The 121631-nt window shown below is 40.2% G+C and overlaps 9 protein-coding genes, 1 long non-coding RNA gene and 2 pseudogenes across 22 annotated transcripts; 11 read left to right on the forward strand and 1 right to left on the reverse strand.

Annotated features, from left to right (window-relative positions):
• Positions 1-512: 512 nt before the first annotated feature.
• On the forward strand, positions 513-1045 carry LOC125884499 (uncharacterized). The gene is made up of 3 exons (XR_007448714.1): positions 513-612; positions 753-787; positions 890-1045. It is a non-coding gene; the product is annotated as an uncharacterized LOC125884499 (long non-coding RNA).
• Positions 1046-6041: 4996 nt separating this feature from the next.
• Positions 6042-8380, forward strand: LOC125884493 (uncharacterized). Of its 2 annotated transcripts, XM_049569569.1 has the most exons (6): positions 6042-6104; positions 6224-6556; positions 6705-6746; positions 6896-7003; positions 7257-7291; positions 7407-8380. In XM_049569569.1, the coding sequence occupies exons 1-6, from the start codon at positions 6059-6061 to the stop codon at positions 7506-7508; spliced, it is 666 nt and encodes a 221-aa protein (XP_049425526.1). In that variant the 5' UTR covers positions 6042-6058; the 3' UTR covers positions 7509-8380. The 2 variants fall into 2 exon arrangements, with proteins under 2 accessions (XP_049425526.1, XP_049425527.1); XM_049569570.1 differs by lacking the exon at positions 7257-7291.
• A 3025-nt stretch (positions 8381-11405) lies between these two features.
• On the forward strand, positions 11406-12880 carry LOC125884354 (uncharacterized). The gene is made up of 5 exons (XM_049569251.1): positions 11406-11445; positions 11585-11929; positions 12034-12144; positions 12259-12293; positions 12438-12880. The coding sequence occupies exons 1-5, from the start codon at positions 11406-11408 to the stop codon at positions 12558-12560; spliced, it is 654 nt and encodes a 217-aa protein (XP_049425208.1). The 3' UTR covers positions 12561-12880.
• Positions 12881-14906: 2026 nt separating this feature from the next.
• Positions 14907-37339, forward strand: LOC125884485 (uncharacterized). 8 transcript variants are annotated; one of them, XM_049569543.1, is made up of 9 exons: positions 14907-14970; positions 15090-15422; positions 17417-17458; positions 17608-17715; positions 17978-18012; positions 36047-36275; positions 36347-36496; positions 36611-36645; positions 36790-37339. In XM_049569543.1, exons 1-6 carry the CDS (start codon positions 14925-14927, stop codon positions 36167-36169), a joined length of 687 nt encoding a protein of 228 aa, XP_049425500.1. In that variant the 5' UTR covers positions 14907-14924; the 3' UTR covers positions 36170-36275; positions 36347-36496; positions 36611-36645; positions 36790-37339. The 8 variants fall into 8 exon arrangements, with proteins under 8 accessions (XP_049425500.1, XP_049425499.1, XP_049425503.1 ...); XM_049569542.1 differs by having other exon boundaries at positions 36047-36496; XM_049569546.1 differs by lacking the exons at positions 17978-18012; positions 36047-36275; positions 36347-36496; positions 36611-36645; positions 36790-37339 and adding exons at positions 22965-22999; positions 23127-23812.
• Positions 27359-29162, forward strand: LOC125884496 (uncharacterized). Its single transcript, XM_049569574.1, has 5 exons — positions 27359-27832; positions 27968-28312; positions 28596-28703; positions 28832-28866; positions 29013-29162. Exons 1-5 carry the CDS (start codon positions 27793-27795, stop codon positions 29133-29135), a joined length of 651 nt encoding a protein of 216 aa, XP_049425531.1. The 5' UTR covers positions 27359-27792; the 3' UTR covers positions 29136-29162.
• Positions 37340-40456: 3117 nt separating the features above from the next.
• On the forward strand, positions 40457-41860 carry LOC125884494 (uncharacterized). Its single transcript, XM_049569572.1, has 5 exons — positions 40457-40502; positions 40628-40972; positions 41161-41268; positions 41413-41447; positions 41598-41860. Exons 1-5 carry the CDS (start codon positions 40457-40459, stop codon positions 41718-41720), a joined length of 657 nt encoding a protein of 218 aa, XP_049425529.1. The 3' UTR covers positions 41721-41860.
• A 6423-nt stretch (positions 41861-48283) lies between these two features.
• LOC125884355 (uncharacterized) lies at positions 48284-49734 on the forward strand (annotated as a pseudogene).
• A 6335-nt stretch (positions 49735-56069) lies between these two features.
• On the forward strand, positions 56070-57393 carry LOC125884495 (uncharacterized). Its single transcript, XM_049569573.1, has 5 exons — positions 56070-56189; positions 56315-56659; positions 56840-56947; positions 57081-57115; positions 57262-57393. The coding sequence occupies exons 1-5, from the start codon at positions 56114-56116 to the stop codon at positions 57391-57393; spliced, it is 696 nt and encodes a 231-aa protein (XP_049425530.1). The 5' UTR covers positions 56070-56113.
• A 9972-nt stretch (positions 57394-67365) lies between these two features.
• Positions 67366-72119, forward strand: LOC125884356 (uncharacterized; annotated as a pseudogene).
• Positions 72120-73925: 1806 nt separating this feature from the next.
• On the forward strand, positions 73926-83376 carry LOC125884424 (E3 ubiquitin-protein ligase TRIM39-like). Of its 5 annotated transcripts, none has more exons than XM_049569365.1 (12): positions 73928-74003; positions 75547-75629; positions 76801-76872; positions 76952-77005; positions 77539-77595; positions 77702-77785; positions 79457-79564; positions 79848-79982; positions 80159-80287; positions 81504-81588; positions 81939-81965; positions 82077-83376. In XM_049569365.1, exons 1-12 carry the CDS (start codon positions 73976-73978, stop codon positions 82589-82591), a joined length of 1377 nt encoding a protein of 458 aa, XP_049425322.1. In that variant the 5' UTR covers positions 73928-73975; the 3' UTR covers positions 82592-83376. The 5 variants fall into 5 exon arrangements, with proteins under 5 accessions (XP_049425328.1, XP_049425322.1, XP_049425323.1 ...); XM_049569366.1 differs by having other exon boundaries at positions 73957-74028; XM_049569367.1 differs by having other exon boundaries at positions 73994-74032.
• Positions 83377-84423: 1047 nt separating this feature from the next.
• On the forward strand, positions 84424-89440 carry mpdu1b (mannose-P-dolichol utilization defect 1b). Its single transcript, XM_049569174.1, has 7 exons — positions 84424-84581; positions 85255-85320; positions 85728-85860; positions 86031-86116; positions 87255-87373; positions 88531-88641; positions 88782-89440. The coding sequence occupies exons 1-7, from the start codon at positions 84455-84457 to the stop codon at positions 88914-88916; spliced, it is 777 nt and encodes a 258-aa protein (XP_049425131.1). The 5' UTR covers positions 84424-84454; the 3' UTR covers positions 88917-89440.
• Positions 89441-111296: 21856 nt separating this feature from the next.
• On the reverse strand, positions 111297-117388 carry LOC125884214 (transcription factor Sox-19b-like). Its single transcript, XM_049569065.1, has 2 exons — positions 116375-117388; positions 111297-113446 (listed from the first exon to the last, which is right to left on the reverse strand). The coding sequence occupies exons 1-2, from the start codon at positions 117031-117033 to the stop codon at positions 113185-113187; spliced, it is 921 nt and encodes a 306-aa protein (XP_049425022.1). The 5' UTR covers positions 117034-117388; the 3' UTR covers positions 111297-113184.
• Positions 117389-121631: the final 4243 nt, after the last annotated feature.

Raw genomic sequence — 121631 nt, forward strand, 5'->3', positions numbered from 1 at the left:
CAATCTGGTGAAGATGTCACACTGCAGTGCTCCAACATGTCCAAAGGTGAATCTGTGACATTGTGGTTCAGACTGGTGAATAAAACCAAGACCAGCTGTATCTCTGTTATGTTCAGTGCTGATGAGGGCGTTAGATACTGCGAGGGATTTCAAAATAGAAAATTTAAAATGAGATACATTTAAATGTTAAAGGTAAGTTTTGTCTTTCTTTTTTTTTCTTGGCACCAATGCTTTGGTCATTTATGTTCATAGTTTTAATATACTGTAATTTCACAAGTGTCTTCTACAAAGGCGACAAATTAACTGTTTTAACATACGCAAATCTGTCAAAGTTAAATCACAACTAAATGTATTTTTCTTTAAAAGGCAGTAATGATGTGGACTACATTACAAGTACAATTTTCCTAAAATTTTCCATCCAAGTGCAGATTATCTGATGTGTGAAAGCAGTTTAATCGTCCTAAGCAATAATAGAGTTTAACTTAATGATGTTTCTTGAACAAGAGTCTGATGGAATAGCAAAGCTGACGTGTGTGATCCTGGGCGCTCTGACTGTTGTCCTTGTGATGGTCATCATTGGTCTGGTTGTGAAAAACAGGAAACTTCAGACAGGTAATTCATAAGATCTACTGGATATGTGTGTCAGCACCATGAAAAACTACAAAATTGCTTATAGCCTAAATGTAGTAACAGCAAAAGTAAGCATAATAATTATAAATTTACTAATTAGACATATTGTCTCTGTCATTCAGCTGCCAGGGACGGACAGAATCAACAACAGCATGAGGTGAGTCTAGTTACATCTTTATATGTTTTAAAACTTTACATTTGGTTTGTTTTCTCACTAACTCAGCTATCTGACATGTATCTGTTTGTTTTCTCTTTATAGACTCTGGGCTCTGATGGCCAGAAAGACGCAGCACTGGCTTTGCACTTGCCAACAGTGAGGAACAGGAGCCCTGCATCACAGAGAGAAGTGGAGACTCATGTTATTTATGCTGCCCGCAGATAGACTCAGAGAGGAACTGATGCTTTTGTCACATTAACCTGCTGCTGTGTTCTTTTGAGGCTGGATGGGAGGAGTTATTATTTTCTTAATGGAAAAAAAGTCAAAGAAAATAGTAAATATGTATTTTTTTCCATAGCTCTCAGTCTGTTTTGCAAATATTATCTGATTTGGTAACTGTGTTACATGCCTGAATTAAAAATGAAATATATTTTTAAAAAGATTTCTGGTTGTATTTATGAATGTGGGAATTTCTGATGCTCATTGTTGCACTTTGCACTGTGGTGACACACAGCACTGTCTGCATCAGGGAGATATCTGTACCTTTACACTTCTTACAGACTCGGACACCATTTTATCTTCACATGGTTGATAAGCATCTATCTAGCTTGTGAAAGGATGCTTGAAGCAGAGTGACAGTTTCACATCCTCATATGAAACCATTCACTCTACAGGCTTCACTTGTGTAAGACCTGGCAGATACTCTTATCACTGTACTAACTACTCGCGACAGAAAGACAGTATGTACATGTCCTATTATTATCTGTGACACAGCCCATTTCCATCACAGGTGCTTTACAACAACTGTTTCCACTTACAGTTGTTGCAGCCAGCTATAGGGGCGGGGTGATAAGCTAGCACATTTTAAAGAGATGGTTCAGATCTTTTGATCTGATGAGGGACTTACCAACAGTTAGTGTGTTACCTACAGTAATGTGGGCACGCCTGGTGTTGGGCATTAGCATCACTACAAGTAGCAAGGTTACTAACTTAACTGCATTTCTCAGTAGTGTGGTGGTGATGTCACTACTTTCTGAGTCAAATAGCTTTTCAGTAGGAAAGCTGATTTAAGGTTTCAAGTTCTTTTTCCTGGGAGGTGCAGCAGCCTTTTTTTCTGCAGAGGTCTGGATAAAAGTAAGGATACTGAAACTGAGGATAAGTGATGTTGCTGAGCGCCACACCGAGGCAGGTAGACATGGGATACACTTGTATGCGACATCACATACTGAACCTTCAGTTTACTTAGGACCCTATAATACCAGAGTGACGGCACTTAACATGACTCCTGTGGTATGCTGAAGTTAAGCCTCACGCGCCCTCTAGTGGGGCATGAGGGCATTACATTTCCGGCCAGAAAACCCATTCACTTACAGTATGTCTGACGCGCACTTGCTTGGTTGATGGAAATGGCCTTGTTTTTACTTTTAGGTGTCTTGGTCATATTAAGTCATGCTTATAATTTGTTTATTTCAAAATGTAGAGAGTAACATTATGGTAGACAACTGTTTTTTTTTTCTTTTTACCTGTAAATGGTAGATTACAGTAGATTATGGTAGATTATGGTAGATTATGCTTTTAGGTTTGCTTACTTTGGAAACACACAAGAATTCCTGGTCGACAGCAATGCAGCATTACTGAAGTTCAGTTAGTTCTTGGTCGGATATGCAACGCGCTATCCCGCCACTAGAGGGCACGTGACCAACTTTCCACTTGACCAATGTGTGTCGCTACTCTGGTATTGTAGGGTCCTAGGCAAGACATGCCCCACTCTGCCTCTGATTGGCTCCATTGGCTCCATATTTGTGTGTCTTGCCCATAGACTGTATATATATTAAGTGGATTTGAAGCGGACACAACAAGGGCTGAGAAAAGAGACAGAGAGACAGAGAACAGTGTTAAGTAGGAAGAGAGGGGACAGAGAGTGACATACTGATGTCACGTGTTATTTGCAGGACGTGTTCATGTTTTAATGTCCCAGAGAAAAGAAAATATAATATTTTATAATATAATATTTTGAATTACTGACAGAGCCAGATAGCTGGCTGAAAGAGGCCAAGACAGAGAAATGCATTAAGTAGGAAGAGGAGAGAGAAAGGGAGAGAGCAATAGGCCAACTGACGATGTCATGTTATTGGAGGACACGTTCAAATGTCACAATGTCTTCAAAAAAAACTTTTCTAGCCTTTCAATTTGTTTCACTGACAGTTTTTCTTATCACTGAGAAAATGCTGATTTGACATGAAGTCAAAAAATAAGAGTGGCTTTGCAACTACCAAGCTACTCTTGCCATTTTCTCGTAGCTCAGCTTGCTATATTTCTCTGGGGATTGCTTCAATATAGTGGAATCATTTTGACATAGGATAACTGGCAGCTTAGCTCACTACATTTTCCAAGTCGCTTGTCCAACACTGGACACACCCCCAATTGAGAAGCAGACAGGAGTACTGACACAGAAGCTGTGCAATGTACTGTTTTGGAGGGGTCGACAGCAAAACATATTTTAGTCACCAAAAAAATCCATAGCAATTTATGGCGGTCTGTTGTCATCTGTTAGGTCAAAGCTCTGTGAGAATAAAGTTTGGAATCAAGCCACGGAAACTGTATGACTTTGAACAGGTTTGACATTTTTGCAAAACAATGTAATACATGCCTGAAGTAAAAACACAATCTATCTTAAAAAGACTGCCAGTTTTATAAAGATAAACATTTCTGACACCTACATGCCCAGTGTTGCACTTTGCACAGTCTGCACATATCTGTATCTTTACACTTCTGACAGACTTGAAAACTACTTAACTGAATTAATTGAAAGAAATTAGTTTCATGACTTGTTATATTATCTGGGGGGCTGGAGGGGGATGGTGTGGCAATATGGAGATGATAGTGTACATTTCCAGACAGTCTCTAGTGCAAGGCAGAATAGTGTTGTACTCACAAAACTCAGAAAGAGACAGGAATATCTGTTGGGCTAGAGAGAGAAGTTCAAACTCTACCAAACACTGCATGAAATATGTGTGAATGGTTTCAGAGATTTACAGAATTTGCAGACTCAAAACCACCAAATCTAATGTCAGAAAGCTGTTTCACAACACAACACTCACAAGAAACCACATGCACTGTATCAGGTTTGTTGAGATATTTTTAATCTCTATAACCAAAACAGGAGGCTCAGTGTTCGACTACTGTATGGTCGATCAATAAAGTATGTAAACACCTAACACCTTATCAAGTGTTCCTGCTAACGGCACTGTATGTTAAATATAGATAACCTACAGTGCAATTCCGAGTACATCATCATCTGTATTTGTATCTGTATCTGCTCAACCAACTAAATTGACCTTTTGCTAAGTTCCGCCACCAGATGCAAACTCGCCAATCATAACGTAGCATCAGGCTGGCTAAGACAAGGGTCCTACAACAACACAGCTGTGCTCCATTGACTCTAATGCAGTCATTTCAGATTTCCTTCATTTTCAGGCTGGTTTTGTGGATTTGGAGCTAAATGTTGAGTCTGGGGCATGTCGTGTATTATTGATACCCGTTACCTGGAGAGGTTGGAAAAAGATATTTCTTCCCTGTTCCAAAACCAAAATCACACCCTGAAAAGTGTAGGGTTAGCTAGCTAGCTACTGAAGATATAGCCTACTGAATGTATACACATGCTGCTTTTGCTTTTTAATGATTATAACAGTGAAAAAAAGACCGACCCTGCTGTACAGGAACAAGTGAAGGGAAGCTGATATTCAATCAGCTGTGCGTCATCGCAGTATGTGCAGATGAATGTTGAGGTACGGGTGCTGGCAGCAGCACGGGGGCGAAGCCAAACACTGTTCATCTGCACACACTGCGATGCCACACAGCTGGTTCAATATCAGCAAAGTTTCCCTTTATATTCATTGTCTTCTGTGGCGATCAGCAGTGATGTGGTGGTTCACTTTTACACTGTGATCTGTAGCCTATAGTTCAGCTTTAGCTTCTAACTATCTTTGTCTTTTTAACCTGTTGTTGCTGCTGAGTCAGTTTGACATCCTGGATATATCCTTCAAACACAGACTGTAGACCCCTCTGTCTGCTTCTCTCTGGAATCTCGGTTTCATTTTTTCCAAAGGCTCATTGCTTATTCTGACAGCTTGTCAGACTATAACAAACAAGCAGGACTTACCGAAAGGTCAATCATCTTTAACCATGTCTGGCCTGAGAATGGGTGAGGTTTCGATTTAAAGTGGGTGGGGCTTAAATCAGGAATGGGTGGGAGCTAACCAGAAGTTGTTATTTTAAGTATGAAACTGTTATCAGATGATCAGAACTTGGTATATTTATTATTTTTTAGAAAACTATTTACAAAACAATCTGAGAATCGAGCTTCAGATCATTTTGGATCACGTGAGTAAGACAAAACGTGTCCCACAACATACAGTAAGGCTTGTTGTATTTTGCTGAGCTTCAAGAGGAGAGAGGAGTCAATGACGACGTTAAACAGTGATCAAAACAGGTTTTTCAACATTTGTGAATAACCGCAACCCCAAGAGGTCCTTGAGCGTACAGTCATAAAATGTGGCCAGGCTTACACCTGGTGGAGATAATTACGTAGTTCAGTTGTCACGGATACCAATGACCTCTTCAGATGAAACACACATGACCAGAATCTGTGTGGTAAACCACTCAAGTCTGTGAATAGATAACACATAGAAAAAAGGAAGTTTCTCACTTACAGAGCATGAGAATGTGAAGCTTCAGATACAGACACAAACATGCATCTTTCAGTCATTACATGAGTTTAAACTTTGCTGGTCTTTATGTTCTTCCTACCTGGGCCTGTTAGTTTCCCAGTGGGTTTGCTGTGCAGTTATAAAGCACTCTCAACATGTAAACTGTTATCTGTAGTTCAAACAGCCTCCAACAAGTCTTTTAAGGACTACATTTCCCAACATCTCTCAGCTGTCTGCTAAAGTCAGTTTATGGTGGAGGTTATGTGAATCTTATTTTGTATAAGAGGTTAAGATGGGACTGTCTTAGATAAAGGCCTTGATGTATCTGATGTATAGTTTTTAATTTGCTTTGAACATAACTTTGGTAGCTTAAAATGAATCAATAATAACTGTCTCAAATCTCCTGAGGCCATCATTCAGCATCGTGACTCCTCTTACTGACGGCATATATGTGCTCAATTTAACAACTGGATAAGAGAGAAAAAGAAAGACCCGCCTCTTCAGTTGACAGCACCCTTCCTGGAGCACAGTTAGATGTTGCAGAGCTGCCATCGTACGCACTATGATGAAGTGTACCTTGATAACAGCTTTAATCATCTGCAGCCTCAGTAAGTACTGCCAACATATTTCTCTCAACTCCATCACAACTAAAACATATTTGCATATTATTATATTTATTAAGAGGTGTTTTTATCTTCCTGTATCTCTCTTATCGTGTCTGTTTCAGGCTGGATCTCTGTCTCAGCTGCTGAATCTCAGACTGTGGAGGTCCAGTCTGGTAAAGAAGTCTCTCTCACATGCTCTACGAAGTCCAAATCTCCAACAGTGTGGTTCAGAGTGGTCAACAGAACCAAGGCCAGCTGGATCTCCACTATGTTCACCTCTACCAGCGATCCTTCATACTGTGATGGATGTAAAAATGGAGCATTTGAAATGAGTTCCAACACCTCCACTGCCTCTCTCAAAATGGAGAAAGTGAATGTATCTGACTCTGGACTGTATTTCTGTGTTGTTTTCACAGAGAACACAGTTTTCAGCACCACACATTTAAATGTTGCAGGTAAGATTATTATCATTATTATTATTATTACATTTATTAAGCCCATGTCTTTGTACATTTAATAATTGCCCATTGTCATGTATAATTTTTGAAATGAGAGAGTTTTTAAGTAAAATGAAGAGTAAATGTATCTTCATGTTGTTAACAGGCAGTGATGAACCTCATGATGATGTTGACAGAAAGCCTAAAAGTAAGTTTTCTTTTGTTGTGTAGATTCACTGCTAGTGATTTTAAGACAATAACAATATGGCTTATTTCAGTTGTCAGTTTAATGTTGTCACAGTTCTCAAGCCAGTAAGTGTAAAATAGAGTCTCACTGTATCATCTTTCTTTCTTCAGAGTCTGATGATGTAACAAAGCTGATGAGTGTGATCCTGGGCGGTCTGACTGCTGTTCTCCTAACAGTCATCATTGGTCTGGTTGTTACAATCAGGAAACTTCAGAAAGGTACTTTCTAATGGATACTGTTTATACCTTGTGTTATTTATTCATTTTCTGTATTCTACATTTCAACGTTGTGTGAATTGGAGTTTTGATCCTCTGTCCAAACCTGATTAGGACTGATTCTTTGGGCCTGATCAAAGCTCTAGTGTCGATATATTAAAATACAAAATCCCATGTTGCCAAAACAGAATGACAGTTAAGTTTAAGGAAAATAATTGTCAGTTATCTGATTGCACATATTGTCTGTGTCATTCAGCTGCCAGTGAAGAACAGAATCTACCACAGCGTGAGGTGAGTGAAGTGTTTTTGTTATTGTTTTATCATTTTAAATTATGTCTTGTCATGTGACCATTTGACTAAATTTCAGCTCGGAAAGACAAGTGAGAGTAAATATTGTGTTTTACAGAATCCGGGCTCTGATGATCTGAACTACGCAGCAGTGAATTTCTGTCAAAAAGGAAGAAGAAGAGAAGTGGAGCAGAATGTTGTGTATTCTTCTACTAGATAGGAAGATCAGGAAGCAACCTGAGGTGTTGTTCAGAGTAAAACTGATGCTTTGACATATTAATCTGCAGATGTGCTTTTGTGTTGGTGGTGGACTTACCATTACTGTGTCAAAAGAAAAAGAAATGTGAAGGCCTATTCCTAGTAATGTGTTCTATTCCTGTTCCTCTTTTGAAAGATGTAATCAGAGTACATCAATACAGAAAGTAGATATTTTGAATATTGACTTAATACTGTGAGTGTCTATACTGGTATGAGGAATAAAAATACAAAGATGCAGCAGCCATCCAGCTTTATGTTTCTTTTCATGTACTGTACATGTAACAAGTCTACTGTCTACTGTGGTAAGAAAACAGTGCTGTGGGTACCAGCCTAAAGAGAAGTCTCAGCCACAGGAGGACTGGCCTACAGCTGAGTTCTATTTATTTCAGTGTGTTACTTTTGTAATGTAGCATCAGCTGCAAAGCAAACTTTGTACATACATAGTTGGCTGCAGGCAAACCATTCAACTTTGTGAATTAGTGTGTTCAACTTGTTAACTTTGTTACTTAGGAGGGCTTTTGAACCAGTTTTGAGTTTGTGAATATAAGTCTGTATCGTAGTGTACTTTATAGTGCTATTAGTTGGTTTTCTGGTACTCTTTTGTTGGGTCGCTATAGAGATCTTCTAAGCAGTTTAAGTAGGAGTGAGGAGCCCTGTTTGTTTGGCATTGTTATGTGTTTTTTTTTCTCTTGTTTCATATTTTATGAGTCTAGGTGAGAAACTTGTCTTTTGTTTAATGGGTTTTTTGCGGAGGTAAGTTTGGGCCAATAACTTGGGCCAGTAACTTAGGGCCATGAGTTTTGTTTGTTGTTTTGGGCACTGCTTATCTCTGAAGTCTAATAAACTGCTCACTTCATTTTTTGAAATGCTGTGTAGCTGGCCTTTCTTCAGAGTGGGGAGTCACCCTACATGTTATGTGTAGGGTGACTCCCCACCTCTACACATAACTTAACAACACATAAAACATGGCTTAATAGTGACAACATGAAGTACAAAATTCGTCTCATTATAACTCACATGGTCTAAACACAAGACAAATGTGTTTAGCTAGTCACATTTTCTCCATGAGTGGTGTTTTTCTCTACTCACATGAAGCCAGCAACAATGGCAACATTTTAGCATGACCATATTTTGATTTCCAAAAAAGAGGACACTCGGCCGGCCACGACATAGTCTACTTAAATGATACTCACAGTTTACTCAAAGATGCCTTATAATTTTAATATATTTAAAATTTATATGTATGGATAGAAAATTCAGTTATATTACAAAATAATATCTCTCAAGGACAGAAATTCAGATAGGCCCGAATAGGGGACACATAGCCTACACACACTAGATTGTGGCGATCTGAGCCTGACGGTACCCGACGGGTCGGGCCAGGTTTGGTCAAAAATGTAGCTATAAATTGTATTCGGGCTTGGGTTGGATTCGGTCAGCTTTCAGTGAAAATGTAGTGTAAAAATAAATAAAATCCAATTGTCTGTCCTGTTTATTGCTTGGGCACTGTTATTTACGTGACAACACCTGAACATAACACACACACACACACACACATTGGCTGTTTGTTTCTACCTCTCCCCTCGCTGGAAGTCTCGGACCTTCAGCCGTCTGCCTCCGCCTTGATTAAACACTGAAAATAAAATAAAAGAGGGAGACAGGTTTTTCCTATTTTATCTTATTTTGTTTTATTTCTCCCTCTTCTCTTGCTAGAAGTGTCGGACCTCCCGCTCCCGTCTCAAACACGGAGGTCTCCCTCTTCACAGCTGAGCACCCGCGGCGCACGCCCGGCCTGTTAAATAGCCTGTAACCACTGTGTGACACAAACTCAGTGCTTTGGTCATTAAATAATGTCGGGCTCGGTTCGGGTTCGGACAGAAATATGCCCATGCCGTACTCTAACACGCACACACAAACACACGGAAAACCGGACATTATCATCAGTTTATAAAAACCCCCTGGACGCCCCAGACGGGACGTGAAAAGTGGACATGTCCGGGCAAAAGAGGACGTTTGGTCAGCCTACAACATTTAGTCCACCAAAGGTGACGTTACAAAGTCAGCTTCATTATGACAAGGTTTACCTACTAGACACATTTTCCCCCAACATATGCAATGCTAACATTATTAGCATAGGTCGTTGACATTTTACATTGCATAAATTAGCCGAGGAGCTAGCGGACTTTTCCACTACTCACAAGAATGCGGGAACAACAGCAACATTTAACTGAGGTAACATTACAAAATTTGGCTCAATTATGACTCACAATGTTCACAGACAAAACAAGGCCATGTTTAACCCGCACATACAACATGCTAATGTTATTAGCATTAGCCTATGACATTTCCAATTGCATAAATTAGCCTAGCAGCTAGCAGACTTTTCCTTTTACTCATGTGAAGCCAGGATAAATCACACATATGACTTCAAATGCTATTTTGTAGGAGCTTTATTGTCTTTGCAACTTACTGTTTATCTGTGAAATAAAAATAAATACAAGCTTCATTTACAGTGAGGGAAATTGTTTTCAGTTTACAATAATTAACAGGAGGTCTGCGTCACCACAGCTCAGTCTGCAGCCATTCATTTAAAAAAAAGCAACACCAACAAAATCCAACACCTGACGACCCAAAGATAAACATTCCACTTTTTCTCTACCCACAAACAGTCGTACCTTTCCTAACACTCTCCTAACATAATTATCAATCAGCTGCACCTTGTGGCATCACCTTAGCTGCACATGATTGGTGGAACAAATGACAGTCAATAAAACAACCAATCAGATGCACAGAACATAGAACAGTCCTGCCTTGTCATTCAGTGGCCCTCTAACAATCAGTGTTAAAGGGACAGGTCACCCCAAAACCCTGTCTTCATTTAGGTGGGGCTCCAATTTAATTCTACATTCTAGCCAAGGTCTGTCTCTCACTTACTGTGTTTGCCTTAGAGCTCAAATCTGACAATAAAAGAATATGATTGGTGTTTGATGGAGCAGGAGTCAGAGAGAGCTGTCTGTCTGCAGCGCCACTGTGGAGGAGTGAGGTACACATCACTTGTTGACAGGAAGACACAGCACAGTGTGGTGGGAGTGCAACTGAGGTAAAATTCATGAGGCCTTTTGACTCCAGGCTCTGTGAGAATAAAGTCAGAAATATGCTGTCCATCTGCCTGTTGTTACCCATCATGCCTCTGAGGTGACACGCAGCACTGTCTTTAACTTTAAGTGTATCAATAATGAGGTGTGAACCAGAGGAAGGTCTGCCTTCAGTTCTCTGCATCATAACCACACACAACAAACGTATTTATGTTCCCACAGAGTAAAAGTCACATATGTCTATCTTCATACAGTGCAGGTATTTTTGTATTATTAGATCCTGTTAGTGGTTAATTACTCTCAAACGCTGTCACTGCTCCTCTCATCACACTCAACAGACTCAACACTCACACAAACAAGATCATTGGAGCTGTGCATGAAATACAAAATGAGTGAGAGAATGAATGAATAAATGAACTACAGGGTCAAACTTCTATAGAGTTATGTGTCAGCATCAGTCCAGTGATCTATTCAGTGCTATATGTCGGATATGTGAGTACTCTGACACATCTTTTTTAGACTTATAAACTTTTGCTAAAACATTACCTTGATAATGTAAAGTGTTATCAGATAAGATAATAACTTTGTCCTGTTCTCCTTGCAGCTGTTACCTTGCAACCATGGTCGTGACAGTATTCACATTGTGAGACTGAGCAGCCGGAAAACCAACAGAACAGCCCACCTCTTTACGTAGAGACCAGTCTTACTGGAGCATAGTTCAGTTACAGACATAGCAGCGGTGCAGTCATACTGTACACACAAAGATGATCTTCACCTTGATAACAGCTTTGCTCTGGACCTGCAGTAAGTACACTTTTTTTTCTTAATACAAGAACTGCAGTAATCTACTGAAGCTAAAATCTAAACTTTCATGGACAACGTAATTTACATACATTGCGTTAAATTTTAAGTTTATGAATTCACGTCATGTTGTTTGTTTCAGGTTTGATCTCCGTCTCTGTTTCGGAGTTCCACACTGTGGAGGTCCAGCCTGGTGAACAAGTCACACTCATGTGCTCCAACTTTACCAGTTTTATCTCTCACATATTCTGGTTCAGACTGACCAGCAGAGCCAACATCAGCTGTATCTCCTCTATGTTGACCTCTGATACCAAAGCTTCGCTCCGTGATGGATTTCAAAGTGGCAAATTTAATATGACCTCCAACACGTCTACCCTCTTTCTTACCATCCAACCAGTGGATGTGTCTGACTCTGGACTCTATTTCTGTGGACTTAATGCAGATGGAAACTCAGTAGTTGTCAGTGCAACATATTTAAATGTACAAGGTAAGAATATTTTCTTTACATCAGCAAGAGTCACATATGTGCCCTCAACTCGCAAGAGGTAAAATATGATACAAATAGTTTTATGTAATGACCTGTTGATGCAGAGGTGTCTGCTGAAATAACGAGCCTGACGAGTGTGATCCTGGGTGCTCTGCTTATTTTCCTCATTGCAGTCATCATTGGTCTGGTTGTCAAAATCAGGAAACTTCATCCAGGTACTTATATGCTTTTATTTAAGTGCAACTGCAAAACTTCCTGTTTGCCAGAAAGTATTAACAGCTGTGTGTTTGAGCCATTAAGTGACCAGATGTTGTGTTTCTGTCATTCAGCTCATACAGAGGGACAGAATCTACACCACAGTGAGGTCCTCACATTTTAACCTTATTAACATTGATCAAAGTGTATTTTATGTGATGACTGGTCCAAGTCCTTTCTCATTTTATGATTTGATGTTTAATTACAAACTCAGCCATGTAAGATGAGTGACTGTAAATATGTTTATTTACAGAACCTGGGCTCTGATGATCTGAACTATGCAGCGCTGAGTTTCCATCAAAGAGCAAAAAGCAGCAGAAGGCCTCCATCAGAGAACCAGCTGGAGCCACATGTTGTGTATGCTGCCACCAGATAGACTCTGGAAACATCTGGAACTGCAGCTCAGGAAACTGATACTGAAATAGGACCGCCACTGTGATAAAAAAAAAAAAAGATTTTGCAATCTGTGCTACGATTTTATTTCTTCTTTCCAGCCAAAGTCTTTTTCTTACTCATTGTGTTTGTCGTAGATGTTAATCTGAGAACAATGTTCTCATTTCCTTACAGTTCGACGGAGGTCTGCAGCAGTGAGTGAGGTACACATCACTTGTTTGACAGGAAGAGACCGCACAGTGTGGTCTGAGGTGAAAATCATAAGGGCTGTTAACTCAAAGCTTTGTGAGAATTGAATCTGAAATCCAGCAGTGAAGACTTGTGTGCTGTCTTCTGTCAAGCAGGCAAAGTAAGAAAAGACTAAAATGTCAATATCAAATCATGCATGTGTCTATATGTATGTTAAATGTCTGAATAAAAAAAATGGGATGTATTTAAAAATTCTTCTTGTTCATGCAGCAAAAAACTCTGATTTTTTTCATCCAACAACAAAAAGCATCAGGAGTTCTGCATCAGAGAGAGAAGTGGAGCCAAATGTTAGTTACACTGCCACCCGACAGATTTAGGAAGCAGCTGGAGCTGCAGCTCAAAGTGGAGCTGATGCTTTGTCATGTTAACCTGCTGCTGTGCTTTGTGTGGGTGGCTGTGGGTTACAGTCACTTCACCTCTAACCTGTGTCTTCTTTTCTCTCACTGAGTTTTTGTGGTTTGCCTCAGAGCTCAAATCTGAGAACAAACAAATGTGATTTTGTTTTGTTTTGGTTCGTGCTGTTGAGTTGCCTGTAACTTATGTTGCTGCCTGTTTTGGCCATGACACTCTTAAAACAGAAATGATTGATCTCAAAAGGTTTTTCTGGTTAAAGAAAGGTTAGTAAATAAAATAATGACCTGTGGAGTCTGTATCTGTGGAGAACCTGCCATCTGCCTGTATTTTCTTATTTCCTTGTTACTTTGCTATTTTTGGGACCTTTGTGGGTTTCAGTCTGTGGGTAGTGATGGCTCCTGCCAATAGCAGCAGAGGTCAGGACTCCATAAAACATAGCGACCAGGTTCCTTTGCTGTCTTCGTCTCTCTCCTCTGCTCTGTTGATGGGAACTGCAGGTCTGTGTATTGAGTATGAGGTTGAGCTGTACACACACACACACAGAGCAGAGGAGCCAAGCTGACAGGATGAAGCGAAAATCAGGCAATGCAGCACCTTCTTGCAGGGGTGTGCGGAGCTTTGGGTGTGTTTATATTTGAGTCAAGATGGAAGTAAAGATAACAATGAACAGGGACTAATTCATCTGGTATTGTGCCTAACTTTCGTGGATCTTAACATAACAGGTTAATGCTCAAGTTCAAAGTGAGACCATACTTTTCTATAGATGTCAGTTTTTGAACCACAACAAAGGCCAAATTGTGTCCTGCAACAGATGGTAAGGCTTGTTGTCTTCAGTCGTTTCTGGAAAACTTGCAGCTCCTTCCTGCTGGTTCAGAGGAGTGAGGAGTGAGCAGTCAGTGACAGTATAAAACAGTCAGTAAAACAGATTTTTCATCAACTGTAAATTACTACAACCATGAGAGGTCCTTGAACATACAGTCATGAATATGCACACAAAATATTAGGCTGATTGGCCCAGTAGTTGGAGACATTAGCTTACGCCTAGTGCAGATAATTAATTCATTCGGTTGTCATGGATACCAATGACTTCTTCAGATGAAACACACATGACCAGAATCTCTGTGGCAAACCACTAAAGTCTGTGGATAGATAACACATAGAAAAAAGGAAGTTTCTCACTTACAGAGCGTGAGAATGTGAAGCTTCAGATACAGACACAAACATGCATCTTTCAGTCATTACATGAGTTTAAACTTTGCTGGTCTTTATGTTCTTCCTACCTGGGCCTGTTAGTTTCCCAGTGGGTTTGCTGTGCAGTTATAAAGCACTCTCAACATGTAAACTGTTATCTGTAGTTCAAACAGCCTCCAACAAGTCTTTTAAGGACTACATTTCCCAACATCTCTCAGCTGTCTGCTAAAGTCAGTTTATGGTGGAGGTTATGTGAATCTTATTTTGTATAAGAGGTTAAGATGGGACTGTCTTAGATAAAGGCCTTGATGTATCTGATGTATAGTTTTTAATTTGCTTTGAACATAACTTTGGTAGCTTAAAATGAATCAATAATAACTGTCTCAAATCTCCTGAGGCCATCATTCAGCATCGTGACTCCTCTTACTGACGGCATATATGTGCTCAATTTAACAACTGGATAAGAGAGAAAAAGAAAAAGACCCGCCTCTTAAGTTGACAGCACCCTTCCTGGAGCACAGTTAGACGTTGCAGAGCTGCCATCGTACGCACTATGATGAAGTGTAGCTTGATAACAGCTTTGATCATCTGCAGCCTCGGTAAGTACTGCCAACATATTTCTCTCAACTCCATCACAACTAAAACATATTTGCATATTATTATATTTATTAAGAGGTGTTTTTATCTTCCTGTATCTCTCTTATCGTGTCTGTTTCAGGCTGGATCTCTGTCTCAGCTGCTGATTCTCAGACTGTGGAGGTCCAGTCTGGTAAAGAAGTCTCTCTCACATGCTCTGAGAAGTCCGACTCTCCAACAGTGTGGTTCAGAGTGGTCAACAGAACCAAGGCCAGCTGGATCTCCACTATGATGGGCCCTAACAATGTTCCTTCATACTGTGATGGATGTAAAAATGGAGCATTTGAAATGAGTTCCAACAAGTCCGCTGCCTCTCTCAAAATGAAGAAAGTGAATGTATCTGACTCTGGACTGTATTTCTGTGTTGCTTTCACACAGAAAACAGTTTTCAGCACCACACATTTAAATGTTGAAGGTAAGATTATTATCATTATTATTATTATTATTTGTATTATTATTATTATTATTAAACCAGTCTTTGTACATTTAATCACTGCCCATGTTTTTTCATAATTTTTGAAATGAGAGAGTTTTTAAGTAAAATTATAGCTGCTGTGCAGCGATTGGTCGGGTCCAAGCATTTTTTGGCAATTCTGAGCAACGAGCAGTAGAATTGGAAGACATTTAGGAATTTAGCAACACAATCTGCCTTTTGCATCAGCAGAGGCTTGAACTCACAACCTCTGAGACTAAGAATCAATTTCTATCTCACTGAGCTAATTAGTCAGTCACAATTCATGTGTAGCTTCACAAACTGACTAAGCCAGACGTGCAGGTTTAGCAGCCGTCCATGCATGGAAAAGCAGATTTCAAACCCCTGTAAAAATTCAGTTATTGAAACAAAAATCTGAAAATACACATATTGCATCTAGACAGCATGGAGATGTTGGTAATTTGTTTGTAACAATGACTGATTTGCTCCATAAGTGAAAAGCTGATGTTTAAAATTGCCATTTTGACAGTGACTCCAATTGTTCACATTAGAGCAAAATTCAATGCTGTAAAAAAATTCAGTTTTTGAGATAAATTCAAAAGTTTTTGAGATGAAATTTGCCACACACCATCTACCATGACTCTAGAATTTTGTCATTTTTTCCATGAACACTGAAAATTTATTTAGCAAGAATTTGCATGTATATATTTACAGTACCATTTAGAGTCAAACATTTTGATGCACTGTAGGCTCAATTTCTGATAAATCAAAAATCTGAGAAACATAGTTTGTGTAGGACAGTCTGAAGATGCTCTGTAGCAAGTTTGGTGTCAATTGAGCAAAAATGTGGGAGGAGATAGGTTTAATAAGTTTTACAGTTTTTGAAAAAAACAGAGTGATGAACTTCGTAATTTGCAATAGGTTTAAATGTACAAAAGTTTCTCCAGTATTATTATTCCAGGTATCTCCACCAGTAAACACCAACAACCAACAAGGCAGTCCATCGCCTTTGTTAGGGCTGGGGAGAAGCCACAGCAGTGCCGGAGTCAAGCAGGGGGGCTGCTGGCAACAGCTCGAGACTGGCAGCTGAAAGTTGACCTAGGGAGACAGCTCAAATTCCCGGAGAACATCGCAGTGACCACCCTCAGGCCAGACATGGTCCTGGTGTCAGAAACAACTAGGCAAGTGGTCCTGCTGGAGTTGACTGTTCCCTGGGAAGACTGGATGGAGGAGGCCTTTGAGAGGAAGAGGGCCAAGTATGAGGAGCTGGCAGGCGAATGCCGAAGCAGAGGATGGAGGACCCGATGCAACCCCATCGAGGTTGGGTGCAGAGGATTCGTAGGCCAGTCTCTCATCAGAGCACTCAGGATTTTGGGAGTGAAGGGACAGCACAACAGAAGAGCCATCAAAAACATCACTGACGCGGCAGAAAAGGCGTCCAGATGGCTGTGGATCAAGCGGGGAGATCCATGGACAACCAAAGCTACTTAGACACAAGCCGGGACTGATCACCCTGGCTGGGTCGCCTGGGCGAGGGTCTGTTGTGAGACCCGAAACACCCAGTGAACCCAGGATACAACACTGATGATGTGTCTAAGCTGCACCGAAAGTATATTTAGAACTCCAGTATTGGGGCTACAGTTTGATGAAAGTTGTGAAGTTGTAGCACATATGGTTGATGTGTTATGAATTTTCAAAGTTTTGAACTTTAGACGCTTGCTGTAGCACCACCATCAGGACTATTGGCTTGAGTTTACAGCTGGGGATATCTGGCATGAGACTGGACCTTTGTGCAACGTTTGGTGAGTTTTCACCCATGGGAAGTATGATTTCCTCGGAAGAAGAAGAAGAAGAAGAAGAAGAAGAAGAAGAAGAAGAAGAAGAAGAAGAAGAATACCTAGGATTACAATAGTGTCCTGGCAGCTTAGCTGCCCAGACCCTAATTAAGAGTAAATGTATCTTCATGTTGTTAACAGGCAGTGATGAACCTCATGATGATGTTGACAGAAAGCCTAAAAGTAAGTTTTCTTTTGTTGTGTAGATTCACTGCTAGTGATTTTAAGACAATAACAATATGGCTTATTTCAGTTGTCAGTTTAATGTTGTCACAGTTCTCAAGCCAGTAAGTGTAAAATAGAGTCTCACTATATCATCTTTCTTTCTTCAGAGTCTGATGATGTAACAAAGCTGATGAGTGTGATCCTGGGCGGTCTGACTGCTGTTCTCCTAACAGTCATCATTGGTCTGGTTGTTACAATCAGGAAACTTCAGAAAGGTACTTTCTAATGGATACTGTTTATACCTTGTTTTATTTTTATTTATTCATTTTCCTTATTCTACACTCTAATGGTGTGTGAATTATAGCTTTGATCCTCTGCCCAAACCTGATTGGACTTGATTCTTTGGGCCTGATCAAAGCTCTAGTGTCGATATATTAAAAGAATTCCAAATTCCATGTTGCCAAAACAGAATGACAGCAAAGTTTTAGGACAATGATTGTCAGTTACCTGATTGCACATATTGTCTCTGTCATTCAGCTGCCAGTGAAGAACAGAATCCACCACAGCGTGAGGTGAGTCAGTGTTTTTATTTACTTAATTTTTAATTATGTGTTGTCGTCCAAGGAGAGCATTTGACATTTCTCTACATTTAGCTTGGACAGACAAGTGACTGTAGATATTGTGTTTTACAGACTCTGGGCTCTGATGGCCTGAAAGACGCAGCACTGAGTTTGTATTTACCAACAGTGAGGAACAGGAGGCCTGCATCACAGAGAGAAGTGGAGACTCATGTTATTTATGCTGCCTGCAGATAGACTCAGAGAGGAACTGATGCTTTTATCACATTAATCTGCTGCTGTGTTCTTTTGTGGCTGGATGGAAGGAGTTACTATTCTTTAATATTAAAAAAAAAGTCAAATGAAATCAATAAACATGATCTTTGTCAGAGTGCTTTACTCTCTTTGCTATCTGATTTGGCGACTGTCAATACTGGCTGACTGTGATCACATTCAGCACTTTTGTAAAACATCAATGTTGAAACTGGATCTTTTAACTGTGATGTCAATGTGTCACATGCCTGAATTAAAAATACGATATATTTAAAAAGATTTCTGGTTGTATTTATGAATGTGGGAATTTCTGATGCTCATTGTTGCACTTTGCACTGTGGTGACACACAGCACTGTCTGCATCAGGGAGATAACTGTACCTTTACACCTCTGACAGACTCAGGCACTACTTTATCTTCACATAGTAGATAAGCATCTATCTAGCTTGTGAAAAGATGCCTGAAGCAGAGTGACAGTTTCACATCCTCATATGAAACCATTCACTCTACAGTGAATTTATGACACCTACATGCCCAGTGCTGCACTTTAAACAGTCTGCATCAGGGAAATATCTGTACCTTTTCACTTTTGACAGACTTTAGCACTATTTTATCTTCACATATGTAAAAGTATGTTGAGGCCCCGATCACACAGAAAGCACTTTGCAGGCTGGAAAACGCGAGGCACACCACACTGGCTTTTTTTATTATTCTAAATTGAATGCCACTCGTGAAAAAATGCTTGCTAGGCCTATTTATTGTTGGCAGGCAACCACCCCATCACTTCCTTACCCTAACCCTCCTGTGTAGGCAATCTACCTTTTTTATGTTTTTCCTATTTCCTAAAATGTTCAGGCAGAGGGTACTTGCTGTAGCTCTGGTTGAGGGTGAGAGACTGTCAGCAAATATTATGTTGGGCACAGGGAAATGAAAGATCTGTGTGGGTACATGAGACCCTAAAAAAGAGGGTTCATCATGGGGGAGTAGCACTACCAGTAGGTATGGAGATAATGACGCACATTTCCAGACAGTCTCTCCTAGAAGGCAGAACAGTATTGAACTTGGTTGTTCACACACGAAGTGACTAAAATAGTTGTTGGGCTACAGAGAGAAGTTCAAACCCTGCCAGTGTCTCACCTCAGTACAGCTGGCCAATCGCTGCATGAAGTGGATGTGAATGGTTACAGAAATTTTTGGACTCATATCCCGCACTCCCGCATCAGGAAGATGTTTCACAAGACAACACTCACAAGACACCCCATGTACTGTAGCCATTTTGTTCAGATATTTTATATATCTAAAACCTAAACAGCAAGACAAGGCTCAGTGAGCTGCTGTTGTGAGTATGTATGGGTATGGGCAGGAATGGAAACACAGATTTTCACATCACACACCTAAGTATGTAGTGGGAAAAATTTTAATTTAATTTAATTTTATATACTTTAATAATCCCCCTGAGGGGAAATTCAATTTTTCACTCTGTTGTAAATTACACACAGGTCTGAAAGACACACACATGCACAAACAGGACCTATACATGCACTAAGTGGAGAGATGTCAGAGTGGACTGCCATGACAGGCGCTCTGAGCGGTTGGGGGATTCGGTGCCTTGATCAGGGGCACATTGGCAGTGCCCAGGAGGTGAACTGGCACCTCTCCAGCTACCAGTCCACACTCCATATTTTTAGTCCAGACGGGGACTTGAATAGGCGACCCTCCAGTTCCCAACCCAGGTCCCTATGGACTGAGCTACTGCCGCCCCTAATAACCCAAACCATTTAACTACACAGTCTTCCTACTTACTTATGGTGGAAGCACAAATATCAAGAGAAAATCACCAAATCAACAAAATCTGCAAGTCTACAAAATCAGGCAAGCAAAACACCCCACTTCTGAAACGCTCCCAATGACAAATGACGCTGTACAGACTGCAGAAAGCTGCTGCCAGTGGAATATCTCTACCAGCTCCCTCACAGTCAAGATGGAAGCAAAGGTAACAAAAACAGGGACTAATTCATTTCATTTTGAGCCTAACCTTAGTGGATCAAAGCATACCAAGTATGGAGTTAATCTTCAGACGCTCCGGTTTAAAGTGAGACCATACTTCTATAGATGTCAGTCTTTGAACCACAACAAGGCCAAAACATGTCCTGCAACAGATGGTAAGGCTTGTTGTCTTTAATCATTTCTGGAAAACTTGCAGTTCCTTCCTGCTGGTTCAGAGGAGTGAGGAGTGACCAGTCAGTGACAGTATAAGTCAATAAAACAGATTTTTCATCAATTGTAAATTACCACAACCATGAGAGGTCCTTGAATATACAGTCATGAATATGCACACAAAATATTAGGCTGATTGGCCCAGTAGTTGGAGATATTAGCTTACACCTAGTGGAGATAATTACGTAGTTCAGTTGTCATGGATACCAACGGCTTCTTCAGAACAAAAACACATGACCAGAATCTGTGTGGCAAACCACTAAAGTCTGTGAATAGATAACACATAGAAAAAAGGAAGTTTCTCACTTACAGAGCGTGAGAATGTGAAGCTTCAGATACAGACACAAACATGCATCTTTCAGTCATTACATGAGTTTAAACTTTGCTGGTCTTTATGTTCTTCCTACCTGGGCCTGTTAGATTCCCAGTGGGCTTGCTGTGCAGTTATAAAGCACTCTCAACATGTAAACTGTTATCTGTAGTTCTGTACGCTGCTATTCTAACAACCTCCGGCAAGTCTTTTAAGGACTACCTTTCCCAACATCTCTCAGCTGTCTGCTAAAGTCAGTTTATGGTGGAGGTTATGTGAATCTTATTTTGTATAAGAGGTTAAGATGGGACTGTCTTAGATAAAGGCCTTGATGTATCTGATGTATAGTTTTTAATTTGCTTTGAACATAACTTTGGTAGCTTAAAATGAATCAATAATAACTGTCTCAAATCTCCTGAGGCCATCATTCAGCATCATGACTCGTGTTACTGACGGCATGTATGTGCTCAATTTAACAACTGGATAAGAGAGAAAAAAAAAGACCCACCTCTTAAGTTGACAGCACCCTTCCTGGAGCACAGTTAGACGTTGCAGAGCTGCCATCGTACGCACTATGATGAAGTGTAGCTTGATACCAGCTTTAATCATCTGCAGCCTCGGTAAGTACTGCCAACATATTTCTCTCAACTCCATCACAACTAAAACATATTTGCATATTATTATATTTATTAAGAGGTGTTTTTATCTTCCTGTATCTCTCTTATCGTGTCTGTTTCAGGCTGGATCTCTGTCTCAGCTGCTGATTCTCAGACTGTGGAGGTCCAGTCTGGTAAAGAAGTCTCTCTCACATGCTCTACGAAATCCGACTCTCCAACAGTGTGGTTCAGAGTGGTCAACAGAACCAAGGCCAGCTGGATCTCCACTATGATGGGCTCTGACAATGTTCCTTCATACTGTGATGGATGTCAAAGTGGAAAATTTGAAATGAGTTCCGACACTCTCAAAATGAAGACAGTGGCTGTATCTGACTCTGGACTGTATTATTGTGTTGTTTACAGCGGTGGACGGACATTTTTCACCACCATACATTTAAATGTTGAAGGTAAGAGTATTATATAATCCATGTCTTTCAAAATTTTCTAATTTAATAATTGATCTTAAAGAACATATAACTAATTGATTTTCATAACGAGAGTGATACAATTTTTTCCAACTAAAATCAAGAGTAAATATTTTTGAAAGACAGTGATGATGATGATGATGATGATGATGACAGAAAGTCTAAAAGTAAAATTTCTTTCATTGTGTAGATTCACTGCTGGTGATTTTAAGATATAAAAAAACAGTATGTTAACTCATTCAATTTAATGGTTTCACGGTTCTCAAGTGTAAAATAGAGTCTCACTATATCATCTTTCTATCTTCAGAGTCTGATGATGTAACAAAGCTGATGAGTGTGATCCTGGGCGGTCTGACTGCTGTTCTCCTAACAGTCATCATTGGTCTGGTTGTTACAATCAGGAAACTTCAGAAAGGTACTTTCTAATAGTTCCTGTTTCTATCTTGTTTCATTTTTTATTCTACATTTCTAATGTTGTGTGAATTAGAGTTTTGATTCTCTGCCCAAACCTGATTGGACCAGACCCAGCTGGGTTTAGAACAGGATGTCATTTCTTAACATTCCTCGACTGGGTTCTCTATCAAGAATTTCCTGCTGTTAGAGCTTTCTATTAATGTATGCATTAACAAACAGTTAATAAGTTTGACTCTCACTGTGCTTGGCGCTCTGCTGCTCTGAGAGTGTGGTGCTCTGAACTGAATGGTGTATTCCAACAGCACCCTGAGCTAGTGAACAGGTCACTTTGTGCCAGGGTGTGTTCTGGTGCTCAGGGAGGATATTTACAAACACACCCCATGTCACAAATGTCTGGTACAGCACTGAAAGGTTGATTTTGTCTTGTAATCAATTTTTTGAAAAAAACAAACAAAAAAAAAATTAAATTTACAGTGAAAATTCTGGTTTTTAATCTGGCTCGGGCCTAAAATTGCTGCTGTAGTTCAGGTTCAAGTCAGGCTTGGACAGAAACTATGCAAGTTCATGTAGGGTCAGGCAGACAGAATTTCATGTTGCCAAATCAGAATAACAGCATAGTTTCAGGACAATGATTGTCAGTTACCTGATTGCACATATTGTCTCTGTCATTCAGCTGCCAGTGAAGAACAGAATCCACCACAGTGTGAGGTAAATCAAGTGGGGGGTTTTTTTCATAACGTTATAATTTTAAATTATGTCTAGTCACGAGACCATTTGACTTTTCTGTAAATTTCAGCTTGGAAAGGCAAGTGAGAGTAAATATTGTGTTTTACAGAATCCGGGCTCTGATGATCTGAACTACGCAGCAGTGAATTTCTGTCAAAAAGGAAGAAGAAGAGAAGTGGAGCAGAATGTTGTGTATTCTTCTACTAGATAGGAAGATCAGGAAGCAACCTGGAATGTTGGTCAGAGTAAATCTGATATTATATTAACTAATTTGCATATATGCTTTTGTTTTTAGATGGTGGACTTGTGATATTTTTTCTAAACCTAACCATGTGCTTTTGTTGCCTAAACCTAAGGAAGTAAACTGAAAGGCAAAGTTTCTTCCAACGTTCTAAGTTTATTTTGAAAAGCATTTATATGCATTTAATGAGCAGAAAGTGTGCATTTCCTGTGAAAACAGAAGTTCATTCTGAAAAGACACAATGCATGTAACAAGTGTAAATTGACACGCTGTCCCTGAGTGTTCAAAACAGACGCTGGAGCTGTACAGCATCTTAGTTTAATGTGTCTGTATTTGAGGAGTTGGTAATGAGAATGTGTTTGATGATGTGGAAAGACTGAACGGTAGCACCTGCACAGTCATTGCCTCATCAAGCACAGGGCAAGGTGGTAGTTTAGGGCATTAATGGCAATAAACCAAATATTTCCATAAATTCACTCATGCATTATGTTAAATACTTTAATATATGTTACTAAATGCTGTGATTCAGAACCAATTAAAAGCTTACAACATCATTTTTTAGCTTAAGTTGGTAATTGTCAAACAGAAAGAACAGGAAGATTATTCTTTTCTTTTTTTTTTCTTACACTGACAATGCACACACACACACACACACACACACACACACACACAGTTGTATCTTTTCCAGCACACTCTTAATTAATGGTATAATTTGAGCGTCACCTTGTGGCATCACCTCAGCCACACATGATTAGTTGCACAAATGAGAATCAATAAAACAACCAATCAGGTGCACAGAACACAGAACAGTCCTGCCTCCTCACCCAGGGACCTTTTTACAATCACTGTTGAAGGGACAGATCACCCAAAAATCCAAATACTTTTCCTCTTCCCTCTAGTGCTATTTGGTAAGCTGGTTTGTTTTGGTGTGAGTTGCAGAGTTATGGAGATAACGGCTGTAGAGATGTCTGCCTTCTCTTGAATACAATGGAACTAGATAACACTCAGCTTGTGGTGCTCAAAGTGTCAAAAACTACATTTGAAAACTCAACAGTAATATCTCTTTCCAGAAATCATGACCTGGTTACTCAAGATAATCCACAGATTATTGTTGTTGTGAGCAGTTTCATGAAGGAACTATTTTCTTTCTACCACACTACACCCATCAACCATATCACTGCACAGAAGGAGGCATGCATGTATTCATGGACAAGAGGCTCAGGCTTGTGACAGCACCCATCTTTCACTCACTGTGTATAACTTTAAACCTTGATATAATTCAAATGGGTGAGTTATATAAAAATGCACCCTTGTACAGTTGTCAGGCTGTAAACATGATTATTTCTGCTGTAAAGTTGATTATTTTAACATGGGGGTCTATGGGGACTTACTCTGTTTTAGAGGTGGCCTCAAGTTTCCATTTAATGAACTGCAGTTTTTGGCAGTTCTACATTTGCTTCATTTTTCAGCCTCAGTGGTTGCTGCTCAGTCATTATAAGATGCTCTCAGCTCTCTGCATCTTAACCACACACAACAAACGCTTTCATGTAGCTTCCTAAAATGGTCATAGGCATGGACGTTTCCAGTCACCTCTCTGTCAGCTCCTCTAAATTTATGCTCTTATTTATATTTTGCAAGTGTTGGTGGTGCTTTTTGTGGTTGGTGTTAGACAGTGGTGGCATGTGGCTGTGAGTCACTGAAGATCAACTTACCTGACTGTAGAATATCCTCCTGCTGACTTTCATAAGCAAGCCAGGTCAAGGGTTTCAATTGTAAACATCGAGGAGAAGATGGGCCCCAGTGGAACTAGCATCCTGCTAACAAATGTGCAGGTGCTGGAAAATAAAGTTTCAGTTTAAGTTTATTTACTTTATTAATCCCCCTGAGGGGAAATTCAATGTTTTCACTCTTGCTTGTCAATTACACACAGGTCCGAAAGACACACACATACACAAACAGGACCTATACATGCACAAAGTGGAGAGATGTCAGAGTGAGGGGGCAGACCTCTGTGCTGCATCAGTTTCTAACAGGACATCAGGAACTGTAATATCCTCTGATTCACCAAAACAATGGTGAATAAGGACTGATGTGTCAGTGGGAATGTGAGTTGCTGTCCTGTTCCTGCTGTGATACACTGCTATATACCATTCAGAGGCAGCTGCAGAGTAGTGCCATTTTCGGACAAGCAACCATACAGCTGTCTTGTTGAAATCACGATCTATGGACACTTACATCAGTCCACAACAAGAAATCCAGGATTACCAGAAACATGGACAAATGCAGCAGCTGTGCAGCAATGAGTTGGAGTCTACAAAAGTATCCTCACAGTTGACCTATGGCTAAGCCACGCCCCCCTCCACTCACTCAGACAAACTATCAACATTCAGCGAGCGGTGCTATGGCAGGTGTCACAGTACACGGCATTTCGCAGGAGGCAGTTGATGATTTTTGGGGACATAACAATCAGATGTCATTGAGAAGTAACCAAAAGGGCCTAAACTACGCATTGGAGGGATATATTCATCATTTTATTGTTGAGGAGGTTGATGAAAAGCTTAAATTACAAGCCAAAATTTACAGGTCACAGTGTACGCTTGTGAACCACATCGTTGCCGTGGCCATCAAATACAACAAGTGAAAGTTCCACTGAAGTTAAGGTTTTTGGCTCAGAATATGAGAAAAGGATATTGGCCTTTTACCATCTTTACCAACAGTGTCTCTCCGTTAGTTTGGTGCTACAGTATTTACACTGAATCATTCAGCATAACGTTTGCCAACCTTTGTTATCTCTGCGATAACAGATAAATTAATGAAGCTAAGCTCCAGAAGTTAACGTTAGCTTAACTAGAGCCCTTTGGACAACAGCTAACAATGATGTACGATCACCAAAGTACAAAACTGGCGTTAGTCTAACGTTAGGCTAACTTTAGCTAACGTTAGCTAGAGTTGTTAAAGATAACTTTATATTTCTTTCCAGCAAAGTGAGAATATGTTGCCTCAAACATGATGTTGACTTACCTTAGAACAGATGTAGACGTCATTGTTAATCTTATTCACGTTGAGTTGATGTTGTGGTCTAACATTACCACACAACTTCATCCAAAGGAGACACTTTTCTCGGTTGAGATATGGCTTAGGAAGGGGTAAAAAATACACCTCGTCACCCAGCCTCTCTCAAGATACCTTGTGTTGGAGTTGCATGTACCCCATGCACACCGTTTGACCATTTTTAAACTTCAAATCTCAGAAAAAGCTCATAAAACCGAACAAAACTGACTTTCTGTAATGCATTTCAATGAACGCCCAGGCAGAGAATGTCCGAGTGTATGTGAATGGCTATACGCACTGTGATTGGCTCATCGCGTTTGAGGGCGGGACTTTGCCATAGGTCAATTGAGCCTACAGCTAAGTGAGCGTTGCAAAGCCGTAGGCCATACAGGTGATTTGTTGTGAATTTTTAAAGTTTTGAACTTTAAACAGTCACTGTAGCGCCACCATCAGGAGTGTTGGCCCCCAGTTCCTGTTGAGGAAGTTCAGCATGATGCTGGCTCTACAGTATGTGCCAAGTTTGGTTTATTTTCATGAATGGGAAGTTAGAGATCATTGAAAAGAGGAGAATATTGGCAAATACAAGAGGGACCGGCAACAGAGTTTGTAAAGAGCTCATAAAGCTGCCGCCAACAACGTAAGAAGACATAAAGAAGGACTAAATTACAGTGCACAAATTAAATCACATTTCACTGGAGTTGTACCTTGTATAGTTCCATGTGAGAGATAAATGATTGATTGACTAGTGTTCCCAGAATACAAAAATATTTTGTATAGTGAAGGTATTTTTGTAGAAATGTGTGTAGTGATCATCCTGTCGGTGGTAAATCAGTCTCAAACAGTGTCACTGCTCCTCCCATCACACTTAACAGACTCAATACGCACACAAACTCACATCACTTCTTTCTTGTGAAAAGATGCCTGTTGCAAGGTGACACTTTCACAATCTCATGTCAAAGCATTGATTCTTCCAAAGGCTGCATGTTTAAGATATGAAAGCCACAAGTGCATTTGAACCTACTAAGCCAAACATTAATCATTAAAATGACAAAGTTGACACAATCTTTTAATCAGCTTATTTTAAGTGTACATTATAGTCAAGCAGAGATCATGACATTGTAGATTGTTTTAAGCTACTGTCGCAGATTTGCTGTAACATTAGCATCATCAGTACACAACCTCATTTAGATCGTTTAAAATACACAATCAAATAATTCATTCATTTACTACAGGGTCAAACTTATATGTAGTGATGTGTAAACAGCAGTCCAGTGAAAACATCTGTAGGATATGTGAGTACACTGGTACATCTTTTGTAGACTGCTATCATCTTGCAACCATTGTCGTGACAGCATTTATATTGCGAGTCTGAGCAGCTGGAACACCAACAGAACAGCCCACCTCTTTACGTAGAGACCAGTCTTACTGGAGCACAGTGCAGTTACAGACATTGCAGCCGTGCAGCCATACTGTACACACAAAGATGATCTTCACCTTGATAACAGCTTTGATCTTTACCTGCAGTAAGTACACTTTTTTCCTTAATACAACTGTTCTAATCTACCAGAGCTGAAATGTGTAAACTTTGAATGCACATAATTTATGTGCATCGTATTGAATTCCAAGTTTATGTATTTATGTCATGTTGTTTGTTTCAGGTTTGATCTCTGTCTCTGTTTTGGAGTTCAACACTGTGGAGGTCCAGCCTGGTGAACAGGTCACACTCATGTGCTCCAACTTTACCAATTTATACTCTCACATATTCTGGTTCAGACTGACCAGCAGAGCCAGCATCGGCTACATCTCCTCTATGACGACCCCTGATACCAAAGCTTTGCTCCGTGATGGATTTCAAAATGGCAAATTTAATATGACCTCCAACACCACTACTATCTTTCTCACCATCCAACCAGTGGATGTGTCTGACTCTGGACTGTATTTCTGTGGAATTTCCCCAGATGGGAAATCAGTAATTGACAGTGCAACATATCTAAATGTTCAAGGTAAGAATGTTGAAAAGTCTTCTCTGTTGTTTGGAACGTAACAGATAGGTGGCTCATGGCAAAATAGGACTGTCTGTAGGCTGGACTGTAAAAAAAAACATCAGTATCAGATCATAATATCTTTAATCCCCCTTCCTCTCATTAAAATGTCTTTTACTGTCACATCTGTGGATGTGCCGTTTCAGTCCTTCACAAATAACAAAGTCAGGTTTGTCTATTTAAATATCAGTCATTTAGAATAAAGCCCTGTAAAGAGAGTCTAATGTAATAGTACCTCCTGCAGAATGTCCTCATGAAACAACGAGCCTGAGTGTGATCCTGGGTGCTCTGAATGTTTCCCTCATCATCATTGTCACTGCTATGACTGTCAGAATCTGCAAACTTCAGACAGGTACTCAGTGAAAGCAGTTTTTATGGACAAATCCAAACTTCTTGTTTGGCAAATGACATGAACAGGATTGTTTTTCAAAGAATGATTGTCAATTATTTAAACAGATGTACGTTGTTCTTTAATTTTAGCTGATGGTGAAGAACAGAATCCACAACAGAGTGAGGTGAATTTATTTTTAAATCATATTGTCACTGTGGTTACATTTAAGTCCAATTTTATTATGATATGTTTCGTTGTTTCAAGTGTGCTGGAATTACTTTGTGTATTATGATGTGCTGAGTGTGTGAATGTAAATACTTTTATTTACAGAGCTTGGACTCTGATGACCTGAAAGCCGCAGCGCTGAGTTTGTACCCAGCATCAATAAGAAGCAGAAGGCCTGCATCACACAGAGAAGTGGAGACCCGTGTGATGTATGCGGCCAGCAGATAGTTAACATCTGTCTGCAGCTGTGGAGGAGCGAGGGAGGTGTACATCAGTCGTTAAACAGGAAGACACAGCGCCGTGTGGTGTGAGCTCTGTGAGAATAAAGTGTGAAATGAAACGCTGGGCGCTGGCTGACTTTCTACTGTCTGTCTGTTTGTCTGTCTGTCTGCCTACTGTTACCCATTATACCACTGTGGTGACAGGCAGCACTGTCTGTGACTGTATCTGTATCATTATCGAGGTTTCAATTAGAGGAAGCTCATAACCACGCACAGCAAAGACCTTCATGCTCCCACAGAATAAAAATACTTAATACAGTGACGGTATTTTGTATCCGTAGAGATGTGAGTAGTGAGCATCCTGTTAGTGGTAAATCAAACTCAAACCGTTTCACTGCTCCTCCCATCACACTTAACAGACTCAATACTGACATAAACTCACACTAGCACTTTCTTGTGACAAGATGCAAGGTGCAAGGTGATACATGTCTCATATCAAAGCAGTGACTCCACTAAAGGCTGCACATGTTTAAGAAATGACAGATCCCAGTAAAGCCACAGCAGGTGAAGGTCCCATCTATCTCCACTGTGGTGTGCATATGAACCTACTAAGCCTTGCAAACATTGATCCAAAAACTGTCATTGGTCAGGTAAGATTTTCACTGCTATTACTGATGTAATCATTTAATCAGCTTCTATTGGGTGGACGTTATAGTCAAGCAGAGATCACGACAATGTGGACTTCTTTCAGTTACTGTAGCAGGCCGCTCAGCAGCATTAGCACCTCTGTGCAATTTCACTGTAACTAACTGCTGTGAATTTACGGTGGATTTACAACAGTATCTTACAGTTCTATGTAACAATCGTAAAATACAGTTGCATATTAATCTCACAGTCATCCTACAGCCATATGCTATAATCCAATGTACGTACTGTTAAAATAAAAGACAAATGATGCACTAAAAACTAACAATAACATGCTGGTGTCTCTGCTGCCAGCACTTTACTGTGATTTTACAGTAAAAGTACTGAGATGACATATTATTTTGAGGTACAGATTACGAAAAGGTTCTTTTTTTTTTCATTTTTAGTGATAGCTAAAATTTTAAATTCAAATTTACTGGCTTTGATATATATTTTTAGAGATCCGTCTGAGCATGAGATCAAATCACACGGACGAATAAATGACTTTGTGTTGAACTGAAAAAAGGAAAAATAATCACAGTTCCTTCTGGTTTAGTCACAGTTTATGGTCGGGGTATGTAAAACAGTCGTTCACAGTACTCTGAGTCATGCTACGATACTGCAGCTCTTACAGATGAAACTTGGCTAAACTTGGCTTAAATGGACTAAAACAACAATAATAGTTTAAACAATATAACCACAGCTCCCGATTTTGCCTGTGCCAGGTGGACACGGTTTATAATCATAAATCAGAGACTGTGAAGTGTCCCGATGTGGAAACATTGTAATCAGCAGATACTTTAACTATATTTTTATTAAATGTCAAGACACTTTGTTGTGTATTGTCATTAACTATGACTCAGCATAATGCAGGCAGGAGCGTTAAACCTCTATGGTGTCATATCTTGACAGCAGTCTAGTAAATATATAAGCTTTCAGTTAAATCATCTGTTGTATATGTGTTTAATAACACACTCCTGTTTATATCAGTATCCTGATATACTGTGGGAACAGAGCATCAAAGATTACACTTCCTTATGTTGATTAGACTTATGCATATTGATGTGTCTTTTGCAGACTTCTAAACTTTTGTTAAAACATTATCTTGGTTATCTAAAGTGTTGTCAAAGAGGATAATATCTTTTTAGCAGGACAGGACAAAGTTATTAACTTGCAACCATGGTCGTGACAGTATTCACATTGTGAGACTGAGCAGCCGGAAAACCAACAGAACAGCCCACCTCTTTACGTAGAGACCAGTCTTACTGGAGCATAGTTCATTGCAGCGGTGTTCACACAAAGATGAGCTTCACCTTGGTAACAGCTTTGCTCTGGACCTGCAGTAAGTACACTTTTTCCGTAATACAACAACTGCAGTAATGTACCAGAGCTGAAATTTACAGACTTGTAATTAACAACATAATTTATATGCATTGTGTTAAATTACAAGTTTTAGAAGTCATGTTCATGTTGTTTGTTTCAGGTTTGATCTCTGTCTCTGTTTCGGAGTTCCACACTGTGGAGGTCCAGCCTGGTGAACAAGTCACACTCATGTGCTCCAACTTTACCAGTTTTATCTCTCACATATTCTGGTTCAGACTGACCAGCAGAGCCAACATCAGCTGTATCTCCTCTATGTTGACCCCTGATACCAAAGCTTTGCTCCATGAAGGATTTCAAAGTGGCAAATTTAATATGACCTCCAACACGACTACCCTCTTTCTCACCATCAAACCAGTGGATGTGTCTGACTCTGGACTGTATTTCTGTGGACTTAATGCAGATGGAAACCCAGTAATTAACAGTGCAACATATTTAAATGTTCAAGGTAAGACTGTTGTTGCAGAGGTGTCTGCTGAAATAACGAGCCTGACGAGTGTGATCCTGGGTGCTCTGCTTATTTTCCTCATTGCAGTCATCATTGGTCTGGTTGTCAAAATCAGGAAACTTCATCCAGGTACTTATATGCTTTTATTTAAGTGCAACTGCAAAACTTCCTGTTTGCCAGAAAGTATTAACAGCTGTGTGTTTGAGCCATTAAGTGACCAGATGTTGTGTTTCTGTCATTCAGCTCATACAGAGGGACAGAATCTACACCACAGTGAGGTCCTCACATTTTGACCTTATTAACATTGATCAAAGTGTATTTTATGTGATGACTGGTCCAAGTTCTTTATCATTTTATGATTTGATGTTTAATTACAAACTCAGCCATGTAAGATGAGTGACTGTAAATATGTTTATTTACAGAACCTGGGCTCTGATGATCTGAACTATGCAGCGCTGAGTTTCCATCAAAGAGCAAAAAGCAGCAGAAGGCCTCCATCAGAGAACCAGCTGGAGACACATGTTGTGTATGCTGCCACCAGATAGACTCTGGAAACATCTGGAACTGCAGCTCACAGTGGAACTGATGCATTGTCATATCAAACTGATACTACATATGCCCTGTGGTGACAAACAGCACTGTCTCTATCGGTGAGGTACTTTGTATGTATGTGCATCATGACTGAAGTCTTACCCACAGGAAGTTTGGCATTCAGCTCTCTGAAGCTCAACCACACACAACAAAGACCTTTATGTCTCCAGAGCTCAACTGTAATTGGTCATTTTTGTTAAAAGTCAAGACATTTTTGTGTTGTAATTGTAGATATGTACTCACTGAGCATCATGTCAGCCATAAGTCAGTCTCAAAATTGTCACCACCTCCCTCATCACACCTCAAACTCACACCATCTATCAAACTTGTGAAGAGGTGTATGATGCAGTGTGACACTTGCACAGCCAGACATAAAGCTTTTACTCTGCTCAGGACCACCTGACTGGATGATAATAAACCTTAGAGTCTGTCAGTAAATAAAATAATGTGAAAAAGTTGGGGTCTTGTTTTGTGTTTCATTTATTTCCAGTTGTCCTTATGCTTCTCTTCAGGCCTTAACACAATAACAAAGCTGGGTAGTGTGTTACTGAGTATAGTCTAGAGAGTATACTGCCACCAGAGAGACTCAGGACACAACTGGAACTGCAAGTCTGAGTGGAAATTATGCTTCATCTGTATTATCATCAGCAAACAGTACTTAAAGTACTAAAAGTACAGTGTCAACCTATAATAGAACCACAGGACTGTGACTTCAGCTACAAGCTATTTTTTACAGTGTGATTCTTTCACACTGTCAGCAACGCCCACAAAACACAAAAAATAATCATCGATTTCATGTTTTGCCTATGTATCACCATTGCTGTTGCTGTGTGTCAGTGAGGAGTCTCTATCTGTATCATGAGCGAGGCCTTCAGCTCTCTGCATCAGAATCACACACACCAAAGGCACTCCTGTTTCACAAGAGAAAAAAGGCACCATCATGACTTTCAATGCGAAAACATGGTTTTGTATCCATTGAACTTCCTGTTGACTTTTAATGTGTGAGAAAATGTAAAGTAATAACAATAATAATAATAATAATGATAAATTTTATTTGAAGGCACCTTTCTTGGCACTCAAAGACACTGTACAGATACACAAAATTACATTAAAAAGACATTAGTGTCACACAAAGTGTTTCACATCCTCATATGAAACCTCAACAGGCTGTGTTTAGAACATGACAGGTCACACCAAAGCCGCAGCAAGTACAGTTCCCATCCATCTGCCGCAGTAATGCAAGAAGGGGATGTTAAAAAAGGGTTTGTATCAGGGTGAAGGTTAGGCGTAACCCTAACCCCTAACTCTCACCCTAACTCCAAGTTTGGTGGCCCAGACACCACTAGGAGATGACATAATGTGTCAGTGAAAAGCATGGTTTAGTGGCCTTGCAGTTTCAATATATTTACAATATGTTCAGGAACATGAACAGCAAGGAAAAATGTTCATTTTGATGTCCATGATTTTTACAAGCAATCATGTCCTTTGGCCCTGTTGTTTAGGGCTTTTTGGGGTAACTTTTTCATACAGGAAATGGAAATCTGGGCAGGTCAAATTGTAGGTTTTTAACTAGAATTATCACCATAAACCATGGCTCCATAAACCAGTCAAGTTGCACTTACAGTTTAAATCCATGTCTGTGAAAACGGGAACTGCCCATTGGTCCGACAGCCCATTGGTTCGACATCCCATTGTTCCGACCATATTAAACTCATTGTTCCGAAGTCCATTCTGAAATCATCATGATGCCATGTGGTTAAGGCCTGGTTAGGTTTAGGCACAAAAACCACTTGGTTAGGGTTAGGAAAAGATCATGGTGTGGGTTAAAATGAAAAAGAAAGTGACAAACACATAAGCCGTGAGCCTGCTCCGCCTCAAGCCGGTCGCGGCGCACCATACGCCCGCTGTGAGCCGTTCAGCACCGCGGACAGTCGGACTAAAGGGATGTCGAACCAATGGGCTGTCGAACCAATGACATGGACCCGTGAAAACATGGATGCCTCACACACATCAATTCAGTATCTGACCGTATGTCTCCCCTTCTGTTCCTGAGATATTATGCTGAAAAATGGCCAGAAAAGTGTTTTTGCTGAAGATTATGTTGTCACAGTGAAGCTGACCTTTGACCTTTGGAATAAAATGTCATCACTTCATTATTTTGTCCTTTTAGACATTTGTGGAAAATTGGTCAATATAAGTGTATGAATTCTTGAGTTGTTCTTCATTATTTTATCCTATTGGACATATGTGCCAAATTGAAGAAATTCCCTCAAGGTGTTCTTGAGATATCACGTTCACAAGAATGGGACAAACATACAGATGGACAATGGGACAGATGCATGGACAGATGATCAACCCAACTCACAAGGTTCACTGACAAAACAACAGTCTTACACTAAACGCGTTTTCCAAACAACTATAACATGCTAACGTTACAAGCCTATGGCATTTTACATTGTATAAATTACACTAGCAACTAGCAGAGGTTTCCTCCACTCATATGAAGCCAGGATAAGTCACACACAAGACTTAAAATGCTATTCTGTGGAGGCTTTATTGTCTTCACAATTTACTGTTTTCTATCTGTGAAATAAAAGTAAATAAATGCTTCGTTTCCACTGAGGGAAATGGTTTCAGCTTACAAAGATAGACAGGAGATCTGTGTCACTGCAACGTGTAGTTACATTTCTAGGGAGGTGCACGTCAGACTACAGTGCAGGCTACAGTGTAGGCTACGGTGTAGGTTATGGCATTGGTTACAGTGTAGGCTACGGCGTAGGCTACAGAGATATAGAATTTACAAATAACATGGGTTTAACTTTGTGTCATATGATAAACTTCTTTAACCACACCTTCAGTGTGTGAGGGGGACGGGCTCAGTGTTGTTGAGATGCGTTGCATTGACATGATCAAACACACAATGAGGAACTTCACCATGGTCACACTTTTACTTCTATGCAGCTTATGTAAGTACTGTCATTGAATTACTTCACAGCACTGACTGTATTGCTTACTGTTAATACGATTATATAAAGACACTGATCACATTCCTGTCAGCCAAATGATTAATAATTCTGTCTGTCTGTTTCAGGCTGGATCTGCGTCTCACTTTCTGAGTCTCAGACTGTGGAGGTTCAGTCGGGTGAAGAAGTCACACTGCTGTGCTCCAACTTTTCAAGTTCTCCCACTCAGATAATTTGGTTCAGAGTGGTCAGGAGATCCCAGCCCCACTGTGTCTCCTTCATGTACAAGCCTCGTGAGCCTGCTTCACTCTGTGATGGATTTCAAAATGGAAACTTTGAAATGAGCTCCAACATCTCCACAGTTTTTCTCAAAATCAAACAAGTGAATTCGTCTGACTCTGGGCTGTATTTCTGTGGCTACTACATAGGCAAAAAACCACTTATTGTGGATGCAACATATTTAGAGGTTCAAGGTAAAATTGTTGTAAAGTTTGGTCTGTCTTTTCATTGATGTGGCTTTTCCATAGAATACTATCAATCTAACATTTGATTTTGGTGAAATTCATGATCTAGACTTAAATGTTAGACTGTAGATTCATCAGATAGATTCAGTTTTGAATATTTCCTGCTTCACAAAATTATTTTCGTTTTGGTCCATTTGAATATAGCAAAGTTAAAGTCTTTTTGACATATTGTCTCTGTCATTCAGCTGCCAGTGAAGAACAGAATCTGCGACAGCATGAGGTGAATCAACTTTTATTGTTTAATACGATGTGTTTAAATTTTTTAAAGTTGGTTTGTTTTCCCACTAACTCAGCTATCTGACGTGTAACTGTGTGTTATCCTTTCCAGACTCTGGGCTCTGATGGCCTGAAAGACGCAGCACTGAGTTTGTATTTACCAACAGTGAGGAACAGGAGGCCTGCATCACAGAGAGAAGTGGAGACTCATGTTATTTATGCTGCCCGCAGATAGACTCAGAGAGGAACTGATGCTTTTACCACATTAACCTGCTGCTGTGTTCTTTTGTGGCTGGATGGGAGAGGAAACGTGATCGTGAGAAAACGTGATCTTTGTCAAGGTGCTTTTAATTTCATGTCTCTCCATAGCTCTCTGTCTTACAAATCTTATCTGACGCTGGTGACTGTTCAGATGTTACAATAGACAGATGGTCCTGCAGAGGTACACCAGAGGTGTTTGCTGAAATAACGAGCCTGACGAGTGTGATCCTGGGTGCTCTGCTTATTTTCCTCATTGCAGTCATCATTGGTCTGGTTGTCAAAATCAGGAAACTTCATCCAGGTACTTATATGCTTTTATTTAAGTGCAACTGCAAAACTTCCTGTTTGCCAGAAAGTATTAACAGCTGTGTGTTTGAGCCATTAAGTGACCAGATGTTGTGTTTCTGTCATTCAGCTCATACAGAGGGACAGAATCTACACCACAGTGAGGTCCTCACATTTTAACCTTATTAACATTGATCAAAGTGTATTTTATGTGATGACTGGTCCGAGTCCTTTCTCATTTTATGATCTGATGTTTAATTACAAACTCAGCCATGTAAGATGAGTGACTGTAAATATGTTTATTTACAGAACCTGGGCTCTGATGATCTGAACTATGCAGCGCTGAGTTTCCATCAAAGAGCAGCAGAAGGCCTCCATCAGAGAACCAGCTGGAGACACATGTTGTGTATGCTGCCACCAGATAGACTCTGGAAACATCTGGAACTGCAGCTCACAGTGGAACTGATGCATTGTCATATCAAACTGATACTACATATGCCCTGTGGTGACAAACAGCACTGTCTCTATTGGTGAGGTACTTTGTATGTATGTGCATCATGACTGAAGTCTTACCCACAGGAAGTTTGGCCTTCAGCTCTCTGAAGCACAACCACACACAACAAAGACCTTTATGTCTCCAGAGCTCAACTGTAATTGGTCATTTTTGTTAAGTCAAGACATTTTTGTGTTGTAATTGTAGATATGTACTCACTGAGCATCATGTCAGCCATAAGTCAGTCTCAAAATTGTCACCACCTCCCTCATCACACCTCAAACTCACACCATCTATCAAACTTGTGAAGAGGTGTATGATGCAGTGTGACACTTGCACAGCCAGACATAAAGCTTTTACTCTGCTCAGGACCACCTGACTGGATGATAATAAACCTTAGAGTCTGTCAGTAAATAAAATAATGTGAAAAAGTTGGGGTCTTGTTTTGTGTTTCATTTATTTCCAGTTGTCCTTATGTTTCTCTTCAGGCCTTGACACAATAACAAAGCTGGGTAGTGTGTTACTGAGTATAGTCTAGAGAGTATACTGCCACCAGAGAGACTCAGGACACAACTGGAACTGCAAGTCTGAGTGGAAATTATGCTTCATCTGTATTATCATCAGCAAACAGTACTTAAAGTACTAAAAGAACAGTGTCAACCTATAATAGAACCACAGGACTGTGACTTCAGCTACAAGCTATTTTTTACAGTGTGATTCTTTCACACTGTCAGCAACGCCCACAAAACACAAAAAATAATCATCGATTTCATGTTTTGCCTATGTATCACCATTGCTGTTGCTGTGTGTCAGTGAGGAGTCTCTATCTGTATCATGAGCGAGGCCTTCAGCTCTCTGAAGCTCAGCGACACACACCAAAGGCCCTCCTGTTTCACAAGAGGAAAAAAGCACCATCATGACTTTCAAAATGAAAAGATGGTTTTGTATCCATTGAACTTCCTGTTGACTTTTAATGTATGAGAAGATGTCAAGTGTTTCACATCCTCATATGAAACCTCAGCAGGCTGTGTTTAGAACATGACAGGTCACAGCAAAGCCGCAGCAAGTGCAGTTCCCTGATCGCACAGAAATACGTGAAATGACCACGACCTTGCTCCGTGGTGGCAGCACGTAATGGGTTGAAATTACGTGCCGGTACCATGGAAACAATGCCAATGTAAAGTTAATTCAAGTCTAACCATGGTGTGTGTGACCATGGCAACAGCAACTATGGTGTGTGTGACCATGGCAATGGTAACCGTGGTGTGTGTGTGTGTGGCTGGCTGGCTGGTTCAGGTGTATGAATGTATGAATAAAAGCCAAGACTTATTCTATGTAGTTAAAAGCAAAATGATTTTAATAGTTAAACACTTAAATTCTTATTTTAACACATTCATAAATATTAGGTTCAGTTTTTCTCTAGGTTTGTTCTGCTATGTGCTACAAACTACATTGATTATTACACACTGGGCCTTTTAGTTAAGTTTATTTTATTTCAATTTCAATTTGAAGAAATCCCCTCAAGGCGTTCTTGAGATATCATATCATATCACATACAGATGGACAATGGGACAGATGGATGGGTGGATGATCAACCCAACTCACAAGGTTCACTGACAAAACAACAGTCTTATGCTAAACACGTTTTCCAAACAAATACAACATGCTAACGTTACAAACCTATGGCATTTTACATTGTATAAATTACACTAGCAACTAGCAGAGGTTTCCTCCACTCATATGAAGCCAGGATAAGTCACACACAAGACTTAAAATGTTATTCTGTGGAGGCTTTATTGTCTTCACAATTTATTGTTTTCTATCTGTGAAATAAAAGTAAATAAATGCTTCGTTTCCACTGAGGGAAATGGTTTCAGCTTACAAAGATAGACAGGAGATCTGTGTCACTGCAACGTGTAGTTACATTTCTAGGGAGGTGCACGTCAGACTACAGTGCAGGCTACAGTGTAGGCTACGGTGTAGGTTATGGCATTGGTCACAGTGTAGGTAGGGCGTAGGTATGGTATAGGCAGAGATGGGCAAAAATACATCAAAATGTATCTTGATACAAAATACAAAATACCCCTCAAATAAATGTACCAAAATAAAATACATGTATTTTGTATTTTCAAATACAGAAAATACTTTTTTTCTTTTTCTTTTTAGTAGCGACCCGCAGCTCTATAGGTCATCTGTCAGTCGGTTGGTTGGTCTGTTGGTCAGTGGGTCCAACTTTTCGTGAATAACTAAAAAATTCCTTGACCAAAAGTGCTCAAAATTTGCATACTGCAACTAAAGACCATGAGTAACTATATCAGAGAGAATGCCCATGATTTGTCCATAGGTGGCGCTATACTAACCGATTCAAATGTTTTTATGAATAACTCAAAAAGTCCCTGACCAAAAACATCAAGCCAGTTGACATCTGTCACACTCAGATAAAAACAGACAATCTGTTGAACTTGGAAGACGTGAGCAGCAAGGTAGTCTACTGGTAGCGTGGGTCCATCCACGTGAGCAGCATGCCTGGCAAGTCTAGTCTAGCTGTGCTGTGAACTGTCCACCAACGGTCTAGCTAAACAGCAGCAAGATACTGTAGCTACTGTAGCTAGTTCACTTGTTTGCTGTTTAACTTTGAGCCTTTGGAGCCCTGTGTTCAACTTTTTAAAGAGAAAAAAATGCTAGGGACATGTAGGCTACCCTAAAATATTATTTATTGATTCAGATTTAGATTCAGACAACTTTATTGATCCCACGTGAGGCAATTTATTTGTAGCATACTCATCCCAACATACGATTTCTTATGTTATGCACAGTCCAGTAAAACAGACCACTAGGTCACTGAAGGGCACATTGAATGGCCCAAGTTTAATAAAACATATAGACAAAAAAATTTTAAAAAGTAAAAAACATTGTTACATCCAATATTATAAGAATGTGTAGCCTATTATTTTTGTTTTTTGATGCGTGGAGAAAATATTTTGAGTATTTTAAATACAAAATTACTCCACTCAAAAGTATTTTGTTACAAATTACGTTTGCTTTTTATCAGCCTTATCAAATACAAATGACAAAATACTCAAATGTAATTGAAATATGTATTTTAAATACAAGTAATAGAAATACTGCCCATGCCTGGGCATATGTACGGCGTAGGTATGGCGTCCATTTGACGCAGAAGTATAAATCTCGCTTTAACCAGCACTTTCAAAGCATTTGAATAGCTCTAGTCTCTTTCTCTGCCTAAAATAGCCCTGAGTTAGTTAAAGAATATGACTGACTGGTGTTCACACCATGATAGGCATCTGTGCAAGCCCACAAACTCTCCACACCACTCACCCCCACACTGAGATATAAAATTTACAAATAACATGGGTTTAACTTTGTGTCATATGATAAACTTCTTAAATCACACCTTCAGTGTGTGAGGGGGATGGGCTCAGTGTTGTTGAGCCGCATTGCATTGACATGATCAAACACACAATGAGGAACTTCACCATGGTCACACTTCCATTTCTGTGCAGCTTATGTAAGTACTGTCATTGAATTACTTCACAGCACTGACTGTATTGCTTACTGTTAATACGATTATATAAAGACACTGATCACATTCCTGTCAGCCAAATGATTAATAATTCTGTCTGTCTGTTTCAGGCTGGATCTGCGTCTCACTTTCTGAGTCTCAGACTGTGGAGGTTCAGTCGGGTGAAGAAGTCACACTGCTGTGCTCCAACTTTTCAAGTTCTCCCACTCAGATAATTTGGTTCAGAGTGGTCAGGAGATCCCAGCCCCACTGTGTCTCCTTCATGTACAAGCCTCGTGAACCTGCTTCACTCTGCCATGGATTTCAAAATGGAAACTTTGAAATGAGCTCCAACATCTCCACAGTTTTTCTCAAAATCAAACAAGTGAATTCATCTGACTCTGGGCTGTATTTCTGTGGCTACTACATAAGCAAAAACCCGCTTATTGTGGATGCAACATATTTAGAGGTTCAAGGTAAGATTGTTGTAAAGTTTGGTCTGTGGAGAAATTCATGATCTAGACTTAAATATTAGACTGTAGATTCATCAGATAGATTCAGTTTTGAATATTTCCTGCTTCACAAAAAAAAAACCTGTCAATCATTTGTGTCCATTTAAATATAGCAAAGTTTAAGTCTAATTTAACAATCTTTCTTGTTGAAGAGTTTGATGGAACAACAAAGTTGACGAGTGTGATCCTGGGAGGTCTGATTATTTTCCTCATTATGGTCATCATTTGCCTGGCTGTTAAAATCAGAAAGCTTCACAAAGGTAGTTTTACGTAGATTTAATATTTTTTCATATCATTCTTTCTTGTAACTTCATATTTAACAAAATGTATCAACAGCAATATTTATAACCAATGTTAATAAACTGACCACATTTTATTTCTGACATTTTATTTCTGTCATTCAGCTCATGTTGAAGAACAGAATCCACAACAGACGGAGGTGAAGTTTAATAATTTTCATTTTAAGATTTTTGTATTTTAGTGCTACAATCACTATGAGTCATTTGTCAGTTAAGGATAGGGTCTTTTTCTCATGTCTCAATGAATGCAGCTGTGTAAGAGGAGTAACTGAAAATTTTTGTATTCACAGACACAGAGCTCAGACGACCTGAACTATGCAGCTGTAACCTTTCGTCCAAAATCAAGAAGAAACCGCCAGCCTGCACCAGACAGAGAGGTGAAGTCAAATGCTATTTATTCAGCCACCAGATAGGAAGCACCTGAAACTGCAGCTCAAAGTGGAACTGATGTTTTATTATTAATACACTGGTTATCAAAGTTATATTATATTCTTATGTACAATATTCTTGTTCATGCTGAGTTTTAATACTTGTGCACTCACTTCCTTATTTGTACCTGTGTGTCATGCTTTTGACTGACTTACATTTCAGTCCCACAGGGGAGTAAAATGCATCATATGTGAACGAGTTACAATGTGGTGTACCACATGGAAACTGGCTGGGGCCATTGCTATTCTCGATCTTCCTGTTGTTCTATATCAACAAAGAGCACCTTCATATGCAGATGATACCACACTGTATTTACCATTTGTATCACCTGGGGAAATTGTCAAGTGCTTTGAAAAAGTTAATTACACTTGGTTGCAATGTGGCCTTGGAATAACAAGTTTGCTCTTAATCTATAAACACAAAATGTTTGGATCTAATTTCAGACTTAAACATAAGCCACAGCTAAAGTTGTCTGCGCAGGGAGTGCCTGTGGAACAAGTAAAGGAAACCAAACTCCTTCGAGGAATATTAAAGCCCAGATATTTTAAAACAACGGCAAAGAACTAGAGGCAACAAAGGCAGACCGTTGCATTGCCTCACCTCTGGTGTCTCAGCCAAAAAGTGGTATTTAAACATATCATAAAGACTGCAGCCAACAGCTGACTAGCACATACACTCTGCAGCTGAGTAAGAGGAAATAACTCACCATAGCAGCAGGCAGCGGTAGTCTGTATTCGTCATTCAAAAAGAGATAAAACAAAAGACCGACAAGACAGATTAAAGACGCTAGTTAGCTAGTTAGTACATTAGCAACACAACCCAATGTTGAAATAGCAAGGCATTCTTACCAAGCAACAGTGAACAATTACACAAACAATTATTAACTGTTTGTGCTAAATAGCTTAATGGCTAAAAAAAATAATCTTAGCTAAAAACAAATTTGTTTGGATCTCACTCCTTCTTGACTTAAGCTGTTTGTTTGCTTTCCTCACTTCTGTTTTGCTACTCATGCACTGAACTGAACTGCCAATCAGAGTAATATCTCTCAGTGACGGGCTCTTCTGGCTGCTATGCTTATTTAACATACTGAATTGACCAAAAATCAGGCAACAAGGGATGGATAGTGCCAATGGTGCTGGACACACCACAAAACTAGGGCAACAGATGCTCACTGACAGCCTAATGCTGACCAACAGCAGTCCATCAGCTTGGTGTTTCAGAGCCCCGACACACAGGAGTATTCAAAACTAATGCAAGGCAATGTGTTGTTATGTTCAGAGGAATGCAATTCTTGAATGGTTTGCCATTGACCTTTGTCACTTTAAGGTCATTTTGTGTCTTCATGTGATTTTTTTCTGCCTCTTTGGTCATTTTTGTGTCTCTCTGTAGTCATTTTGTCTCTTTGTAGTCATGTTTGTGTCTCTTTGTGATTTTTTTCTGCCTCTTTGTGGAAATTTGTGTTTTTGAGTCATTTTGTGTATTTCTGGTCTTTTTTTGTCCCTCTGTGGTCATTCTGTGTCTTTGTGGTCATTTTGTGTTTTTGTTTGTTTTGTCGCTTGTTGTGGGCCTTTGTCTCCTTGTTGTCTTTTTGTGTCTCTTTGTGGTCATCTTGAGTCTCTTTCTGGTCAGTATGTGTTAATTCAAGTGTCATTTGGGCCCCTGGGTCTGTTCCCTTGTAGACCTGGTCAGTAATCCATCCATGGTTGTGCGACTGTCAATTTTTGAGCTGTATCAAATGTTTTAATGAATGTTTGAAAATTGTGTGGGTACTTGTTGTCATTGATCAAATTATTGTCATTTGTAGTTTTATTGTACTTTGTTTTTATATTTTGCCTGTTTTCCTTTGCCTTTGATTGGATTTTTAATTAAATATTTGTTTTATTTTATGATGTAATGTTTACTTGTGTGGACACCATGAAGAATTGTTGCTACCTTGGTAGAAGGAAATGGGGATCCAAGTAAAAAGAGTGTTTCGGTTCTCTTATGATTAAGAGTTTGATGAGTTAGATGGAGGTCTGCAACAGTGCAGTTTCAAGTGTAACTTTTATTTCAACCATATAAAGACAGCTGAATGAAATACTATAACTCATATAAAAATAGTAACACCTCAATTGCTTGGCAGGAGGAGACAGCACAATGTGCTTTGAACACAACTGAGTTGAAAATTATGAGGCTTGTTAGATTAAAGTTCAGTCATGAAATGTATGTGATCATGAGTGTCAAAAGCACTGATCATTATTATCATGTTGGAAGAGGCTGGGTGATGTTGTATCACCATCATCTACGTCAAAAGTATACTGATAATTCCATCCGACAACAAAAAGCATCAGGAGTTCTGCATCAGAGAGAGAAGTGGAGCCAAATGTTAGTTACACTGCCACCTGACAGATCTAGGAAGCAGCTGGAACTGCAGCTCAACGTGGAGCTGATGCTTTGTCATGTTAACCTGCTGCTGTGCTTTGTGTGGGTGGCTGTGGGTTACAGTCACTTCACCTCTAACCTGTGTCTTCTTTTCTCTGTCTCGCTCTGACTTGCCTTTGAGCTCAAATTTGAGAACCAAAGTATATAATTGGTGTTTGATAGAGGACGAGCCTGTCCGCAGTCTCTTATAGCGAGGGTTGGATGAGGTCTGCAGCAGTGGAGGAGTGAGTGAGTGCATCACTTGTTTGACAGGAAGAGGTTAGGCCTGCGATGAAAGTCATCAGGCCTGATAACTCTGAAACAACATCTGAAGTGAAGCACAAACTGTCACAGACAATTTGAGCACAGCTTCAATATGATTTTCTTCCACAGATTATCTGTCTCATTTAGTGCTTTGTTAATATGGGGACAGTTGTAAATATGACAAAGGTTATTTTTTTTCAATAAAAGTTACCAACTAGCTTAAATGGCAAACTTTAGATGGTAAACTTCAGACAGGTAGTCGCTGGAAGCTGTTTCTCAATATGCTGGACAAATTCAGACTTCCTCTTCGGCAGATTACATTACCAATGTTTTTAGGGATGGAGATATTTTTTTTGTTTTTTTCATTGTCTTTTACCTCAGTAGTTCTTAAACTTTGTACACCACATGTTACCTCAGAAAATATTTGGTTCCCTAAGACACACCACATTATGACCACAGTTAAAATACAGTAGCGTAGGCCTTCCCTGTTCAGCCACAGAAGATACTGTCTATAAAATATTCTCCTCCTCATCCAAACTTCTCTTCCTAATAGTTCCATTTTGAGCCACAATTGCATTGAAAACATTCATTTTATCCTTTTTTGATAGCATCATATATACAGTGTATTCAAATCAATTGAATTACAATTTTTTTAAATAGTTTAGCAATTCCCCAGTGTACCACTAGAGAGAGCTCCCATACCAATAGTGGTACACCACAGTCTGAGAACCAGTGCTGTAGCTGCTAATGAAGAACAGAATACACATTAGAGTGAGGTAAATCAGATTTTTAAATGGTATTAAGACTGAGGTTTAATTAAGGGACAATTTTATCATTTTATGTTTTCTGGTTTAAAATGTGCTGGAATCACTCCAAGTAAGTGATCAGTGAATTATTTTATTTCTTCTCACCAACTCAGCTGGGTTTGATGTGAGACTGTAAATACTTTCATTCACCAAATCTGGACTCTGATGACCTGAAAGAAGAAACAGAGAGAGAGAGAGAGAGAGAGAGAGAGAGAGAGAGGAGTGGAACATTGTGTTATTCATGCTGTCAATGAACTGACTTAAAGGGACAGTTCACCCCAAAATTAAAAACAGATATTTTCTTCTTATCTGTGGTGTTTAGTTTATTATCAGGCTGTGTTTAGAACATGACAGGTCACAGCAAAGCTGCAGCAAGTGCAGTTCCCATCCATCTGTCTCTACTTCAGAAAAACAATGTTTGTATTGTACATTTTTGCAGACCTCAGATACTTTACATTTGTAGGCTTACATTGTCTTGTAGCGGATATGTTGAAACTTAATGTTTCTCAGCAACAATGTGGTGAAGGTGTGGTTATGTTTAGCTACAAAAAACATTTGGTTTGGAAGAGATCATGTTTTGCCTTAAAACAGCCATGTGTTGTGGCACTAATGCCGCAGTAATGCAAGAAGGGGATGTTAAAAAAAGGTTTGTATCAGGGTGAAGGTTAGGCGTAACCCTAACCCCTAACTCTCACCCTAACTAACACCCTAAGTTTGGTGGCCCAGACACCACTAGAAGATGACATAATGTGTCAGTGAAAAGCATGGTTTAGTGGCCTTGCAGTTTTAATATATTTACAATATGTTCAGGAACATGAACAGCAAGGAAAAATGTTCATTTTGATGTCCATGATTTCTACAAGCAATCATGTCCTTTGGCCCTTTTGTTTAGGGCTTTTTGGGGTAACTTTTTCATACAGAACAGAATGAGGAAAATGGAAATCTGGGCAGGTAAAATTGCGGATTTATGACTAGAATTATCATCACAGGATTGTATGGCTCCATAAATCAGTCAAGTGGCACTTGCAGTTTAAATCCATGTCTGTGAAAACATGGATGCCTCACACACATCAATTCAGTATCTGACCGTATGTCTCCCCTTCTGTTCCTGAGATATTATGCTGAAAAATGGCCAGAAAAGTGTTTTTGCTGAAGATTATGATGTCACAATGAAGTTGACCTTTGACCTTTTGAATAAAGTGTCATCACTTTATTATTTTATCCTATTAGACATTTGTGGCAAATTTGGTCAAAGTAAGTGTATGAATTCTTGAGTCATGGCAAAAAAAAACATGTTTTGTGAGGTTACATTGGCCTAGTCAGTGATCTAGGCAGTTCAGCATTGGGTCCAAGTCAGTGGCGGCTGCTGGTCTTTCTAGGAGGGGAAGCTCATTTTCAGCCTACATCATAAAATGTGTCTGTTTATTTATACGTAAATTCTACCCTCTGGGGCTGCTGTGCAAGGCTAGTGTGACCGCCTGTGAGTGCTTTGGGATGGTGGAGGGGCTCACAGCAGCACCTGCTGCTTGCTGGGGACAGTAACACGAATACAGTCTCCAGTAACACCAGAAAAAGATGCTAGATTTGTCACTAGTCGTTTTTAACAAAGAAGAAGTCACTAAGAGGATTGGAGAAGTCTCCAGATCAACGTGGAACAACGGAATGAAACTTGAAAAATGCTCCAGTGGTGGTTTATATTTCAAGATCGCTGATGCGCTCATTTCGCTGTCAATCAAAAAGGGATTCAGCCTCAGATGGATCATCCAATCATCATGCAGAAACCCAGTGTCCAGGCCAGCTGAGGCCAGCCCACTGCCCCATAGACCCCCAGAGACGCTGAGCATCCGATGGGTGGGACAAAACCGAGCATTTATCCAGTGACTGTCTAGTTTCGCTGGAGTGGAACAACCCACTCTATGCTTCACCACTGAAGTCTTTGGACACTGAGCTTCAACACTGTTTGATGCACTGTGACGCTACAGGAATGAATGAGAAGAAAGTCGCGTCAGTGACCTGTGATAAGTAGCTGATTCTGAAAAAAAGTTGAACGCGTTCTAGCGCGTATTTAGTCAATGAAATGTAAACACAACAGTGCATATTTGACCACTTATTTTTGACATTTTAGGAGAAGCTGAGCTTCCTTTGCAGTCTTAGAGCAATCGCCACTGGTCCAAGTGGACGTTTGTGCCAAATTGAAGAAATTCCCTCAAGGTGTTCTTGAGATATCACGTTCACAAGAATGGGACAAACATACAGACAGACAATGGGACAGATGGATGGGTGGATGATCAACCCAGCTCACAAGGTTCACTGACAAAACAACAGTCTTATACTAAACGCATTTTCCAAACAACTATAACATGCTAACGTTACAAACCTATGGCATTTTACATTGTATAAATTACACTAGCAACTAGCAGAGGTTTCCTCTACTCATATGAAGCCAGGATAAGTCACACACAAGACTTAAAATGCTATTCTGTGGAGGCTTGATTGTCTTCACAATTGATTGCTTTCTATCTGTGAAATAAAAGTAAATAAATGCTTCGTTTCCACTGAGGGAAATGGTTTCAGCTTACAAAGATAGACAGGAGATCTGTGTCACTGCAACATGTAGTTACATTTCTAGGGAGGTGCACGTCAGACTACAGTGCAGGCTACAGTGTAGGCTACGGTGTAGGTTATGGCATTGGTCACAGTGTAGGTAGGGCGTAGGCTACGGTATAGGTTACAGCATAGGTAGGGCGTAGGTACGGCGTCCATTTGACGCAGAAGTATGAATCTCCCTTTAACCAGCACTTTCAAAGCATTTGAATAGCTCTAGTCTCTTTCTCTGCCTAAAATAGCCCTGAGTTAGTTAAAGAATATGACTGACTGGTGTTCACACCATGATAGGCATCTGTGCAAGCCCACAAACTCTCCACACCACTCACCCCCACACTGAGATATAAAATTTACAAATAACATGGGTTTAACTTTGTGTCATATGATAAACTTCTTTAACCACACCTTCAGTGTGTGAGGGGGACGGGCTCAGTGTTGTTGAGATGCGTTGCATTGACATGATCAAACACACAATGAGGAACTTCACCATGGTCACACTTCTATTTCTGTGCAGCTTATGTAAGTACTGTCATTGAATTACTTCACAGCACTGACTGTATTGCTTACTGTTAATACGATTATATAAAGACACTGATCACATTCCTGTCAGCCAAATGATTAATAATTCTGACTGTCTGTTTCAGGCTGGATCTGCGTCTCACTTTCTGAGTCTCAGACTGTGGAGGTTCAGTCGGGTGAAGAAGTCACACTGCTGTGCTCCAACTTTTCAAGTTCTCCCACTCAGATAATTTGGTTCAGAGTGGTCAGGAGATCCCAGCCCCACTGTGTCTCCTTCATGTACAAGCCTCGTGAGCCTGCTTCACTCTGCCATGGATTTCAAAATGGAAACTTTGAAATGAACTCCAACATCTCCACAGTTTTTCTCAAAATCAAACAAGTGAATTCGTCTGACTCTGGGCTGTATTTCTGTGGCTACTACATAGGCAAAAAACCACTGATTGTGGATGCAACATATGTAGAAGTTCAAGGTAAGTCTTTTCATTGAGGTGGCTTTTTGATAGAATACTATCAATCTAACATTTAAAATTGGTGAAATTCATGATCATGATTTTGAATATTTCCTGCTTCACAAAAAATTCTGTCAATCATGTTTGTCCATTTAAATATAGCAAAGTTTAAGTCTAATTTAACAATCTTTCTTGTTGAAGAGTTTGATGGAACAACAAAGTTGACGAGTGTGATCCTGGGAGGTCTGATTATTTTCCTCATTATGGTCATCATTTGTCTGGCTGTTAAAATCAAAAAGCTTCACTAAGGTAATTTTACGTAGATTTACTATATTTTCACATCATTATTTCTTGTTACTTCATATTTAACAAAATGTATCAACAGCAATATTTATAACCAGTGTTAAAAAAACTGACCAGACATATCATTTCTGTCATTCAGCTCATGCTGAAGAACAGAATACACAATGGACAGAGGTGAAGTTTATTAAGTTTCATTTAACATTTTTGTATTTTAGTGCTAAATCCCAAAAGACATTTGTCAGTTAAGGATATTGTCTTTTTTTCATTTCTCATACACTCAGCTGTGTGAGAGGAGTAACTGAAAATATTTGTATTCACAGACTCAGAGCTCAGACGACCTGAACTATGCAGCTGTAACCTTTCGTCCAAAATCAAAAAGAAACCACCAGCCTGCACCAGACAGAGAAGTGAAGCCAAATGCTATTTATTCAGCCACCAGATAGGAAGCACCTGAAACTGCAGCTCAAAGTGGAACTGATGTTTTATTATTAATACACTGGTTATCAAAGTTATATTATATTCTTATGTACAATATTCTTGTTCATGCTGAGTTTTAATACTTGTGCACTCACTTCCTTATTTGTACCTGTGTGTCATGCTTTTGATTGACTTACATTTCAGTCCCACAGGGGAGTAAAATGCATCATATGTGAACGAGATACAATGTGGTGTACCACATGGAAACTGGCTGGGGCCATTGCTATTCTCGATCTTCCTGTTGTTCTATATCAACAAAGAGCACCTTCATATGCAGATGATACCACACTGTATTTACCATTAGTATCACCTGGGGAAATTGTCAAGTGCTTTGAAAAATGTAATTACACTTGGTTGCAATGTGGCCTTGGAATAACAAGTTTGCTCTTAATCTATAAACACAAAATGTTTGGATCTAATTTCAGACTTAAACATAAGCCACAGCTAAAGTTGTCTGCGCAGGGAGTGCCTGTGGAACAAGTAAAGGAAACCAAACTCCTTCGAGGAATATTAAAGCCCAGACACTTTAAAACAACAGCAAAGAACTAGTGGCGACAAAGGCAGACCGTTGCATTGCCTCACCTCTGGTGTCTCAGCCAAAAAGTGGTATTTAAACATATCATAAAGACTGCAGCCAACAGCTGACGAGCACAAACACTCTGCAGCTGAGTAAGAGGAAATAACTCACCATAGCAGCAGGCAGCGGTAGTCTGTATTTGTCATTCAAAAAGAGAAAAAACAAAAGACCGACAAGACAGATTAAAGACGCTAGTTAGCTAGTTACCTAGTTAGTACATTAGCAGCACAACCCAGTGTTGAAATAACAAAGCATTCTTACCAAGCAACAGTGAACAATTACACAAACAATTATTAACTGTTTCTGCTAAATAGCTTAATGGCTAAATTTTTTGTGTATTTCTGGTCTTTTTTGTCCCTCTGTAGTCATTCTGTGTCTTTGTGGTCATTTTTTGTACTTGTTGTCATTGATCAAATTATTGTCATTAGTAGTTTTATTGTACTTTGTTTTTATAGTTTGCCTGTTTTTCTTTGCCTTTGATTGGATTTTTAATTAAATATTTGTTTTATTTTTATGATGTAATGTTTACTTGTGTGGACACCATGAAGAACTGTTGCTACCTTGGTAGAAGGAAATGGGGATCCAAACAGATTTTTAAAAGGTAATGATATTTGACGTATGAAGATCAAGTAAAAAGAGTGTTTCGGTTCTCTTATGATTAAGAGTTTGATGAGTTAGATGGAGGTCTGCAACAGTGCAGTTTCAAGTGTAGCTTTTATTTCAACCATATAAAGACAGCTGAATGAAATACTATAACTCATATAAAAACAGTAACACCTCAATTGCTTGGTAGGAGGAGACAGCACAATGTGCTCTGAACACAACTGAGTTGAAAATTATGAGGCTTGTTAGATTAAAGTTCAGTCATGAAATGTATGTGATCATGAGTGTCAAAAGCACTGATCATTATTATCATGTTGGAAGAGGCTGGGTGATGTTGTATCACCATCATCTACGTCAAAAGTATACTGATAATTCCATCCGACAACAAAAAGCATCAGGAGTTCTGCATCAGAGAGAGAAGTGGAGCCAAATGTTAGTTACACTGCCACCTGACAGATCTAGGAAGCAGCTGGAACTGCAGCTCAACGTGGAGCTGATGCTTTGTCATGTTAACCTGCTGCTGTGCTTTGTGTGGGTGGCTGTGGGTTACAGTCACTTCACCTCTAACCTGTGTCTTCTTTTCTCTGTCTCGCTCTGACTTGCCTTTGAGCTCAAATTTGAGAACCAAAGTATATAATTGGTGTTTGATAGAGGACGAGCCTGTCCGCAGTCTCTTATAGCAAGGGTTAGATGAGGTCTTCAGCAGTGGAGGAGTGAGTGAGTGCATCACTTGTTTGACAGGAAGAGGTTAGGCCTGCGGTGAAAGTCATCAGGCCTGATAACTCTGAAACAAGGTCTGAAGTGAAGCACAAACTGTCAGAGACTATTTGAGCACAGCTTCAATATGATTTTCTTCCACAGATTATCTGTCTCATTTAGTGCTTTGTTAATATGGGGACAGTTGTAAATATGACAAAGGTTATTTTCTTCAGTAAAAGTTACCAACTAGCTTAAATGGCAAACCTTTGATGGTAAACTTCAGACAGGTAGTTGTTGAAAGCTGTTTCTCAATATGCTGGACAAATTCAGACTTCCTCTTCGGCAGATTACATTACCAATGTTTTTAGGGATGGAGATATATTTTTTTCTTTGTCTTTTACCTCAGTAGTTCTTAAACTTTGTACACCACATGTTACCTCAGAAAATATTTGGTTCCCTAAGACCCACCACATTATGACCACAGTTAAAATACAGTAGCGTAGGCCTTCCCTGTTCAGCCACAGAAGATACTGTCTATAAAATATTCTCCTCCTCATCCAAACTTCTCTTCCTAATAGTTCCATTTTGAGCCACAATTGCATTGAAAACATTCATTTTATCCTTTTTTTGATAGCATCATATATACAGTATATTTAAATCAATTGAATTAAATTTTTTTAAATAGTTTAGCAATTCCCCAGTGTACCACTAGAGAGAGCTCCCATACCAATAGTGGTACACCACAGTCTGAGAACCAGTGCTGTAGCTGCTAATGAAGAACAGAATACACATTAGAGTGAGGTAAATCAGATTTTTAAATGGTATTAAGACTGAGGTTTAATTGTGTTTAGAACATGACAGGTCACAGCAAAGCTGCAGCAAGTGCAGTTCCCATCCATCTGTCTCTACTTCAGAAAAACAATGTTTGCATTGTACATTTTTGCAGACCTCAGATACTTTACATTTGTAGGCTTACATTGTCTTGTAGCGGATATGTTGAAACTTAATGTTTCTCAGCAACAATGTGGTGAAGGTGTGGTTATGTTTAGCTACAAAAAAACATTTGGTTTGGAAGAGATCATGTTTTGCCTTAAAACAGCCATGTGTTGTGGCACTAATGCTGCAGTAATGCAGGGAGGGGACGTTAAAAAAGGGTTTGTATCAGGGTGAAGGTTAGGCGTAACCCTAGCCCCTAACTCTCACCCTAACTCCAAGTTTGGTGGCCCAGACACCACTAGGAGATGACATAATGTGTCAGTGAAAAGCATGGTTTAGTGGCCTTGCAGTTTTTAATATATTTACAATATGTTCAGGAACATGAACAGCAAGGAAAAATGTTCATTTTGATGTCCATGATTTCTACAAGCAATCATGTCCTTTGGCCCTTTTGTTTAGGGCTTTTTGGGGTAACTTTTTCATACAGAACAGAATGAGGAAAATGGAAATCTGGGCAGGTAAAATTGCAGATTTATGACTAGAATTATCATCACAGGACTGTATGGCTCCATAAATCAGTCAAGTGGCACTTGCAGTTTAAATCCATGTCTGTGAAAACATGGATGCCTCACACACATCAATTCAGTATCTGACCGTATGTCTCCCCTTCTGTTCCTGAGATATTATGCTGAAAAATGGCCAGAAAAGTGTTTTTGCTGAAGATTATGATGTCACAATGAAGTTGACCTTTGACCTTTTGAATAAAGTGTCATCACTTTATTATTTTATCCTATTAGACATTTGTGGCAAATTTGGTCAAAGTAAGTGTATGAATTCTTGAGTCATGGCAAAAAAAAACATGTTTTGTGAGGTCACATTGGCCTAGTCAGTGATCTAGGCAGTTCAGCATTGGGTCCAAGTCAATGGCGGCTGCTGGTCTTTCTAGGAGGGGAAGCTCATTTTCGGCCTACATCATAAAATGTGTCTGTTTATTTATACGTAAATTCTACCCTCTGGGGCTGCTGTGCAAGGCTAGTGTGACCGCCTGTGAGTGCTTTGGGATGGTGGAGGGACTCACAGCAGCACCTGCTGCTTGCTGGGGACAGTAACTGCAGAGCGACAGAAGTCAGAGTCTCCAAACACGAGTACAGTCTCCAGTAACACCAGAAAAAGATGCTAGATTTGTCACTAGTCGTTTTTAACAAAGAAGAAGTCACTAAGAGGATTGGAGAAGTCTCCAGATCAACGTGGAACAACGGAATGAAACTTGAAAAATGCTCCAGTGGTGGTTTATATTTCAAGATCGCTGATCGCTCATTTCGCTGTCAATCAAAAGGGATTCAGCCTCAGATGGATCATCCAATCATCATGCAGAAACCCAGTGTCCAGGCCAGCTGAGGCCAGCCCACTGCCCCATAGACCCCAGAGACGCTGAGCATCCGATGGGTGGGACAAAACCGAGCATTTATCCAGTGACTGTCTAGTTTCGCTGGAGTGGAACAACCCACTCTATGCTTCACCACTGAAGTCTTTGGACACTGAGCTTCAACACTGTTTGATGCACTGTGACGCTACAGGAATGAATGAGAAGAAAGTCGCGTCAGTGACCTGTGATAAGTAGCTGATTCTGAAAAAAAGTTGAACGCGTTCTAGCGCATATTTAGTCAATGAAATGTAAACACAACAGTGCATATTTGACCACTTATTTTTTGACATTTTAGGGGAAGCTGAGCTTCCTTTGCAGTCTCAGAGCAATCGCCACTGGTCCAAGTGGACGTTTGTGCCAAATTGAAGAAATTCCCTCAAGGTGTTCTTGAGATATCACGTTCACAAGAATGGGACAAACATACAGACAATGGGACAGATGGATGGGTGGATGATCAACCCAGCTCACAAGGTTCACTGACAAAACAACAGTCTTATACTAAACGCATTTTCCAAACAACTATAACATGCTAACGTTACAAACCTATGGCATTTTACATTTTATAAATTACACTAGCAACTAGCAGAGGTTTCCTCCACTCATATGAAGCCAGGATAAGTCACACACAAGACTTAAAATGTTATTCTGTGGAGGCTTTATTGTCTTCACAATTTATTGTTTTCTATCTGTGAAATAAAAGTAAATAAATGCTTCGTTTCCACTGAGGGAAATGGTTTCAGCTTACAAAGATAGACAGGAGATCTGTGTCACTGCAACGTGTAGTTACATTTCTAGGGAGGTGCACGTCAGACTACAGTGCAGGCTACAGTGTAGGCTACGGTGTAGGTTATGGCATTGGTCACAGTGTAGGTAGGGCGTAGGTATGGTATAGGCAGAGATGGGCAAAAATACATCAAAATGTATCTTGATACAAAATACAAAATACCCCTCAAATAAATGTACCAAAATAAAATACATGTGTTTTGTATTTTCAAATACAGAAAATACTTTTTTTCTTTTTCTTTTTAGTAGCGACCCGCAGCTCTATAGGTCACTCTGTCAGTCGGTTGGTTGGTCTGTTGGTCAGTGGGTCCAACTTTTCGTGAATAACTAAAAAATTCCTTGACCAAAAGTGCTCAAAATTTGCATACTGCAACTAGAGACCATGAGTAACTATATCAGAGAGAATGCCCATGATTTGTCCATAGGTGGCGCTATACTAACCGATTCAAATGTTTTTATGAATAACTCAAAAAGTCCCTGACCAAAAACATCAAGCCAGTTGACATCTGTCACACTCAGATAAAAACAGACAATCTGTTGAACTTGGAAGATGTGAGCAGCAAGGTAGTCTACTGGTAGCGTGGGTCCATCCACGTGAGCAGCATGCCTGGCAAGTCTAGTCTAGCTGTGTTGTGAACTGTCCACCAACGGTCTAGCTAAACAGCAGCAAGATACTGTAGCTACTGTAGCTAGTTCACTTGTTTGCTGTTTAACTTTGAGCCTTTGGAGCCCTGTGTTCAACTTTTAAAGAGAAAAAAATGCTAGGGACATGTAGGCTACCCTAAAATATTATTTATTGATTCAGATTTAGATTCAGACAACTTTATTGATCCCACGTGAGGCAATTTATTTGTAGCATACTCATCCCAACATACGATTTCTTATGTTATGCACAGTCCAGTAAAACAGACCACTAGGTCACTGAAGGGCACATTGAATGGCCCAAGTTTAATAAAACATATAGACAAAAAAATTTTAAAAAGTAAAAAACATTGTTACATCCAATATTATAAGAATGTGTAGCCTATTATTTTTGTTTTTGATCGTGGAGAAAATATTTTGAGTATTTTAAATACAAAATTACTCCACTCAAAAGTATTTTGTTACAAATTACGTTTGCTTTTTATCAGCCTTATCAAATACAAATGACAAAATACTCAAATGTAATTGAAATATGTATTTTAAATACAAGTAATAGAAATACTGCCCATGCCTGGGCATATGTACGGCGTAGGTACGGCGTCCATTTGACGCAGAAGTATGAATCTCCCTTTAACCAGCACTTTCAAAGCATTTGAATAGCTCTAGTCTCTTTCTCTGCCTAAAATAGCCCTGAGTTAGTTAAAGAATATGACTGACTGGTGTTCACACCATGATAGGCATCTGTGCAAGCCCACAAACTCTCCACACCACTCACCCCCACACTGAGATATAAAATTTACAAATAACATGGGTTTAACTTTGTGTCATATGATAAACTTCTTAAACCACACCTTCAGTGTGTGAGGGGGACGGGCTCAGTGTTGTTGAGATGCGTTGCATTGACATGATCAAACACACAATGAGGAACTTCACCATGGTCACACTTTTACTTCTGTGCAGCTTATGTAAGTACTGTCATTGAATTACTTCACAGCACTGACTGTATTGCTTACTGTTAATACGATTATATAAAGACACTGATCACATTCCTGTCAGCCAAATGATTAATAATTCTGTCTGTCTGTTTCAGGCTGGATCTGCGTCTCACTTTCTGAGTCTCAGACTGTGGAGGTTCAGTCGGGTGAAGAAGTCACACTGCTGTGCTCCAACTTTTCAAGTTCTCCCACTCAGATAATTTGGTTCAGAGTGGTCAGGAGATCCCAGCCCCACTGTGTCTCCTTCATGTACAAGCCTCGTGAGCCTGCTTCACTCTGCCATGGATTTCAAAATGGAAACTTTGAAATGAGCTCCAACATCTCCACAGTTTTTCTCAAAATCAAACAAGTGAATTCATCTGACTCTGGGCTGTATTTCTGTGGCTACTACATAGGCAAAAAACCACTTATTGTGGATGCAACATATGTAGAAGTTCAAGGTAAGTCTTTTCATTGAGGTGGCTTTTTGATAGAATACTATCAATCTAACATTTAAAATTGGTGAAATTCATGATCATGATTTTGAATATTTCCTGCTTCACAAAAAATTCTGTCAATCATGTTTGTCCATTTAAATATAGCAAAGTTTAAGTCTAATTTAACAATCTTTCTTGTTGAAGAGTTTGATGGAACAACAAAGTTGACGAGTGTGATCCTGAGAGGTCTGATTATTTTCCTCATTATGGTCATCATTTGTCTGGCTGTTAAAATCAGAAAGCTTCACAAAGGTAGTTTTACGTAGATTTACTATATTTTCACATCATTATTTCTTGTTACTTCATATTTAACAAAATGTATCAACAGCAATATTTATAACCAGTGTTAAAAAAACTGACCAGACATATCATTTCTGTCATTCAGCTCATGCTGAAGAACAGAATACACAATGGACAGAGGTGAAGTTTATTAAGTTTCATTTAACATTTTTGTATTTTAGTGCTAAATCCTAAAAGACATTTGTCAGTTAAGGATATTGTCTTTTTTTCATTTCTCATACACTCAGCTGTGTGAGAGGAGTAACTGAAAATATTTGTATTCACAGACTCAGAGCTCAGACGACCTGAACTATGCAGCTGTAACCTTTCGTCCAAAATCAAAAGAAACGCCAGCCTGCACCAGACAGAGAAGTGAAGCCAAATGCTATTTATTCAGCCACCAGATAGGAAGCACCTGAAACTGCAGCTCAAAGTGGAACTGATGTTTTATTATTAATACACTGGTTATCAAAGTTATATTATATTCTTATGTACAATATTCTTGTTCATGCTGAGTTTTAATACTTGTGCACTCACTCTCTTATTTGTACCTGTGTGTCATGCTTTTGATTGACTTACATTTCAGTCCCACAGGGGAGTAAAATGCATCATATGTGAATGAGATACAATGTGGTGTACCACATGGAAACTGGCTGGGGCCATTGCTATTCTCAATCTTCCTGTTGTTCTATATCAACAAAGAGCACCTTCATATGCAGATGATACCACACTGTATTTACCATTAGTATCACCTGGGGAAATTGTCAAGTGCTTTGAAAAATGTAATTACACTTGGTTGCAATGTGGCCTTGGAATAACAAGTTTGCTCTTAATCTATAAACACAAAATGTTTGGATCTAATTTCAGACTTAAACATAAGCCACAGCTAAAGTTGTCTGCGCAGGGAGTGCCTGTGGAACAAGTAAAGGAAACCAAACTCCTTAGGGGAATATTAAAGCCCAGACACTTTAAAACAACAGCAAAGAACTAGTGGCAACAAAGGCAGACCGTTGCATTGCCTCACCTCTGGTGTCTCAGCCAAAAAGTGGTATTTAAACATACCATAAAGACTGCAGCCAACAGCTGACGAGCACAAACACTCTGCAGCTGAGTAAGAGGAAATAACTCACCATAGCAGCAGGCAGCGGTAGTCTGTATTCGTCATTCAAAAAGAGAAAAAACAAAAGACCGACAAGACAGATTAAAGACGCTAGTTAGCTAGTTAGTACATTAGCAACATGAACCCAATGTTGAAATAACAAAGCATTCTTACCAAGCAACAGTGAACAATTACACAAACAATTATTAACTGTTTCTGCTAAATAGCTTAATGGCTAAAAAAAAATAAATAATCTTAGCTAAAAACAAATTTGTTTGGATCTCACTCCTTCTTGACTTAAGCTGTTTGTTTGCTTTCCTCACTTCTGTTTTGCTACTCATGCACTGAACTGAACTGCCAATCAGAGTAATATCTCTCAGTGACGGGCTCTTCTGGCTGCTATGCTTATTTAACATGCTGAATTGACCAAAAATCAGGCAACAAGGGATGGATAGTGCCAATGGTGCTGGACACACCACAAAACTAGGGCAACAGATGCTCACTGACAGCCTAATGCTGACCAACAGCAGTCCATCAGCTTGGTGTTTCAGAGCCCCGACACACAGGAGTATTCAAAACTAATGCAAGGCAATGTGTTGTTATGTTCAGAGGAATGCAATTCTTGAATGGTTTGCCATTGACCATTGTCGCTTTAAAGTCATTTTGTGTCTTCTTGTGATTTTTTTCTGCCTCTTTGGTCATTTTTGTGTCTCTCTGTAGTCATTTTGTCTCTTTGTAGTCATGTTTGTGTCACTTTAAGGTCATTTTGTGTCTTCTTGTGATTTTTTTTCTGCCTCTTTGTGGAAATTTGTCTTTCTGAGTCATTTTGTGTATTTCTGGTCTTTTTTTGTCCCTCTGTGGTCATTCTGTGTCTTTGTGGTCATTTTGTGTTTTTGTTTGTTTTGTCACTTGTTGTGGGTCTTTGTCTCCTTGTTGTCTTTTTGTGTCTCTTTCTGGTCAGTATGTGTTAATTCAAGTGTCATTTGGGCCCCTGGGTCTGTTCCCTTGTAGACCTGGTCAGTAATCCATCCATGATTGCGCTACTGTCAATTTTTGAGCTGTATCAAATGTTTAAATGAATGTTTGAAAATTGTGTGGGTACTTGTTGTCATTGTTCAAATTATTGTCATTAGTAGTTTTATTGTACTTTGTTTTTATAGTTTGCCTGTTTTTCTTTGCCTTTGATTGGATTTTTAATTAAATATTTGTTTTATTTTTATGATGTAATGTTTACTTGTGTGGACACCATGAAGAACTGTTGCTACCTTGGTAGAAGGAAATGGGGATCCAAACAGATTTTTAAAAGGTAATGATATTTGACGATGAAGATCAAGTAAAAAGAGTGTTTCGGTTCTCTTATGATTAAGAGTTTGATGAGTTAGATGGAGGTCTGCAACAGTGCAGTTTCAAGTGTAGCTTTTATTTCAACCATATAAAGACAGCTGAATGAAATACTATAACTCATATAAAAACAGTAACACCTCAGTTGCTTGGTAGGAGGAGACAGCACAATGTGCTCTGAACACAACTGAGTTGAAAATTATGAGGCTTGTTAGATTAAAGTTCAGTCATGAAATGTATGTGATCATGAGTGTCAAAAGCACTGATCATTATTATCATGTTGGAAGAGGCTGGGTGATGTTGTATCACCATCATCTATCAAAAGTATACTGATAATTCCATCCGACAACAAAAAGCATCAGGAGTTCTGCATCAGAGAGAGAAGTGGAGCCAAATGTTAGTTACACTGCCACCTGACAGATCTAGGAAGCAGCTGGAACTGCAGCTCAACGTGGAGCTGATGCTTTGTCATGTTAACCTGCTGCTGTGCTTTGTGTGGGTGGCTGTGGTTACAGTCACTTCACCTCTAACCTGTGTCTTCTTTTCTGTCTCGCTCTGACTTGCCTTTGAGCTCAAATTTGAGAACCAAAGTATATAATTGGTGTTTGATAGAGGACGAGCCTGTCCGCAGTCTCTTATAGCGAGGGTTGGATGAGGTCTGCAGCAGTGGAGGAGTGAGTGAGTGCATCACTTGTTTGACAGGAAGAGGTTAGGCCTGCGATGAAAGTCATCAGGCCTGATAACTCTGAAACAACATCTGAAGTGAAGCACAAACTGTCAGAGACTATTTGAGCACAGCTTTAATATGATTTTCTTCCACAGATTATCTGTCTCATTTAGTGCTTTGTTAATATGGGGACAGTTGTAAATATGACAAAGGATATTTTTTTCAGTAAAAGTTACCAACTAGCTTAAATGGCAAACCTTTGATGGTAAACTTCAGACAGGTAGTCACTGGAAGCTGTTTCTCAATATGCTGGACAAATTCAGACTTCCTCTTCGGCAGATTACATTACCAATGTTTTTAGGGATGGAGATGTATTTTTTTCATTGTCTTTTACCTCAGTAGTTCTTAAACTTTGTACACCACATGTTACCTCAGAAAATATTTGGTTCCCTAAGACCCACCACATTATGACCACAGTTAAAATACAGTAGCGTAGGCCTTCCTGTTCAGCCACAGAAGATACTGTCTATAAAATATTCTCCTCCTCATCCAAACTTCTCTTCCTAATAGTTCCATTTTGAGCCACAATTGCATTGAAAACATTCATTTTATCCTTTTTTTGATAGCATCATATATACAGTATATTTAAATCAATTGAATTAAATTTTTTTAAATAGTTTAGCAATTCCCCAGTGTACCACTAGAGAGAGCTCCCATACCAATAGTGGTACACCACAGTCTGAGAACCAGTGCTGTAGCTGCTAATGAAGAACAGAATACACATTAGAGTGAGGTAAATCAGATTTTTAAATGGTATTAAGACTGAGGTGTAATTAAGGGACAATTTTATCATTTTATGTTTTCTGGTTTAAAATGTGCTGGAATCACTCCAAGTAAGTGATCAGTGAATTATTTTATTTCTTCTCACCAACTCAGCTGGGTTTGATGTGAGACTGTAAATACTTTCATTCACCAAATCTGGACTCTGATGACCTGAAAGAAGAAACAGAGAGAGAGAGAGAGAGAGGAGTGGAACATTGTGTTATTCATGCTGTCAATGAACTGACTTAAAGGGACAGTTCACCCCAAAATTAAAAACAGATATTTTCTTCTTATCTGTGGTGTTTAGTTTATTATCAGGCTGTGTTTAGAACATGACAGGTCACAGCAAAGCTGCAGCAAGTGCAGTTCCCATCCATCTGTCTCTACTTCAGAAAAACAATGTTTGTATTGTACATTTTTGCAGACCTCAGATACTTTACATTTGTAGGCTTACATTGTCTTGTAGCGGATATGTGGAAACTTAATGTTTCTCAGCAACAATGTGGTGAAGGTGTGGTTATGTTTAGCTACAAAAAACATTTGGTTTGGAAGAGATCATGTTTTGGCTTAAAACAGCCATGTGTTGTGGCACTAATGCTGCAGTAATGCAAGAAGGGGATGTTAAAAAAAGGTTTGTATCAGGGTGAAGGTTAGGCGTAACTCTAACCCCTAACTCTCACCCTAACTCCAAGTTTGGTGGCCCAGACACCACTAGGAGATGACATAATGTGTCAGTGAAAAGCATGGTTTAGTGGCCTTGCAGTTTTTAATATATTTACAATATGTTCAGGAACATGAACAGCAAGGAAAAATGTTCATTTTGATGTCCATGATTTCTACAAGCAATCATGTCCTTTGGCCCTTTTGTTTAGGGCTTTTTGGGGTAACTTTTTCATACAGAACAGAATGAGGAAAATGGAAATCTGGGCAGGTGGTCAAATTGCAGATTTATGACTAGAATTATCATCACAGGACTGTATGGCTCCATAAATCAGTCAAGTGGCACTTGCAGTTTAAATCCATGTCTGTGAAAACATGGATGCCTCACACACATCAATTCAGTATCTGACCGTATGTCTCCCCTTCTGTTCCTGAGATATTATGCTGAAAAATGGCCAGAAAAGTGTTTTTGCTGAAGATTATGATGTCACAGTGAAGTTGACCTTTGACCTTTTGAATAAAATGTCATCACTTCATTATTTTGTCCTATTAGACATTTGTGGCAAATTTGGTCAAAATAAGTGGATGAATTCTTGAGTCCAAGCAAGAACTGGCCCAAGGGAGAACCTGGCCTGGCCTGCAAGTGGTCTGCTCTGGCCTGCCTATCTTGCCTGTCTTTTTTTTTTTTTAAGGCGCACCTGCGCAGCACAGGTGGCCGTGCCGTCCACTGTCAGAAATGATAGGTGCTTGTCAGCATTTGTCACAACGATTGGTCAGAAAGTTGTTTATTTTGTAGATTCAAGACGTGATTAGTTTGTTTTGCTTTCCGCCCGAGCCCACCCCCAAAGCAGCACGCCTGTAAACTGAAAGCAGCTTGGCTGTGGAGAGTCAGGTGGAGCAGAGAGCAGAGGGTGTGTACATGTGCCTGTGTGTGCAGACTGTGCAGTAGGAGCTCTGCAGCTCAGCAGCGCCATTACAATGGACCGCAAAAAGAGGAAAGGTGGAGCTGAACGGGAGAGAGATAAAAAAAAGAAGGGCCATTGAGGAGGAGGCGGCCAAATGTCATAAACTTACAGATATGTTCAGAGCCCCCCAGCCCCTAGCAGCAGCGAGATGTCGTCAAATGACAATGCTGCAACAAGCAAGTTAACATAGAAAAGTAAGAAAACTGGTTATTCTCAACATGAGGTCCGGGGAGGATGGGGAACGACCCGAGGCCAGATAAATGATTGATGATGAGCTATAAGAGCCAAATTAACCCGTAAGGGTCCATTTGGTTCCATTTTGTACAGAGTCAGTCCTATAATTGAATGCTGCATGATGTCAAACTGGGTATGAGGGCCCCTTGAAATGAAAACTTTTTTTTTATTATGACCACTGTGCCAGCAGAGAGGAGAGACTTATTTTCTATGCTCTTTAAGTATGATTGAAGACAAATTAATTGCTTCCATTACAGTAAACACTGGTCAAATGAACGTTTATATGCTCGTTTTGGTTTAATATGTGTGGTGATGTCTTAAGTTTTTGCATCAGTAACCATGGTGTTTGTGACCATGGCAACAGTAACTGCGGCGTATGTCACCATAGCAAGAGTAACTATGGTGTGTGTGTGTGTGTGTGTGTGTGTGTGTGTGTGTGTGTGTGAGACCATGGCAACATTAACCATGGTGTGTGTGTGTGTGTGTGTGTGTGTGTGTGTGTGTGTGTGTGTGTGTGTGTGTGACCATGGCAACATTAACCATGGCGTGTGTGTGTGTGTGTGTGTGTGTGTGTGTGTGTGTGTGTGTGTGTTTGACCATGGCAACAGTAACTACGGTGTGTGACCATGGCAACAGTAACTGTGGTGTGTGTGACCATGGCAACAATAACCATGGTGTGTGTGTGAGACCATGGCAACAGTAACTATGGTGTGTGACCATGGCAACAATAACTACGGTGTGTGACCATGGCAATAGTAACTATGGTGTGTGTGACCATGGAAACAGTAACCATGGTGTGTGACCATGGCAACAGTAACTACGGTCCTGTGATAGTCTGGCGACCTGTCCAGGGTGTACCCTGCCTCTTGCCCAATGTCAGCTGGGATAGGCTCCAGCCCCCCCGCGACCCTCAAGAGGATGAAGCGGTTAGAAGATGAATGGAAGATTGTATTTGTCTGATCTGAAGGTTTATTCTCTGAACAGAAAACATGTTGTGTGACTGATGGTGAAGTTTAGTTGTCAGAGACTGAATACATTCATCATAAACCATACAGAGTCTATCTGTACTATATTAATATTGGGCGGTTTAATTATTGAAGTATTTAGCAACACAGAGACTTGTGGTCAGTGGGATGTGAGGATTCTTAAAATAACATCAGATGTGAAGCCCTGACTGTATCTGACTAAGCTTTAATGAAAGCTGTTGTCTTATGTTTTTTTTCCTCTGAAAATATGAACCTTATAGTCAAGCACTGTTTATTGAGCCTGTGTAGTTGAGGGGACAGGTCAAACTGATATGATGCTGATTCATGTCAAATGGAGGTTAAACCATGAACATAAACTACAGATCACCTGTAAAGCATTTTAATAAATTAATCTATCATAATTAAAACAACTGGAGACTGAAAACAAACTGATATATGGGTCTGATCACTTTTTTAATGAATTGACATCATTCCAGACAGGATGTAAGTGTGTCTGTGACTTCCTGTACGGACTGAAGGCTGCTGGAAACTGTCGGGAAACTGTTCGGCCCAATTCCAATCCGATCCCTTACAGACTCACTGACTTAGAGGCGTGTTCATGTGAAGTGCGTGAGTGTGTGAGGGCTGTCCCACTGTCAAATCGTCAAGTCAGTGTGTCAGTGAGTGAGCCCTTTATGCCCCCTTACCGTAGGTCAGCATCGATGTGGACTTACGATAAGGAAATTACCCACAGTTGATAGTGTTGTGACATCAAATACAGGGGTTGCCCTCGGAACACCAGAAGCGTTATAAAAAAAAAAACAACGAAAACACGGTCGGCAGATATGCAAACGGTAATGTTCAGGAAGGAGAGCGAAAAAAACAGATAAACAATGAAACATTACATTAACAAGGATTTAAGGTGGTACGTAAACACACATAAAGTCAGAGGAATACCAGTGGTTATATTCCACACACAAAGAATATATATCTATATCTATATATATATATATATATATATATACAGTACAGGCCAAAAGTTTGGACACACCTTCTCATTCAATGCGTTTTCTTTATTTTCATGACTGTTTACATTGTAGATTCTCACTGAAGGCATCAAAACTATGAATGAACACATGTGGAGTTATGTACTTAACAAAAAAAGGTGAAATAACTGAAAACATGTTTTATATTCTAGTTTCTTCAAAATAGCCACCCTTTGCTCTGATTACTGCTTTGCACACTCTTGGCATTCTCTCCATGAGCTTCAAGAGGTAGTCACCTGAAATGGTTTCCACTTCACAGGTGTGCCTTATCAGGGTTAATTAGTGGAATTTCTTGCTTTATCAATGGGGTTGGGACCATCAGTTGTGTTGTGCAGAAGTCAGGTTAATACACAGCCGACAGCCCTATTGGACAACTGTTAAAATTCATATTATGGCAAGAACCAATCAGCTAACTAAAGAAACGAGTGGCCATCATTACTTTAAGAAATGAAGGTCAGTCAGTCCGAAAATTGCAAAACTTTAAATGTGTCCCCAAGTGGAGTCGCAAAAACCATCAAGCGCTACAACGAAACTGGCACACATGAGGACCAAGAGTCACCTCTGCTTCTGAGGATAAGTTCATCCGAGTCACCAGCCTCAGAAATCGCAAGTTAACAGCAGCTCAGATCAGAGACCAGATGAATGCCACACAGAGTTCTAGCAGCAGACCCATCTCTAGAACAACTGTTAAGAGGAGACTGCGCCAATCAGGCCTTCATGGTCAAATAGCTGCTAGGAAACCACTGCTAAGGAGAGGCAACAAGCAGAAGAGATTTGTTTGGGCCAAGAAACACAAGGAATGGACATTAGACCAGTGGAAATCTGTGCTTTGGTCTGATGAGTCCAAATTTGAGATCTTTGGTTCCAACCGCCGTGTCTTTGTGAGACGCAGAAAAGGTGAACGGATGGATTCCACATGCCTGGTTCCCACTGTGAAGCATGGAGGAGGAGGAGGTGTGATGGTGTGGGGGTGTTTTGCTGGTGACACTGTTGGGGATTTATTCAAAATTGAAGGCACACTGAACCAGCATGGCTACCACAGCATCCTGCAGCGACATGCCATCCCATCCGGTTTGCGTTTAGTTGGACGATCATTTATTTTTCAACAGGACAATGACCCCAAACACACCTCCAGGCTGTGTAAGGGATATTTGACCAAGAAGGAGAGTGATGGAGTGCTGCGGCAGATGACCTGGCCTCCACAGTCACCGGACCTGAACCCAATCCAGATGGTTTGGGGTGAGCTGGACCGCAGAGTGAAGGCAAAGGGGCCAACAAGTGCTAAACACCTCTGGGAACTCCTTCAAGACTGTTGGAAAACCATTTCAGGTGACTACCTCTTGAAGCTCATGGAGAGAATGCCAAGAGTGTGCAAAGCAGTAATCAGAGCAAAGGGTGGCTATTTTGAAGAAACTAGAATATAAAACATGTTTTCAGTTATTTCACCTTTTTTTGTTAAGTACATAACTCCACATGTGTTCATTCATAGTTTTGATGCCTTCAGTGAGTCCAAACTTTTGGCCTGTACTGTATATCTATATCTATCTATCTATCTAGATATTCTTTGTGTGTGGAATATATGCTGACAGTAACTGATAAATGATCACACCCAGAGGCGCCAGTGTCAACAACATTTTGTAGAGAGGGGGATAAGTGCTGTCCCATTCCTATTTGTAGCATCCGGAGCCCTTTCAGACTCTCACACTCAATCACTTACAGCTGACGTCAGTTAAGTCAGTGAGGGTTCAGGGCTTGAGTCTTTAGGGGCCGGATTGGAATTGGACCTCCGACTTCATCGCGGCTTTTTGTCACCGCCCCCCGCTGCGGCCGCCTGCTCTCGTCTACTTTTCAGGCGAGGCGCAGTTCATCTCGAATGAGCCTATTGTCTATGGTCTATGGATCAAGGCGAGCGCTTCTTCCTACATGCTCAAAAACTTAGGTGCTGATTGGCTGAAGAGGAGTCCTGTGTATCTGCGCTTGATTGCTCTTCCTTCATCCTTAAACTACCTGGATGTCTGTCACAGTAAATTGAAATTGAATTTTGAGAACTGAATGTGAAGATATATAGAAATAAATCCAATTTCAAATTATACTATTCAAATTCAGTTTTTCAATGCAATTCAAGTTTAGAAATTAAAATTCAAATATAAATGATTCAAATCCAGTTTCTGGTGGCACATATTTCATCCCATACATTTCTGGGGAGGTGCACGTCAAGCTACAGCATAGGCTACAGTGTAGGTTATGGCGTAGGTTACAGCATAGGTACGGCGTTGATTTGACACAGAAGTATAAATCTCGCTTTAACCAGCACTTTCAAAGCATTTGAATAGCTCTAGTCTCTTTCTCTGCCTAAAACAGCCCTGAGTTAGTTAAAGAATATGACTGACTGGTGTTCACACCATGATAGGCATCTGTGCAAGCCCACAAACTCTCCACACCACTCACCCCCACACTGAGATATAAAATTTACAAATAACATGGGTTTAACTTTGTGTCATATGATAAACTTCTTAAACCACACCTTCAGTGTGTGAGGGGGACGGGCTCAGTGTTGTTGAGATGCGTTGCATTGACATGATCAAACACACAATGAGGAACTTCACCATGGTCACACTTTTACTTCTATGCAGCTTATGTAAGTACTGTCATTGAATTACTTCACAGCACTGACTGTATTGCTTACTGTTAATACGATTATATAAAGACACTGATCACATTCCAGTCAGCCAAATGATTAATAATTCTGTCTGTCTGTTTCAGGCTGGATCTGCCTCACTTTCTGAGTCTCAGACTGTGGAGGTTCAGTCGGGTGAAGAAGTCACACTGCTGTGCTCCAACTTTTCAAGTTCTCCCACTCAGATAATTTGGTTCAGAGTGGTCAGGAGATCCCAGCCCCACTGTGTCTCCTTCATGTACAAGCCTCGTGAGCCTGCTTCACTCTGCCATGGATTTCAAAATGGAAACTTTGAAATGAGCGCCAACATCTCCACAGTTTTTCTCAAAATCAAACAAGTGAATTCATCTGACTCTGGCCTGTATTTCTGTGGCTACTACATAAGAAAAAAAACAGTTATTGTGGATGCAACATATGTAGAAGTTCAAGGTAAGATTGTTGTAAAGTTTGGTCCATCTTTTGACGAAATTCATGATCTAGACTTAAATATTAGACTGTAGATTCATCAGATAGTTCTAATTTTGAATATTTCCTGCTTCACAAAATTTAACAATCTTTCTTGTTGAAGAGTTTGATGGAACAACAAAGCTGACGAGTATGATCCTGGGAGGTCTGATTGTTTTCCTCATTATGGTCATCATTTGTCTGGCTGTTAAAATCAGAAAGCTTCACAAAGGTAGTTTTACATAGATTTACTATATTTTCACATCATTCTTTCTTATAACTTAATATTTAACAAAATGTATCAGCAATGTAACAGCAGTATTTATAACCACTGTTAATAAACTGACCAGACATATCGTTTCTGTCATTCAGCTCATGTTGAAGAACAGAATCCACAACAGACGGAGGTGAAGTTTATTAACTTTCATTTTAAGATTTTTGTATTTTAGTGCTACAATCACTATGAGTCATTTGTCAGTTAAGGATAGGGTCTTTTTCTCGTGTCTCATAAATGCAGCTGTGTAAGAGGAGTAACTGAAAATTTTTGTATTCACAGACTCAGAGCTCAGATGATCTGAACTATGCAGCTGTAACCTTTCGTCCAAAATCAAAAAGAAACCACCAGCCTGCACCAGACAGAGAAGTGAAGCCAAATGCTATTTATTCAGCCACCAGATAGGAAGCACCTGAAACTGCAGCTCAAAGTGGAACTGATGTTTTATTATTAATACACTGGTTATCAAAGTTATATTATATTCTTATGTACAATATTCTTGTTCATGCTGAGTTTTAATACTTGTGCACTTCCTTATTTGTACCTGTGTGTCATGCTTTTGATTGACTTACATTTCAGTCCCACAGGGGAGTAAAATGCATCATATGTGAACGAGTTACAATGTGGTGTACCACATGGAAACTGGCTGGGGCCATTGCTATTCTCGATCTTCCTGTTGTTCTATATCAACAAAGAGCACTTTTATATGCAGATGATACCACACTGTATTTACCATTTGTATCACCTGGGGAAATTGTCAAGTGCTTTGAAAAAGTTAATTACACTTGGTTGCAATGTGGCCTTGGAATAACAAGTTTGCTCTTAATCTATAAAAACAAAATGTTTGGATCTAATTTCAGACTTAAACATAAGCCACAGCTAAAGTTGTCTGCGCAGGGAGTGCCTGTGGAACAAGTAAAGGAAACCAAACTCCTTCGAGGAATATTAAAGCCCAGACACTTTAAAACAACAGCAAAGAACTAGTGGCGGCAAAGGCAGACCGTTGCATTGCCTCACCTCTGGTGTCTCAGCCAAAAAGTGGTATTTAAACATGCCATAAAGACTGCAGCCAACAGCTGACTAGCACATACACTCTGCAGCTGAGTAAGAGGAAATAACTCACCATAGCAGCAGGCAGCGGTAGTCTGTATTTGTCATTCAAAAAGAGAAAAAACAAAAGACCGACAAGACAGATTAAAGACGCTAGTTAGCTAGTTAGTACATTAGCAACACAACCCAATGTTGAAATAGCAAAGCATTCTTACCAAGCAACAGTGAACAATTACACAAACAATTATTAACTGTTTCTGCTAAATAGCTTAATGGCTAAAAAAAATAAATAATCTTAGCTAAAAACAAATTTGTTTGGATCTCACTCCTTCTTGACTTAAGCTGTTTGTTTGCTTTCCTCACTTCTGTTTTGCTACTCATGCACTGAACTGAACTGCCAATCAGAGTAATATCTCTCAGTGACGGGCTCTTCTGGCTGCTATGCTTATTTAACATGCTGAATTGACCAAAAATCAGGCAACAAGGGATGGATAGTGCCAATGGTGCTGGACACACCACAAAACTAGGGCAACAGATGCTCACTGACAGCCTAATGCTGACCAACAGCAGTCCATCAGCTTGGTGTTTCAGAGCCCCGACACACAGGAGTATTCAAAACTAATGCAAGGCAATGTGTTGTTATGTTCAGAGGAATGCAATTCTTGAATGGTTTGCCATTGACCATTGTCACTTTAAGGTCATTTTGTGTCTTCTTGTGATTTTTTTTCTGCCTCTGTGGAAATTTGTCTTTTTGAGTCATTTTGTGTATTTCTGGTCTTTTTTTGTCCCTCTGTGGTCATTCTGTGTCTTTGTGGTCATTTTGTGTTTTTGTTTGTTTTGTCACTTGTTGTGGGCCTTTGTCTCCTTGTTGTCTTTTTGTGTCTCTTTCTGGTCAGTATGTGTTAATTCAAGTGTCATTTGGGCCCCTGGGTCTGTTCCCTTGTAGACCTGGTCAGTAATCCATCCATGGTTGCGCTACTGTCAATTTTTGAGCTGTATCAAATGTTTAAATGAATGTTTGAAAATTGTGTGGGTACTTGTTGTCATTGTTCAAATTATTGTCATTAGTAGTTTTATTGTACTTTGTTTTTATAGTTTGCCTGTTTTTCTTTGCCTTTGATTGGATTTTTAATTAAATATTTGTTTTATTTTTATGATGTAATGTTTACTTGTGTGGACACCATGAAGAACTGTTGCTACCTTGGTAGAAGGAAATGGGGATCCAAACAGATTTTTAAAAGGTAATGATATTTGACGTATGAAGATCAAGTAAAAAGAGTGTTTCGGTTCTCTTATGATTAAGAGTTTGATGAGTTAGATGGAGGTCTGCAACAGTGCAGTTTCAAGTGTAGCTTTTATTTCAACCATATAAAGACAGCTGAATGAAATACTATAACTCATATAAAAACAGTAACACCTCAGTTGCTTGGTAGGAGGAGACAGCACAATGTGCTCTGAACACAACTGAGTTGAAAATTATGAGGCTTGTTAGATTAAAGTTCAGTCATGAAATGTATGTGATCATGAGTGTCAAAAGCACTGATCATTATTATCATGTTGGAAGAGGCTGGGTGATGTTGTATCACCATCATCTACGCTAAAAGTATACTGATAATTCCATCCGACAACAAAAGCATCAGGAGTTCTGCATCAGAGAGAGAAGTGGAGCCAAATGTTAGTTACACTGCCACCTGACAGATCTAGGAAGCAGCTGGAACTGCAGCTCAACGTGGAGCTGATGCTTTGTCATGTTAACCTGCTGCTGTGCTTTGTGTGGGTGGCTGTGGGTTACAGTCACTTCACCTCTAACCTGTGTCTTCTTTTCTCTGTCTCGCTCTGACTTGCCTTTGAGCTCAAATTTGAGAACCAAAGTATATAATTGGTGTTTGATAGAGGACGAGCCTGTCCGCAGTCTCTTATAGCGAGGGTTGGATGAGGTCTGCAGCAGTGGAGGAGTGAGTGAGTGCATCACTTGTTTGACAGGAAGAGGTTAGGCCTGCGATGAAAGTCATCAGGCCTGATAACTCTGAAACAACATCTGAAGTGAAGCACAAACTGTCAGAGACTATTTGAGCACAGCTTTAATATGATTTTCTTCCACAGATTATCTGTCTCATTTAGTGCTTTGTTAATATGGGGACAGTTGTAAATATGACAAAGGATATTTTTTTCAGTAAAAGTTACCAACTAGCTTAAATGGCAAACCTTTGATGGTAAACTTCAGACAGGTAGTTGTTGAAAGCTGTTTCTCAATATGCTGGACAAATTCAGACTTCCTCTTCGGCAGATTACATTAACAATGTTTTTAGGGATGGAGATGTATTTTTTTCATTGTCTTTTACCTCAGTAGTTCTTAAACTTTGTACACCACATGTTACCTCAGAAAATATTTGGTTCCCTAAGACCCACCACATTATGACCACAGTTAAAATACAGTAGCGTAGGCCTTCCCTGTTCAGCCACAGAAGATACTGTCTATAAAATATTCTCCTCCTCATCCAAACTTCTCTTCCTAATAGTTCCATTTTGAGCCACAATTGCATTGAAAACATTCATTTTTATCCTTTTTTTGATAGCATCATATATACAGTATATTTAAATCAATTGAATTAAATTTTTTTAAATAGTTTAGCAATTCCCCAGTGTACCACTAGAGAGAGCTCCCATACCAATAGTGGTACACCACAGTCTGAGAACCAGTGCTGTAGCTGCTAATGAAGAACAGAATACACATTAGAGTGAGGTAAATCAGATTTTTAAATGGTATTAAGACTGAGGTTTAATTAAGGGACAATTTTATCATTTTATGTTTTCTGGTTTAAAATGTGCTGGAATCACTCCAAGTAAGTGATCATTGAATTATTTTATTTCTTCTCACCAGCTCAGCTGGGTTTGATGTGAGACTGTAAATACTTTCATTCACCAAATCTGGACTCTGATGACCCGACAGAAGAAACAGAGAGAGAGAGAGAGAGAGAGAGAGGAGTGGAACATTGTGTTATTTATGCTGCCAACAGAGTGACTTAAAGGGACAGTTCACCCCAACATTAAAAATAGATATTTTTCCTCTTACCTGTAGTGTTATTTATCAGTTTAGTTTGTTTTGGTGTGAGTTGCTGAGTGTTGAAGATATCGACCTTACGTATGTCTGCCTTCTATCCAGTATAATGGAACTAGATGGCACTTGGCTTGTGGTGCTCAAAGTGCCAAAAAAACACATTTGAAAAACTCAACAGCAATGTCTCTTTCCAGAAATCATGACCCAGTTACTCGAGATTTAAATGTTAATGGCGTCCTCCTTGCCTGACCTGTAACATAAGTTAGCTCAGTGGTGCTAGGTGAGCTAGCAGTAGATGCATGCTTCCTTCAGCGCAGTGATACGGTTGGTGGGTGTAGTTCGTTAGAAAGAAAATAGTTCCAACATGAAACTGCTCACAACAAGGTCTGTGGATTATCTTGAGTAACACCTGGCTCTGAACATCCCTATAACCTAGTATTTTTAATCCTTTTCCATGCATCTTTAAATTCATTTGTTTTCCAAGTAAAGACTAATGTATAATCCAAACATGTCCACTGGTACAAAATTGCTTCCTAAATTTAAAAAAAAAAATTACCAAAGGAGATCTAGTTGTACTTGATAAAATACATCATGAATCATTAATGATGACCTGACAAATGAGAGACTGGTTGAACTCCTTTTCAGAGTCACAATTTTGACAAAACAGTATTTAGGTAATAATTAGATGTAGAGCTTAGATGGATCTTTCTTAATTTTTGTAAAACTGTAGATGTTTACTTTTTTATAGCACTTTCTGGTCTCATCTTCTTGTCTATGCTTTGCTGAGACAGAAAATTAATCCTTGACCTCATAAACCCAATTCGACAGAACAGTCTCACCACCAGGTCTGTGTATTAGCTGACATGTGGTGAGATTGTTTTGTCAGCTGTTGTTGAAATACATATTTAGCGGATATTGGTGGGCCGCAAGTGTTTCAACCCCAAACCATAATCATAGCAAAAGAAAGTAATTTTTTGCCTGACCTTATTATGAGCTTCATAAAGATTCAGAAGTTTATTGCAGGGCTATGCAGGGTTGTACTGCATCAGATTGTATCCAATAAACTTTGTGTAACTCTTGCAGTACTTGCAGTTTATTATGTGATAACATATCACCTTTGTACAGAGCTGAATCTGAGCTCATGAGTCCAAATTCCCCAAAACTTTTTGACTCTAGTCATCATCTGATTTTTTTTCTTTTCTTTTGTTCCACTATTTTATCATATTCTTTAAATTTGATGGTCGTAATGCCCTGTCAAAGCCTCTCTGTCTCTCCTGGAAACATAATTCTGGTAAAGAAATTCCCAGTATGATTTAATATATAGCCATTGCCCCAGTCAAAGGCAGTCAAATGTATAGATATGTACTCTGCTATTATTTACTCATCATTTATATTCAAAAATCAGCTTTCAGAACACAGAGGGCATGTCTGTGTACATTCCCAGAAACAACTCAAGATATGACCTCTTTATCTTTATCTGCAGCCCTGTCCCCATAAAAATTCTGTAAAGAATTAACTGCTGTAAGTCTGTAATAGTTCCTTGTTTCAACAAGTTCTTATTGTTGGAGGCAGCAAGCCAGTTTAGTTGTAACTTCAGATAGACATTCAGTCGTCACAGTGGGTTGGGTTGTGACCGTAAATTCAGTAATAAAAATATATCCTGGAGGCCAAAGTCTCAAGTTCAGCCGTTCAGCCATGAATGAGGGGATCATGTTATCGCTTTACAGGTAAACAAGGAACACAGCTCTGACAGTAAGTGAGTTATTTTGATCATTAGATCACATTTCACTGTTTTTGATTGGATTTGATTTTTATTTTTCATTTTTGGGTTGAAAGTATTTATCTATGCTCCTTTGGTAAGTGTTTGAAAGCAGATAAATTCGTATTCAAGTCCAAAACTACTTCTTGTAAAATGTCTTTTGTTTTGTGCTAACGTGAATTTGTTAGTCAGAGAATTAATGTGTAACTGAGAGATTATTTTAATGCGTTTTAACTGCGTCTGACTGGTCTAATGGTATTAATGAAGTCCATCTGAGCTGAAGAAGACCTTCCTATTGTCTGTTTCTTCCAATTGTCTGTTTCTATGAGCTGTTTATCAGACATGTATGTAACTGTGTTAAATTGTTTCTATCTGCATTAGTGTGGTATGATAATTTGATTTTGACTTTATCATGTAAATTGTTTTAGGTTTCCACTTTTTGTCCTATCTTTTCTCACCATTGCCCTTTTGTACCTTTTATTGCTTTTACCTGTATTGAGGCAGATCCTGGAAAGCACCTTGAGTCAACTGCTGTTTTTTAAATGTGCCATATAAATGCAACTGACTTGACTTGTTTTAAAGACGGAGAGAAAATGTTGCTAACAGTTTAGCCTTCTACTAATCAGACCTAAAGGCTCATGCGGATTCAAGTTTATGTTTATGTAGCTAATTCTAGTCAGAGTCTCAAATCACAGTGTGTCCTCCGCCTCACTCCCCGCCGCTACAGACAGATCTCGCTAGGAGAAGAGCGGACAGCATCTCTGGAGACTGACCCACAATCAGCGGCCACAGCAACCCGAATGCAGCCAGCACAAATCCCAGTACCAGGGGACCAGACAGTCTTGACTCCCCACCAGAACAGCAAACTTTCTGTTGCTGCTGTTACACAGTTTAGATTTGTTGCTGCTGCCTGGCATTGGGGGGTTTGTGCTGGCCAAAATTGAGTTGCTACAGCCACTGATTAAAGATTCGTCTCCCAAATTGCCTCCCACCCTCCTCCTAGGGAGCAGTCCACAGCGATGGGGACCACAGGGCAGAAAACGTGGGGTGGCGAGCTGGCTAATTCTTATCTGATTTGTATTTTGATGAACGGAGAGAGAAAGAGCAGGGCAAGAAGAGGCTGAACAAACGATCTGTGTGCAGCTCTACAACAAAATAAAAATAAATAAATCAATGTACAGGAAACACTGTGTAACTGTATGAAGTGCATGCATATGCCCGTGGTTGTCTGGGGTGAGGGGAGCAGGTAGCTGCAGGAGGAGGGTGTATTTTCAATTTTGCCATTTTTCCTTTCTTTCTGCCAACCTGTGATAGTACGGAGCTTCACGTTGTCTGTTTTGAAAATGTAAAAGTTAAAAAGAAATTGATGGACGCATGGCCCCCCAAGTTCCCACTTCCTGCAATGGCATAGATAACTCTTTCCTTTATTGCCATCATTAGGGTCATTGTTTGTTATATGCTGGCATCTGTTTAATGTTATTACATGTCTTTGCCTGCTGTGTATCTCTCAGCTGACTCTGGATGGAGGATGGCGACGAAACCACCAACCCCTGCAGAGACCAAGGCTAAATCCACAATCCAGACAAAGCAGCAGGTATTCTTGTCTGATGGGCACCTTAATACATGTCTCCATAATTAATGCAAGCAATACAACATTGCCACAAGCCAAAGTGGCAAGAATGACCTTAGAGTTAAATCAACACCTCTGACAAGAGTTTAAAGAAAAATATATCACACTTTAAAGTACAGCCCCCACTTACTGTGTACATTACAAGGTACCAACGGAATTGTTACTTCTATACCAGCAGCTCTGACTACATGGTAATAAGTAAATATTATTAGGAGATGAGACTTTACATTCAAGTGAGGGCTACAAATACATTCATACACTGTATAAAATAGTGGACATAGCCACTGTGACATCACCCACTGGTCTGTGGACTCTCATTTTTTAAGCTTTGAGTTTGGCATTTTGGCCGTCAGTATTTTGGATTTTTGGAGCCAGAAGTGACCATATTTGGACAAGAGGATTAAGCTAACCAGCAGCTAGCTTGGTTACCACGGTGCATTTACAACTATGGTTAGCTGTGATAATGCTAATGAAAAAAATTTTCTAGCTAAAAACAAAATGTACTTACTGAAAAAATTAAACGTCCGACCCCTTAGTGGGTCTTTCAGTATAACCAAATGCTGAACAAGACTTTTTTAGGACATCAAAATGTTATCTTTAAATTTCATGAAGTAAAACCACACTGAAATATTGTAAGCTGTGGCTATGCTGATACTCTGTGAATATGGGGTTGCCCTATAGTGATGTTACCTAACCAACGCTGTCCCTGTGGTAGCAAATTGTTAACGGGCAGCACCCACCTGTCACTTAAAGTGGCCACACCTTTAGTTATGCATAATTTTAAGCCTTAATAACATTAAAACAGGTGAGGTGTATAAAAATTCATCCCCTGTTCAGTTGTCATGAAGGAGGAAATTAGCTATAGAAACCAGCCACAAGTGGCCATATGAGGAACTGCAGTTTTTAGCACTTGGCCCATGGCTTCATTTTTAAGTCCTGAAGGTTGCCATTTCAATAAATTATGCTATAAGAGCATTTCTCACTACCCAGTAAGCTTAATCTGTGGTCTTTCATGTTAGGTATGTGAATAAATATTATATTTCATTGCACATTTGGTGCTTTTATGGTGTTTACTCTGTACATCTGTGGATGGCTTTGTATTAACCAAAGGTTGTATTCTCGTCTGCATACATAGACTAAAGCCCTGGAGAAAAGCTCTTCATCCAGCTCGGCACCATGGAATAAACCCACCCTCAGTGAATTGAAGGTAAATTTACAGCACACTCTGCATATCTGTGGATTGATCTGCAATAATCGAATGTTGTATTTTTTTTCTGCATACATAGAGTAATGCCAGCTCATCAATACCATTGGATAAACCCTCCTTCAGTGAAATCCAGGTGAACTAACATCTTATAACATGTTGATGACATGAGGATTGATCAAAAGAATTAAAAGTTTGAACTTGTTTTCAACTTTTTATTTCTAAGTAATTAGTTCCATAACCAAATTAAAATTGGGGAATAAATTGGTTGAAAGACTGAACTTTGTTTAAAAAAATAGTGGAAACTCTCTGAGGTTCTCCTCACCTTAAGGTTAAAGGTGCAAAATGGTTTAGTCCGCCCCTGCACTAACGCAGCCAGAGCCAAGTGAGTGACTGCTTATGCTGCAGGAGCGCCAACGTACATTGTCGTGTCTTTCAACTAAGAAAGGGACATGTGGGTTCCAAAAAAAGACAGAAATGAAAGAAAGAAAGGCAAGGGAGAGAATGCAAACTGAATTAAAATGTGAGAGAAACATGGATCAAGAGAGGAAGGGCAGAGGGCCCACAGAGATCGCTGATGCATAGGGTCCAGAATGCTTCGCCCCTGTTGATGAATGCATAAACTTTCCAGTTGTCCCTGAGAATGTGTCTTTTGATTCTGCTCCTAAGGGTTTGGAGGAATCGTCACACACTTTTCCACTTAAGACCGGTCCCTCTACAACAAAGGTAAGCAAGTAGTTACAATGTGTAAATGTGGGGAAGATTGTGAAAGTGTAAAGGAAGGAAGAAAGACACTGAATGGACCCACAGGAATACCTTTACTTCTTTTCAGCCTGGTCTAAAGCCAATGCAGACTCTGACAGAGTGCCTACAGCTTCTTCAGCAACTGGCAGAGGAGGTCAACAACATCAGCCAGGTATGCGCTAGATCCCACTACACTCCTGTTTGTAGCTAATTAAAGCAATCAGTCCTTTAAGACTTTTTCTTGTGCTTTACTATGAGGCCACAATATATTAATGGTGGCTTTAAATAGGTGAAGTGGTCAAGCCACTGAGCACCACCCAGCCAGGCAGTGATGTAGTGGAGGGTAGACGCATTTATATCGAGTATGCCCACCTTTTTTCCGGTCATATACAGTATACCCACCTATCAGCCAAAATGCCATTGGACTATCTTGGAGAATATACCCACTTCCTTCTCTGTAACCTACCTATCTACATAGTAGTACACCCACCTCATCAACTACCACGACACCACAGCAACTAGGTGTACTGCAACCTAACCTCATGCTCCAAGCTAGGAGGTGAAATAACCAAAAATATCAACCTGACCCAGAACTTTCTGAGGCTAGACGTGCAGTTCACGTAACACCAAAGTGCGCGGTCCCCCTCACCAGACTGACGAGGCAGTTTTAAGTTGCTAACACTTAAAAGAACAAGTTGCTGTCCCTTCTTATTTTTAAGTTGCAACAACTTTACAAAATTAAGGCCATGTCCACATGGAGACGAGATTAGCTGTATCCCCAAAGGTCTTTTATTGTATAGACCTTTCGTAAATACGCAACCAGCGTTTTAGGAGCCCAAATACACCAACTTTTGAAACCAGGTCCCAGAGAGAAAAAATCTGAAGACGCCACCTTTGCATTTCTGTATTTACAACACAGTAAGCCTCTTTTCTGAAGCGATGATGCCATAGCCCCACCTCTCGCTTAACCCGCATGCGCTAGGCGTAAAGGCGCCACAACAACAATGGCTGACTACGCAGTCCCAGTCAACATTCTCCTGCAGTTTTGTAGTTTTGTAATCATGTGTGACCCTAAGTAGCAGCTCTACCTCATTGTCAGTCCATACAAAGTGGGCTGCTCTGGCTTTTGGTATTTTCCGCCATCTTCTTCTTCGTGTTTGTTTACATCGAGTTTTATGCGCAGGCTCCATTTCTTATTCTCTGTTTTTGGTGTACTTTGTGGCAGCATTGCAACGCCACTTACAGGCCTTGCATACTACAGTGTTTTTAATGGCTTCATGTGTATGAACACATATCTTGAGACGATTCCGTGTTTATGGAAAACTTTTATAAAACGAAATCGGTTCCGTCTTCGTGTGGATATGGCCTAAGTAAATACAACTAAACTGTAAGTTATCAACAATTAGAAAGTAAGTAAGAAAGAAATTAAGTAAGTATAACATAAGAGTAACAGTTACATTTACTTAGCAATTGGTCTCCTACATTTTGTTTTCTTTTCAACTTGTCACATTTTACAGTGTAATTTGTTAACATCAGCAGTGTTTATTAAAGCAGACCCTATTATTGGAGGTTATGGCTGGCAGTATTTTACTTATTATTGCTATCACCAATTTAGTGACTAAAAAAGTCAAAAGTCATAAATGTTTATGTGAACATACACTTCTTTACTGTACAGAGGGAAAATAGCATGCACCCATATTGAAGACAGATAATACTGGCTTATTTCTGATTTCAAGCTCCTGTCTCGCAAAGCGGGAATACCTTCAATTCTAAAATTTAGATTAGATTATGTAAAACATTATTCACATCCATTTCCTTTTTCACCTACTGTAATTTGGTGAAGTGTGGCAGTAAGAAGACTGAACCAGAGGAGGGCACCAAAGAGCCAGGCAGCCTGGAGACCAGCAGGACACTGATCCTCCGATGGGCCAAGGAGCTGGAACAAAACATGGTTATTCATTAACTCCCTTTTCTGTTTCCTTCATCTTTAATTCTTCCTCTTACCTGTATCTATTTTTTTTACATTAAGCATTTCTCAACAAGTATTGTGTGTATCCTCAAGCATGTTCATGTGTTTCCTACCTCATAGAGCATTCGCAAAGGGCTTTTAAACTCTATTTAAACTTGCATTGTGTATAATAAATGAACTCTTGATCTTCATCTCCACTGTTAATGTCACACAAGATGCACATTCAGTAAACTGCCTCCAAATGACTGCCCCTCTCTATTCTCAGGTGAAGAAGGAAACCAAGTCGGCAGATAAGAAGACAAGAAGAAGAGATGATCCAGGAAAGAAAGAGGAAACAGAGGTGGAAAAACACAATGACAGGCTTCAGCAGTGGGCAAAGGAGTTGAAGAATATCACAGAGGTGTGTGTGTGTGTGTGTGTGTGTGTGTGTGTGTGTGTGTGTGTGTGTGTGTGTAAGACAAGCAGAAATCAAACTCCTTTCAGACCGAAGCTCACTCCTGAAAACACTCTGTCCCCGTGTGTGTGTGTGTGTGTGTGTGTGTGTGTGTGTGTGTGTGTGTGTGTGTGTGTTGCCAGGCTAACGGCGTGTCTGATGAGGAACTGAAGAAGCTGCTGTATCCCAGAGGAGCAAAGGAGTCGAGGATGGCTGCCATCCTTCCACTGCTGGAGTTTGTGGCTTGGTCTCTATTATCAGAGGATACTGAGGTGTGTGTGTGTGTGTGTGTGTGTGTATGTACAGGTTTATGCTTTAGGCATCCATGGAGCAATGAGCAAGATTTCTAGGGGTATTTTTACTTTGCGTGCGACTCCTGGACAGATTCTAGGATGTTTAACAAACTCAGGACACAGTGTCCGCAGTTGAAACCTTCCTATGTTACTCCTCGTACTCCTTTAACCTGAAAAAAGAAACTGTCCTACCCATTAAGTCAAGCTACTGCTAAAAGTGAGGAATATTTTGGATAATTATGTGCATGTAATACAGAACTTTTTGGAAAACATGAACAGAGTGAAGTGAGTATTTTTAGCTGAGACCAGCAGCTCTACAGCTCGTTCTGTTGGTCGGTCAGTCCACATAAATTCAGCCACCCTTTGGCAGCCACAATTTTTGCAAGGGGGTGGCAGGTTTGTCCATAGTTTGCAGACATTCATACACACTTGTGCGTTATTATGTAGAGGAACTACACTGAAACTTTACATTTCTCCACATTTACCAAGCCTGTGTTTAACTGGTGGTTAGGTTCAGGCACATAAAACACTTTGTTTTTGGTCATGTCTTGGCTTAAAATACCCAGTTCTTGTGGCACTGTTCCAGCTGGGAACACAGCAATGTCTTGATAAGCACTTTCCATGGTGTTATCCCTGATGGAAACACAGCGACAGGTCACCAAAAAAACACCCACGTTTGGTAGCTAAAAAGTCATTGGAAACGTAGGGATGACTCACAAAAACACAACCTTGTTTGTTGGTCTTGAACAATGGTGTACAGTGGTCTGCAGCTTGGCAGGTGTCTTGTGTAGGTGTTGCGCCATCCATCACCTCCTCCACCTCCTGATGACAAAGTCAGCTCATATGCTACTTTAGAAACATTGATATTATATGTATGAAACATACAAATGTAATATATTCATGGTCGGCAGAAAATAGACTAAACTGTGTAGAAAGACACACACACACAGACATACTTATATATACACACACAGCATTATGCCATGTCCCCTTTCATAACCTATAAACAGGATTTCATAAGGAGGCATCATTATACCAGTGACAAGTGTTTGTGAAATTTTGTGTCGATGCATGCGTGTACCGAGTCACAGCTAATCCAGGCTTGTTTCATTAACAAAGCATTAATTGTTTCTCCAATAACACAAGCACACGGTGTTGTTCAAGTGAATCCGTACTGATGAATATGACTCTGCAGGAGGCTGTATCGATGCGGTGGCTGCCGACCAAACAAAAGGCCTGGAAGACAGGAACTGGAAGCCCCAAATACATACCCAACTCAGGTGACTCAGCTGCTTCCTTTGCTATCACAAATCCTTGAAATACATTAAATTACTGTGTGATGAAGAAACCTTCAAATATGTTGTTCAATGGGAATGGGAATTTGGATTAATACAGCTGGACGTGCTCTGCAGAGGTGCCTTTTGGCCAAGCAGACAGTAAAAGTACACAGTTTAGTAGGATGGGATGGAATAACCACTTCCATGTGTGCTTTTAGATGTCTGAATACAAACATGTACTGTAGAATCACAGCGTTATGGCTGATAATGTGCAAAATGACAATAATAGACTGGTGGTGGAACACAAGAAAATAAATGCTGAATACTTATGATAACATTTTATTGTTTTTCAGTGTGGCAGTGGATTCAGAGTGCTTCAGGTAATCTGATTTACCTCACTTATTTCCTGCCATTGTGAATGAAGAATTTGGATAAACAATGCTGCTTCCAGCACTTTTACAACAAACAATATTCCTGTACTTGAATCCTAGTGTCTGTCCGGTTGGACGCCAGCACCAGCCATCCCTGGCTGTCTGTGTCCTTAGACCGCCTGCAGGTGCGGGAGGCATCGGCGCGCCCCCCTCCTCTCTCAGACAACAGCCAGCGTTTTACTGAGTGGCCCTGCGTGCTGGGTGACACCATCATCACTGCAGGGAGACACTACTGGGAGGTGGAGGTGTGCCCTGATGGTAGCTGGAGAGTAGGTGTGATATCAGAGTCTGCTCCCAGGAATAAAAAGCCCACCATGTCACCCAGAAAAGGATACTGGGTCCTGTGGAAGGGCCCCAGTATGTGGGCCTGCACAGACGAGCCCACTAGGCTGCAGAGGGCGGCTGTGCCCCGACTGATCGGGGTGTATGTGGATGTTGGGGAGGGTCAGGTGTCTTTTTATGATGTTGATCGGAGGGTTCACATTTATACTTTCTCTGATACTTTCAAGCACAGTCTGATCCCTATGTTTGGCTGCCTGGATGGACGCACGGTCCTTAAAATCAAACCAGCATAGAGGCCAGACCAAAAGAGTAGATCAGACATGTTGGTTGTAGAGTAAGAATATGGATCACTTCAGTGCTTTAAACTAATGAGTAACTGAGATCTAATGGATTCATTTACATTTCTAAGACATGTAAATATGAAAAAAAAATACAGTAAAAATATTAAAAGATACTTTAAAAATGTACAAACATAACCTCTTAAAATGAAACAGCTAGGGAGGAATGTGCAAAATATATATTAGGACACTTAACTACTCAACTTTTGCGAAATGACAGGAGACCTGGGGCAGTTAGTGAACAAACATTATTAATATTTATCAATATATATAATGAATGAATTGTCTGTTTTCAACCTTTTGTCATTTGCTGTCCTCGCTCATCTTTGACCAGAGGTAAATCCAGTCGCAGTAGCCCCGCATAGGTCAGGTATACGCAGATTTGAGGACATTCAGGGCATCCTCCACTGGCACTTTTTTCATGAACAAGTTGTATTTTCATGTTTTTTTATGCATCCTGCCATCCAATATACATTCAAAGTAGGAAATTAATTCCTAGTGTGAATCATTTCATTGTCATTGTGAATAAGAAAATGGTTGGCGGGCCACCCAGCACCCTATCAGCTGCATTTCACTCTTCTGGGGTATGTACAAAGATTCACAGTATTTAGAATAAAATAATTAAGGGTATATGCAATGTACAGAGATTTAAGCCTAATGATATGCATCTTGTGTATTTCTTTCTGATTTGCACTTGCCAATGTCTGCAGTTTGTTACATTAAAGCAATGATGTCAAAAATTTTGTGTTTGTGTTTTATCCATCTTGTTTTACAGAAAGACACTGGCACAGTTCCACACATTCTCAATGTTATTCTGTAACATAACATCCAAGGTATTATCTTCGGTCTCAGAGCGCTGAGGCCTCAGTTGTGGGGCAGAGAACACCCTGGACAGGAGGTCACCAGTCTACTACAGAGCTGACACATAAAGACAGAGTCACGATCACACTCATATCTACACACAATTTTCCCAGTATGACCTGTGGGAGGAAACCAGAGCTCCCAGTGTAGATCTTGCAAGTTACTTCTGTCAACAAGGACCCAGGAGCCTCTTTCTGTGACAGGACAGCGGTAACCATGGAATTGTGAGGACTGTCCCTAGTAACTGTATAGTACTTTATGACTTCATGCTCTCCACTATGGGGCTTTGCTTACAATCTCCTTTCAACAAACACGGCAGGCTACCTTAAAGTATCAGATAGTATATAATTTCCTAAAAGAGGAAGGTGTCAGGGTAACATCAAAACATCAATACATTTACATACACCAGACCTAAGACCCAAGACACATATATATTCATACCATATTCATTTATGTCACGCATAATACAGATACCTCTCATCCCAACCCCCACTCCACCACAAACACCACATCCACAAACACACAAAAACACACATTATATTAGTTCTGTGTCCTGTATGTCCTTCCCAGCCATGCCATCCATATCCTTTTAAAGATGCATTTATTTATTTATTTATTTATTTATTAGTCTTTTACGGCCTCATAAGTGTCCGTCCATCCCTCATTACATTGCTTTTTATTGTTGCGCTTAGACAATGTCTTCTCTATGGACAAATAATATCTCAAATCATTGTGTTTAATGTTACGTCTCTCGACTTAGCCTACACAGAGACAAATTCCTTGCATGTGCAGACCTATTTGGCATTATTTTATTGTTGTTGTTGTTGTTGTTGTTAGCCAAGAGCTCAACTGTAGCAGTGCCCAACCAGCGGAACCTTTGTATTGCCGTTGGAGCTGTCGGGGCTCTTTAAGTGTTACACATTTAAGTCAACGTCACTTGTATTGTATAGCTCCACAATGGCGGAGGAAAGGGTTTTGGATAAAGGGTCATCCTTTATGGATCCCTTTAAAGGACTTCTGTTGTCATATATTATGCCAGAAACATGTTACGACGAGTTCTTTCTTAACTTCAACTTCCTGGACGGTGAGTGGCTCATTTTAGTTCAACAGCGCGAGCTCAGTGACAGAAGAGACTGTAGGAGGATGTAACGTCATACTGACAGTAAACCTGATCAAACTTAAGATACGTCTACAAAATATCCTCGGTTTTTCCAGCTATGTTTATATCGAAGCGTTTGTACCTGAGCTGTTTATGTCCGCTGGAAGTCCAGGATGTGTTACTTATGTCTCAGCTCCTGTCAGCTCAGTTTGTTACAGTCAGTGTGTACTGGTGGTTGACATGTCATTCATTACCATAAACACACACACTGTAGTTTAACTCATATAACCGTCCTGCAGCCTCAGCACCAAGTGTGGATTAATCCGACCCTGAAAGTAGTCCCCAACAAAACCACAATTTTCTCCAGTTTGTGTAATGTTTGTTAAAAGCTAAAGTGTTCAGATATTTACGAAAATTACTGAGTTTTTATTTTAAACATTTACTGTAGCTATATATGAGTTATGTTTAGCTTCTCTCTGCACTCTTCCTCCTTCTCTTCTGGTCCTCTCTTACCTTAGATTGTTTGCTTGATTACTGGTTTGGTGTATGTGTCTGTGCTTTAATGTGTCAGCCAGCTAATTTTTTTGTTTGTTTGTTTGTTTTGGGTTTTTTGTTGTTTTTTTTTTGTTATAATTTTTTTTGTATAATTTTTTTCCAGTACCATGTCTGAAGATTGTACTGAGCAAATGCCTGGGGCTCGGCATCATTCTGGGATCAGTGATGGGTAAAACACCTCACCTTCCCTCTCATAACTGTCATTTGGACACATTATATAGTTAAAGTCTAAAATTTCTATATATTTTAATCCAATTTTAGACATAATTGTTTCACTCAAGGTTTGGACGATAAAGCTAAAGACAGTTTTGGTCAGTAAGAGTATATGAGATTTAGTTATATTTGATTCATGTTGTTTTATGCTAATCATCAGCAGCTTTAAAGTCGTGACTGTGCTGTAGCATTATGTTACATTGCCCAAAGTAGGATATTTTATTTACATATATAAAAGGTAGTAAATATTCTCTTAGAAAATATACAAGTTTAAATTTGGTTTTGACAGCTAAAGTTTTATTTTGCTTTTTGCTTCTTCTTTTTTTTTCATTTTAATATTTGAATGATGTGAAATGTTCACAGTGAAGCTGCCTCAGATCTTCAAGCTGCTGGGAGCAAAGAGCGCTGAGGGGCTGAGCTTCAAGACCGTGCTGCTGGAGCTGCTGGCCATCACAGGAACAATGGCCTACAGTATCATCAACAAGTTCCCTTTCAGGTTGGGCCATATTCAAATCCACTCGGTGTTGTAAACCTCTACATGGAGCACTCTGATATCTACAGCTGTGCTATTGCAAACACTGTAGAACTGCACTGTGTGTTGATTTAGATACAGCTGTCCACCTTTTGTTTCATGTATTGAGTCACATGTGGTGGATGTTTCCACAGTGCCTGGGGCGAGGCTCTCTTCCTCATGCTGCAGACAGTTGTCATTGGCTTCCTCATTCAGCACTATGGAGGAAGAACCAGCAGAGGTACAACTGTCACACACACTCAACAACCACTCATGATCAGAAAAAAAGCTTCACTTATAAGACCAGTACTGATATTTGGCCCCTGAAGCATAGATAAGTACTGAAACAAGTGTTATTAGAGATGATGATCTCAGACAAGATGGCAATTTTGAAAAGTAAACTTGAATGGAAATTAGATTTTAAGCCATTATTTAGCGTGTGCTAGGGATGAATGCTATTTTGTTTTTTTGGATTTAGTTACATATTGGTAAAATACATTCAGCAGCCGACAAATCTCTTATTGAATATTTCCTTTACTATGTCTCTTAGTCTAACACTGCATGCGTGTGCAGAGAAAAAAAGAACTGGTTATGTATATAAACATTTTAAAATTCTTTTCACACGGGGGACAAAATAAATAAGTAAAAATAATACAGAATATTTGTTGCAGAATTTTTTGCATCCAAACCTTTCATACCGATATGAATATTGACACGATGTGTATTCCACCAAAAATTAAATGTCTGCAACATCACACAATCATCAATTCATTTTTGTTGTCACTATAGTAAAACCCACACTCAAATCTGCACACTGTAGGGAGGCTCGTTATTTCAAGTGTGAAGTACTGTGTTACAATGTGGTCGCATTTCCTGTGGGTGGCGCCACGTTATTGTAACAAGTGTAAATGCTGAGCTTCAATGCACTGGTTCATTCATGACTTGACTGTACAGAGTCCAAATGTTTTTATCATGTGTGTTTGACACATGGCTTTTAATACACGGCTTAATGTTCTGTTGATAATAGTAATAACTGAATGGAACGTGAGTGAGTGTCAGCAACAAAATCAGTTTGATTGCATTGTATTTTATTGGAATGTCCTAATTGGACAAGAGAGACAGAGTGCGCTTTTATGAGCTGGACAGACACCCTGTTTTCTATTTATACCTGTCACTTGCTTTGACAGCGCCACAATGGACAAGGTAAGGCATATACTCCAGGCAAGTGTAAATTGGCTACAACCCACCCCACTCCATTTGAATCTTTACATTGTGAAATCAAAGTGAAAACCCAGAAAACCTCAATGGCAGATTCAGGGTAAACAAAATCCTTTGACGTCAACCCTCAGATAATCACCAGTGTGTTTCTTGTCTCCCAGGTCTCGTGTTTCTGGTTGTGTATTCCGGCCTGCTGGTCCTCCTGCTGTCTCCTGTGACTCCTGTGTCTGTGATCACCTCTTTACAGGCGTCTAACATGCCGGCCATCATCATCGGCAGGGTAGGTGCCGGTAACACAAGGTTAATACATTTATAGTTTTGAACGAACTAAGTGTATTTTAATCTCATCTTTGATAGCAATGAAAAGTGTGACTATAAAGGTTTTTTTATGATATTAAACCAGTGAATGGTTCATTGTTCAGTCTGCTTGTCAGTGCTCTGTTCTTGTGTTTATAACTTTCTTGAAGTGAAATGAATGGCTTATATTCATACAGAGCCACTAGAGTCCCAAAAGGTGATATTTTTTATTTATACACAAATGAATTAACTTAAGGTACTTAACAAACGCGCTAGATAATAGCTTGTTCCCACAAATAGTTAATTTGTTCCCACAAGATAATTAAATTGTGTGCACAAGATAATAACTTAAAACTACTTAGTAATAATAACTTTATTTACACTGCACCTTGGAAAACTGAGTTTACAAAGTGAAAGCAAAGCAAAAGCAGGATACTCAGAAGGCAATAGACAAACCATTATGAAGTGTTTCTGCTAAAGGACTCAAGGGCAAAGAAAAGTAATCTTGCCTTATGTAACAAGTGTGTTTTGAATTCACTCCCTCTTGACGTTAGCTCTTTGTTTGCTTTCCACCCTGTCATTTCTCTTCACGTGCGCTAAACTGAACTGCCAGTCAGAGTGATTTCATTCAAAGCTCTAATCTAAGGCTCCAAACTGGCTCATAGGGAGGCAACAATTCTGATATGTAGCTTGGGGCCAGATCCAGACGAACTTTAAAAGTGATGAATAAAATCTTAAAATGAATTCTAAAACAAAGAGGAAGCCAGTGAAGACAAACCAGGATTGGGTGTGATGTCACCTGTTGAAACCAGTAAGAAGCCTAGCGAGAGGCACGAGTGACTTTTGGTTGATGCCAGAGAGAAAGGCATTACAGTAGTTAAGTTTTGTTCCCACAAGAAAATAAAATCACCTTTTGGGGCTCTGTATATTCATGACATCCAGACATTTTCATTAGTATTAACAGTCATTGCTGCCTGTTTCCATGGTCACAGAACAAAAAGGAAGTAATGCAGCATGACTTTCCATGTTGCAGATTCACCCAAATGTAACACGATATATACTAAAAATACAGAAAGTTCCTAATGTGCATGTGCAAACACACAACACGGGAGAGACTGACAGTGTGTGTGGTTGTCTCAGCTGATCCAGGCAGCCGCAAACTACCGTAATGGGCACACTGGCCAGCTGTCTGCCATCTCTGTCTTCCTGCTGTTCGCTGGATCCCTCGCCCGCATCTTCACCTCACTACAAGTAAGAAGACTGTGTGTGTGTGTGTGTGTGTGTGTGTGTGTGTGTGTGTGTGTGTGTGTGTGTGTGTGTGTTTCTAATTAGCCTGTGTTCACATGTCACATAAGTGTATTGTTTTGAGCCATAATTTTGACTCTCTACAGGAAACTGGAGACTCGCTGATGGCCCTCACTTACGTCATATCCTCCGCCTGTAACGGCATCATCGCTCTGCAGGTCCTCTACTACTGGAACAGCTCTCCAGATCGCAAGAAGAAGAAGAAAAAGAAGAGCGAGTAAAAAGGACAGCCGCTAAACTTCTTTGATAGAGCAACACTTTTCTTTCCATGCCCGACTTCAGACATTCTCAAAGAGGTGTCTTTAAAACTTGAACTAATTGACTATTGAAATGCATGTACAGAGCCACTGGCAAGTGTGGGACATTGATCTGCTGGACAAACACTTGACTTTGAAGTAAGAATGTGAACATAACATGCCAAGCAGATCTTCCATGTGGGTCCACAGTTAGCTGGATATGTTGGTGGTGTTTAGCTGTGAGCAGGGCTGCAGGCTCCAGACCCCCGCTGTGCACTACACTGTTATTACATTCCTCTTGATCCAGTTTTCCTCAGTACTGTCAGGCTGTGTTCACACCAGTGTGTTAAAAAATTTGGAAACAGTTTGTGTACTTTCCCATTGATTTTTCAGGTTCTCTGATTGCCCTTCATATTTTGTTGAAATGATTTAAAACAGTTTGGACCTTGGACACAAGTAAAGAATGATTTGTTGTTTTTATCATTTCACATAAACAGAATTCCACACTCCCCTTTATAACTGCAAGGTCTGTTTTATGGTCTGTATCAGAGGTGACGCCGGGGGGGACATTGATGCTACCATGAAGAATCACATTCGCCAAATTTGCACAATATGATACAAATTTCCACGGAAACCAAGGAACGTCATCTAAAAGAGAGTTTACAAATTCCCTTTTACATAGAATTAACACTAATCTGATTATTTGACAGATTTCTGATGCTGCCCATGTTTCCCATAAACACCCCAGCTTCCTCTCACCCCCTCCATGACAACACTGTCCTGAGAGTCAACATGTAACATGTTACATGTTCCTCTCACCCTTCACTCCCTCTGCTGTAGCAGAACCTGTTTGTCCTGAAACCGCCTGTCATGTGTGGTGGAGCACACCCTTTATGTGAGTCAACCAGGTATGGAGAGATACACCAAGCTAAGATGAGTGGAAGTAATCAAGGATGTGTCACTAACAAAGGGCACTGTTCCAACACAGTGGGAAGTTCACAATATCTGCAACATGGCAGATTGCATCGTGAGCTTTTGTTCTGATAATACAGATGTTCCTTTGTATTCAAAAACCAAGCATGAAGCAGCTATTATTGTCAAAAAGATGTAGAAGACTATTACATGACAAAATTCATCCTCTCTTTACAACATGTAAAACATGGCACGCCTACTGATGTCATCATAGTTTGTGCTTCAGGTCAAGGAGAACCTGCTATTTTGGGCGGTTGGTTGGTTTAATTGAATTGTTTCGAACAGTTCAAATATAGGTGTGCCTCCTGAAACGTAACCTGTTTCATGTTGGTGGAAATGGGGTAAGAATGGGAAATCCCAGGAGCTAGATGAGATCCAAACAAGGCATATCACAAAACTTAAAGCGACTCTTACCTTTCTTGCATTTCACACAGCACTCCACCAACATTTCCAGGAACTTTTATTACCAGCGATTTATTTACCTGGGTAAAAGAATTCCTGGTAATCTGTGTGGTTGGCATTCCCACCGCATCTCAAAGTTACGGAAAATGTATTTAAATTAGCGAGATGACGTCAATGATTTGGCATGTGCCCTGTATTTGGCTCCGCCAGCTTGGCTGGTTACATGCTGGTACAGAGTTGGGGCTGTTTGCCTCAGCCAGCAGCTCAGTTTAAAAGTATTTTAAGATAAGTGTCAAACTAAGTTAGTCTACATACAGACAGCTGTCATTTCAGCTTATTAGTAACAATTCACTATCAGCTGAACTAGCGTGCTGTCCTTGTGTGAGACATAACGTTAGTGTCGGTGGATGAGAGACTGTAGACGGAGCATATTGAATATCACTGTCTACATGTTTACATGTTCATGCTTGTTAAACACATGTATTGATCATTTTCGTGTTATGTTCACTTCGTTTCCAATGTGGCAGCTCAGCTGTTCACAGGTTACCGTGTCGTGTAGGTGTGTGTGCGTATGTGGAGGAGTTCAGCGTCAGCACAAAAGAACCGATACCATTAGCACTTATCAATGCTACGGTTTTTGATAATTCAGCTAATTTAGTACCGGGTTTCGGTACCCATCCTTAATCAAAACACAAACGAAGTGAAGCCTGTAGAAATGAAATAAAATTTGCGGCTGCCCATGCCAGGAATCCACTTACATTGTAGTGTGCCATCAGCTTATTAATAGTATTTTAACCTAAAAAAGAAAAGTGTAAAATTTCCAGAAAGGTAAGTGTTGCTTTAAGTGAAACATGGTTATACTTCCAAAACACAGTTGACCTTTTTTAATGTTTTTTAACTGGTTAAAGGCAGCTAGTCTGAATGTTTATGACATTATGGATATATGATTAATTATTTGATATGAAGAGGAATTAAATGTATGAGAGGTCATACTGAAGTCTGTCTTCAGTTTTTTACTTCACCATCTGTGTTGCCAATTTCTCCAGTCTCCAATATGTTGGTATGCCTGAGTCAGAGTTTCCCTACAGGTAGGGGAGACCGGGGATGGTTGTAACATTTTTGACATTTCTGTCTGTAACTTGGGTCTCTTTTAAGACAGTGTATTCAAAATGTGATACAAACTAGTTACATGTGTCAGCTATTAAATGGTGTAGTTGTTGTCTCTGCAACACAAACAGAAAATCCATGGTTTAGTCTCAAACACAAGGAGTGAAATGTTACAATCTACCCCATGGTCTGGGTTAGTTGTAACGGACCATGGGGTGAAATGTAACAATATGAAAAGAGGGTATGACAGTAACTTAAGATATTGAAAACTTTGTATTTAACACTTACATAATTGGTGTGTGTGTGTGTGTGTGTGTGTGTGTGTGTGTGTGTGTGCGCGCGCGCCAAGTATTTTAGTCACTATCACCATCGGAGTCACAGTGGTGACAAATGCATGGCCCTCCTGGAGTGCAGGCTTCGTGGGCCCACAGACTACAGGCTGTACACTGAACCCAAACTTCTTTTGGTTTTGAGTTTTTGAAGTGTTCCATGCACACGATGCAAAAAGTGTCATCATCATCTGAGGAATCTGTGTCCTGTGGCACGATGTTATGCATTTTCTGTTTTTTCTTTCCTGATGTTTTCTTTGACAGCCTGGGTCGTTGTTGGTTTGAGCGAGTTGATTTGTCTTGTTTCTTGACCCATACTGATGTTGTTACAACTAACCCAGACTGTTGTAGCCATGAACTCACTTGTCTTACAGACCAACTAAAACATTATCACTAACAACTTGCATGGAAAATATCCAAACAAACACATAATTAACATGATTTAAGTTTTATGAGTTTATGTACAAAAAAGGCAATGCTATTACAAAAAGAAATGAAGTGGAAAAAATACTTTCTTACCTCAAAATTAGTTGTTTCCCTCTAAAATTAGCTGTGTTTGCCACAAGGTGCTACTTCCTCACATGTAGAGTAAGGACTAAACTGAGCATGTGCAGAGTGAATCAGATGATTTGTAACTTGTTCCTGATTGGATAAATTTAAAGTGTTACACCTAACCCATGTTACAACCATCCCCGGTCTCCCATACTCACGCTCTCCATCTGTCATAGATTTTACTTTTAGAAATCCTGACTTCTGCTTGAAAAGGGGCACCTTCATCTTTTAATTCCCATTTTGTGTGTATGCAGTGGTTAAATGAGGTCCAAGGATTGCTTCTTTGTATGTCTGATTTGTTACCACCATGGACTAGAAAATAATAGATGTAGCCACCGTGACGTCATCTACTGTGCTGCGGATTTCATGTTGAAGTCTCAAGTTTGGCATATTGGCCTTCACCATCTTGGATTATTGGAGCCAGAAGTGACCGGATGAGAGAGTAGAGATAACTGTAACTCTAGCCACTGCTTGGTTTGCACGGTGCGTCTACAACTGTGGTTACCCATGATAATGCTAATGTTAATTCTAATTTTGGCTAGCTACATAAAGCTTAGAGCTAGCTAAACAGGCTTAACAGAAAAACTGAATATCCTTAGAGTCTTTTAGTGCAACCAAATGCTGAAGACTTTTTTTGGTGACAAAAACATTAAAACCAGCTTTGATGAACTGAAAACGCACTCAAATAGCAACAGCTACGGCTATGTCTATACTATGCAAATCTGGGGTTTCGAAATGCTACATTACCTAACCAACACTGTCGATGTTGCAGCAGCTTGTCAGTGGCTGGCACCCACCTTTCACTTAGATAAGCCACACCTTTAATTACGCATAACTTTAAACCTTAATGACATAATCACCCATACAATTGTCATGAACGAAGAAATATAGTGACCAAAACTTTTCTTTGTACCAAGCTGTAAACATGTTGACAGCCTGCAATTTTGACACTTCCATGACAGCCTCATTTTTCAGCACCGAAGGTTTGCACTTGGTTACCACCTGCACAACTACTGCAGGTAAAACAAGGTTGGCTAGAACTGTATTCATTTTCAGGGTACCTGTTAGTGTGTAATAAATTATAAGCAATGAAAAAGAAACATCCATGTTGCAATATTACAATATTTACACTATGTTTCATGTTACTAACTTAAAGCACGAAAATATAAATGAATACAAGACCACGTGTCTACAGCGGTGCTTTGAGCTTAATGCTAACACAAACATGGCAGCATGCTCGCAATGACACCATGCTAACATACTAATGTTTGCAGGTGTGATGTTTACAATGGTCACCATCTTAGTTAAGCATCTTAGCATGCTAACATTTGCTTATATGCACTTAACACAAAGTACAGCTGAGGCAATGGCAGATCCAGGTACTTGTCCTCAGCCACCTCCACATCCTTTTTCTTATTTGTGTTGAGCTGCGAGTAATTCAGTCCACACCTTTTGACAAATCTGTCTACAACACCTGCATGTTTATGTAATTAGTGTTACACCCATAAAAACCAATGTGTCACAGTTTCAGTAAACATAACAACCACAGCTCTAATGGTTACGACCATTGCCATAATTACACCAGCAACACCCATAACTGTAACTACAGCCATTAAAATGATAGCATGCTGCCTGCATGCTTTAGTAGATTGCCCCTGCTGCTTCATGCTGCTTCTTGTCTATTTCTCAGTGTAGATTAATGTTGTCCATAAATATGTTCCAAGAACATCAGATAATAATACCAACAGCAACAGAACATTGCTGGATGCAAGACACTCCTTACTAACAGCTAAATCAACTTGTACTAGATACTTTTGGGAGCAGATGATACTGCAGTGCGTATCAGGAGCTAGTTTGCAGTGTTTGTTTCTGCAGATGAGTGCAGATCAAAAATTTTGACTTTGCATTGAAACAGTATGCTTATTTGTCAAAGATAAGATAGAGCTTTACCACAAGGGAAACTGTTGAACAGCAGTTGCAGTAGAAAGCAGGAGAGAGTATTAATATACAGTATCAATAAGGTGTAAATCCAAAATATACGCAATGGCAAAAACATAAACAGGTTAACGGTAAGGATCATTCTTGATTGGTTGGATATTCAGTGTAGATATTCATATTCATATTCAGTGTAGTTATGTAGCCTATGAGAAGTGACTTAGCTTTACATGTAATATATGAAGTCTGAAGTAGTGGTTCGTGTGGTTGGTCAATTTGAAGTGTTCATGTTATCCATAATACTGCACATTATGTTCCATAGATTAGAGCTGCATTGATTGTGATCGAGAGAAACAGAACAAAGCCGAAACAGAGGCTGGAGCCAGCACAATCTCTGCTGTCCATCTGTCTGCTGGAGGTAGATTAACTGTAAAGTCTGAGGACACATCCACACTTAACTGTTTTCATTTTATAACAACATTTTAAAACAAAAACGATCTCTTTACACACGAGCATTTCAACACCATTTCAGAAGGAATCTCTGGCTATACGAACATACCTGAAAATACATATCACATAACCATTCACCTTCACTAGGCATGCATGTGCCTATGTGAACAGAAGGCAGATTGTCTCCTTTGTGATTGGTTGCTTAGTTACCAAAAAGAAAACAGAGCTGACGAAAAGTAATACCAAAGATTTCTTTGCTTGGACTGACGACGAGAAGGAAGTGTTACTGAAAGTAACATGAGTATAAAGTGGTCAAGGTGGCGACAAATACAGCATCAAATTAATGGTACAGGGAGCAAAATGCCAGAGTAGTGTGGATGCTAGACATCAACGTGGAACAAAACAAAAATGTATTAGTGTGGATGTAGTCTGATTACCTCAATAAATAACATCCTGTGATGTTCTGTGATGGTAGTAGTCAGCTGCTAAAGGTGCTACTGTGTGTCAACAGCACATGGTGGAGAAGATGATATTTATTGTCCTCTCTGACTCCACCACCACCAAAGAATCAACCTCCATCTCCAGGCTAGAGATGGCCTTCCCGATGAGCTTGTTGATTCTGTTTCCACTGACAGTCCCCATCCTGCTGCCCCAGCAAATGACAGCAAACAAGATAGAACCAGCTACCACAGACAGGAAGAATGTCCACGGCATGGTACTGCTGACTGAATGACCGGAGCCTCTGCAGGAAGTAGAGCCGACTCTGGCACCTCTTGTACACAGCCTGTGTTCTTCGCTCAGTCTAGCTTGGCCAGGTCCCAGGTGCTTGTAGTTCAGAGCATTGTTCACATCCACCCCCTGAATGGAAATAGGTATGGGGGGTGTTTCTAGCCTACCAACTCCTTCCTCTTACCAGTGTTACGCTGCACGTGGTTCAGCTCACATCACTTAATGAGGGAGTCCACTATGCCCTTTTACTTAGCCTTCTTCCCCTTTCCAATCGTCTGAGAACCTCCACAGGTGGCAGGACTTGGAGTTATACATGTTCAAAATATAGCTCTAGGGTGAACAGAAAGGGTACCAGGACTGTCTCCTGTGGGACCCCTGTGTTGCTCACCACAGTGTCAGACATGCAGCCTGACAGTCTTACATACTGTGGCCAATCACTCACGTCCACAATCCAGGAAACCGGGGGCAACCTTGCTCCTTAGCAGGGCAGGCCAAATGGTGTTGAATGAACTAGAGAAACTGGAGAACATGACTTTGACAGTGCTACCTAACCTATCCAGGTAAGCATTGACATGGTGAAGAAGGAAGATGGGGATTCCACTCCCATCTCTGGCTGGTAGGCAAAGCTAAGGGGCTCCAGTATTGTTTTAACAAGGTGCCAAAGGTGTGACAGGATCAGCCTCTCCATGAACTTAATCAGATGGGAAGTCAGCACCACCGGTTTGTAGTCATTGGAGGTGCTTGGGTGTCCTTTCTTAGGGACTGGAACCAGGCAGGATATCAGCACTATGTCTGCCCTCTCCAGGCGTAGCCTTCTAACAGCTGGCACAGGCTTTGAGTACTCTTGGGCTGACACTGTCTGAACCTGTAGCCTTGCCTGGGTGGTTGTACTGTTGTTGGGGAGAAAACAAGCTTGGTGCTGTGACAGAGAATAGACGGGGGAGGAGGGACAGTAGGACAGGGGGGCAGATGGTTGAAGAGCTGGGGGAGGGTAGAACAGGGCCCCCACCGTCAAAGCTGCTGAAGAAAAGATTCAGCTGGTTTATCCTGGCCATCAGACTGTATTTTCCACGGTGTGAGAAGATGATGTGGATGGTAACGTCAGGGGGACATATTCACACGTCACTCACTAACTGCCTGTTGCCACGGCTTGACCCGTCACCCCTGCCAAGACGAGACCCTTACCTGTTGCCAGTCACTCAGTCAGTGGGCTTTTGATGAGTGCGCTGTGGGTTCAGATGTTTTCGGTCACGGTAATCAGATTGGCCATGTGCACGACAAGGGAAGTCTATTCACCTCGCTTGACGTGTCTCCTTTCCTCCCTGTCCCAGTCTGTTCCCCTTCAAACAGTGTTTCCTTCCAGTCAGAATAGCATGGTACCCTTCACCACTCCAACAAGATAAGTGTAATTACCACTTGTGACAGCAGAGGCTGCTGTTGCTGTTGACTGGGAACACACTCAAATTCATACACTGCTTCTTCCTTAATTTAAACATTTTTAGTATCATTGTTTTCAGCTATTTCTGCTGCATTTAACAATTTAAAAATCTGAGATCTACAAGTTGTACTTTATGAGCAGTTATTGACTCAACAAGGGTTGTCACTTTCCATTTCTCCCATCATGGCTTTTGTTTTGGTGTTGTGAGCATAGAAGTCTAGCTGGCAGTGAAGTGTACTTTTCCCTTCAATATCCACTTCTGCAATACAATATCCACTCATAGCAACTAGGGCTGCCACGATTAGTCGACTAATTGATGACTAATCGACTATTAAAATAATCGGTGACTATTTTAGTAGTCGACTAATCAGTTGGAGTCATTTTTCATAGAAAAGCACTGTAAAAGTACCCCAAAATACTCTTACTGCAGCTTCTTACGTTCAAATATTGGCAGCTTTACACACTCTCCCGTGACAGTGAACTAAAACCCTTTGGTGTGAGTATGAAACAAGAAATTAGATGACGTAATTTTGGGGTTTGGGCGAGACAGACTGACATTTTTCAACATTTTAACACATTTTTCGATGAAATGATTAGTCGACTAATCGAAGAAATAATCGACAGATTAGTCGACAATGAAAATAATCATTAGTGGCAGCCCTAATAGCAACTAAAGCATGATCCAATTTTTGTGTGGGTCTGTTTAGATACTCACAACATTTGGGTGACGTTAGTAAAAGATGAACCAGCTCCCTACAATCTGCAAATCGTAGGGAGTTGGTTGATGAGGGCTTTCAATGTGGATGCCAGAGGGTGTCTTACATCACCTGCATGACTATTTTACTTGCCGTTTAACAACCATTTCTTCACCATCCTAATGGGTGCGTGCCAGAGTTCAGGGAAGGGCCAGAGCAGGTTGGTTGCCTGGGATCAACAACAGCATTTCGTGAAAAAGAAAAGAAAGGAAAACTGCTTTTAATGAGAGCGATGGGGTGAGGGGGAGAGGGGGGTTGTTGGGGGTGGAGGGCAGAGTAGCCGCAGGCTGGCTCATATCTGATTGTGAAGCAGAGATGGTACAGATTGGTGTGTTTGTTAGGCTCGATCACCTGCCACTTTTCATCTTGGGAGGTCTTTCTTCCCTCCTGCTCCAGACCAGGCTCGCCACTCCTCTGCTGTTCTGTTGTAACGCACCATAGCAGAGTTTGGAACACAAATTTGCTCAGAGTTCACAATTCTCAGATGTTTGAGTGTGTTGTAATGTTGTGTAAAGTACATTCACCTGCCACTTTATCACAAAACATTGCAAAACGAATGCAAGTTGCCAGGGCTGGTTTTAGGTAGATAAGCTACGGACAACCTATCATAAGATCACAACATTCTAAACTGGACTTACATGGTAGTTAGTTAACGAAATGATAAAGAATAAATAATGAAATTCACCGTGAAATGAAACTATGTCCTGATCCAGTTTACAAACCCAGATCAGGACCAATCCAGGCATGTTTAGTGGCTACTGGTACTGGCTATCCTGATGTTTGTGTGGGGGGATAACAGCTATACATGTCTACTTCTGCACTGATAAAAACTACCAGTATGCATTTAAAGTACTAATAAATACTAAACGATATAAATATTTTTTAAAAACTAAATCCCTCAAGGGAACCAGAGGGCCAAGGACACCAAAATGGGCGGAAACGACCCTGCAAGTAGCAACTTGTAAGTCACAACAAGGACAACAAGATCTTTGGTGGGACTGTAGAAAACATTATTTTTCATTGTATATGTACCTGAACTTGAGGACCAATTTTCAAACTACAATATGACCCAAATAAAGTCTTATTTTTATTCGTGATGAGCAGGTCTACTCTGTCCTGAAACTAGAAATGGAACAGGGCAGAAACAGGAACAAAACAAGCTTGAGTGAAGTAAACTAGATAGAATGGAACAGTTTCGGCTACCTGTTTATACTGCATGAGGAGAGCTGTCACCACACTTAAACAAGGGGGGAAAATGTTTGTATCTTTCAAATCTAAAATTTGGAGAGAAGGTTAAGGCCTGTTCAGACGTTTGAGGCATCTATGACTAACTTTAGAAATGATGTAAGAGGTACTGTTGTTTGGCTTTGAGGGACTGTATAGTGCCTGTTTTATATCTTTATCGCACCTGTAATCAGTTTCATGTGTGGGCTGTTCATATCGGAGTCATCAACATGCTGCATATCCCATCTCAGGCTACCTGCAAAACACATGCTGAATACACCAAAGTGAAGGGGTTGGGGTTGAGTGACAGAGAATGGAAACACTGATGAAGATGAAGTGTGCCGACACTGCTTTCATCTGCTCATAAGGCTTAATCACTGTGGTTCTTGGTAAGTGTGGTAAACATTTGTTTATCAAAGCATCTAGTAATGCAGGGTGTTTCTGTGTCACAAATAACAGCCATGCACGCCACGGAAAGGTTTGACAGTCAGTACTGATAACAGTACTTCTGCCCCCAACCACTGTAACACTACTGCACTGGTCTGTATTTATTTCCAGTTTGAGTAACTGTCCCTAGAATTATGATATCTTGGTCTGTTTATTAAAACTATGACAAAAAGTTGGATATAACTAATCTCACTCTACTGCTCTTAATGCTAGCTTCTCCAATTAGAGACCACGTTTCCCATAAACCCCTGTGGCTTTTCATTTCATAGTGGTGTGTTATAGCAGTGTGTGTGTGTGAGATCCACCAGCCTCCAGATAACCTAACATGTACCTACCAGCTGACGGAAGTCTAAGGAGAAACACTCACTCCATCGGTGAGTATGAGATGTGGCTTATTTAACCAACTCCAAGCCACAATGGGAAATCTGATATTAGGCCTAATATAATATATTATATAGTTTATTATATAGGCCTAATATATTTCCTAAAGGCAGGAGGTTATTATTCTTCTTATTAGAATATCATGTGTATTCATTCTGGTAGATTTTTTCTGTGTCCTGTTTTTTGTGAAATAGTGGCTTATTTTACCCCTCAGGCCCTCAAACAGTTATTTAAATGTGAGGTTGAGGGAGTTATTTTGTGGAGTTACAAGCAGTGGTGTAGTGAAGGGTATATGCAGGTATGTGGGGTATACCCTCTTCTTTTTCTGGCTGTTTACAGTATACCCACCTATCAGCCAAAAAGCCACTGGAAAACATAGGAGAGTATACCCACTTCCTTTTCAGTAACCCATCTATCTACCAAGATGGGTTACTACCCATCCATCTACTACCACTACACCTCTGGTCAGTGCCGTGCACAGACATTTTGATGGGCAGGTGCTCAAGTGGGGAAAGAGGGGATCTCTTCCACAATTTATTTATTTTCCACACAAAGTGCTGGTACAAAAAAAATTGTTTGCATTCAATGTACATCCTGCTGGGAGGTTTCAATCTGTCAGCACCAGAGGGTTGCTTGAGGTCTCAGTACATACTGTGCATTTGTGCATAGTAATGAGCAGAAGAGATGTCTGTCAAGGTTACATGTGAGGTGTCTCAAGATCTATTCTATATACACCTAACAGCTACTACACTTACACATTCACTTTCTATATTTAGTGCTCTATAAAATAAATAACCAAAACAATCAACAAATCTTTACATAAATTTGAAAAACGCTGTTCTCTATATTAAAAAATAATGAACCAACCAAACTACCCTCCAAAACCTCCAAAGTAGGTCTATGTTAAGTTGTAACAATCAGGCTAAATGCGTCCTGTTCTCTTCCTTGCTTTATTTTCAAATCATTTCCTTTACTCTTTTCAAATAGTCATGCTCTAATTCTGATAATTATCTCCTAAATAAGCTTTGAATATTCTTAAAGAATTCCAGGGAACAGACACGTGCAGCAGCTGCAGCTCCACGCTCTTCCTCTCCACCTCTGCGCTCTTTGCGGACAGCATGTTAAAGCAGAACCAAACGGCATGTTTAAATGGATAATTATTGTGTGGGAGACGTAAACTTCATTTATTTATTTTTTGAGTTTTGGTTTATAAAGATATGCAAGAGAGGGACAGCAATTAGGTGTTTATGTCCGCTCACACTGGGCAGCTGGTGAACCTGACTCTGACAGAGAGTTGGAGGGAGACAGTGTGGTTTTACACCAGACTAGCTTACTTGTTGTTTAGCTGTTGTTACCTGGCTGTCCATTAAGGTGCAGTTGAGAATTGGTGCCATGGGCCAAATGTATAAACTAAATATAAAATTATTGAAGGAAACAGAAAAACATGTCTTGCACTTATCTAGACAGAGAGCAAGATGGCAGGTGCTTGAGCACCACCTGGGGTCTATCTATCCACATGCCTGCCGCTGGTTACAAGCCAAAAAGGTTGGGAATATCTGGTTTAATCTTTCTTGTATTTTTTTATATATTATCATATATAATTTTAGATCAAATCTTAAAATATAAAGTAACTAGTAATAACAGCTTTCAGATAAATGTAGCGAAGTATAAAGTACACTGCCGTCAATGAGTCTATCCTCACTTCCACCATCATCTGGTACGCTGCTGCCACTGCCAAGGACAAGGGCAGACTGTAGCCTATCATTCCGTTTACACAGAAGGTGATTGGCTGCAATCTGCTGACCCTCCAGGACCTGTATGCCTCCAGGACCCTGAGATGAGCAGGAAAGATTGCAGCCACAGATACATATGCTTTGAAACACTCCCCTCTGGCAGAAAGCTGCAGTCTATCAGAACCAAAATCTTTCGCCTCTTCTTTCAATCATATAAGTTAAGTGCAGCTACACTGTGCGACATGGATCTAATAAACTTGGGTATGGCATCAGGTTTAATGTATGGAGGCTGTATGATGACAGTGCCTACTGAATCACAGGCTATGGTGTATGATAGCTTCCCATACTGAGTGCGCAAGGATGCTGCATGGATTATTACTTCTCCATCGGTGAAGCATGACATAGAGGGTCACATTATTAAAATAATCTAAAGTTTTGTGGGCACTATATACTAGGGTGTGTCTGTGGGTGTGTTTGCTAGCTGCTAGGTTACTCATCTGGCAGCTACAACTCTGCCCCTATTTCCTTCCATGCTTCGTCCTTCTTTACGTGATCATGGTAAGAGCTGGAGGACACATCGTACAGGCAAAGCTTCTGCTGCCACAACTCCACAGGGTTTTCCTCTTTGCTGGAATCCCACACTTTTCTTTTGGCGCTCCTTAGCAAGCTGCTATCTGTCTGTTTGTTTGGGTTTAGTGCCAGTGCGTCATTTCATGCTGCATTTCTGTTGGTTGGTTAGTAGACTAGGTCGTAACAGCAGTCACACTACGAGATGGGCATCCCATATTTTTGACACTGTCAGAATTTTATCCCAGACTGTCTTTGATCGCAAGGCCGTAACAATGGCTATCCCTGAGCCACCATTTTAGAGCCACAACCAAAGATATTGGCACATTCCTTTCACATTGGTCTTGTTTTGTTTGAGTCAACCCAAAATCACATAGTGAAGACCAGGCTATGCTATCTCATCCTCTCTTGCACATATTTTCTTACTTGTACTTATACTGTGAACTTTTACACCCCCAGACAATAATTTGCACGTTACTGCATAACTGTATACTGTAAAACTGTAATAGACACTTTAATAACAGACATATTTTTTACATATTCTTGTATTTTTCATAATTTATTGTACATTTTTTTTATTTTTCTTTGGTGTTATGTCTTTATATTTTTGTACCGTGTTAACCGTTATGCCCTGAATTACAAAGTTAAATTCCTTGTATGTGGAAACATACTGAGCAACAAACCATTTCTGATTCTCATTCTGTGTAATATTTCCTTCTGAAATGAAGTGGACCAGAAGTATGAAGTAATATAAACTATGAATACTCAAGTAAAGGACAAGTACTTACAAACTGTACTTGTGGTAGTAGGTCTGCTTGCTTTTTGCTGCTACTCCAATCAAACCAACGATAAAAAACCCATCCATCAGAGGAAATGCTGTACGTTTGTTAGACCACAGGGAACGTTTTTGGGTTTCTGTTAATTCAAAACCGCCATGTATACTAATGCTACTACTCTCTGTCTCTGTGGATCCTCATGAACGTAGCAAACACCCATGGTCACATTAATTATATTTGGTTAAATATTTAATTACACAAATATAGAAAACAGAGGCTTTCCCGCTTCTTTACTCAGCCTGTCCTCCCACATATCCACCTTCTCTTCACCTCAGGGTGTGCCTCTCCACACCTTCTGCACTCACACACACGCACACACACACACACACACACACACACACACACACACACACACACACACACACCTCATTAGAGTTACCTGTCAGTCAGTCTTTCATGGCTTAGCAAACACTTCCCTCTTTTAGTGGCAGTCGGCCTGTATGTGCTGACAGCCCTGCTGGCCATCATGGTGGTCTGTCTGAATCAGAGACTGATGTGAGGAAACTCCCATTTCTAAAAAGAGTGGTTCAGTTTTGGATCTCACTCCAAAGTGTGTTGTCTTTTGTGGCCCACTGCTCACTCTAACACATTTTTCAGTAAAAATTTCTGTGGTTGAAAGTCTACTCAAACCAAATATGTATTTTTAGTAGAAGATTGTTGTTTGCACATATCCTCCCTCCTCTGTTGGAGGATGTGACTTCTGCTTTTTTAGACAAAACAATGATCCTTATCGTACCTTTAGCACCGCTCAGCCTCGCTCTGTGCGTGTGCGTGCCCTCTCAGTCCCACCCAGGTATTGCATGCCACCAGCTGCATGCTCAAAAATGTAGTTGATCTCGTGTTCAGGGTGACGTTCATTACAACTGACGTGGCAAGCTGCCAAAACAGCAGCCACCCACCTCTTCACCTGCGTGCCAGTAAACAGCACTGTAGCTCACCCAACCACTTGTGGAGGAGGGTGTGCATGTTTTTGAGTGTATGTATGAGGGCCACGTGTCCTCACAAAGACAGGACGACGGGAAAAGCCTTCAGATCTGAGAGCATTTTGATCAGAGGTTTATGATTCCAAATCCTTTTTTAGCCAAGTATGTTTGGGCACACCAGGAATTTGACTTTGGTTTCCAGTGGCTCTAAATGTACCCACATACAAAAAACAAACATATGCTATTATATTAATAGCTAGCACTCTTTGTGTTTCCTAGGGCAGTGTTTTCCTGTTGAGCTGCAGTTTAAGGATAGTAACAAAAGAGGGAATTAAGTGCTAAAAAGGCTGTAACTTTGGACGACACCCACTCACTTTGTGTGACTCACTCTGCTTAGGCCTCATGCAAACTTCAGCTGACCTTTAGAAGCTTTAGGAATAATTGATCTTTTAATGTCCAGTATGGGAGGAATAATTACAGCAAGCAAAGCCTGTTTAAATGTTCACATGGACACCTGACTATTGTTTTAAAGTGGAAACAGACAAAATTTGATACTCTTTGGTGACTGTGGATGGCTACCAAGCGGCAACCCCCGAGGCTGAAAAATGAAGCCAATGTGGAAGTGCCAAAAACTGCAGTTCCTCTAATGGTAACTTGAGGCTGGCTCTAAGAGTGAACCCTGATGTGAAAATGTCCAGCTTAACAGCAGTAATTAACATGTTAACAGCCTGGTCGAAAAAATGGTTTTGGTCTCTACAGTTTATTTCCTCATTTAAGACAACTGCATGGGGGGTGAATTTTTACATAACTCATTTACATAATAATAGTATAAGTATGATCATAATAATAGCAGTAGTAGGAGGCATCAGGCAGGACCACAGCAGCAGCGTAACCACGACACACGATCCAGGTGTAGCCGTGATTTGAGGGAACCTGCGAGACAGCGGAGCACAAAGGCTCCGGAAAAAAAAAAGGCAAGTTAGTGACATACAGAGAGAGAAGACGAGAAGGCTCTCAGTGTATTGTAGAAGGGTCACCCAGCAGACTAGGCCTGTATCAGCCTAACTAGGGGCTGGTCCAAGGCAAGTCTGAGCCAGCCCTAACTATAAGCTTTACCAACTTGAATAGGGATAAAATGATTTAATGTTGCAGCTCTTCTAGACCAGTGGTTCCCAACTGGTCCAGCCACGGGATCCAGATTTCTCCTTAGTCATTAGTTCGAAGTCCACACAGAATAATAAGTTAAGGCGTCATGTTTGCGTTTGGCCATGCAACTGGGTCTCACTCCGAAGTAGTCGAAATATGGCTCTTGGGCAGTGACTTCCAGGTTAAGACGCTGATGAAAAAAGCAGTCCTTAAATGCCTTAAATGTCAGCATGATAAGCTGATGACCACCATTATATTATAGGAAATGACACTTCAAAATAAAAGCTCTGATTGGGAAAATTTGCTGTTCTTAAAAATAATGTGCGTTTGTTATGAACTGGTAGGTCGCAGGTCCATTCTGAATGGACCTGCGACCTACCAATTGGGAACCACTGTTCTAGACTTCACAAATGTTAATGCCATAACTTGAGCGTTCATTTTCCGAGAGCTCGTACTCAGTGGCAAAGAGAATTGCAGAGTGAAAGTGAGGCTTATAGGGAACCAATCTAAACACTGATGATGTCATTATTCTATTGCCACTACAATATGCAATCAACATTTACTTCATAACTGAAAACAAAAACCTTGTCTATTTACCTTTTACAACAGACATTTTACTTTATGCCCCCATTTAACATGTACAGTATAAGAGGTATATGATTGATTAATAAATGGTTTATGCCACACTTATGTGTTTATTAATGTATTTGTCAACAACTATAACTCCTGTGGACACCCATAACTGGAGGCTGGTATATCTTTGCAAATTGGCTTGCTCTTGCATACTTTGTTCAGCATCAAATAACTGTGAAGGGATGGGTTGGAAGGGTGCAGGATCTGAGTTCCCAGTTGTGAGGTAACAAGTTTATGTAAGAACCATGCAAGTACATGCAACAATGACGAGGATAAAATACAAATGGGTGTGTATGAACAGCTCTACATGGGCATCTACTGAGACTACTTTAGGTTTTTGATAGCTTTTTTTTTTCTTCATTTTTACAATCCAAATCTCTTCAGTTCACATATTTACATCTCTATGTGAATGAGTGTATATATAAGAGGGTGTTGGTCCTGCTATGCATGCAGATAAGAGTTGTGTCTGGGCTCCTGCAGGAATGCAGCAGGTACTATACATTAAAATCCAGACAGCGTTTCCATGACTGCTTTTGAAGTGGTGGTTTCCTGGAGCAGTGTTGCCAAACTCATTCCTGTCTTTTTGTGTTGATATAATTCCTAATTCCTCCTCTTACTTGTTGGAATGTTCATTGAAGAAAGAGACAACAGCAGCCAGTGAATGAGAGCTTGACCTGCCAGTGAGCGAGCATAAATTAACTTCGCAGGAGCGGAGCAGGGATTCAAATCCAATCGCTGCAGAAACATGGAGGTTATGACTAGATTGTGTGTCACCACAGTAAATGCCGACTGGCCCTTAAAAAACCCTGTTGGTAACCACCACCTGATTCTCAGGCATACACTCTCTCACACACACACACACACATACACACACACACGGGCTGACCACAGCTCTTTGTGGAGACTTTTAAGTCACTCTAGGGAAATCCATGGCAACCACTTGTTGAAGCCTCACTGCTTGTTGCTAAGTGATGGGATGTATTGGACCAGAAAATCCCTCCATTGACACTCCCTCCACCCCCTTCTCCACCCACTCCTCTCCCTACCCCATCCCTCCCCGCCCATGGACTGCAGCCAAAACAACCCACATATATGCACTAACTTCCGTTACAGGGCGAGAAGCGTTGCTTTGGACTCTGCCAAATTCAACCTGTATTTAAATACGCTGTACACCAAAACAGGTTATTAAAGGATGCTGTTAGAACTTTTAGTTATTGACAAAGTACATGTTCCACATATCTCCATGCTTTAGTACAATCTAAAAAAAATAATTCTACAACAAAATCAAATTAACTGCACCCACGCTGGTTCTTTGCAAAGATTTTTTTAAGTTGGTTTACACTGATTCCCCAGTTAAAACTTTTTTTGAAGAACCCTTCTTTGTGTCTATATGGTTCATGAGTCCTTGAAATTGTTTCAAAGGTTCCTAATGAGGTTTAAGGGATTCTTGAGGGACTCAGGAAGTTCCATAAGAAGTTCTGGGGGTCCAGGAAGGAATAGTATATCTAATAGTGAGCCTGGTCTCTTAAGAAATACATGAAATGAGCACAAAGTCCTAACACTGCATGACATGGTGACCAGTAAACAATATGGGTAGGTGGGAGGGGCGGTGGATGGGTCAAACAAACATGGACTTTCAACCAGGAGACCGCTGTCTGTGTCCCATGCGAATCCAAAAGTCACATAGGTACATGACCATAAAGACTTCACATAACTACACAAAGTACTTTACAAGGTACTTATAGCCCATACAGTTATTTTAACCGAAACCACAATGTTTTCTCTAAACTTAACCAAGTAATTTTTTTGTTTTTCAATCCAAACAAGTGTTCCTTCTTTCCCTAAACCTGACATAACTGCGACCATTTCTCAACACACTGCAACTGTACGTAATAGACTTGGCATTGTTTTTGTGTTGTCAGCTCATTATCATGTCCTGAGTGAAACCAAAATTCAACGTAGTTAGGCGACTCTACAGACTTTACTTCACTATGCAAAGTACTTTACGTGGGTACTTTAAGTAAATATGCAAGTATGCAAGTACTTAAGTAAATAGGTTTACCTCACTTAAGACACCTGCATTGTTATTTTCACAAAAACCATGATCTTTTCCTAAAAATAGCTAGTCTGTTTTTTGTTCTCCAAACCCAACCAAGTGTTTTTTTTCCTAAACCTCACGTATCTGCAGCTGTTTCACAACAAAACTGTAACCATTCGTAATAGAATTGGCATTGTTGTTGTGTTTTCAGCAAGTAACTGTAACATATTTCGTTCCCACCACCACCACCCGGAGACCGCTGTTCGTGTTTCCCATGAAACCAAAACTCAACGTAGTTACACAACTCTACAAACTTTACGTAACTACGCAAAGTAGCTACTTCACGTGGGTACTTTGTGTAACTGCGCAAGAAAAAGGGTTTACTTCACTTAAGATCCCTACGTAGTCATTTTGACCCTACCCATGATGTTTTCGTAAAGTTAACTATGTTTTTTGGTTCTCTAAAACCAAGCGAGCAGTTTTCTTTCCCTAAAAGACAAGAAAGATGTTACCTGACGTAACTGGAAATGTTTCACAACAAAACTGACAGTTTTCTACAAACTTTTGCATTGTTTTTGTGCTTTCAGCACAATATTTTATCACATTTCATGCCCACTACCATGTAATGTTAATGTTAAGAGGTCGTCTCCATTACATATATTTCTGTGAGGCTGTGTTGTAACAGGCCTGGATAAAAGTGAAACTATGATTTTACCATAATTTCACACATGACTGATCCTCAACGCTGAAATGTAGTAAAAATGATGTTGTCTCAGCATTAAAGCAATATTGAAACAATGTTTATTTGTGATGTTTCTAAAAAAGTTCACAAAATTCTCCTCAGAAAGAATTTTGAAACAACATTTGAAGTTTATAGAACAACATTGTGAAATCAATGTTGAGTCATCTTTCAGAATCAGAACATAATTTAACAGTAATTCAACATGGTGTATTACATTGATCCAACAGTGAATAAACATGACAATGCCAGCTGGGTTATCACTAGATATCCTCCCATACACACATGACTATCCCATCTGTAGACAAGTTTCATAATGAAATACTAACCTAACTAAATGTACCATATCATCATCATCACCTGTGAACTCTGATCACATTCAGAGATAGTTTGAGAAGCTACTGGTTTTACAGCGACCCCCCTGCATCTGTTCTCCTCCTCCTCCGGTTGATCCTGGTGCCCTCATCTTTTCTCCCCCTCCTCTCCCTCCTATCCCCTCCCCTCAGTGACCGATTAGCCGGTGCGGGGTTCTCTCCCATTTCCATGAGAAAAGCGGCGGTCGGTGAAAGGGTTAAGCCAGAGGACGAAGCCCCAAAAAGCAGCCCTAATTTTCTGCCCGGCGGGGGAGTGGGGGAAGCGGGGAGAGGGAACAAAGACGCCCGGGGGAGGAGCGGAGACTCCGGCTTTACTATATGCACCTGCGGCCTGAAAAGCCTCGGACAATGCGCCTCCGACACGGCCAATTACGAACGGGCCATCCACCCGCTTTCTCTGTGGAGAGACGTGGGGGAGGAGGGGAGTGAAAGGGAGGAGGAGGGGGCGACGGGGAAAGTGAATTTTAAAAGAGGGTAAAGATAAGAAAGTAAATAATCGAGCTTTAAATCATTCCAGGCACTATAGACTGCCGCCCCCCATTCACCCTCACCCATCACATCTTCCCACCCCGGCAAGACACCCGTGTTCCCCCGCTAATGTTCACTTTTGTCCGCAGGTTTATTCTGAGCGGCCCCGGGCAGAGCTGACGGCTCCGCCTGTGAAGACGCTGTGAAAGTGAAAAAAAAAAGGTCGGTTTTGATTGCTGGTATGCCATTCTTATTTTCTGTAATGATGCGGATGGGTGAGGTCATGTTTGAAGCAACAGCTGAGAAACAGCAAAACTCATCTGGTGACACGCACATAACCTGTGGAGATTATAAGGCCCGTGGTTAGATTGAGAATGGGCAGATTAGGCTAGTAGGATCAATAATAATAAACTGTGAGAAATACATCAGAAAAAATACATCTTCAATTTGCCCATTTAATTTAAAAACAATAAATAGACTATATGGAGAAATGTACTCAAAACCATGTATACTTTAGCCCTACATTAATGAGTTTGATCCTCATCTTGATCTGATTTAGAATTTTAAATAGTTGCCCTACTATTGACTTTCATTCATTTCTGTGGGATGTAAAAACTGTCTTGTAATTAACCACACAAGTCTGCATTCATCTTTTCAAATCAACCTGCACTTCCAAGTGGATACCATGCACTAATAATCACAATTTAGCAAAAAAAAAATAAATAAATAAAAACTATAGCACATTTGATGTTTGTTGGGATGATTTAAACATTTGTAGCAAAAAAGTTTTGTAACTTATTTTTATATCACACGGAAGTTGGGAAAAGCATTTCCTGCTGAAATGCGTGTGAACGCTGACAACTGAATCCAAAGGCATTGCTGAAAATGCAGGAAGATTAAACAAAGTGAAAGACATGAAAGCTCAAACACACTGACTTTACTGTTGAAAAACATGGAGTTAAAATGTAAAACTGGCAGAATAAGAAGCTAAATTGAAATGCTCCATACTTTAAATAGATTAAAAAGTAGAAAAACATTGAACACAAGCGTAATTGTCTTCAAAAGGCATAACGTTTTGACATCTGAATGGTTTCTGTAACTGAAAGTTTGCAGAAGTAGTTGTCAATTGAATTAATGCAATGCTAAGAATTCATTCAGATCTGAAACAACAGCCTGGTTTGTCAAATCCTTTGCGTCAACTAAATGCTTTTTCATGGGATAAAACTAACAATAATGGTATAGCCAACAAATATGCACAACTTAAACTCAGTGGCCACTTTATTAGGTCCACCTGTGATACAATGGCTCAGCCATAAATTGTATCTTCATAAAAATTATAATGTTCAGTTTTGGTGGATGCTGTCAACTCTGTGTTATTGAGTTTGTAGTGAGTATTGCGGGATGGACTGCATTCTGTGTGTGCTTAAAGTTGTTTCTAATATTCTGCCTCCTCATGTATGTTAATGACTCAGTGTGTCAACAGGTGTCAGACACTTCAATTTAATGCTCTTTAAGATCTTTTTAAGATAATTTCTAATAAAACAAAAGAAGATAAAGATACATTTTTGGACAAATCATTACTTATTCAAGCATTGCAGGTATGTATAAGGCTAACAAGTATATGTGGTTCCATGAGAAGGTCAGTTTTATATAGGAATATGGGTGTCAGAGTGCAGTGTTAGGTTTAAGGATTTGTAATTTTAGAGATATGGACTTTGACACAGAACAGCTTGACTAATTCTGACAAAACAAAATTAGATTTATAAATGAAAAAAGATCAGATGTTTGTGGCAATTAAGCAGTCACAAATTCAAGACTACTAAATGATTTCTAAGGCCCAATACAAATTGAATTTAAGACACTTAAAGACTTTTTTAAAGACCTGCAGACACCCTGTGAATGCACAAAACACCTCTCGATATGTAGGCCACGAATAGACAACTTAGAGTTGAACAGCTGAACATTATTCAGATTATTAGACACCATCAGCTGATGAAAGCTTTAAACTATTGAGTGGACGTGGACTTAGATTTTTTCGTCAAATGATTCTAAGCTTTGAAAAGGCCACATTCGTGGCAAAGCTGTTGACCTAATAAAGTGGCCAATTAATGTATTTTTGTTGTGGTGTGAGAAGGTTTTTCACTCTTTGGCTGAACTAAAAGTACACAAACATTTACCGTGACATCATTAATGAAAAAAGGATTTGTACTTTTTATTAATATTGTCATGAATGCCATAACAAAAGATTTTTTTTTAATAAAAAAGGAATCAAGACTCTTAGTATAAGAGCCTAAAAATGTATACATTATTTACATGAATGCTACATACAGTAACTCTAGCATATGGCAGCATTTACATACAAGAGAATTCATTCTAAAAAATAGAGATACGAGTCAGTATAAAAGTTAAACACTTGGGTAACAATGTAAACATTCACGCATTACTTTAATAAAACTGCTCTCCCTTTTTTTCCATTAAAAAAAATAAGTCAGGCATCTGTTTCCAGTGCATGTCGAGTTAGTAATGGAATGCTTCAAAGTTAAAACTGTCTGAATCATCTACCACATTCAATATTCACAGTTTCTGTAGGCTGAAAATTAAAGTTCCCTTTAGGTCCATAGCAGCACTAGTAACCAGACAGCAGGCTAAGACAGAAAAATAGACAAATGACAGCACTGTCAGATTGAGAGAACCACAATTAAAAGCACTTGTTACTTTATATAATGATAGAGTTACCCACAGGTAAAAGCTGGAATGTGAAACTCACTTTGATACATTCTCTTTACTGGTAGTAAAAACACAAAGAATTAACAGGTCATTAAAAAAACATGCCTGGACGGGCTTTTATCAATCCAGTGCACTTTGTGGAAGACATCACTTGCAAGTCTTAATTTGCTATTTGGAATAAAACAACTGAAATGTAGCATTTCATATTAAATTTCATTCACTTACTGGAAGAAAAGAGCCTAAAAACAATATCTTGCCTAGAGCCAAGTGGCAACTTAGGATGCTGCCAGAACAATGCATCAATTACATCAAAAGATCAAATCTAAAACTAAATATAGTGAATAAAACTCATACAGGCAGCAGAAACAGCAGTGACGTGGTGTGACCGAGGACACTAGACCTGCTGAAATGTACCAGCATGGCTCTCCGTTCTTAGCGACACCACAGATCAAAGAAGCCAGTGTGCTCTGTTTGTCTCCCGTGGATGCGGCGCTGATTGTCCAACAGGTGTTTCCCGTGTCATCCAACAAGATTTCATCAGTTAAAAATAAAATATAAAAAACACAAGAGTACTAAACCAAAGTCAAGGCACAAAGAGTTCATTTTATACAAAAAAACAGCTCTGTCGTTCATGTTGTGCATTTCCTTCCCATGATCCCCTCCGGCACCCGGCTGCTCTCCAGCTCCGCTCGCACATCAGGACGATGACGAGCGATTCAGCTCAGGTGATTCGTCCGTCACCGGCTGAGAGATTGTGATCCGTCGACCAGGTTAGCAGGTCATCTGTGCATCTGTGTCGGCGGCGGGCACTGGCTCTGTGGAAGACTAAACCTGCTAACTGGACCAGTCTGCCGGCACCTACTGGGTATGGTGGAAGTGTCATGAGTGCCAGTGTCGCAAGTGTTTAGAGTGGTATTAAAGGGGTCTTTTGACTCATTATGGATAAGTTCTAAAATACAAAAAAAAAAGACAGAGAAAGACATTTCCTTATATGTACACAATAAACAGACGTGGCCCCTGTCTTCACTGCAGCCATCATGGAGAGAAGTCTGCTGGAGGGTGGAGGGCAGGGAGGAGTCTCCGCTCTGTACGTGTGGTGGTGGGTGTGTGTAACTCATGTGGCACCAAAGAGGTAGAAGAACAGCTTTTTGGGACTGTAAGACTACTGAATGCGGGGAAAAGTGGTTTTTCCTTCACGTTTTCTGTCTCTTTGCTTTGCCAGTCTAAAGCCCACCCCCCCACTCCCAACACCCGACTCCATCTCCCGTCCCGCCAGCTGTGCATCGTGAGCATTTCTGTTCCTCCCACTCAGATAACCCTCCCGCCCCCACGACTCCCACTTCCAGTCCTAGATGTGTGTGAGTGGGACGGTTCCGGTGAGGTAGTGCTGCTGGACGCTGGTGTAGCCCCTCTGTGCTGCCGTGGGGTCGCCGGCGTCCCCTCCTGGTCCGGGAATGTACATGCTGATCATGTCCCTGAGGTCGCCCTGCAAAGGGCCGCGGTGGTGGTTGGGCGTTCCCGTCGGAGGCGAGTGGGACACTGGTTCTGCTTTCACCATGGACATGGTGACGGGGCTGGGCTGCTGGGGACTGCTGCTGTATGACATGGGGCTGCAGGAGAGAAGATGACACGAGTTAAAATTGAAATCTAGACGCCTGATTAACGGGAGAAATCAGACCATACATGCACCATATAAATGTAGAAGTGAGACGAAGAAGTTATCTCAAAAACTTCTCCCATGACTTTCGATTTCTATGATACTCTGCTGCAGTAATAAGTTGTCTTTCATCTCACTGCACTTAAGTAACACAATATCAAGCCCCTGTCCTGCACTTTTGCAGTAGAGAATGTGCCATGTGCAGTGGATCTGTAATGTGCTGCAGGTATAAAGGCTGAAGCAGGTCAAAACTCATTTCCAATTTTTGACACCTGGTTTTCTTTTATGAGATTAAAATAAACTTGAAAATATAGACCAAATATTTAAATCCTCAAGAAGACAACCACTGTCCCAAATCAGCAGCATTAAACTAATGAACTAAGGGGAAGGAAGCTCCGAGTGCTTTGCCAAAACAACAGGCTAAACACATCGTTCTGTAACCGTATCTAAATATAACAACACTGAAGCTACTTTTTTGATGTAAAATCACCGTCCTCAACATCCTAATCTAAACTGAAGCAGAATCTTAAGTTTCTCTCAAAGGTTAAGGAAAGTTGCATCTACTTGAGTACAATTTCAAGTCATTTGTGTATCACTCACTATTCGTATTTTGTAATTGTACTTTTTTTCACCACCACAATACTATGACAGTCAGGCACCTCTGCTTTTCACCAGTCTGAGCACAAAAACTTTAGTTTGCCACAGGACAAGTGAATTCATCGTAGGGTACAGTGATGAGTCTTGACACAACATCATCAGGTGATGAAAACATTTACACAAGTCTTAAGAATAAGAACTTAAAGGCTAACTGTCACTTTAAGAGAAATAAACCAATATAGGAGAACAGGACATTAGAGCTGCTCTACTACCACCACAATATGACCAGGATCAGACACTCAAACATGGGTGGATGGATGATTCTACTTGAATACTTGAAACATGCTCAAAGTAAGAGAGCCTTGGAGCATGTCAGCTACATCCTTATATTTAGGACCAAAAAAATGACATCAGACAGCCAAAATAAAATCCTTCATGTGGTCAACACAGCGTCAGGACAACAGGAGACACAATGGGAGAACAGAACTTCATTATGCCCAAATGACTGAGGGGAGAGTCATGGAGATGTGTCACTTTAGTGTTGCTGTGGAGACACCTGCCAACACACAACATCCCATCCAATTCAGATGGTCTTAATATGTTGATATTTTACTAATATCCTGATAGAAGACTAGAAATAATCTTAGATTTGTGATATTGGCATATATTGAGTGTTGTCTTTTACTGGTTTTAAAAGGAATTACAGTAAAGTGCTGTAATTTTCTGGACTGCTTTATTAATTGCCTCTAGCCACTTAGTCATCATATTCACATTACTGATGGTTAATTATCAAAAGTCTCATTGTGGAAATATTCTGTGAAAGCACCGATAGTCTATCATAAAACATTGTCACAATATTGCTATCGAGGTATTTGATAAAAATGTTGCGATATTTGATTTTCTCCATACGGCCCTGCCCTGAGTTTTATATTATATAAAAACAAAAAAGTGAAATTTGTTTTAAAAATATACTATTTGAATTTAAAAGTTGTTGTGCCATGACTTCAAACTCACAATCCAAGTTTTCTGAGTCTCAGCTGACAAGAGATTCTGACCGATCTCTTTCTCACTTAAAAAACTTGCTAATATCGTTTGTTACTGTTCAGTACATGACGGGACGGGCATCGACAAGTTTGGCCTCCAAACATGGCTCAAAGCTCCTGACGAGCTGATAACACGCATCAAAACATCTCTCAGGGGAAGCTCTAAAGGATTCCACCTGCTGGAGAACAAAGATGTCTGAAACGTTCACACTGAAGTAGAGTCATCCGTCAAAAAAAGGACCCAATGATCAGATACTGGAAAAAAATTCCATCCATCCTCACATTTGTCAAAGTCTTTGTACTTTCTGGGGATGGGGAGGGGGGGGTAGGAGACCTGAAGGCAGGAGGCAAAGACCCCAGAAGTGTAAGTGGGACAATGCTTTAGCAGGAATGGGGGATTGTGGGTAGAGGACCACACACAGAGCCGTCCTTCCTACCGTCAAGTCATCCTGATCAACATTCCGGGCAGGACCCAGCCCAGAGCAGAGCGTCACACGCATAACAAGTAGGCAGCAGACTGAAGCCTGTTGTTCCATCGTAGGCCGTGTTCCTCAGTGACTCAATGGGACTGAATGTACTTTATCTCAACATTTCCACCTGATTAAAGTCTCACTTCTGAGTGCCATCTCACATCAGCCACTCTGCAGACTGAGGGTGGATTTTTAGACCATTTCTGATCACTTTAGTTTGTGTTATTTCACATTTGTCCAAACTCTAATCAGATATTGTCAAAAAAAAAGAAGTGAAAGCTTTATTGCTGCTTCTTAGTTTGTGAACTAACCATAAAGTCACAAACTTTGACTAAAAACTAAAAAACAATTGTGCGAATGTTCATGAAGGAAGTATATTTAGAAAAGGGTTCTGCATTTTGAACTGCTTTTGACTTCACTGCAGAGGTAGTGGCTTGGACAAATAAAATAAACTTCACTGACGCAGGTGGATGCGCTGGCACATGCTGGAGACCTTGTTCGGGATTTTTAATCTCTTTTTATTATTAGGCATCTAGGCCTAGTAAGATTTAATCAAAATCGGCCAGCATATTAAACAATTAAATTAAATACATGAAAACCACAATCAGATTTAGCAGTGTTGGCGTTTTATTGGCCTCCATAGTAGCGTTATTAAAAAGGTGCCAAATGCGTCAAATCCATAGAAGTTTTTACGCAAATCTTAGTTTTAAAGTGGACACTATTATAGGCTACACCTGTCCGCAAAACTTCCTGTGGCCTCCACACACTCACCTGTAGGAGTTGGCTCCGTTCATGTACGTCTGCGCCGCCGTCATCGCAGGTGGGTACTGGAGAGCTGACAGGTCATACCGGTGGAGCTGCTGCGTGTAGCCGAGCGCCTCGCCCTGCATGCCGGCGTACCCCCCGGTGGGACCCCAGCCGTAGCTGTCCATCCTCGGGCTGCCACCTTGGCCTTGCGCCGCCGCCAGTAGGTTCCCGGCTGACAGCGGGTACTTGCCCACCTGAGTGTCCTTCTTGAGCAGGGGCTTTGTCTTGCGGCGCGGCTTGTACTTGTAGTCGGGGTACTCCTTCATGTGGACCGCGCGCAGCCGCTTGGCCTCGTCGATGAAAGGCCGCTTCTCGGCGTCGGTTAGGAGTTTCCACTCCGCTCCGAGCCGCTTGCTGATCTCTGAGTTGTGCATTTTGGGGTTTTCTTGAGCCATCTTGCGCCTCTGTCCCCTGGACCACACCATAAACGCGTTCATGGGCCGCTTGACTTTATCCATGGGGTCCACTCCAGGTGCGCACGCCGTTTTGGAGCTCGGGTGAGAGTTGCCGTTGCTGCCCATGCTCCCGGTCATGTTGCCGGTGACCGGTGACATTCCCTGGGTGGTTTGGTGAGAAGGAGGCTGGCCGGTCGGCTTCAGCTCGTGCTCCATCATGCTGTACATGTTGGACAGGTGTAGGAAAGTTATGGTGAGTTAGAAAGAAGTTGAAACGCTGAGCACTCAGCAGCCTTTGTCGCCGTCCACCTGGCGACTTGTGGCCAGGTTTCCCTGCAGATTGAACCGGGAGCGCCGGGTGATGCAAATCAACTAATTACTCACGACTCATCCGGGACACACAAACACCGCAGCGGACGAGCAGGTTTCTCTTAAAAGCTGAGCGCGGTAGTGTCAGTCATTACTTTGTTAGTGAAACACACTGAAGACACTGAGCAGCTGCCTCTCCTCCGAGCTGTGAAATAGTTCTCAGCGGAAAACCACTTGTTGTCAGTCGGCCAACTCACACACTGAACTCATCTGCCCGTTCACTCTAAAAGTTCCCCTATTCTCGTGCAGTCAGCCGGCTGTGGACCAATGGGAGAGCGCAGAGCTGCGGTGTGTGTGCGCGCATGCATTTGCAACTGAAAAGGCTCCGAGGGTGCGCGAGACACTTGTTGATGACGGTGGTGGAGAGAGGGGAGGCATTCCTGGGAGACAAGTGTCTTAACATTCAATTATCATCAACTACCTGATGAGACGGCTCACATTTAATCAAAGTTCTCCACCAACAGAGCGTGTTTTTAAAAAATCACTGCTTTTATTTAACCAAATATATTTATTCTGTTGCTGTACTGCATCAGACAAACAAAACACAAGTTCTAGTAAAATATATAAATTAACTAGGCTGCATTTAAAAAAAAAAAAAAAAAGTTGAAACACCAAAATATATAGAAAGTAATATAACATTTATATCACTTCCGTCATTAATAAAATCACATTGTATTTTGCAATTAAAGGCAACATCAACAAAGTTATTTAGAATTTTGGAGAATCCAATTTTTGTCTGTTGATATAAGTCTGTGGATTTTCCATGTATTGCAAATATACATTTCCATAGAAAGCAAGCTTAAAATGAGAATTTAAAAAAGTGATTCAAAATTAAAAAAAAAAAAAAAACACACATCTTGTATTTAATGTAATGTAGACCATTACAAAAGCAATCAGATGTCTTTATAATGAGGCCAGAGTAACCCCTTCAGGGCTCCTGTTGACCTCCACTTCCTCCAATTCTGCATTGTGTGTGTATCCTATTGTGATTAAGAGCCCATCAGGTACAGTGCGGCCTGCTGCCTACTTTACATTTGTGCCTAGTGGCCCAGAATTCAGCCAGTTTAAATGTTTTAAAAGTACATTTTGACATAATGCCTCTCTGCAGTTTCCCATTTTGCTTGGGTCGTAATCTAAAAAGGAAGCTACCATTTTAGGCCTTGTGTTTATAATGGTGGGGTGTACCTTGGTTCACTGTCATCAAGCCCGTAAGAACAACGCCGGTCTTTAAAGCCAATTTGCAACACAGTTTTACAGAAAATTTTAAATGGACACGACTTCTTAACAGTGCCTTACGTGGTGGTGAGCACGAAACGGGTTTAAATCATGTGCTGGCACTGCGAAAACAATGCCAAGTTTATTGTGTAGTCTACAGTAGCTTGACTTAGGAACTGGACGGTCAGTGGTTCAAGTTGCCGTCTGGACCAGTCTGGACCGGTAGCTGGAGAGTTGCCAGTTCACCCCCTGGGCACTGCCGAGGTGCCCTTGAGCAAGCCTTGGAACCCCCAACTGCTCAGGGTGCCTGTCCAAAGGCTGCCACCTCGCACTTGGTTTGTTTTAGAAAACAAAAAAAAATTACAGGAAATGATTGTGGTTTTGCTTAAAATAACTATACAAGATGTAAGTAACATAAACTTATGTACTTTTCATAGTTATGTGAAGTCTGTAAAGTCACGTAACTATTTTGACTTTTGGTTTCGCACGGGACATGAACGGCATCTTCCTGGTTGAAAGTCCATGTTTGTTTGACCTTTCCACCACCCTTCCACCTGCCCTACACAGACTTTCTGGCTCTTTATGCTTAACTCATGTATCAGCCATGACAAGTGTTACCTCTCTCGGTGACAGCTTATCAGCTATCTAATTGTACTTGGGAGCACTCAAGCTTATTTGTGTTAATTTTAGCTTGACTCATTATTAGCTGGTAACTAGCTTCTAGCAGGCCAAACCACTCCACTGAAGGAAGGATAGCAAGGCATTCAGGTATCATTCACCAACAGTGGCTTTATTGCAGTCTTGCACCACAAAATTGACTTTGCATTGGCCCTGTTTTCTGGTTGCCAGCACATCATTTTAACACATTTTGTGCCCACCACCGTTATGTCCATTTCACATATTTCGATGAGACCAGGCTGCATTTTGGCATAGTGGCCAAACTGTGGAATTACAATATCAAGGTCCATCACATGATGCCATGGGGCCCAACAATACCTTTTTTAATAGACTTACATTGAAAAGACATGTCTGTGAATCAGTGGATACATTTTTTTGAATATCAGAACCCCCATGAAATGATTTGTTTTCCTGTTGGAATCTGATCCATTCTATCCGATAACATTTCAAAAATCTAGAAGAGCCGCACAATTAAATCATTTTATCCTGTTTAGGTTAGCTGAGGTCTATACCAAAAGTTAGCTACTCAGGTAGCGAGCATCTCTAGTGCATTGGAAGATCTGGGTAATTTTATACCCAAGAAATGCACAACTAAGACCCTGCCTCCAACACTGTATCTAGTTCTCTATATGCATCCATGACTGGCATATTTCATAGTTCTCCTGTCTTTGTATAATGCATTACATTTGTCATCACTTTATTTACTTTATAAGTATGCAAATACATCGCAACTACTTTTTACAACTTATCCCTCCTCCATTTACAGAGTGAACTAGCTGACTCAATCAAAAACCACAACATTATTATTTGTCCAACTAAAGGCAAATGAAATGCTTGTTGTCTCTTCTTTAAAGCCAAGCTTTTCAGACGCCCGACCCTCTTTTGAGAGGATTGTGCTGAAGACATGTCCCTATACACGGGTATTGATTCAGCCACAATGGCACACAGAATTACTTTAGAGCTGCGGGAGAATGAGGAAGATCTTTGTTGGTCTGGAGATATAGACCTCTTCTTTTGCTGTCCTCCAGAGTCTTTGTTAACAGCAGTGTTCCCCGAAAGTACAAGGACCACGCTGTCTCCGAGTCCACTCAGCTCCTTCCGAAGTTGGCTTCAGTGACGTAGTAGATAGATCCATCCGTGTAACCTGCCATGTTAAGTCATACAGCGTGTAAACAGTATAATTTAGGCCTAAATATTAGAGAGAATTATTAGTTAATTATTAATAAAGAAGCAGTGTTTCCTGAATCTACAATAAAATATTTTGTAGCTGTTTGCCTCATGATGATCACATAGGAGCTCAAATATAATCTTTACCATTACATCACTTGTCAGCTCTACCATGGAATAATGCACATGGCTGAAATGAGCCGGTGGGCCCCATTACTAACTCATCAATAACTCCCCCACTCCTCCCGCCCTCAGTACAATGCACAATATGACCTCGGCTTTGTTGTGTGGTTAAACATTTACAATGAATATGCAACAAAGTACAAAACTGCAATAATGAAAATCTCATTTTAAAAAAACTACAAAATCTAAGATAGTGTTGCGTTTGTGTAATTGTGTCTGTGTGCATGTCAGTGGCCAGCAGAAAATGTTGACATTGTACGTTTCATCAAACCATATATACATTAAATATGTACGTTTCATATGATATGATAATATCAGCGTTTCTAAAATGAAGTAGTATACAAGCTGGCTGTTATCAGGCGGTGGTTGGGATGGTGGTTGGTGTGACACCTAGTTAAGATGGCTGCCAAGCTGCAGACCACTGTTTGAGACCAACAAAACAACAAAACTGGTTGTTTATCAGTGAGTCATTGCTGTGTTTTTAGTGGCTTTTTAGTCACAATCATGGGTGTCTTCAGCGACCTGTTGATGTGCTTCCACCCAGGAAAGTGCTACCAAAAGCAGATGTTTCTTTACCTTGACATTTTTACGTCTTCTGCCAGGCATTATGCCATAAAAAATGGTTGGTTTTTACCAAGACATTGCTGCATTTCTTGCCAAGATAGTGGCACGAAAAGTGGTTGTTATGTTGCTGATTGGGTTGCCAAATAAAGTGCTTTACAGGGTTCCCACATTCATGGAAAACCTGAAAAAGTCATGGAATTTTACAATCACTTTTCCAAGGCCTGGAAAAGTCATGAAATTTGTAAAGAATATTGAAAGTTTTGGAAAAGTCTGGGGATTTTGTTGTGTGTAATGAAATTGTTACAGTAATCTTTCATGGTAATTCCCATGAATATAAATATCATGTATGCCAACTAACTGAAAGTATGTTTGAATAGAGTTTGAATCTGATATGTTTGAAAAATGCTGGGCAAGTGGAGCAAGAAATAAATGAATATATTTTATAGGTCCTTGAAAAGTCATGGAAAAGCTTTAACATTTTGTCCATGAAAATGTGCGTGAACCATGGCTCTTAGTCATTCAGGTGAGTAGTTGGGTCCGTGCAACAGCTAAGGTTTGTGCTGTCTGTCCACTTTCTAAGTTTCATGGTGGAGAGGAGGTCCTGTGGCTCAGGGTGTGTCTGTTTGGCAACACCTAGACGATGCTATGTA

The sequence above is a fragment of the Epinephelus fuscoguttatus genome, linkage group LG23 (genome assembly GCF_011397635.1).
Source record: "Epinephelus fuscoguttatus linkage group LG23, E.fuscoguttatus.final_Chr_v1".
NCBI classification, from domain to species: domain Eukaryota; kingdom Metazoa; phylum Chordata; class Actinopteri; order Perciformes; family Serranidae; genus Epinephelus; species Epinephelus fuscoguttatus.

What these genes read in the sequence shown, in the direction of transcription:
- LOC125884493 (XM_049569569.1), top strand. Translation starts at nt 6,059, where the DNA reads ATGATGAAGTGTACCTTGATAACAGCTTTAATCATCTGCAGCCTCA. An exon ending in TTTAATCATCTGCAGCCTCA is followed by an intron (nt 6,105 to 6,223) that starts GTAAGTACTGCC and finishes TGTCTGTTTCAG; the next exon opens with GCTGGATCTCTGTCTCAGCT. An exon ending in CACACATTTAAATGTTGCAG is followed by an intron (nt 6,557 to 6,704) that starts GTAAGATTATTA and finishes TGTTGTTAACAG; the next exon opens with GCAGTGATGAACCTCATGAT.
- LOC125884354 (XM_049569251.1), top strand. Translation starts at nt 11,406, where the DNA reads ATGATCTTCACCTTGATAACAGCTTTGCTCTGGACCTGCA. An exon ending in AACATATTTAAATGTACAAG is followed by an intron (nt 11,930 to 12,033) that starts GTAAGAATATTT and finishes CTGTTGATGCAG; the next exon opens with AGGTGTCTGCTGAAATAACG. An exon ending in AATCAGGAAACTTCATCCAG is followed by an intron (nt 12,145 to 12,258) that starts GTACTTATATGC and finishes TCTGTCATTCAG; the next exon opens with CTCATACAGAGGGACAGAAT.
- LOC125884485 (XM_049569542.1), top strand. Translation starts at nt 14,925, where the DNA reads ATGATGAAGTGTAGCTTGATAACAGCTTTGATCATCTGCAGCCTCG. An exon ending in TGTTGACAGAAAGCCTAAAA is followed by an intron (nt 17,459 to 17,607) that starts GTAAGTTTTCTT and finishes TTCTTTCTTCAG; the next exon opens with AGTCTGATGATGTAACAAAG. An exon ending in AGAATCCACCACAGCGTGAG is followed by an intron (nt 18,013 to 36,046) that starts GTGAGTCAGTGT and finishes TATCCTTTCCAG; the next exon opens with ACTCTGGGCTCTGATGGCCT.
- LOC125884496 (XM_049569574.1), top strand. Translation starts at nt 27,793, where the DNA reads ATGATCTTCACCTTGATAACAGCTTTGATCTTTACCTGCA. An exon ending in AGCTTTGATCTTTACCTGCA is followed by an intron (nt 27,833 to 27,967) that starts GTAAGTACACTT and finishes TGTTTGTTTCAG; the next exon opens with GTTTGATCTCTGTCTCTGTT. An exon ending in AGAATCCACAACAGAGTGAG is followed by an intron (nt 28,867 to 29,012) that starts GTGAATTTATTT and finishes TTTTATTTACAG; the next exon opens with AGCTTGGACTCTGATGACCT.
- LOC125884494 (XM_049569572.1), top strand. Translation starts at nt 40,457, where the DNA reads ATGAGGAACTTCACCATGGTCACACTTCCATTTCTGTGCAGCTTAT. An exon ending in TCCATTTCTGTGCAGCTTAT is followed by an intron (nt 40,503 to 40,627) that starts GTAAGTACTGTC and finishes TGTCTGTTTCAG; the next exon opens with GCTGGATCTGCGTCTCACTT. An exon ending in AACATATTTAGAGGTTCAAG is followed by an intron (nt 40,973 to 41,160) that starts GTAAGATTGTTG and finishes TTCTTGTTGAAG; the next exon opens with AGTTTGATGGAACAACAAAG.
- LOC125884495 (XM_049569573.1), top strand. Translation starts at nt 56,114, where the DNA reads ATGCGTTGCATTGACATGATCAAACACACAATGAGGAACTTCACCATG. An exon ending in TTTACTTCTGTGCAGCTTAT is followed by an intron (nt 56,190 to 56,314) that starts GTAAGTACTGTC and finishes TGTCTGTTTCAG; the next exon opens with GCTGGATCTGCGTCTCACTT. An exon ending in AGAATACACAATGGACAGAG is followed by an intron (nt 57,116 to 57,261) that starts GTGAAGTTTATT and finishes TTGTATTCACAG; the next exon opens with ACTCAGAGCTCAGACGACCT.
- LOC125884424 (XM_049569365.1), top strand. Translation starts at nt 73,976, where the DNA reads ATGAGGGGATCATGTTATCGCTTTACAG. An exon ending in AGGTCAACAACATCAGCCAG is followed by an intron (nt 77,786 to 79,456) that starts GTATGCGCTAGA and finishes AATTTGGTGAAG; the next exon opens with TGTGGCAGTAAGAAGACTGA. An exon ending in AGGAGCTGGAACAAAACATG is followed by an intron (nt 79,565 to 79,847) that starts GTTATTCATTAA and finishes CTCTATTCTCAG; the next exon opens with GTGAAGAAGGAAACCAAGTC.
- mpdu1b (XM_049569174.1), top strand. Translation starts at nt 84,455, where the DNA reads ATGGCGGAGGAAAGGGTTTTGGATAAAGGGTCATCCTTTATGGATCCC. An exon ending in TAACTTCAACTTCCTGGACG is followed by an intron (nt 84,582 to 85,254) that starts GTGAGTGGCTCA and finishes ATTTTTTTCCAG; the next exon opens with TACCATGTCTGAAGATTGTA. An exon ending in CATTCTGGGATCAGTGATGG is followed by an intron (nt 85,321 to 85,727) that starts GTAAAACACCTC and finishes AAATGTTCACAG; the next exon opens with TGAAGCTGCCTCAGATCTTC.
- LOC125884214 (XM_049569065.1), bottom strand. Translation starts at nt 117,033, where the DNA reads ATGTACAGCATGATGGAGCACGAGCTGAAGCCGACCGGCCAGCCTCCT. An exon ending in AACGGAGCCAACTCCTACAG is followed by an intron (nt 113,447 to 116,374) that starts GTGAGTGTGTGG and finishes TCTCTCCTGCAG; the next exon opens with CCCCATGTCATACAGCAGCA.